The sequence below is a fragment of the Prunus persica genome, chromosome G1, assembly GCF_000346465.2.
Source record: "Prunus persica cultivar Lovell chromosome G1, Prunus_persica_NCBIv2, whole genome shotgun sequence".
NCBI lineage: Eukaryota > Viridiplantae > Streptophyta > Magnoliopsida > Rosales > Rosaceae > Prunus > Prunus persica.
In genome coordinates, this window is record NC_034009.1 from 43,242,883 (window position 1) to 43,376,625 (window position 133,743).

General features: G+C 37.1%; 18 protein-coding genes and 1 non-coding gene across 27 annotated transcripts; 9 read left to right on the forward strand and 10 right to left on the reverse strand.

The window, feature by feature from the left end:
- Nucleotides 278–10,572, forward strand: LOC18789264. Its single transcript, XM_007227013.2, has 23 exons — nucleotides 278–1,379; nucleotides 1,467–1,536; nucleotides 1,747–2,358; nucleotides 2,658–2,881; nucleotides 3,085–3,150; nucleotides 3,266–3,400; nucleotides 3,939–4,057; nucleotides 4,145–4,450; nucleotides 4,727–4,814; nucleotides 4,882–4,987; nucleotides 5,079–5,186; nucleotides 5,778–5,941; nucleotides 6,059–6,179; nucleotides 6,357–6,581; nucleotides 6,668–6,858; nucleotides 7,466–7,633; nucleotides 7,723–7,828; nucleotides 8,079–8,216; nucleotides 8,550–8,711; nucleotides 8,791–8,991; nucleotides 9,539–9,733; nucleotides 9,825–9,896; nucleotides 9,991–10,572. The coding sequence occupies exons 2-23, from the start codon at nucleotides 1,489–1,491 to the stop codon at nucleotides 10,141–10,143; spliced, it is 3,708 nt and encodes a 1,235-aa protein (XP_007227075.1). The 5' UTR covers nucleotides 278–1,379; nucleotides 1,467–1,488; the 3' UTR covers nucleotides 10,144–10,572.
- Nucleotides 10,840–13,689, reverse strand: LOC18788778 (phosphoribosylformylglycinamidine cyclo-ligase, chloroplastic/mitochondrial). The gene is made up of 8 exons (XM_007222725.2): nucleotides 12,939–13,689; nucleotides 12,735–12,829; nucleotides 12,538–12,639; nucleotides 12,387–12,446; nucleotides 12,030–12,202; nucleotides 11,804–11,906; nucleotides 11,548–11,706; nucleotides 10,840–11,416 (listed from the first exon to the last, which is right to left on the reverse strand). Exons 1-8 carry the CDS (start codon nucleotides 13,282–13,284, stop codon nucleotides 11,246–11,248), a joined length of 1,209 nt encoding a protein of 402 aa, XP_007222787.1. The 5' UTR covers nucleotides 13,285–13,689; the 3' UTR covers nucleotides 10,840–11,245.
- Nucleotides 14,680–18,360, reverse strand: LOC18790431. 2 transcript variants are annotated; one of them, XM_020554480.1, is made up of 6 exons: nucleotides 17,666–18,360; nucleotides 16,952–17,045; nucleotides 16,650–16,813; nucleotides 15,481–15,508; nucleotides 15,210–15,318; nucleotides 14,680–15,003 (listed from the first exon to the last, which is right to left on the reverse strand). In XM_020554480.1, exons 1-6 carry the CDS (start codon nucleotides 17,963–17,965, stop codon nucleotides 14,922–14,924), a joined length of 777 nt encoding a protein of 258 aa, XP_020410069.1. In that variant the 5' UTR covers nucleotides 17,966–18,360; the 3' UTR covers nucleotides 14,680–14,921. The 2 variants fall into 2 exon arrangements, with proteins under 2 accessions (XP_020410069.1, XP_020410070.1); XM_020554481.1 differs by having other exon boundaries at nucleotides 16,650–16,810; nucleotides 17,666–18,357.
- On the forward strand, nucleotides 19,514–23,646 carry LOC109946663 (putative disease resistance protein RGA3). Of its 2 annotated transcripts, XM_020555148.1 has the most exons (3): nucleotides 19,514–22,896; nucleotides 23,006–23,061; nucleotides 23,302–23,646. In XM_020555148.1, exon 1 carries the CDS (start codon nucleotides 19,906–19,908, stop codon nucleotides 22,837–22,839), a length of 2,934 nt encoding a protein of 977 aa, XP_020410737.1. In that variant the 5' UTR covers nucleotides 19,514–19,905; the 3' UTR covers nucleotides 22,840–22,896; nucleotides 23,006–23,061; nucleotides 23,302–23,646. The 2 variants fall into 2 exon arrangements, with proteins under 2 accessions (XP_020410737.1, XP_020410735.1); XM_020555146.1 differs by having other exon boundaries at nucleotides 23,006–23,646.
- LOC18794027 (putative disease resistance protein RGA3) lies at nucleotides 24,715–32,814 on the forward strand. 3 transcript variants are annotated; one of them, XM_020555926.1, is made up of 6 exons: nucleotides 24,715–25,054; nucleotides 28,463–31,319; nucleotides 31,458–31,633; nucleotides 31,722–31,828; nucleotides 31,974–32,150; nucleotides 32,300–32,814. In XM_020555926.1, exons 1-2 carry the CDS (start codon nucleotides 25,001–25,003, stop codon nucleotides 29,771–29,773), a joined length of 1,365 nt encoding a protein of 454 aa, XP_020411515.1. In that variant the 5' UTR covers nucleotides 24,715–25,000; the 3' UTR covers nucleotides 29,774–31,319; nucleotides 31,458–31,633; nucleotides 31,722–31,828; nucleotides 31,974–32,150; nucleotides 32,300–32,814. The 3 variants fall into 3 exon arrangements, with proteins under 3 accessions (XP_020411515.1, XP_020411507.1, XP_020411511.1); XM_020555918.1 differs by lacking the exon at nucleotides 24,715–25,054 and having other exon boundaries at nucleotides 28,016–31,319; XM_020555922.1 differs by lacking the exon at nucleotides 24,715–25,054 and having other exon boundaries at nucleotides 28,016–31,319; nucleotides 31,458–31,589.
- On the forward strand, nucleotides 35,864–48,519 carry LOC18794028 (rho GTPase-activating protein REN1). 3 transcript variants are annotated; one of them, XM_020568633.1, is made up of 23 exons: nucleotides 35,864–36,090; nucleotides 36,277–36,363; nucleotides 36,564–36,647; nucleotides 37,188–37,301; nucleotides 37,922–37,989; nucleotides 38,080–38,158; nucleotides 38,966–39,113; nucleotides 39,715–39,834; nucleotides 41,423–41,500; nucleotides 41,946–42,001; nucleotides 42,102–42,180; nucleotides 42,954–43,038; nucleotides 43,182–43,425; nucleotides 44,029–44,220; nucleotides 44,809–45,126; nucleotides 45,358–45,407; nucleotides 45,832–45,892; nucleotides 45,970–46,053; nucleotides 46,309–46,422; nucleotides 46,503–46,672; nucleotides 46,790–46,859; nucleotides 47,283–47,423; nucleotides 47,766–48,519. In XM_020568633.1, the coding sequence occupies exons 2-23, from the start codon at nucleotides 36,334–36,336 to the stop codon at nucleotides 48,120–48,122; spliced, it is 2,742 nt and encodes a 913-aa protein (XP_020424222.1). In that variant the 5' UTR covers nucleotides 35,864–36,090; nucleotides 36,277–36,333; the 3' UTR covers nucleotides 48,123–48,519. The 3 variants fall into 3 exon arrangements, with proteins under 3 accessions (XP_020424222.1, XP_020424227.1, XP_020424232.1); XM_020568638.1 differs by having other exon boundaries at nucleotides 38,966–39,062; XM_020568643.1 differs by lacking the exon at nucleotides 47,283–47,423.
- On the reverse strand, nucleotides 48,734–50,298 carry LOC18793501 (mitochondrial uncoupling protein 5). The gene has a single exon (XM_007222762.2). It carries the CDS (start codon nucleotides 49,821–49,823, stop codon nucleotides 48,864–48,866), a length of 960 nt encoding a protein of 319 aa, XP_007222824.1. The 5' UTR covers nucleotides 49,824–50,298; the 3' UTR covers nucleotides 48,734–48,863.
- Nucleotides 52,187–52,268, reverse strand: TRNAS-GCU. The gene has a single exon. It is a non-coding gene; the product is annotated as a tRNA-Ser (tRNA).
- Nucleotides 57,235–59,722, reverse strand: LOC18789273 (probable pectinesterase/pectinesterase inhibitor 20). The gene is made up of 2 exons (XM_007222822.2): nucleotides 58,253–59,722; nucleotides 57,235–58,103 (listed from the first exon to the last, which is right to left on the reverse strand). Exons 1-2 carry the CDS (start codon nucleotides 59,253–59,255, stop codon nucleotides 57,412–57,414), a joined length of 1,695 nt encoding a protein of 564 aa, XP_007222884.1. The 5' UTR covers nucleotides 59,256–59,722; the 3' UTR covers nucleotides 57,235–57,411.
- LOC18793253 (probable pectinesterase/pectinesterase inhibitor 7) lies at nucleotides 63,387–65,623 on the forward strand. Its single transcript, XM_007222735.2, has 2 exons — nucleotides 63,387–64,491; nucleotides 64,752–65,623. Exons 1-2 carry the CDS (start codon nucleotides 63,489–63,491, stop codon nucleotides 65,441–65,443), a joined length of 1,695 nt encoding a protein of 564 aa, XP_007222797.1. The 5' UTR covers nucleotides 63,387–63,488; the 3' UTR covers nucleotides 65,444–65,623.
- Nucleotides 66,608–68,421, forward strand: LOC18788675. The gene has a single exon (XM_020556057.1). The coding sequence runs from the start codon at nucleotides 66,686–66,688 to the stop codon at nucleotides 67,934–67,936; it is 1,251 nt and encodes a 416-aa protein (XP_020411646.1). The 5' UTR covers nucleotides 66,608–66,685; the 3' UTR covers nucleotides 67,937–68,421.
- On the reverse strand, nucleotides 68,969–70,527 carry LOC18790018 (aspartyl protease AED3). Its single transcript, XM_007222103.2, has one exon. It carries the CDS (start codon nucleotides 70,493–70,495, stop codon nucleotides 69,164–69,166), a length of 1,332 nt encoding a protein of 443 aa, XP_007222165.1. The 5' UTR covers nucleotides 70,496–70,527; the 3' UTR covers nucleotides 68,969–69,163.
- On the reverse strand, nucleotides 72,896–76,730 carry LOC18791733 (universal stress protein PHOS34). 2 transcript variants are annotated; one of them, XM_007223525.2, is made up of 5 exons: nucleotides 76,411–76,729; nucleotides 76,177–76,280; nucleotides 75,933–76,051; nucleotides 75,147–75,240; nucleotides 72,896–73,203 (listed from the first exon to the last, which is right to left on the reverse strand). In XM_007223525.2, the coding sequence occupies exons 1-4, from the start codon at nucleotides 76,619–76,621 to the stop codon at nucleotides 75,156–75,158; spliced, it is 519 nt and encodes a 172-aa protein (XP_007223587.1). In that variant the 5' UTR covers nucleotides 76,622–76,729; the 3' UTR covers nucleotides 72,896–73,203; nucleotides 75,147–75,155. The 2 variants fall into 2 exon arrangements, with proteins under 2 accessions (XP_007223587.1, XP_020411621.1); XM_020556032.1 differs by lacking the exon at nucleotides 72,896–73,203 and adding an exon at nucleotides 73,233–73,709 and having other exon boundaries at nucleotides 76,411–76,730.
- On the reverse strand, nucleotides 77,619–82,568 carry LOC18791812 (eukaryotic translation initiation factor 3 subunit C). Its single transcript, XM_007225278.2, has 4 exons — nucleotides 82,405–82,568; nucleotides 81,910–81,980; nucleotides 80,015–81,802; nucleotides 77,619–78,822 (listed from the first exon to the last, which is right to left on the reverse strand). Exons 2-4 carry the CDS (start codon nucleotides 81,931–81,933, stop codon nucleotides 77,827–77,829), a joined length of 2,808 nt encoding a protein of 935 aa, XP_007225340.1. The 5' UTR covers nucleotides 81,934–81,980; nucleotides 82,405–82,568; the 3' UTR covers nucleotides 77,619–77,826.
- LOC18792671 (ubiquitin carboxyl-terminal hydrolase 16) lies at nucleotides 87,385–95,331 on the forward strand. Its single transcript, XM_007225357.2, has 11 exons — nucleotides 87,385–88,118; nucleotides 89,694–91,149; nucleotides 91,241–91,329; nucleotides 91,790–91,875; nucleotides 91,987–92,149; nucleotides 92,240–92,360; nucleotides 92,527–92,684; nucleotides 93,287–93,371; nucleotides 93,458–93,670; nucleotides 94,420–94,481; nucleotides 94,582–95,331. Exons 1-11 carry the CDS (start codon nucleotides 87,829–87,831, stop codon nucleotides 95,201–95,203), a joined length of 3,345 nt encoding a protein of 1,114 aa, XP_007225419.1. The 5' UTR covers nucleotides 87,385–87,828; the 3' UTR covers nucleotides 95,204–95,331.
- On the reverse strand, nucleotides 101,554–105,032 carry LOC18789298 (AT-hook motif nuclear-localized protein 17). Its single transcript, XM_020555915.1, is given in 2 exon segments — nucleotides 101,554–104,244; nucleotides 104,246–105,032. Coding segments are annotated over 2 exon segments (972 nt in total). The 5' UTR covers nucleotides 104,276–105,032; the 3' UTR covers nucleotides 101,554–103,302.
- LOC18788897 (AP-4 complex subunit mu) lies at nucleotides 110,678–118,201 on the reverse strand. Of its 2 annotated transcripts, none has more exons than XM_020554863.1 (13): nucleotides 118,004–118,201; nucleotides 117,447–117,541; nucleotides 116,977–117,180; nucleotides 114,826–114,942; nucleotides 114,578–114,706; nucleotides 113,644–113,770; nucleotides 113,147–113,250; nucleotides 112,936–113,040; nucleotides 112,604–112,698; nucleotides 112,321–112,408; nucleotides 112,134–112,194; nucleotides 111,923–111,996; nucleotides 110,678–111,076 (listed from the first exon to the last, which is right to left on the reverse strand). In XM_020554863.1, the coding sequence occupies exons 1-13, from the start codon at nucleotides 118,059–118,061 to the stop codon at nucleotides 110,978–110,980; spliced, it is 1,356 nt and encodes a 451-aa protein (XP_020410452.1). In that variant the 5' UTR covers nucleotides 118,062–118,201; the 3' UTR covers nucleotides 110,678–110,977. The 2 variants fall into 2 exon arrangements, with proteins under 2 accessions (XP_020410452.1, XP_020410454.1); XM_020554865.1 differs by lacking the exon at nucleotides 110,678–111,076 and adding an exon at nucleotides 111,261–111,398 and having other exon boundaries at nucleotides 118,004–118,162.
- Nucleotides 121,108–128,602, forward strand: LOC18791205 (putative methyltransferase At1g22800). Its single transcript, XM_007222336.2, has 11 exons — nucleotides 121,108–121,324; nucleotides 121,551–121,631; nucleotides 122,519–122,597; nucleotides 123,032–123,173; nucleotides 123,272–123,341; nucleotides 124,096–124,160; nucleotides 124,260–124,338; nucleotides 125,622–125,709; nucleotides 127,233–127,297; nucleotides 127,413–127,502; nucleotides 128,248–128,602. The coding sequence occupies exons 1-11, from the start codon at nucleotides 121,163–121,165 to the stop codon at nucleotides 128,359–128,361; spliced, it is 1,035 nt and encodes a 344-aa protein (XP_007222398.1). The 5' UTR covers nucleotides 121,108–121,162; the 3' UTR covers nucleotides 128,362–128,602.
- Nucleotides 128,934–130,196, forward strand: LOC18791995 (cytochrome b561 and DOMON domain-containing protein At5g47530). The gene has a single exon (XM_020555263.1). The coding sequence runs from the start codon at nucleotides 128,960–128,962 to the stop codon at nucleotides 130,106–130,108; it is 1,149 nt and encodes a 382-aa protein (XP_020410852.1). The 5' UTR covers nucleotides 128,934–128,959; the 3' UTR covers nucleotides 130,109–130,196.

Below are 133,743 nucleotides of genomic sequence, written 5' to 3' on the forward strand. Positions count from 1 at the left end.
TTATACTCTCAAGGAAATTGTTATCAACGCCTTGAAATAGTTATTGTGTACAAATTACTTCTATATATCTAATGTCTCGCTCCTAATATAATAAGTGACATGAAAAGAAAAATAAAAACACATAAGCAGTGACACAGAGACAAGAAGTTTCTCTCACAATTTAGGGGTGCTCATGCATCTCACACGTATTATGTATCAACGTTTACCCAACAGAATGATTAAAAAAACACCAAAATAGAGAGAGAGAGACTCTGAGGTTTGGTTGGCGGTGCGAGTGGCATGTGGTCGTAGTGGATCCCAGCCCGTGCAAAAATAGCTTAAGGACTAAGGCAACAGCCACATTCAATCTAGTAATAATTTAACAATACACCAAATTAATCACACTTAAAAATTACAACGACCATACTAAATTACGAATTAAATAATTTCCAATTCCATTTGCAGTGGTACGAACAAATTTAGACAAATAGTTTTATTTTATTTTTTCAAATTAAAGTGACCAGAAGCCCTATCCATGATTTCACATTCTACCCATGACCAAGAAAACAAAACAAGAGCCAACAAAAAAAAAAATTTATAAAAGAAGAAAAGGAAAAAGTAAGGGCCGGCGGGACCCACTGGACCACCACCACCCATGTGACCGGATTCTTTTAGTTTAGCGCGAAATTAGACCAAAAAAAGTCTGTCTGTCCCCACCTCCAACGTTCGAAACTTGTTTTATTTTCTTCGACTTAATAAAATACTAAAAAAAAAACAAAACATTCAATTTATTATTCCAAAAAAAAAAAAAAAAAGAAGTTAAAAACAAAAAATTGGAGCTCCGGTTTGCCACGTCAACTACCCGTTACTTTGTTGACAGCTACGTGCGCTTTATTTCCGGAATTTTAATGAATCTACGTTAAGTACGTTGAATCAATAACACAAAATCCACTTTTATTTCGCTCCCTGCTACGTCGCCGTTTCGATCTCCAAAATATTCTACGGACCACGTACGAGATTTGTTGGGGAGATTTTTGAAATCCAAAAAATGCAAAAAGAAGAGGAAAAAAATAAATCCCATTAAATAAAATAAAAGTAGAGAAACAAAGAAAATATAGTTCACAGTGAGAGACTCTCTCTCTTGACTCTGAGTAACGAAACAAAACCCAGCCCGCAGATTTGCAGAGAGAAAGATCAAAAGAAGCAGCTTTAGGGTCTTCTGATAACTTTTTGCAGAAGCCAACTTTCTCTTCCAACATCTCCTGCATTTAAGTTGATCTTCTCTGAAAATCTCTCCCTCTCTCTCTCTTTGTTGTTTATATAGCAATTCACATTTGGGCTTTCGGCATTGTTGTTGTTGAGCGTTTTCAGTGGTGCAAACCCACAAGTTTGATTCATATGTGAGTTGTTTTTAGGAAGAATCTGTGAAAAAGTTAATTTTGGATTTTTGGCTTCTGGGTTTTGAATTTTTTCAACTTTTTGTGCAGGTAAAGGAACAACCCAGAAGATATGTTCACTGAAGGTCTTGATAGGAGCGCCCTTCGTTGGGTTAGAGAGGTTTGCTTCACAAACTTGTACCGCTTTCCTTTCCTCATTTGAGAAAAAATAATAAAAATTAAATAGACTTTAATTTGTACTATTTTTAGAGTGAGTGCTGTTTCTTGTTCTAGTGTTTTTATGATCTGGGTATGTGTTAACTTGCATGTGTTCTTTAAAGTTGACAACTTTGGTTTGAAATTTGACTTTATGGGTTTTGTTCTTAATCAGAAGGATGTTCCATTCTCGAGTTCTAATTTGAGACCTCGAATTGATCCGATTACACACATTCGTAGTGGTAGTGGCGGCAGGGGATTTGGACTGCCCCCACCGTCAAAATTTAGAAGTGGGCACTTGCCTTCCAATGCCATACCGGTTCGGACAATTCCAGCTGATGGGGATGAGAGTGGGTCTGCTTCTGATAATGACAGAACCACTGATTCAGAAGACGGCATTTATGGAGGTAGATACTCACTGGATTCATCACCACAAGATGATAGGGTTCCCAGTGCTTCTGCTCATAGGTACGGGAAGCCGTCGCAAGGGCAACCCCATTATGGCAGTGATTGTACGTACTCAGATGTCAGTTCATCGATGGACACTGTTGTGGGGAGACATAAACCTGCGGCCGAGAAGTTGGTCAGGGGAACTGGGAAGTATCCAGTTGCAAGGAATGGTTACACTGAGGATGAGTCATCAGATTCGGCTGCAAGCTCAGAATATTCTACTTCACAAGCAGGAGGAAGCATCAACAGTGGGGTGCCACGTAACAGAGCTTATGTTTCAGAGGGATATGCCTCCAGCGTGCCTTCACAGAGGAACTTGGAAAGCTCTGCCAAAAAGGTTTGTGACTTTCTATTTGTTTAATTGTGCTTGGATTGTTGTTTGATGTCAAAAACACCACGCAATGAGGCTTTAGCGTTATGGTGACTAAACATTTGGTTTATATTAGTTCATAAATGTTGGATGTTATTTCCTATTTTCCCTCTACTTAAAAGGTTGGCACAGGTAAATTGTTGAGGAATAGTTTAATTCATGTTGTAAGGACTTTCTATCTAACAAGCTGGCATTTTCTTTTACATCAATGTCGATAAATAATGGTATACTCTGGTACTGATGCATAAATCTGTTGATTTTTGCAGAATTTTAATTCCACAAACCAGCAGAGTGAAAAGTTATCCGATGATGATGTTCCTAGTGCACCACCTTTTTGTGGTGCAACTCAGGAAATTAAACAGGACGATGAGATAAGTCCATCTAGAGTACATAGGACACCACATGCAACCGCTTCATCTGAGTTCAAAACAACCCCTGGTAGAAAGCAGGAGGGCAATATTGAAAATGGCAATCTTGGCCAGTTTGTAAGGTCTGTATACTATTTAAATACTTCTCTTTGGGAAAATGTGATGCAATGTGCTTGTGTTGGAAAGTGACATGACACTTGTGGCTTCACAAACATAAATATTTGAGGCATGCTACTCTGGTTTCTATGTTTTTTTAACTAATGAATACACATTTGTCATATATATGTATAAATTTGGTTCAGCTTACGTTAATCTCTGTTCACAGAACTACCACTAGTTCCGAAGCTGCTGTGCCATCATGTCCTGCTCGCCTCCCCACCTTTTATGCAAGGTATCTGTAACCAACACCACAATTGTACATGCTTTTTTATGTTGTGTACAAACCTTTGGTTCTGCCATCTAAATTTTTATTAACTGTGCATGTGCCATTTGCAATTCAATACTAGTGCTCTAGGGTCATGGCATGCTGTTATTGCATATGATGCATGTGTGCGTTTGTGCCTTCATGCTTGGGCAATGGAATGCATGGAAGCTCCCATGTTTTTGGAAAATGAATGTGCTCAACTACGCGATTCATTTAGGTGAGTCCACGCTCTTCATCACCTTATTCATCTATCTTGCCTTCAATTTAGTTGGATTTATGATATATTCTTGGAGAGGACCCTTTGCTGTTGCCAGTTTGGTGTTCAAATCTTTGCATAAATTCCTATTGTAAAGAAAGTTTTGTAAATCACTGCACTAGGTCATTCAGTGCTATCCCTGATTTCTTTCTTAGCCAATTTTGTTTATTGTAAAAAAAGAAAAAAGAAAAAAAGAAAATTTCTTGCTTAAGCTAGGTTTACAATATATAAAAATAGTATAATTGAGTTTGTTGCTGCAACTTTATAGTTTGGCTAAAACCAAAGTTGAAAAGTTAGGTAATGCTAGGTTTTCAGATAACAAATTTGAACCTTATGGGAGTTCAATCCTGTTGAAAATGTTTTGATCTGACTAGCTAGTAGTATTTAGTGCTGAAATTTTGACAACAATGTCTGCATGATATACAAGCTTCTGACTTTTATCTATTCCATTATTACACGAACTCCTAATCTTGTTAAAACCCTGTTCTCAAAACTGTAGTTTACGACAAGTACTTTTACAATCAGAGGAAGAATTGTTGTCAAAGCAGACTTCAGAGCTTGCCGGTGAGAAAGCTGCTCCAAAACCCAAGAAAATTGTTGGCAAGATGAAAGTGCAAGGTAGCATTTCTCGCCCATTTATAAAGTCTTACTGTTTAAGTAAGTGCTTCGTTACAGGATAATCCTAAATTCTTTTTCATTTTGCAGTGCGTAGAATGAAACCGGGCCTGGACCCACCTACTGGCTGTAGTATTTCATCTCTAAGGCCACCAGTAATCAAACTGGCATCCATTCGATATCGTCTCTCCAGCTTCCAGTCTACACTCGCTTCTGGATGGCAAGCCCTTCGAAGGATTCGAGTTGTACCTCGTGTACCTGCAAATGGTTCTTTTTCACGTCAAAGCTTGGCATATGTGCATGCTGGTACTCAGTATATAAAACAGGTGTCTGGACTCTTGAAAACTGGTGTAACAAGTCTGCGGGAGAGTTCGTCCTCATATGAAGTTGTGCATGGTATGAGAATGGCAAATTTCATGCCCTCTCTCACTGTGTATATCCAGATTATTATATGCTTCTTTTGTCATTAAATCATGAGTTATTTAATAAATACATATCTTCCAAAATGATGAAAATTTATGGGCCGCTCATGAGGCACCTTTATTTCTTTTTTCTTGCATGTTACAAGTTGCTGATATATACTGCTATGTTTGTAATGTATAAAGTTTCATTCTCTTCAAATGTTTTTCATGAGTTACTTGAAGTTTTAACCCTCACTCTTATTGGCATCAGAAACGTACTCTTGCTTGTTAAGACTGAAAAGTTCAACTGAAGAAGAGGCTGTCAGGATGCAACCTGGATCTGGTGAAACTCATGTCTTGTATGTTCTCTTGTCCCTACTCTTTTGAACTATATCTGCTGGAAAAAGGTACTGACAACTTGTACAGCTTTCCAGATAGTTTGGGAGATGATTTAATAGTTGAAGTACTTGATTCAAAGGGAAAACATTTTGGAAGAGTCCTTGTTCAAGTGGCAACTATTGCTGATGACCCGGTAAGACTTTCTTGATCGTGATTGTAGCTATAAGGATAAATTAAAATGATAGTGGCTCTGGTAGAAAGGCTCATCTCAACGTTGACTGCAGGCTGACAAGCAACGCTGGTTCAATGTCTATTGTGAACCTGAACATGAGCTTGTGGGGAAGATACAGCTTTCTGTATATTATTCAACGAGTTCAGATGACAATCCCAAGGTGTGCTTTTGTTACTTTAGGAGCCTTAAAATATATCATCCTTGTTTATTAAGTGTTTTTCGTTGTTTCATAATTGAGTTAGACTTTTGTAATCTAAATCAATCTTCCAATTACTTTTCATTATCTTGTTTTGGGCCCCTAGGTATTCATTTATATTTAGGCTTGTGTGACAGGACATTAAAAACAGCATCTCTTCAATTCTCTTTTCAACTGGTAGCTATGTTTTTTGGTATGAGCTCAGGGTTTTCATCCAATAACAAAATTTGCTAACATATACCCTCGCTAAATATTGTGCTGCTGGAATCTTCTAGGAATGATAATAGTTTGAATATTTTCTTGAGAAATTTCTAGGACTATTCATCAGTAACGTATGTAATCCCCCACTCCCCTCTCAGTCTTGGGCCCAAAATGGAAAAAAGAAAAAAGAAAAAAGGGAAGAAAGTGTAGAGGTTTCTTTATTGTTTGGACATAATAATAATATTGTGTAAAGAATGATCCTTATTATATTACCTGAATGTGGGAATCCGGATACTTCATTTTATACAACGTATTCAAACTAGATTTATGATATTATTTGTTTTTGCGGTTCAGTGTGGCTCTGTTGCAGAAACGGTTGCATATGATCTAGTTTTAGAAGTTGCTATGAAGGTTCAGAATTTTCAACAAAGGAATCTATTGTTGCATGGTCCTTGGAAATGGCTTTTAACAGAGTTTGCATCATATTATGGTGTTTCTGATGTATACACCAAGCTGAGGTAATGGAGTGTTGTTGGGTTGATTGCTTGTTCCTGTTAAAATAATATGGCCATGTACTGTCAGTATTATAAGTCGCTCCTTTTTGTTCACTGATTCTATACCTGGAATTTCGATAGATATCTCTCCTATGTTATGGACGTAGCTACACCAACAGCTGATTGCCTCAACTTGGTCTACGATTTGCTAAAGCCTGTCTTGATGAAAGGCCACCATAAGAGCATGTTGAGTCACCAAGAGGTACAATTGCACTTGTCTTCAAGCATGTATCGTTGTTGCTTCTTTTGATATTGATTTTTATGTTTTGACTAGCTTATGCTGGTTCGGCTTGCTTTTTGTTTTTGTTTTTGTTTTTGTTTTTTCATTCTACTTGTCATTCTCTTCTAACAGAATGTCTAATACTTTTGGTTGTCACAGAACCGAATCTTAGGAGAAACTAAGGTTCAAATTCAACAGATTCTTGCTCTCACTTTTGAGAATTACAAGTCCTTGGATGAGTCATCGCTTTCAGGTATTTTGGAAGTTTTTCGACCTGCAACTGGGCATGCTGCACCTGCATTGGAGCCTGCTGTGAAACTTTACACGCTCCTTCACGATATCTTGTCTCCAGAGGCTCAGACTGCTTTATGCCACCATTTCCAGGTTTGAGAAACTTTCAGTTTATTTAACAATTATTTCTGTAGTTGATTTATCTATTTGCTTCTCATAGAGGTAGTGTGACTTGCCAGGTTGCCGCGAGAAAAAGATCAAGAAGGCACTTGGCTGAGACAGATGAATATGTTACCAACAATAGTGATGGAACTTTGATTGATATTTTGAGTATGACGACAGCGTACCAGAAAATGAAATCCTTGTGCCTTAACATTAGGAATGAAATCCTCACTGATATTGAGATCCATAATCAGCATATACTCCCCAGGTATGTACTTCAAACCGTCAAGTGGTACTTTCAAATATGGTTAATTATGCCGTAAAATTATTTGTCATTAGAGCCGTATCATTTTTTTATATTTATGCTTTTCTTAATTTTTGAACAAGTAGGCTGATCTTATTTTAGCAAAATGATGTTCCTAAAAGGATATTAGCAATATGATGATAAAAATCTGTCATCCATATCGTAGGCGTCATTTGTGGATAACAGTATTGTAAGCCTACATGAAGTCATATTTTGACATTGGATATTGCATTTGTGTTGCCACGTGATTTAGCATATGATACAATTTATGTCGAACTATCATTAGCATGAATAATGATTTCATGTGCATATATGCTCTGAACCATTGCAGTTATGAACCACTGAGGACAATCTCCTACTGTAGTGAACTTTGCCATATCTGCATAATTTCCTTGCCATAGTTAAATGCCTGCTTTCTGTTATTTGTTCCAAAACATGTAGGTTGGAATCATTACTTCAGGTCATCCTTTGTGTTCCCAGATTGCTTATCTCACAGCCTTTTCCTGGTGGTTTGTCCAGCTGTCTGACGTTGGATTGATAAGATTCTAATGCTTTAACTTTCATTGAACAGTTTCATAGACCTCCCACATCTGTCGTCATCAATATACAGCACAGAGCTGTGCAGTAGATTGCGTGCTTTCCTCATTGCATATCCCCCAACAGGTCCTTCACCTCCTGTAGCAGACCTTGTTATAGCCACCGCAGATTTTCAAAGGGACCTTGCCAGCTGGCACATCAGGTAATGTTAATTTTGTTGCTACTACTATTATTAAAACTTTATAATAATACTATGTTTGCATGGTTCTAACACATTTTTTATTATCTCAGTTATGTTAAAGGTGGAGTTGATGCAAAAGAATTGTTCCACCTATACATTATGCTGTGGATTCAAAATAAACGCGGTTCTTTGCTTGAAGCATGCAAACTAGACAAGGTAAGTGTTATATATATAATCCTTAAGCATGGATACTTTTGGATTATATGGAGATAAAACAATTTGATTACGCTAATGTATCTCAAATGAGTCTGTATTCTATTTTGTGGGTGGTCATTAATATTTTTACCCCCACCGTTTTGGAGGACTATGTTAAAGGATGCTTTTGAAAGATTTCTGTAATTATGTAAATTGGTGTATGTTCTAACATTGCAGTTAAAAAAGGCATCTAAATGTTATGCACTTGCAGGTAAAATGGTCAGGAGTTAGGACACAACATTCCACGACTCCTTTTGTGGATGAAATGTATGATCGTCTGAAAGAAACTTTGAGTGACTATGAGATCATCATTTGCCGGTGGCCTGAATATGCCTGCATTCTGGAGAATGTAAGTCAGATTTCTTGTGTCTCAAAATCTTTATAATCTACTTTTGCATTTTTCATCACCATCATCCATTATGATCCCAACAATTTATTGTTGGAACTGCACATGTGTGATAAAAAACAGAGCTATTCATTTAGCTTATCAGAAATAGGAAAATGCTAGTTAGTCTTATCTTACAACAGTGTTGTTCATCCGCACATTTCAATATTCAGTTCATAATAAATACTCTTTTCCTTAATTTCTTAAGTTTTGTCATGTTTTTACTTTTCTTGGTTTAATTTAAAGAGTGAAACTTCTTAAACTTGTTTGATAATTTCAACTATGTTTCTATGAAAGGCTGTTGCTGATGTTGAGAAGGCGATAGTAGAATCTCTAGACAAGCAGTATGCAGATATCCTGGCACCATTGAAGGAAAATTTGGCACCCAAGAAATTTGGCCTCAAGTATGTTCAAAAACTTGCCAAAAGGTCTGTGAGCTCTTATACCGTCCCTGAAGAGGTTAGTTGACTTTTCCAAATTTTTGGGTTAGATTGAAATATGATTGTTTGTATTTTGAAATTCGATAATTGCTTTTCAGTTGGGAATTCTGTTAAATTCCTTAAAGAGAATGCTTGATGTCCTTCGGCCCCAAATAGAAGTTCAGTTCAAATCATGGGGTTCCTGCATCCCTGATGGTGGAAACACAGTTGCTGGAGAGCGTCTCAGTGAAGTTACTGTGATGTTGAGAGCCAAGTTTAAAAATTACCTACAAGCAGTTGTGGAAAAACTTGCAGAGAATGTGAGTATCATTGTGGTTTGGTGCATTTCTGTTTGAAGTCGTGTGAAAGTGTTGTAAAATTATGTTTGGAGAAAAAATAATTGATCTGGAGAAAATAAAAAACTGTCAGTCTTGTTGAGGGAATACATTAACTGTCAATCTTTCACGAAATAATTAATTGATCTGGAGATCTTCTAAGTATAAATAGATTCATCTGCAGGGACAACGTGTATGCTAGGGATAATAGTCTTGTTGAGTGAATATATAATATAAACTGCCAATCTTTCATTATGTACAGAACGCCTTATTTGTCCTTAAAGAATAATAAAAGCCAGGTAAGGAGGTCTATCTCATACAGTAGTGTGTATTTATGCATGTTCTATGTGCGTTTATGAGACTAGATTCTAGTATATAAAGATCTCAGTTGCTGGTACATTAAGTGTGTAAAGAGCTGAATAACTGGTCCTCTTGGCCAAGAAAAAGAATTACTTGGCCAATCTAAAGAATATGGATGCTTTAAAATTTAGTTATTTGGTAAAGGGCCACTGATTTTCATCTTTTATTCCAGACAAAGTTGCAGAGTTCTACAAAAATGAAGAAGATTCTCCAAGATTCAAAAGAAACTGTGGTAGAATCTGATGTGAGAAGTAGAATGCAGCTTTTGAAAGACCAGCTGGCAAATACAGTCAATCACTTACATACAGTGTTTGGGACTCACGTCTTCATTGCAATTTGTCGAGGTTATTGGGACAGAATGGGACAAGTAAGTTCTTCAATCTAGTCTTTCAAAAATCCGGACAATGGGCTCTCAGCTGATGCCTTTTCTTATCTAATGGAACCCTTTTCTGTTACAGGATGTGCTGAGTTTCTTAGAGAACAGAAAAGAAAATAGATCATGGTATAAGGGTTCACGAATTGCTGTCTCTGTAAGTAGTGGCACCCCTTCAACCTCCCACCTTTTTTTCTTCTGGTTATGGTAGTAGTTTCCCTTCTAATGTGCAGCCTTTCTTCGGTTTTCAGATTCTAGACGACACTTTTGCATCACAGATGCAGCAGTTGTTGGGGAATGCACTGCAGGAGAAGGACCTGGAGCCTCCTCGATCCATCATGGAAGTCCGATCAATGCTTTGCAAGGATGCTGCCAATCACAAGGACAACACCTATTACTTTTAGGTGCTTGTTGTGTTAAATGAGTGAAGAGGACATGGAATGCATCATCAAGAAAGGTGGATGCTGAACAAGTTGGGGAATGAAGGTGCTGAAAGATCAGCTTTTCAGCCTGCATGTTCATCAAAACCATATTGCTTTAGTTGTCAATGTGTATAAGCCGGGTGCTGCTAATTTTGTAGAGGGAGCAAGCAACTCGGCTGCTCCTGAGTCACAATTCTGCTATGTTCACATATTTATTACTAAGATATAGGTACTGCAAAATTGATTCACATTTTTTTGTAATTGGCTTAATAGTTTTGCTTTAAGCAGTTTTGTACAACTCTTTTGAATGTGCCGTGAACTCACGCACCAAAAATATTAGATGATGGTCCGCTTTCACAGAGATTATATTATTTAACCCTTCATATGACGCATCTATTAAAAAATTATATATATTCCTTCATTTGCGCTACCGATCAAGCAACCTTGAATTCACTTTTGTTCTTATATAATTTCAATGTATAGAACCTTACACTGTTGACCCAAAAAAAAAAAAAAAACCCCCCCTTACACGAATGGTTTGAAGTTAAATCTTAAACTGATAATTATGTCAGCTTGGTCCATTAGAAAAACATCAAAGTCGTAAATTGGCTTTCTTTCATTGGCTATGTTAGGATGCCAGTTAATAGTTAATAGTATTGGCTCGACCAAGCTGGATCAAGACCCTGAAAAAAGCAATAGATACTTGAGGCAATTACAGATTTAGCCAATCACCAGCCACTGACACTTAGGTCACCAGGGCAGGGAAGAAAAATTCTGTTTATTGAAGAGAAGTTCCAGAATCAAATTGGATCATAAGCTCCCATAGCATAACAGCTGAAGCACATATTAGCACAACGGTTTAAACGAAGGGGCTTCACAACTTAAACGGAGCCCTACAATCCTATAGTGAATGACTGAATTCAAGCTTTCATAAAACTTGACCTACAAAACCTGGTGAACTTGTGCATGTCAAGATACATGAACAGCAGAAAACTCCAAGCCGCACTTACATTACTTATATCTCACTTTGTCGAATATGCTCAAAAGAGCTTATACGAAGATGAAGTCAAGAATTATAGACATTTCAACTATAACTCACTCCTTCACCTCTTACAACCTCACCAATGCGGTAAGCTTTATAAGCTCCATTTCCATCCTCAAGTATCCTGTGGGATGCCTCTTTACTCACAACAAGAACCATGCCAATACCCATGTTAAATGTTCGCATCATCTCAGCTTCTTCTATTCTTCCCACCTGGTGTTAGAAATAAGTAAAATCAGAAAACAACTACAATCCATAATTTCAAGCTGCCTCCTAAATGACATTCATCTAATATGAAAATTTAAAAATTTAAAATTGGGCTGCTGGATGAAAAATATTTTTACCTCTTGGATCCATTTGAAAACAGGTAGGATTTCCCAGGAACCGTTATAGATGACAGCTCCTAGGCCTTTTGGAAACACTCGAGGTATATTGTCTGTGAAACCACCCCCTGTGATGTGGGCTACCCCCTTTACACCTCCCTTGCTGATAATGTCAAGCACCTGTTTTTGGTATAAGGAGGGGAGCATTTTCAGCAAACACAAGGTAATGAGAATATGCACAAGACAAGGAGATTGGGAAGCAGGATTTAATGTTGACCTGCTTAACGTATATTACGGTTGGGGCCATCAAAGCTTCACCTAATGTAATAGCTTCACCAGGTAGTTGGTCCTTCAGAGACAGCCCACTATGAGCCAGTACCCTGTCAAGATATACCAATAGGAATTTTGTCATGAGTTTCTAAAGGGTCAGACTGCAAGGAACATTCTTCAAGTTAACTGCATCTATTGCAAATAGTATATAATGTTTTCTAAGCAGCACCAACCTTCTTACAAGAGAGAAACCATTAGAATGAACCCCACTGGATGGTAGGCCAATGAGGACATCCCCAATAACAATGTTTTTCCCATCAATCACTGAATCCTTTTTCACAATTCCAACCGCAAAACCACTGAGGTCATACTCTCCGTCTGCGTAAAAATCTGGCATCTCTGCAGTCTGACGTAATATATGCAATTCAGTGAGCCCTACCTTATCAAAATATGTACAACATGTGTGTGCAAAAAATAAAAGCAAAGACCATATTTAAACAATTAACCGCAAGAATACACGCTTGATATATGTCTTCTCCAGATCACAGGACAATCGCAATTCACAAAACAACAAAATTATTTTAGAATACCTCTCCACCTAAAAGAGTACAGTCAGATTGTTGGCAGCCATCGACAATACCTTTTACAACCTAGAAACAATAAACAAAATTTCAAAAAGCTTCAATTAGTGGTATGAATTTACGCAATCAAAGCAACTTTTAGGCACATTGCGACCTCTACCTTTTCAGCAAGATCAACATCAAGCCGGCTGGTAGCAAAATAATCAAGGAAAAATAGCGGCTTTGCTCCAGAAGTAACAATATCATTGACACTCATAGCAACCTGGGAGTTGAAATTGATCAGATGAGCAATTTTGATTTATTTATTTAATGACACATGTGCACCACATGAAGTTTCACTTGAAACATTAGCATTACCAAATCAATACCAATGGTTTCATGAATTCCAGTATCAAATGCAAGTTTAAGTTTTGTTCCAACACCATCTGTACCAGCAACAAGATATGAATCACCTGTTCACCAAAAAACTCCATCAGCCCAAGTAAACAAAATTCAAACAGACAGAGCACAACCCAAAATGGGTAACACATAAACACAATCAGCTAACAATATACTCAATACCAAGAGGGTAAAGACCCCCAAAGCCTCCAATCCCAGGAGCCATTTTGGCAATTCGTCGAACAAGTTCTGAGCCAGCATCTATATCAACACCAGCATCCTTATACGTCAAACCACCATGTCCACTTGCACGTTCTCCGGACTCGTTCTTCGACAGTGAAAATATGCGTCTGCTGCGGGAAAATTCAGTTGATGGAGCCATAGATAGGCCGGAGAAGGTGTTGGAGAGAGACCCAGATGAGAGTCTGCATAGCTGGGTTTGGCTGGAGTTGGGTTTGGAATAAGAGGGTCTGAGGGAAGAAGCAAAGCAACGAGAGAGCTCTGTGTTTGGGTTGACGGAGGTGACCATGGCAGCAAGTGAAAGAGGCCCTAAGGCAGTGTGTCACTGACTTGCAGGGTTTTACCGAGAGTGACGGAGCTTAGAAAGAGAGAGAGAAAGGGGCGGGAATAAAGTAGGAAGCTAGGGTTTTCGTTTATGTAAATATGTAAATTGTGTTGCTAAATTTTTTTTTTTTGGGTCGAATTGTGTTGCTATTTGAGTTTGAGTGAAACAATTATTAATTTAACTTCTATTTTTAAATAATTATTACTTTTTATTTTTAATACAACCATACTATATTGGGTACAGGGGAATTGAACCTAGAATAATTATTTTCCAACTAAAAACAGAATAAATAATTATTACATATGAATTTTTAATACCAAATCAATACCGATAGGGGAGAGATAGAACTTGATATTCTAACCTTTAAAATATTGTTTTATTTATTTATTTATTTTACATATGAATTTGTTGGTATTTGCAATTGTTGTTTTTTTTTTTTTTTCATGACACAGGAAAAAGGCTCCTAAGCTGTTCATCGATTTGAACTAATTCATTTTAGGGATAATTCAAACGGGTCCAATTAAAGTTTTTGGTTTTTACACACAAGAAAAAGGTACCTTTATTTTTGTTTTTTCTGTTAATCTGCTGCATATAATATTGCTGAACAAAGATTTGTCTACATTGCTTGAATAAGAGAAGTCTTTTCTCAAACCAAAGTCGACAAAATTCCAAACCAAATGCCAACACGTTTGAAGAAACGTAGATTGAGGACATTTATCGAGTCCGATTTTCCTGTTATCAAAGTCCCTGTGTCCCCATGTTTCCTCCCTAGTTTTGTGACACGTGGACTCTAACTTAACAGGAGTTTAACTCTGTTAACTCTCTTTTGACATTTTTTTTCTTCTCTAATTAAAAGAATTAAAATATATTATATTAGAATACACGTTTAACAAAAACACTTTGCATGCCGTTTCATCTTCTCTGCATTGCAAAACTCAGCCACTTCATCTTCTCTGCTCTAAGAAGATGAAACGGCGTGCAAAGTGTTTTTGTCAAACGTGTATTCTAATATAATATATTTTAATTATTTTAATTAAATGAAAAAAAAAATGCTAAAAGAGAGTTAACAGAGTTAAATTCCTGTTAAGTTAGAGTCCACATGTCACAAAACTAGGTAGGAAACATAAAGGCACAGGGACTTTGGTAACAGGAAAATCGGACTCGACATTTAGATGCTTTATCAGGTTTAACTTAAATGGTATCTTTTGTTTGACTTTCTTCTACATGTGAGAGATTGGAAGCAATACAAATTTTTTTGAATCTTGTTATGAGAAAGTGTGGTAAACGTGATCTGAAGTTCAAGTTCTTGCAAACATGCATATGGTGTTCACCAGTATTGGTGAAATTAAACTGCAGTCATGAGGTAACGAAAGCATTTCGATGCTATGTTACATAAATTTGAATTGCACTCTCCAACCAGAAGAAAATATTTACAAGATTAAATTTGATCAAGGAATCAAGCCATCTGTAGCAGGAAAAGAATGCCAGTAATGTTACAGAATTTTGGGAACACGGACGAAGCAGAGTCAGCAGTTCAAAGCACCAAATACAACAAGCAAATTCTGAGCACTAAAAACCCTATCCCCAGCAGCAAACACAAATTAGAGAAGTTTTGATATAACTTGACAAGATGTCCAGAAGGCTTTCGTGGCAGCCCTTACTATTACAGGGTTTTGGTATATCCTGCGAATAATGAAAACATTAGAGGTCAAAGTACAGTATAAATGTAAATTAAGACTGAGACAATGATTGCTGTATACATGAATTCTAAATATAAATTCGGCAAGCAACACGACTAGATTACGTTAGTGATCAAAGACACGCTGCACAATGATGGCGGGAAACTTTACAACCATCAGATCAGGTAACATTAGATTTAAGTATCCTACCCGATGGCGGTTGCCCCCCATGATGCTACATTATAAATGACTTTGCTTCCATCCCAAGCCTTTCGAAGTTTTCCCTTCTTCTTTCTCACGGAGAATGTTTTGCTAAGTGCTACATAAGAAATAGGAAATGTAAGATTCCATTCCTAAAATGTGGGAAACAAACTTGGTCAAATAAAGCACAAAATGCATACAGAATAGATTTGAAGTTAAGAGAATTTTTCAATTTCTCTTCAAACTTAGTAAGCAACACAAAAACAAGTATCAAACTCACCATCCTGAAGTTGATTAGGGGTCAATTCCTGAAAATCACACAGCAATCAATTAAAAAGAGTCAATACATCATATCTACTACATACTCCAATTTGGTGTATGAACCATGCTCAAACAACAAGAGAGGCCGCATATGCACAATCTGTTCAAATTGTTTGACAATCATAGAAAGAAATTGTCGACATGTCAACTAGATATGTTAAAAATGCCAACACTAGTGCTAATGTGTAATGGTTCATCACAATAAATTCAATGGTTCCACCTCTTAATCTACTTGCATTGTTCTGCGCAGTAAATGATAGATGCTAAACTACGAATGCAGTGAAAGCCTGATCTCTTAAGGTCTGTCATGATCATTAGGTCATACATCAAATACCAACCCACCTTATAACAGAATACCAAATAGACTAAAAACAAAAGTTCTAAAGAACTCTCACCAAGCAAACTATTATTTTATGGGACGCCTATCAGGGGAAAAAAACTATTATTTGCAGGATGATGTTGAGTTTTAAAGCAAAAGCAAGAGCAACATACCCACCTAACAGAGATGAGAACGTTAAGAAGACAGATGATAAGAATGGGAATCCTAAGATGATGAGTAATACGAATGCCCAGAAAAGATCAAATTAAAAATATGTGTACAAGAGACAGATTAAGAGCGGAACCTATTAATTGTAAAGTACAAGAAGCTAGCCTATGTATTAGCAACGCATCCATGTAACATGGAGAATAATGCTACATTCCGAGTGCCATGTATGAGTGATAAGATACAAGAAACAAGGCTAATGCATAGGTGCTCTCATAACAAAAGGAAGACCAGTAATACAAAAGGATATGAACGTACTACATGCCCATGTATTGGCCATGCAGGTTAACGCTAAATATTAGACTAGGATGAAACTAGCACCAATAGTGGGGCCAAACTTTTCAATTGGCATAATTCATGTTTAACCATAACATACTGCATCACAAAAATCCACCAAGCAGGATAGAACTGTTTTTGTTTTGTTCATTTGGTTTGTAGAAAAGTAACTGGATATGGCTAAACACAAAATATTCTGGTAGACAGTCATGTTGGGGTAATTTTCTATATATGTGTCGATCATAGTTGTGGTAGTATAAAATCAAATGAAGTCTAATAAAATTATGTTGAGCAGAGTTTCAGGGTACCTTAGTCTGTTTAAGGGATAACAGGTATGCAGCCATAAAGCATGCAATACCCTCTACTATATCTTCTTGCCTAACAAGAACATAGTCTTCTTCACCCAAGTCGCTATCCTCATCTTCCCATAGATCATTCTCATTAACCAGATCCCAAGAACTACCTTCTTCTGCTGCCATACAAGAATAGTTTAGCACGGCACCATATAGAGAACATAGTCAAGAAGTCGTCTAAAAAGTCTAATCTTCATAATGCAGAAGACATATCACATGGTTATAAAATTTCATTGTGACCATATTCAGATGCATACCAGCCATATTTTGGGGAACTGATGATGCTTGCGCGCATTGTAGCTTTTCAAGGAAGTCGGGACATTCAACTCTAGATTTTAGAAGATTGCATAACTGCATCCAAATGCAAATGACATGTGAGCTAGAATATGGAAAGCTTTGATAACAAGTAGTACAGTGTCTCCCCCTTATTCATCATTACAATTCAATCGAAAAAGCAAAGTCAGCAATAGAGGGTTTAACTTGGGATTAGACTCAAGGTACCATCAGAAGGTGAAATCTGAAATTTTTATTCCTACAAAAAGACATTATGCGGTGAGCTTAGAGGAATCAGTCTACCGCCGCCAAGAAACCAGACAACATATTGGTTAGGCATTATATGGTTTTACTGAGCTAGTCGAAGCAATTGTGTTGAACATATAAAAAGCTTCATCCTTTAACCTTATAAGCAATCACTGTCCACACTGCACACGTGCCATTAATCATATTAATCAAGTACGCAATTCACCATTAATTATTGATTAAACCGGTAACAGCTCAATTGCTCTTTGCTTCAACATTTAGGAGAATAACGTCTTTATAAAAAACCTTAATCCCAATCTCAATAATTTAACCAAAATTTAACATTTTCCAGTATTCAACCAAAAAGTTCCAAAATCCCCAAAACACCAGAATTCAATCAAAATCGACAACTAAAATTGAGCTCAAACCCCACACGGAACCCCAATCCATACCTCGTCGGCTTCGCAGTCAGGGCGCGAACTCGTCGATCTGCGGCCTTGCTGGCGCTCATCGTCATCGACAGCACCACGAGAACTGTTATCATCATCATCGTCTTCATCCTCACCGTTATCATCTCCATCGCTGTCGCCGTCAGCACCCCCAGTGGTATCGAGCGACACGAGGGCTCTCTGGCACTGCTCGAGCACAGCCTGCAGAGTCTTCCGCTTCACGCGGAGCTTATCCTTCTGCGATTCCGCTCTCCTCAATTTCGCATCGGCCGAGGGATTCGAACCGGAGACCTCGACCTCCATCCCCAGAACAGAAAGCAAGCTCCGAAAGCCTTGAAATTTGTTATGCGATCGCCGACGAAGAAGGCCTGAGAAGGATTGGGGGTTTTTTCGAAGAGAAGAATTATTGGGGTGGGTTTTTTCGGCTTCGGCTTCTGCTTCTGCTGATGTTGTTGCTGGAATGCAACAACATGTGATTGATTAATGGTGTTTTTTTATTTTTGTTTTGTTGGGTTGTGTTTTTGTTTTAATAATAAAAGTGGTTTAATTAGTGTTATGATTGAATTTGGATTTGGATGGTTGGGTTGCGGGTGGGATTGGATTTTGGAAGGGAAGAAAGGACTAAATTCTTACATACATTTTTGGGCTGTTTGGTTCCGTGGAAGAGAATATCTCCCACTCACACAGAATGACGGAACCGTTCGTTTGTTTCCTCAATTATATTATTATTCTTTGGTTTTTGAGGTTTTCTATTCGTTAAGTTATCCATCTCTCTTGCTGTACTAGGTTAACCCAAACCCTAATCAAATATAGCCATGTGATGTATGTCATAACATCAATAGATTATGATTAATATGTACCCTAATAGAGAATGATAAACTCATTGATCTAATATGTTCTACGTTTTATTTGAGATATGGTTTTAATTATAATTAGTAATATACGATTTTTTTTAAAAAAAAATATTGTGAAAGTTTGGCCACTATAGAGTATTTTAATATTAATTATTTAAAAATTTAAAGCGTTTTCAAAAATAGGTGAAAAATACGTGAATTTTACCTATATTATTCATACATTTGTAAAAATATGTGTATATAGTTTGTTTGGTTTTTTTTTTTAATGTGTATTTTACTATACTTTTAACAATTGTACATAAATTGAAAGTGTTTTTTGAAAAATACATATCTTAGCCCGACTAGGGTTTCAATAACTAGTATGCTAACCTTGATCAAACTACATGCCACTAAGCTAATAGGCAGTTGCACATAAGTTTTAAGAGCATCTCCTCCAGTCACACTCTCTTATTTCAAAACAAAATTTTAACTAAAAAGACTATAAATATAAATTTATTTTAAAAGCTCTTTAAGTTTGATTCGAATTTTACTCGACCATGTTTTCTGGTTTAAGGAATTATACTGAATAAGAGCCAATATGAAATAATAAAAAATTACACCCTCAGGTATACAGTTCATCTAGTTTGGGTCTTGAGTTGGTCTTACACAATTAACAAAAAGAAAAAAGAAAAAAGATCAATAAACCACTTTTCATTGTGCTATTTCAATTACAGTAACTTCTCTCTGTAGTTCGTTTTAGAAAAATATTATTGTTTGTGACAGTATTACTATGTCGGCATGTCAAAAACAATAGTAGCGACAAGCCTAGTAGCTGATATTTTATGAAAATAATAATACCGTGCAGGCACGGTGTTTTGCCGTTGCACATAATAATACCATGTGGGTTATAAATGATACAAGATTAAAGGGTGGGCCAAAAACAGGCATCAACCCCACCATTTGCACAAAAATATGATTTGATTTCCAACAGAAGTCCCAGATGAGTTGTACAAACAAGAAGAGTAAAATGATGCCGTTACAGTGGGGCAATAATGAAGCCACTTGAGCTCATCTTTTTGGGTAAAGCCAAAAAAAAGCTAATGGCCAAGAACACTCATTGCATTGCAGCGCTGAGGATAAGATTAATTATGTGCCGTTGTAGGAAAACACTGTTTTTGTCAAAAAGTAATGCCCGCTCTACTGGATTAAAGTAAAACCAAGCAACTTTAGTACAACGTTCGAAAAACCTTGCTATAAAATCTGGTGCCGGTGAGGCTTCTTACTTCACCAACAATTATTCTTTTGAGTCTCTCTTGCCATTAGCTTTCGAGATCTGTGCTCTGCTTTAATCATATTTCCCAGTTGTTCATCTGCACTTGGCGTATTTTCCCTGTTGTTTTTCCACCATCAATGGCTGAAGCACTTGTTTCCGTGGTCCTTGAGCAGTTGGTTTCCATCGCACGTAAACAGATAGGAGAAGAGGTGAGGCTGGTCGTGAATGTTGACAGAGAAGTTGAAAATCTCATCTTCCATTTCAATGCTATTCAAGCTGTGCTCCAGGATGCAGAGGAGAGGCAGGTGAAGGAGGCCCGCGTCAGAAACTGGCTGCGGAGTCTGGAAGATGTGTCGTACGACATTAACGATCTGTTGGACGAGTGGAACACTGAAATTCTCAAGCACCAAATTGAGCAAGAAGAGAAAGAAGGTGTTGCCCTTACAAAAAGGAAGAAGGTATGCCTCTTCATTCCCTCCCCTAGCGTTTGTTGTGGTCGTGGTCCAATTGATAAAGTAGTTAGGCGTCATGACATTGCTAAGAGAATAAAAGAAACACATGAAAAGTTAACTGATATAGCCAATTCAAAACAAAATTATAACTTTCATGAGAACACAATTAGAGCCACTGAGAAACTTGAACGGGCTGAAACTTCTTCTTTTGTCGAAGTGTCTAGTATAATTGGTCGTGAAGAGGAGAAAAAAAGATTAATGAGCATGTTGTTAAGCGAGAGCAGTCAACAAGAGAGGAGCCCATTTGTTGTGATCCCCATTGTGGGGATGGGAGGACTGGGAAAAACTGCATTTGCGCAGTTAGTCTATAATGATGATGAAAATATAAAAACTCATTTTGACACTAGAATATGGGTTTGTGTGTCAGACCCTTTTGAAGAGATCAAGATTGCCAGAGCCATTGCTCAAGCTCTAAATAAAGATGATAATCGAATTAATTCAACTAGTTTGCAACCTTTGTTGGAATGTATAAATGAATATATTAGTGGTAAAAAATTATTCCTTGTTCTAGATGATGTGTGGAATCCAACCATTGATAATTGGGAACCATTAATGGGAGCTTTACAAAATAGTGCTATAGGCAGTAGAATATTGGTGACCACCCGAAAAGAGACGGTTGCTGCTGTGATGGGAGCAACCGCTGATCACGTAATCCATTTGAACATCTTGAGTGATCAAGATTGTTTGCAATTATTCAATAAAATTGCTTTCTTTGATAGAGAACGAGATGATCAGCTTGAAGTTATTGGGAGAAAAATTGTTAAAAAGTGCAATGGTTTGCCTCTTGCTGCAAAGACTCTAGCTAGTCTTATGCGATATAAGAAAAACAGACAAGAATGGGTAGATGTTTTGGATAGTAAGATATGGGATTTAAAAGAGATTGAACAACAGGTTTTTCGATCCCTATTCTTAAGCTATTATGAGTTGACTCCGGCAATTAGACGTTGTCTTTTATATTGTGCCACTTTTCCGAAAGATTATGAGTTTAATAAGCATGAATTGATTCAGTTGTGGATGTCAAATAACTATCTTAGTACAGAAGGGGATAAAGAAAAAGAAACACTAAGAGGTCAAAGCTATTTTGATAACTTAGTAATGCGGTCTTTCTTTCAAGATTTTGATAAAGATGACGAAGACAATATTGAAAGCTGCAAAATGCATGACATTGTGCACGATTTTGTACAGTTTCTGACAAAACATGAATGTATTGTTATGGAGGTTGGGTGTGACAATGAGAGAAACAAGGTATTGAATGATAAAGTTCGTCATTTGTGTTTAACGTCCATCTCAGATGGATCATTTCCTGTTTCAATTTACAGTTGCAATAGATTACGTACTCTTCTAGCTTCTCGGTTGAGACTTTCTGCATTAAGCTTAGATATAGTTTTACAATTGAAATGCCTTAGGACATTAGATTTGAGTTACAACTTGATAACAGATGTTTCTAAAGAGATCGGGGTACTAATACATTTGCGGTATCTTAATTTATCTTGGAATCTTAAGTTGGAAGAATTACCCGATACTGTGGGTAATTTATACAATCTGCAAACATTGGTACTCGAGAATTGCAGAGCACTTAAAACACTACCAGTGACAACAAGAAAGTTGATTAACTTAAAGCACCTTAATCTTGAGGATTGCGACAGTCTAAAAGTACCAAAAGAGATTGGAAGATTAAAAAATCTGGAAACACTTCATGGCTTAATTCTCTACGATGATGTTGACGAGAATAAAGGCTTGATCAAGTTAGGGGATTTGGGAAACTTGGATCAGCTTCGAGATATTTGGATATGTAACTTGAAGTCAGTGCAAGATGTGAGTGAGGTCAATAAGGCACTATTTGTGAATAAGAAAAACCTCAATACTCTGCTTCTAAATTTTGATCAGTCAATGGATGCAAGTGAAAGCGAAGAAGGTGAGCTTCAGAGAGAAATGGATGAAAAAATACTGAATGCCTTTCAACCACATACAAATTTGGAGAGGTTAGTTATCGGCAATTACCACGGTCTCACTCTGTGCCTCAATTGGATGATGTCGTTGCATAGTTTGAAAATGCTTGTTGTTGGATTTCTTCCATTTTGTGAGCTTTTGCCTCCTCTTGGGAAATTGCCGTCCCTTGAATATCTTACAATAGATGATATGAAGAGTCTTAAAAAGTTGGGAATTGATTTTTTGGGAATAGATGATCAATTGGAAACGCCAACAATATTATTCCCGAAATTGAAAAAACTCCGGTTCGAAAGCATGGTGAAGTGGGAAGATTGGGAAGGAGTTGAAGGGCACAGGGAGGGAGAGGATTCTGAAATTAAATTAATGCCATCTCTTTCAACCTTAACAATCAAGTCATGTCCTAATCTGAAAGCAGTGCCGGACTTCCTGTGGAAGACGCCGCTGCAGAAATTAGTCATTAGTGAGTGTGAGAATATTCTCCAAGGTTGCGAAACAGCAAGTGGCAGGGAGTGGGACAAGGTCTCTCACATCCAAAACATCAAAATTAATTCTAAATATGTACAAAAAGACGGAGTTCGGATGGAGCCAGAGACAACAGAGATTTCATGACGCTGAACTGATGAAGATGACGATGATGGGCTCTGCAAATCTCATCCACCACTTCCGGTAAAATGTTAATTAACCCCCCTTCCTGATAATTATTCATGTATTAATTATTCATTATTTACTTATAGTTGCTACCATCTTGAAATTTCTTTTTTGCTTTCAATTCAAGTGGCTGCTGCATCCTCTGTAATCCTCCAACAGTGCATAATCTTCTGTGAGAAGAAGGTAAGTTTTTCCTGCTACATTAGTTTCCTACTCCAAATCACTTCGTTTTAATATGTTTATCCAACACCGGAGAATTGATGATGATGATTATGGGCTCTGCCATTCTCATCCACCTCCTCTGGTAATCTTTTCCATCACTGCATAATCTTCTACGAGAAAGAAGGTAATTTTTCCTGCTATATTGTACTACAATTCAATTGGAACACCTACTAACTTGAGCGTCGGAGAGTTTTCTTGCAGGTATTCCCTCCTCCCTCGTGGCCGAGTGTAGATGGTGTCCTACTTCTCAAACACAATTAGACTACCTAAAAGATGGACTGAGTGCCTCTGCTAGCGTAATTAACTTTCTCAAGATGGACTTCTTGATTACCTATTTTCATCACGTCTGTCAAAATTGAGATGAAGATGGAGTTCTGATGGAGCCAGCACAATAGAGAATTCGTGATGATGAAGATGACAATGATGGGATCTGCTAATCTCATCCACCATTTCGTTACATGCTGGCTCTATTGTTCTTGATTATTTCAATGAATTATTGTTTTCATTTTCTACCGAGTGTATTGGTCTGATTATTTTCTTTTTTCATTTGTTTCGTTGGTTCTTCTGATTTTTTTTATAATTTTCAATATTTTTTCTTTTTTCATTTAAGTTAAAACCATTATATATTATTCGATTTCATATTTATTTTAAACTAAAGACAATAGAATTTTATTATATATTTTTTTTAACATTAGAATTTTAGTTAAATTTTTTTTTTTTCAAAATATAAATTAGCAAAAATACACTTGAAAAATAGCTCACATATTATTATTCTCAAATTGTACTACCATACACTTTTCACTGTTTTTATTTTATGAATCTTTTTTCCAATTAATCCATATATTAGACGCATTTTCGATGAAAAAGAACAAAATTGATTAAAAAAATATTAAAAAACAAAAAGGGTGTAAGTAGAGAAAAGGAGAATGGAAAAATCAGCTCCCATAAATTAAAGAATTGGGTTATTTAAATGATGAGGATTTGAACTCCAATAGTCAAAAGTATATTTAATACAATCTCCAACTCACTACCACCATGGTAGGACACCACTGGCAAGGACATGATTCTAATTTCAGTAAAATTGGCAGTTTGACATACATAAATAAAAAATAAAAAATAAAAAAAATTCAGATTTTAGACATACTGCAAACACAAGCACAACACACCGGTGGCAATCTCATAAAACAAAATAAAAAAACACACAAACGGGCACCGGTGGCAATGTGTTGATCACGACTTATAAGTTATAACGACACATTTCTGGCTTTGCCAGTGAACCTTTATATGCTTAACTTGTTCAATCCATCAAGAGATATATGCTTCCTTATCCCGAAAACGACTTTCTTCAAAGACAATCTAGCATCCTCAATCTCATTAAACACTACATTTTTTGTTTGTTTGTTCTTTTGGTCTGACAGTTATATTCTGCTTAACCAAGGAAACATTCTTTTACCCTAAAGAGAAATTAGGAACATTCCAACAGCCGCATTGAAGCAAAACCAATTCGAACGTTGGCGGCAACTTTAGTAGTACAAGTTAACATTATTCCCTCACCGCACTTGGTTATAGAAGGCAGGGGGTGGTGTCATTCCTTCACCACATTGACACCAAGCTAGTAACCTTATCTTTCAAACTCTGCTTTAATCATATTCAACAACAATGGCTGAAGCTCTGGTTTCCGTATTGCTAGAACAGTTGGCTTCCATCACCCTGCAGCAGATAGAGGAAGAGGTGAGGCTGGTCGTCGGCGTCGACCAAGAAGTCGAAAATCTCATCGGCCATCTCCAGGCAGTTCAAGGCGTGCTCCAGGATGCAGAGGAGAGGCAAGTGAAGGAGGCCAACGTCAAGAATTGGCTGTACAATCTGAAAGACGTGTCGTACCAGATAAACGACGTGTTGGATGAGTGGAACACCGCCATTCTCAAGCATCACATGGAGAAGCAAGAAAAAGAAGGTGAGAATAATGATCTTGTCCTTGCTATAAGGTACGGTTTACCATTCCCTCCTTCCTCAGAAATATTCTTATCTGTTTTGGTCAAATTGGTGATCGCATAATTATGCGTCATGACATTGCTAAGAGGATAAAAGAAATCAATGAAAGGCTAACTTGGATAGCCATTTCAAGAAACAATTATAACTTTCAAAGCACAGTAAGAGGCGCCGAACAAGTTGAACGATCCAAAACCACTTCCTTTGTCGACGTGTCTACCATAATTGGTCGTGAAGAGGAAAAAAATAAAGTACTTAGCATGTTGAAAAGTGAGAGTGGTGATCAATTGGTGATCCCCATTGTAGGGATGGGAGGGTTGGGCAAGACTGCTTTTGCCCAATCTGTGTACAATGACCAAAATGTAACAACTCATTTCCACAAGAGAATATGGGTTTGTGTGTCGGACCCTTTTGAAGAGATTAAGATTGCCAAAGCCATCATTGAAGTTCTGAATAAAGACGATACTCGAAAGAACTCAAATGAGTTTCATGCTAAAATATGAAAACTATGAGAGAATATTTGTTTGTGGGAATTTTCTGTGTATTCTTCTCCTTGTAGGAGGTCATATTTAGAATACAACGAAACCTGAATGGGCAAGTAAATAATAAATTCCTAAATCTATTTACAGTAGGAAATCAGGAATTAAAGTAAATCAATTACAATTATAATAGGAATTCTTGGTGTGTAAGGAAAGTAAGTGAATATCCACAAGTCACGCCAACACTCCCCCTCAGTTGGTGCATAGATGTCGCCAATGCCCAACTGATCTAGTGAATTGTGGAATGCTTTACTGGAAATCGCCTTTGTCAAAATATCCGCCAATTGATCCTCGGATTTCACAAAATGCGCAATCTAGTCCATATGTCGGGGTCGTTAGTCGAGAAGTCATAATCTGTGCAGCGGAAGATGCATAGGATACAGGTTGAGTAGGAATTAGGATCGGAATATGAGCCTGAGTCGAGGCCGGAGTCAGAGTTGAAATCGGGATCAGGGTCTGAATCAGAGACAAATTCGGGGTTGGGGTCATCATCGGAGTGGGGGTCGGGGTCGTCTTCGGAGTTGGGGTCGGGGTCGGGGTCGAGGTCGTCGTCGTCATAGTCGGGGTCGGGGTCTGGGTGGTCGTCATCATAGTCGGGGTCGGGGTCGGGGTCGTCAAAAGAGGATCCTGATTCTAGATCGGGTTCGGGGTCAAAGTCTGCATCTGTAGGAGCGGAGCCATCTGGGCACTCAACTCAACGATGGTTGGTGGAGAATGAGAGAATGAGTCGGTGGTGCTACCTCCATGAGGGTTGAAAAAATCATCAACCCCCATAACACTAAATAAAATAATCTCTATTACAATAGGACAAAATATAATTGGTAAGTAACCAAAATTCTAATGAAATAAGGAACCAAAATTCTAACTAAATAAGGACTCGCCAACACTTCCCCTCAAGTTGGGCAAAGATATTTCGCACGCTCAACTTGACAAGCGAGTCACAGAACACCATACTTGAGAAGTAACAATTGTAGAGAAGATCTTTTAGTCAACCACGAGTGAAACAAGTGACAAACTAAAACAAAGTTCATAGCGGAAACACAAGAGCAAACCCTAAAAAATAGGGCACATAGCAAAACACAGAAATCCTGTGAGCACGGCTGTAGATAAGGCAGAACACAGAAACCCTGTGAGCACGGCAGTAGGTAAGGCAGAACACAGAAACTGTGTGAGCACAGCAATTGGTAAGGCAGAACACAGAAACCCTGTGAGCACGGCAATAGGTAAGGCAGAACACCGAAACCCCATGAGCACGGCAGTAGAGACAATGGCAACAATAAATTCTTCCATATAAACTTTAGCTAATTCACTCATACACAACTTCTCTTCAATCCTCCTCTCCCCTTGAAGAGAAGGGGTCGTCGGAGTCAAGAAATAAGCAACATCTTCATGGAAATATGTCAAGGTAATTGGGATAGGTCAATAAACATATCCCTTTCACTCAGGGGGGAGAAGAACACTTAAATTTTTTTCTTTTTTCATTTATGTTAAAACCATTATATATTACTAGCCTCTCTGCATGCGCTTCCGCGCCTGCGAGAGGCTTTTTAAATTAAAATTTATTTTAGATTTAAAAAAGATAATGGGTAGAGTTATGTTCCATAAAAATAGGATTCATTATCTGATTTTTCTTTTAATTTTAATTTTTAAAATATGAAAAGGTGTGAATTTATCATATTATCCTCATTTAATTAATAATTTTAATTCTTAATGTTTGGATTAACCAATGGCATTTTATGGTATTATGAATGTTTCACCATTCTCTGCCTTTTGCTTTATATATATAGATTCAATTTCATATTTATTTTAAACTAAAGATAATATAATTTTATTATCTATGTATTTTTTAACGTTAGAATTTTTTTAAATTGATTTTTTCAAAATACAAATTCCCAAAAATACACTTGAAAAATAGCTCACATATTATTATTCTCAAATTGTACTACCATTATCATACATGTTTTCACTATTTTTATTTTATGAATCTGTTTTTCAATTAATCTACCAGACGTATTCTAGAAAAAGACAAAGAACAAAAAAGAACAAAATTGATTAAAAAAATATTTAAAAATAAAAAGACTGTAAGTAGAGAAAAGAGAAATGAGAAAATCAACTCCCATAAATTAAAGAATTTGGTTATTTAAATTATGAGGATTTGCAACTCCAATTCCAATAGTCAAAAGTACATTTAATACAATCTCCAACTCACTACCACCATGGTAGGACGCCACTGGCAAGGACATATCAGATAATATAAATTATGATACTATACGCTAAATTACAATCTATGCCACATGCAGCCACTCACCCTTCTTGTTGCTACCCATGAAGTTGGAAACCGCATCAGAGCAGACCAGTAACATTTGAAAACCTATTGAACCGTTGGTAGTAACATTGGGAGCCAAAAACATATAAACAACTTGCAACTTGGAGAATAAAAAACATTGGGAAAATAAACTCTGACCGAAGAAAACTGGATTAGGAACATTTTAAAAACAATTGGACCGTTGGTAGTAACATGGTAAAACGGTCAAATTAGTAAAATATAAAGAAAAACAAAAAATTAAATAATGTTACCCTCGTGAAATTTGTTATAAAAACCAGAGCTGCCAATGAGGATTATTACTTACTTCACCAAGCCTTTTTCAGTCTCGCCACTAGCTTTCAAGCGCTGCTTAGATCATATTTCCTGGTTGTTTAGTCAAGAATCATATACTTCCCAGCTGTGCCATTTGGATTTCATATTATCCCTTTCGTTTTTCTACCACCTTTCAGTTTCTAACTCCAACATTACATCAATGGCTGAAGCACTCCTTTCCGTGGTCCTAGAACAGTTGGTTTCCCTCACTCGTAAACAGATAGAAGAAGAGGTGAGGCTGGTCGTGAATGTTGACCGAGAAGTTGAAAATCTCATCTTCCATTTCAATGCTATTCAAGCTGTGCTCCAGGATGCAGAGGAGAGGCAGGTGAAGGAGGCCAACGTCAGAAACTGGCTGCGGAATCTGGAGGATGTGTCGTACGACATAAACGACGTCTTGGATGAGTGGAACACTGAACTTCTCAAGCACCAAATTGAGAAAGAAGAAGAGAAAGAAGGTAAAAATGTTGCCCTTACAAAAAGAAAGGTATGCTTCTTCATTCCTTCCCCCAGCGTTTGTTTTGGTTCAATTGGTAAGGTAATTATGCGTCGTGACATTGCTGTGAGAATAAAGGAAATAAATGAAAAGTTATCTGAGATAGCCATTTTAAGAAAAAATTATAACTTTCTTGAGAACACAATTAGAGCCACTGAGAAACTTGAACGGGTTGAAACTTCTTCTTTTGTCCAAGTGTCTAGTATAATTGGTCGTGAAGAGGAGAAAAATAGATTAATGAGCATGTTGTTAAGTGAGAGCAGTCAACAAGGGAAGAGCCCATTTGTGATCCCCATTGTGGGGATGGGAGGATTAGGAAAAACTGCCTTTGCCCAGTTAGTCTATAATGATGAAAATATAAAAACTCATTTTAAACCTAGAATATGGGTTTGTGTATCAGACCCTTTTGAAGAGATCAAGATTGCCAGAGCCATTGCTGAAGCTCTAAATAAAGATGATAATCGAATTAATTCAACTAGTTTGCAACCTTTGTTGGAATGTATAAATGAATATATTAGTGGTAAAAAGTTTCTCATTTTTCTAGATGATGTGTGGACTCCAACCATTAGTAATTGGGAACCATTAATGGAAGCTTTACAAAATAGTGCTATAGGCAGTAGAATATTGGTGACCACGAGAAAAGAGACGGTTGCTACTGTGATGGGAGCACCCGCTGATCACGTAATCCATTTGACCATCTTGAGTGATCAAGATTGTTTGCAATTATTCAATAAAATTGCCTTCTTTAATAGAGAAAGAGATGATCAGCTTGAAGATATTGGGAGAAAAATTGTAAAAAAGTGCAATGGTTTGCCTCTTGCTGCAAAGACATTAGCTAGTCTCATGCGATATAAGAAAACTAGAAAAGAATGGGTAGATGTTTTGGATAATAAGATATGGGAGTTAGAAGAAGTTGAACAACAGGTTTTTCGATCCCTATTCCTAAGTTATTATGAGTTGAGTCCGGCAGATAGACGTTGTCTTTTATATTGTGCAACTTTTCCATTATAGCTATAAGAAAAACGATTTGATTGAGTACTGGATGTCACAAGAATATCTCAGTATGAAAGGAGATAGTGAAAAAGAAATAATAATAGGCCAACAGTACTTTGATAACTTAGTGATGCGTTCTTTTTTCCAAGATTTTGGTAAAGACAGAGTGAATGATGATATTATAGCTTGCAAAATGCATGATATTCTGCATGACTTTGTACAGTTTGTCACCAAAAATGAATGTTTTATTATGGAGATGGCAGAAAGTTGCAAAGAGAAAAACATGGTAGTGGATAATAAGGTTCGTCATTTGAATATAATGTCAACATACAATGATTCGTTTCCTGTTTCAATCTACAATTGCAAAGGATTACGGACTCTGGTAATTTCTACTTCAAAACTTCCTCTGTTACCCTCAGACTCATTTTCAAAATTGAAAAGCATTAGAACGTTAAAGTTGAATGAAAACTCAATCAAAGAAGTTCCCGAAAGTATTGGCGGACTAGTACATTTGCGGTATCTCGATTTAAGTCAAAATAAGGAACTGAAAGAATTACCCGATTCTGTGGGTAATTTATTCAATCTGGAAACATTGCGTCTCATTGACTGCTTTAAACTCAGAGAACTACCGGTGAGCTTAAGAAAGTTGGTTAACTTAAAGCATCTTTATATTGAGGGGTGCTACACTCTGAAAGTACCAAAAGAGATCGGAAGATTAAGAAATCTGCAAATCTTAGATTGGTTGTGTCTTCAAGACGGTGGCGATGATGATGAAGGAATTTTCAAGTTAGGGGATTTGGGAAACTTGGAGCAGCTTCAAGGGAGCCTTTGTATAAGAAACTTGAATTTAGCGAAAGATGGGAGTGAGGCTAAAAATGCGGAATTGGTGAACAAGAAGAACCTCCTTCATTTGACTCTACATTTTTTGTACGGGATAAGTGAGCCGAATTTAAAGCACGAAGAAATACTGAATGGCTTTCAAGTGCATACAAATCTGGAGTCGTTGACTATCTGGGGCAACCATACTACCACCCTGTGTCCAAGTTGGATGATGAGCTGTCATAATCTGAGAAGGCTTGAATTTTCTTATGTTCCATTTTGTGGGGTTTTGGCTCCTCCCGTGCCTTGAATATTTACAGATATATTGGATGCGGAGTGTGAAAAAGGTGGGAGTTGAATTTTTGGGAATAACAGGCGAAACACCGCAAACATTAATAAAGTCGTTTCCGAAATTGAAAGAACTCACACTTGGAGAAATGGAGCAGTGGGAAGAATGGTAAAGGAGTAGAAGAAGAGGATTCTAAAATTACAATAATGCCATCTCTTTTATACTTTGAAATCTTGTACTGCGCTAAGCTGAAAGCACTGCCGAACTTCCTATGGAAGACCCCGCTGCGGGAATTGAGCATCTGCGACACGAGATGTGGAACGGAGTGGGTGAAAAAGGCGTCTCAAGTCCAAAACATCGAAATTAATGGCAACTTTGTGAAAAAAGACGGAGTTGAAATGGAGGAGGATTGATGGTAGGGGTCTGCCTATCTGATCCACCTCCTGGGCTAAAATGGTAATTTTGAACACCTTCCTTGTAATTCTTTAATTTTATTTATAAGCTTCTCTGATAATTGTTATCAATAAATACAAAGGAGGAATTCAAATTAGCTATAAGCTTAATTAATTAGTGTAAAATTTCCATAAACTGTAGGTATAAACACATTCCTGGATGAGTTTTGATCATTCTTTGATCCTTTGGAATAAGGAGAATCAACACAGCACTGACAGCAGGTCTTTATCTAGTATGTTTCTTTTGAGGTGTTCAGTTCGCAGGTTCCTTATGGTACGTAATTGACTTGGCAGCTGCCCTTGTTCTAATTCGAGCAGGTCTCGTCTCTGCTATATATCCTCATTTGATTTCAATTCATCATGCTTACCTCCTAGTCCTAGTGATTTCTGCCATTTTGTTATGCAGGGTCTTTACTTGGGACAATAACCTGGTGCAAATCATGGATGCATGGATGTCATCTCCTCAGTCCTCACAAGGATCAGCTTTACTTTCTGTGGCTGTGGATCTTTCTGGTTTATTTATCTATTCCGAAAGTTTTCCTTCTTCTTCCTCCTGACCTTTTTCTGTCCAGTTATATGCTTCAATATTTGTTGTCATTTTTTTATGGCCCTGAATATGGAAGAAACTGAACATGATGAATTGATCAAATTCTTTCAGGTCCGTCAAACTTGACACATCTGAGCTTTAGAAGAAACGATGCAGTTCTTCGCATGGAAACGATGCAGTTCTTCGCATGGAATTAGTAGCTTCGGTTGCTGTAATTAACTTGATCAAGATGGAATTGGACAGAGTCAGAGTGTCATGAGATCCATAGAAGACTTGCTCATCTCCAAGGTATATTTGCCTCAAATTGTACAAATTGAGAATATCAACTTTACTTTTTCCTGTCACAACTATTCGAGTTACATCTGTTTAAGGTTCTGTTTTGAAAGTGTAATCACATTCAAATCCAATTGAATTCTCTCATTAACTTTGCCTTGCAGTGTCCAAAACGACTACCATGTTTGTGGAGACTCTGTCAAGTGGAAATTACTTTAGTTTCTTAATGCACCTGCAAAACATATATATTTGAGAATTGGGCTTAGGATCGTTGCATCTCAATTAAGAAGTTAGGGACATTTTCCAGTCCAGAGGGCACGACTTCGTGATGTTGCAAAGCCGCTCAAGCCACGCCAATGTAGTTTTTGTTTCTAAGTCGCATGCTTGATTTTGGAGCTCTTTTCAGTCTTTCCACCCCAGTTTTTCTTTGGGCCCCATTTGGTTCATGGGAAAGGAGGCTTGGGAATGAGAATTCAATTGCTTTCCCATGTTTGGTAAGTTCAAGCATGGGAAACAGTTTCCTGGCACATGGGAAAGTATGGGGGAAAAATGAAGCCCTCTTTTCAACTTGGGAAAGTTTGGGAAAATGAGCCAACATTCAATGCATAATTTTCATGACTATTTTGTCCCTATAAACAAATTAGAATTACAATGTATCATTAAATGCATTCTTTTTTTATTTGATTTAATATGGATATAATTGGAAAATTATACAAACTTTGTTTCCATTCCTACTCAAAACAAACATGGGAAAGAAAACAAAGTGAAATTTTCCAGTTACTTTCCTGACATTACCAAACATGGTTCATTTCTCATACCCTAGGAAATGACATGGGAAGTGATTTCCCCTCAAATCCATTCCGTGAACCAAACGGGGCCTTAGTAGTGTTTGGTAAAACCGCTACTATAGTGGATAGGATTTTGATTGGAAAGTAAATATTGCAAGGTAATATTTTTGGAATTTGGAACCAAACTGGTCTTTCAAGCCTTCAAGATGATTGACCTGCCCCGCTCCTTTCCTTGATTTTCTTATAATTTCTTGATATGTATGGTATTCTTTCTTACTCCGAAGTTTTGTCCCATGTGATTTTCTTTGAGAAGGTTTTAACGAGGCCACTTTATTACATGCTGACTCTGTTGTTCTTGATTATTTGAATGAATTATCGTTTGCCTTTAAAAAAAGAATTTCAAGTGAGCTTTTAGTTCTGCAAGGTGACGCCAAAAGACATTACAAAGGTTCAGATTGGTGTTTATTTAGAGTTTGGACCTTTTTGGCCCCATGAAAATAACCAAGAAAAAGGAAACGTGAATAAAATAACCACCTTTTAATTTTCCATTTGAGCCAAAGTCCAATATGCTTTAAAATGTCCATTCTAAACCCAGTACAAAAAATTGGCAATGTATCATTTGATTGACACTGGAGGATCCCGTTTTCGCAATCCCATTCTTGGAGTATGCCAACTCATTTGTCAATTGAAGTTAAGTTAAAGCCAATAATGACCTTTAAAAACAATTATATTATATTCAAATTAAAGATGCTATCTTGGAAGATAGATGATGATTTACTTTGTTTTAGCTGTTTAAAAGGTGATATTGGTAATTGGCCGTTTTGTACTTCTGAACTGGGATATGCGACTATCCAATAAGGGGTCACTTTTTGAATGATGTGGCCTGGACTTCTATGTGCTCATTGTTTACAAGTTTACAACCACGAGCAAGAAGAGCACACTGAGATGGCCATATGTTATTAATTTACTCATGTTATAATACGTGTAGTCATTTATTTATTTTAAATTTTAGGTCATAACATATCAAATTTTTCGTTTGCATATAGACCATTATGTGTCTGTATATACAGTCACACCCCAAAATTTCTCCAGAAATAGCTGGAGCTTATGCTAGCAGAAAAAGGAACCTTGCATCATTGCCATATTGATCAACCGCTCATCAGGGTCCTTGAATTTAGTAGTGGCATGGGCTTATTGGCTGCCAAAATCAGTGCAAACAATTATTTCTCTTTTTAAAAGTTGCGTGGACTTGGCGCCTCTAATTTGGTCATAGCTCCTTCACAAGCTGTGGCAGTGGCACACATGCATCGACACTAAAGATAATGTTATAATGATGATGATGATGGAGGATGACTATTTGTCAATAAGCAACTGAATTGAAAGAGGTTTGTTAATACAAGTGGTTAAAGAGCATTCACAAAATCCTTTTTGTATTCTTTTTTTTTTAAATTGAAATACTATTCAGACGTCACACTGCACGCACAATACAAACACTATAGGAAGTCTTATATTTAATTAAGCTAATTCTCCTTAAGTTGTGAAGAAAACACTCCAAACAACATTAATAAATGCACAATAAAACCAATGCATGACAATCTCCATATGAGGACACTTTTGCTTCTCCATAACATTTGTCATCAACATTAACAAATGCACAATAAACCCAACGTAAGAGTTTCCTTTATTTTTTTTTCTTAACGAAGTTTAGACTTGTAGGACTTGATTCCTAAGAGTAGTTCCAGCAGCTCTACCTGCTCAGGGAGAGAAAATACGCTCTATTGATACAAAATAGCCTAGGCAAGACATGGGCTCTATCAAGCTCTGGCATACCCAAAGGCAAGAACAGCCTGAACTATTGTCTGAGGGCACTAACGTTAGCGATTAAATTATTTTAAACAAAAATCGAAAAAAATACCAAAAAGTTCATAATATTATTTTATACATACCTAGCAATTTTTATTATTATTAATCTCATACATATAAATAAGATTAATCCCATGTGAATAGTAATTGCCTTTGGGTTGGAAAAGCAACAAAAATATTGCTAAGACATATACTATTCACATGAACAGTAAATGCCATTGTCTCCCCTTGTATTTTGCCATGGCAAATAAGTGTAAGTGCTCTAAGTAATTAAAATTACCGAAATTGAAGAGACTAAAGCGGAAAATAAGCCAAACTACAAGGGCGGAAAATGGTATTTGGTCTTAGTTAAATGGTGTTCCATAATTAAGTGATCCGTATTAGGTTATGTTTTTCAAATAAGTAACCAAATTAATCAATTAACTTATATGTCAACAAAATGAAGTACTAACTTAAATAAATTTGTCATTAAATCAGATATAGATAATTGAACTTATCCGACTTGTACCTAAGCTGTCCCTATCTTTCAAAATGTTGCTTTGTCACCTCCCAATTTTGTTCATAAACTGTTATAAATTGAATATGTTACTTGTCTGGCAATAGAGTTGTTCAAAATCTTATCCAATTTGTCCAAAATGTCAATATAATCCAATTTAATTAGGTTCAATGTCTTTGGCAATGTGAATTGAACCTCCAAATTCAAAAATTGACATACTTGAATTTATAAACTTGTCCGCAAAGAAAATACAATGAATAAAAACCTTTCAAATATGTAATAATGTGTAGTATAAACATTTATTTTCAATCATTTACGATGCGTTTAGATGAGTTAGCTTAGAATTATAACTCACAATATATTGACAAGTTTGTTTTGGGACATGGACAATGTGTTAACAAGCTTGCCATATTTTAAGGGCGTAATTAGAGGACCAGACATCAAACCTTAAAAGAAAGTACAAAGTCAGAGAGTTGGTGGAGTGAAATACCAAAAAGGCCCCTGCACGTTTTTCCCTCCAACACGTCGAAGAAGACTAAGAATAGGGGTGATGTGTACAACTGTCGCATATTCGGAGGGCCCGTTCTCTATGGGCTTTGCTTGACCACCACCCAGGTTTGTTTCTGTTGGGGACACAACACAACAACACAAACAACAATTTCTCGCTCTCTAATCTCTCAGGAGAACAAAAGAGAGAAGAGAGAGAGAGACTCTCACAAAAGCTTCTTCCTTGTCCTCATTCATCATCTTCTCTTTCCAAACCAATAACAACCCACATTTCAATTTGTTTCTTCATATTTTATACAAGGTATGTTTTTTTCATTTCAAAAGCTTTGGCCTTTGGTGAATTGTTCTGTTTTTGTTGTTTTACTTTTGGAAAATAAATCATGGTTTTGCTTGTTTGATTTGGTTTTTTTGCTGTTTTTGTGGGTTTGATTTGGTTGGTTTCTGGGTTTGATCTTTTGGGTTACATTGTGAGTTTTGATCAATGTAGGCGCGGGGTGGTGTGGATCCATGTGGGATATGTTTCTGTAACTCTGGGATTCAGAGGATGACTAACCGAATCGCGGAAACGCCTCAGGTACGTTTATGGTTCAATTATATTCCTGTTTTATGACAAATGCTGCTTTTTTGTTGTTGTTGTCAATAGCTTGAATCTATAGGAAGGAACACACATGAACATTGTACATGCATAGTCACACAAATGTACTATACAGACACAATTCGAATGTGCATTATTTTTGGTGGAAAGGAAATTTATATGGTGGTTGTGTGTTTCAGGGAGAAGGCAATGCTCCTCCTCCTCCTCCCCCGCCTGGTGGCCCTGATCGACCTGAATCACAGCCTTCTCGTAGTGGCAATACGGTAATGTCATGTTATCTTCAATCATAACAATATTGTGGCTGAAGTTTATTTTCATACTATCCCTGGTTTGTATGAGCCTGTTATCAGTGAGTTCACGAAACATAGTTGTCATTATCGGATTTGGGATCATTATCATCAATTGATTATCATCGCCATTTCCTTTATTGCCCTTGTAGTTGATAGGCTCATATTGAAACTTAGAATTTGTATGTATATTCTGTTAATATACCACATGTGAAACAAATTTGTTGACTGTATATTTTCTTTGCAGTTAAAATATTAAGGATAAAGTTTGTTAAGAGGAACAGCAACATATGATTGCAATGCTCAGAGAATTTATAGCTTTATATTGTTGCATAACCTCAGCCTTTACCAAAAGACAAAAGCTTTCGAGACTTTAGGTGGTGATCAATAATTTAGATGAATGAGGATTAAATAATGCCCTATACTATTTGTTTTCATGTAATCTCTTTTTTTTTTTCAAAAATTTCCGGGTTCACCGAAGTGAAACTACCATTCTGAAGTATGACTGTTTTGCAGATTTTCAAGAGTGGGCCACTATTTATATCATCGAAAGGAATTGGATGGACATCTTGGAAAAAAAGATGGTTTATTTTAACTCGTACTTCGCTGGTTTTTTTCAGAAGTGATCCAGTAAGTAGTTATTTTCTGGTAAATAGTGTGTGCATGTGCTTAAATCTGTTTCTTCTTGTCTGTTTCTTGTGTTATCCGTAAATATTTTGACATCCTAAGGAATTAGTTATCTTTCATCACAGCAAAATGGCTGCAAGGAAACATTTGACGTATTATTGTCATTAAGCGCTACACTGAGCTTTTCTTATGAAAAAGCTTGCAATGCGATAATGATGAGTACTCATTTCATAAAAGTGGATGAACTCATTCATTGGCAAAAGCATGGTGCCTAGAAACTCTTCATGTTAGGACTTATAGTATGTCCCCTCTAGTCCTGTTGCAGGAGTTTTATTGTGTCAGATCATTCATCTGATTGACATGTGTTGGCCAGCCAATGCCTTTTTTCATAATATTTTTATTTCTGTATGCATATACCAGAAGAAAAAACCCAAAAAGAATCGTATTTTGGTAGGTGATGTGGTTATTTTAAATGCGGGCTAGGAACATTTGCCTTCCCGTATCAATTTAATGACAGTGTTTTCTATGGTCCTCTCTCTCTCTCTCTCTCTCTCTCTCATGCTTGTTTCATTAATAAGTTTTTTAAATGTTTCAACTTTCATCTACTATAATTGCATTGCCAGAGTGCTGCTCTAAAGGGGAGTGAAGTGAATTTGACCCTGGGTGGTATTGACCTCAACAATTCAGGCAGGTTGGCTTGTAATTCTGAATTGGATTTTATCTGCTATTCTGCTCTTGTATGACTGCTAACCTCACAGCATTTAATTGTAAATTTTTCTAGTGTGGTTGTCAAAGCAGACAAGAAACTCTTGACCGTGCTATTTCCGGATGGCCGTGATGGACGAGCTTTCACACTTAAGGCATGTCTTTCCCTTTTGTCTCTACTATAATTGTTTCTTGGTCGAAAACTTGAAAAATGCTTCTATTGTCTTAATGGAACTTTTAGATTTTCAACTTCTCCATTTTCTTTTTGCAAATAGGAAAAGTTAATTAGAGCAAGCCATAACAGGATCTTTCAGCAGGATTCTCATGAAACAGCATATTCAACTGACTGGGAAAAAAAATTCCTCATAAAAATCATATGTAATCTAGTCTTTATATGACTAATCATGCATAGAAGCCATAGAATCTGCTGTTCGCTTATGGATAAATATGATTCCTTTCTGTAAAAATATTCTATGGTCCTGCATAAATTTCCTTCCTGTATATGTATAAAGTAAACTCCTTCAAAACTGGGTTAATTTGTGCTTCTACATTTTCCTCTATCTCTTCATTTTTTTAATGTTTCCATATATAAAGGGCGATACATGATTTGATACAATGACAATCTGAGCACATATTTTCTACATATTCCTGTCTAGAGAATGTAAAAATTTATTGTTTAAAGGAACTTATATTTGGTTCTACCATATCCTATCAAATATGAATCTATATTTTTTCAAACTTGTTGAGGAAATTGCATCGGCTGTGTGCCCAAGCTAGAACTTCAAGGGAAGAAGAAAGACACTACCTGTGCATAACACTTTTGTAAAAGTAGGGAAAACATTGAGAAGTTGACAAAAGAAGTTGACTAGTTTGAAAACCTTTTGACCAAAAGTTAGATATGGAGGCTATTGTGGTCTCGCTATCTGCTGCTGACGTATTGGTTATACCTCTTCCTTCTGCAGGCTGAAACTTTGGAGGATCTACATGAGTGGAAGACTGCACTTGAGAATGCTTTGGCACAAGCCCCAAGTGGTGGAGCTCATGCAATGGGGCAAAATGGTATATTGGGGAATGAGAAGACTGATTCAGTCGTTGGTTCTTTGGACCAGTGTATGCTCTTCCTATAATGATGCTTTAGACATAGTGTTTAACATATTTATGCTATGCTGTGTGGATTTGTCTTTCCTCAGTTAGCGTAGTCTCATAAGATCAACTCTGGTTTTAAACCATTTACACATTACACTACCTGAGCCTTTATCATATTTATTTGGCATTTATGTGGTATGCAGAAGCTCTACTTTCTACTGGTTAAGTAAAATCTCTCTGGAAAAATCTAAAGAGACAACTTGAACTACGTTTTTTTTTTTAACTTATTAGAATTTCGGTGCAACCATTATCGTAAGACTAACAAAAGTCGACAAGTATTGATAGAACTTCTGGTCATTATCCAAATTCAATTGTACACTGATGGGTTCTGCTGCATTATGAATACAAAGATTTGAGTTGTGTATGCAGTATAATGAAATCAAAGTTCATCATATTTAGTTTTCTGGTACTCAATGTTCATCATGGCTAATCTGTTAAGCATGAAATCCTGTAGCACAGGTTTTCTTATGATGGGATCTTGCATTGTATATTTTGAACTTGAATTAATTTCTTTGCTATGCTTATTCCACCTCATTGAAATATTGGCATTTGTATTTCTTTTTAGCAAAGGAGAAAAAGCCTGCAAAATCTACAGTCATTGGGGTGCCTGTTTTGCTGGCCTTGGAAGATGTTGATGGAGCTCCATCTTTCTTGGAAAAAGCCCTTAGGTTCGTAGAAGAATATGGTGGGTTCTCCTTATCTCACAATCATGTCACCTCAACTTAGTACTACAATTGTATTCAATATAGTGCACCGACTTAATTTATATTGCCTATTTTTTCTTCTGAATATAAAGAAATATATTCGTAGTTCTTTTAGTAGATTGGTCTTTTCATGCTTTAGAGATTTTTTTTTTTAATGCCTGCACTGTCGGAGACACCGTAATTGGTATCTAGTCTTCTGATTTGGATGTATTTTTGACCTTTTTGGTACTTTAATTATAATCATTGGTCTTGTGATATAGAACACTCATTTTGTATCCTTTAATGCATGCAGTTAATTACAGAGTTTTCAATATCTCTGTCTGTGTGTGTATTGATTTGTGGTCAAGCAATGCCTTGACATAAGATTTCCTGCTGGGATTTAGTAGAAATGGTTCTCTGTACCTAAAAAATGGGAAAGTATGAAAATTGGTGAAAAAAGTTCAACCAGCTAGCTGAATTGGAAACTGGCAGCAGCCCACGGATATTGGCTGTTTTCTTGTTTTTACTGCTTTCTGGCTTAAACAGTATCTTTTTTCCTTGTTATAAGAGAAATGGAGGGGTTCAACATAAAAAAGGAGACAGTAGACGAAGAGAAATATAGGAGAGAGAGAGAGAGAGAGAGAGAGAGAGAGAGAGAGAGAGAGGAAAGGAAAAGGATGTGAAGACAAGAAGACAATGAGAGAGGAGACTGTTGTAAAATTTGAGAGAGAGGAGACAGATTGTTGTAAAATTTGAGAGAGAGAGAGAGAGAGAGAGAGAGAGTTGTATAAATTACAAATATTTTGATAAAATTCAAAAAGATTCTTGGCTTAATTTTTCCCTTGAAAGGCATCTTCTTCTTCTTAAGGGCTTCAGTTTTTTGTTTTAAAATTTTGCTGTGAAATTTATTTTCTTGGTTTCCTTAGTGGTTTTATACTTTTACCTTTTGTTGAATAAATCGCACTTTTAATCCCTTCGTAATATCTTGATTTGAATTTATCCCTAGAATTCTTAATTGTACCAATTATTTTTGTATAACTATTACATTAACTGGACTTCCGTGGTTCAACTGCTGTTGATCCTTTGGCCTGGACCCCTCGCCCTCCTACACTTTGATGACCAGTCTGATCCTGAAAACATTGATAGGATCTATTGTATACTTAGGGTTTGTGTTTTTGTGAAAAAGATATTTTAGGACGGGGTTTTTAGTTCAATAGTAAAACTTTCTTGTCGGATTTTGGATACATTTTTTTTTAAATTTAACCCTTGCACAAGTTGTGTACATGTGACAATTCAGCTGTTCTGTAATCTAGTATATTTCATTGATGTTTTGTTTATATTCAGTTTTATTTCTTTTTGGTTAATACTGGCATAACAAGGATTTAATAGGTATAAATGTTTTCAGATTTTTATAAATTTAACATATTTATACTTAAGGCTCATAAGTTGAAGCTGTCACTTGAGGGTGCTTTGTAGATAGACTATGAACAATCTCGTGTCTATATGATCTTTTCCATTATTAGTTTTGGTTATAATTATTATTTTTACTTGTTCGATATATGAATCTGATCATTTGGTGGAAATCAATAGGAGTCAAAGTAGAAGGGATCTTACGGCAAGCTGCAGATGTTGATGATGTTGAAAGTCGAGTACGAGAATATGAACAGGGTTAGTATCTCTTTTCTTTTATTTAATATTTGGTGTTAAATCATCTTCTTCTTTTTTTAATTACTTTTATTGTTTAATATATCTATTGCAGAGTTTGTTCTTTCATCATTATGTTTTGCACATCTGACCATTAATTTCTCTTTAACAAGTATGCTTAAGAAGTCGACAGCTCATTTGCCATATGCCAGATGTTGGTCATGGAAATTTTTATTCTATTCTTAATCTTGTTCTACCTGTGGTGAAAATTTTCATCTGTTCTGTAGATTCAGGACTGTCCTTTTAAAATTAATTTCTATAGTAATTTATCTCTTCTTGGCTTATGATCTTCTGTAAACAAGGAAGCCAGAGTCATGTATTTACATGGTAGTTTCATATTAGATATGTTTTTCTGTTGGAGTGCACTGTCAATATCTGAGATACTTTCGCGTTATGTTTTATGAATCAGGGAAAGTTGAGTTTTCTCCTGAGGAGGATCCACATATTATTGCTGATTGTGTCAAGGTATCTATTTGTCACAACACAAAATGTTGATTTCTTCATTCAGTTGATCGAATGCTCTGAAAGCTGTTTTTATATTTGTTGTCTTGATGCAAATTTGCAGTATGTCCTTCGGGAGTTGCCATCTTCTCCGGTCCCTGCCTCTTGCTGCAATGCACTACTAGAAGCCTTCCGTAAGTCTGGTATGATGCTTCTGATTTAAAATGTATCATCTGTCTCTTTATTCCTTTAAGTTACGAACATAGGATATGTATTGTGTCATAAGGTTGGGCAAAACATATCATCTGTCTCTTTAACACCCTCTTCATACCCTTTAATTTTATTGTTCTGTGAAATTGGAGTGGCGAATAATAGGGAAAAGTTATTTGAAACCTAGTGATTGGAGGCTATCTAGCTTGCTTTAGAGAGCGAGCACTTGTTAAAGACTTTGTTGTTGCTAAATCTTACAGCCTAAATATTGAACCGCTGACCCTAATTGGTTTTGGGTTAGGGACTCTAGTTCTAACATTACATCATAGCACAGTATCCACGTGTCAGGCCAAATGGCCACATATGCTCCCACCCGATAAAAATTGAACAGGTGCTAGGCTCAATAGACACCACTAGTGAGGGGTGTGTTGAGAGTATCCCACATTAGAAAATGGAAACTTTGCATTAGTGCTTAAAGGATCTTGGACCTCCGTAGTCATTGCCAATTGTTCTTGGGTTGGTCACTCATATTCTAACAGACTATATGCCATAGTATGAGTGGGTAATCCTTCAGAGAATAAGTTTTACATTTCAACCAATTTAATTTAGATTTTAGGTCCGTTGTAAGCAAGTGGCTGAAATTCACACTCTAGTTAATTTGGAATCTATCAATGGAGTACATTGCAACATTTGTTCTATAAGATTACACTGGGTTTATTTTACTATTACATTTGATTTCCTTTAACAGCCATTTCACAATGGTTAGGTAATGATCGCGGTGGTAGAATCAATGCTATGCGTACAACAATATGTGATACATTCCCGGAGCCAAATCGTCGTTTATTGCAAAGGTTACTTTTATGTTGCTATCATTATTTCCGATTTTTGTTTAGATCCAATACCCAAACTACATTTCACTTGCTTTACCATCTTGCATGTATATGGTGTCAAGTTATATTTGGTATGATTTAATTTGTCTCTTTTCCTGGTTCAGAATTCTATTGATGATGCAAACTGTGGCTGCGCACAAAGCTGTGAATCGAATGAGCTGCTCAGCTGTGGCAGCTTGCATGGCACCCTTACTTCTTCGTCCACTTCTAGCTGGAGATTGTGAAGTTGATAATGATTTTGATATGGGGGGTGATGGTTCGGTTCAACTATTGCAAGCCGCTGCTGCAGCTAATCATGCTCAAGCAATCGTTATTACTTTGTTGGAGGAGTATGATAACATATTTGGGGTACGCTCAAACAAGATTTTTACTTTTAAAAAATTACTTTTCTATGATAACACTTCCTCGTATTTTTTCACAAGCAAATTACATGCATTCTCGTACACTAGCTTGAGTTAGTATTGGACTGTGGGATTCTTCATTAATGTTGGTATCCAAACAAATATTTTTTTAGTTTCCATCAATTGTCTTAATTAGCTTGAAGAGTTTACATTCTTTCGTTGCTTAGTATCTTTCTCAATTTATTTGTTGACATGGCCCACTCTGGAATTATTTCGGAAAAATAGTTCGGACTTTGAACTCACATTATAAGGAGTCCATCTTCTTATAAAATGTTTTCCTTTTTGTTCTAAGGTCTTATCCAGGTGTTGTCTCCTTGGCATCAGCCCTTTAATCTTTTTTTTAATGCCATTTTAAGTGAAATTGGAATCTATACCTGCAATATGATGATCTGTATTCACTGGTCATTTTATAATGTTATAATGTTGTTGAAAATATTCAATATTTTTCAAGTTGAAATCAAGTAATCAAGTTCTTTCTTCACACCTCTGTCATTGATTATTTCACCTTGGGTCTGTACTTTTGAGTTCCATAAATACTAGTGCATTGCAGGAAGGTGATCTCTCCCCTGAACTATACAGTGACACCGAAGAGAGTGAAAGTGAGACCGAGGGGGCATCTGACGAAGGTGATTACTATGATGATGAAACTGATGCAGAAACAGATGATGATGTTGAAATTGTTTCTGATGGAACATGCAGTGAGAGTGGCGACTCTGGACACAGTGATCTGCATAATGATAAGGTTCATTTCTATACTTTCTGACTTTATCATTAAACTGCACATATGTTGTGATGATAAAAAGATCCTAGCCTAGTTAATCCTTCAATCCATTAGTGCCAGACCTTGACAAGACAATTTCGTTCTTTCAAGTTGGTTAAATTAATATTGGTGCCTCTGCATAGTTTCCATTAGCTATGCATCCAGCATTTTGTTCATCTCTTTTGCTGTTGCTAGTCCATTGCCAGACAAATTTGGAAGTTTTCATATATAATAATATATTTACTGTTTGCTATGTTTATGTCCCCAAGCTCTTTTGTCTTATGATTTGATCCTAATACCCAAACTAAAACAGTCTTACTTGGCCACTTCTTTAGGCTTTTCACCCGCTTCAACAAATTGTACTATGTTGTGTCCCTGTGACTCTAGTTTCTGCATGGTTGCTGTGATGGTGTGACTCTAGTTTCCGCATGGTTGCTGTGATGTTTTTTTACCTTCTGATCTCATGAATGGATTCTATTTTCATTTTGTTAGGGATTTTGTTTGCTCAAGAAACTATAAGAGATGGAAAATTTGGTTACACCATGTATACTAAATGCTTTAAGGGTGCAGGATGGTGATGATTTTAGCTCAGGTTCCAAGTCCCTTGATGGAGATGATAATATTAAAGCTCAGAAGTTGTCGTCAAGCTCACTTAAAACTTTGCAGCCTCAACATGATGTGCAAAAGAATGAGAATGAACTGGTTTCAAGTAAAAATAATTCGGCAGAGCTGGCTAATGAGTCTGCTGTAGTAGGAGATGTTTCTAGAGAAACAAGTTCTGTGCAGCAGCCAATTGTTCATGGTCTTCCATCCATCCAAAAATCTTCAACTATATCCAATGGACCTGCACTTGGTACAAGAGGTCGTACTGCTTGGGGACGTACCGCTGTAAGTATATGTTTTCTGGAGTGGTAATATGATGCCTTGCTTGTTAGGCCTTTCTATGACTATTTATATTTTTCTAGATTAGGTTATCCAAGAAAGGACTTTGAATTATTCCATACACCCTATCCATTTTCTACTTTTGCATGTGTATGATCCTAATCTAGTGACTGTATTCAGAGGTTTTTTGTTTATTGGTTTTTTCTTTTTTGGGGGGTGGGGGGATTTTGAGTCCAGGCAAAGAAGAACCTTTCAATGGAATCCATCGATTACAGCCTTGAGGAGGAGTAAGTGATGCATATTTCATATCTGTAGAACTACTTTCCTCGTATAAACTTGCATATAATTTTTTTTTTTTGTCGTCCTTGTATCTTTTTTAGTGTCAGCGGATGCCCTCTGTCACATGCTTGATGTTATTTCTGGAAGTGGAGCTATCAATATATAGAACACATGATTTTGATCATGTGGCACATGACCCCAACATCAATATTACTTTTTTGCTAAAGGCATTAGTGATTTACTTACTCTTGATGTACCATTAGTGTTGCCATTTAGGATGCAGTGATTTTTACATTATTACTTATAACTACTAACTACCAGCTATTTGACTAACAGGAAAATATGTCTGTAGCAAAGTTGTAACTTTAAAAATCTTCAGCTCTTTCAATTCGATTAATTATTTCTAACAGCTAGTTTTCTTCCTGTATGAAGGGATGAAATCCAGATGCTTGAGATTACTAAATCGGAGTTGGAAAACAGAATTGCAGAAGAGGTGTATTTCTCTTTCCAGTTACCTTGTATCAAGTTATTTGGAATTTTCTATATTTAAGTCATTCGTTTCCTTTACAGGTTCAAGGGAATGCAGCTCTGCAAGCAAGTTTGGAAAGACAGAAGACAGCCTTGCGTGAGCGTCGTCTAGCTCTCGAGCAAGATGTAAGTTTCATAGGGGAGAATATATTTTCTGGTTTTTCTAATAGTTCCTTTTCTTTACTTTATTTTCCCTGTCTTTCACATATTGAACTTTTAATTTTTTGTACAGGCAAGGAAGTTTTAAATGCTTCTTTATCCATAGAATCTAATGCTTATTAAGTAATTAGTTTCTATTGAATGGTTGAGATCTTCAGTGGTAACTAGCCATGATGATGAAGCTAATAATATACTGTTATTGGACATTAAACGTATTCGCAGGTGGCAAGGCTACAGGAAGAGTTACAGAAGGAGAGGGATTTAACAGCAGCTCTTGAAGCAGGACTTCATATTTCTGGAGGATGTGTACCCAATTTATCCACTGTTGATGAAAAAGTTAGTCTTCTGTCCTTTAACTGGTATGGCATAAGATCTTTCATGATTCACCAAATGGTTAACTTGCGTATGTGCTATAGACAAGGGCAGAGCTTCATGAAATAGCTCAGGCAGAGGCAAATGTTGCCAACTTGAAGAAGAAGGTTGATGATCTAGGTGTACAGCTTAACCAACAACGAGAGCGAAACCATGGCTCTATGGCTGATGCATCCACTTTGTCCCAACACAATCGGGATCTTCATGCAAAACCGTAAGATCTTTAGTTAATTGGTGGTCCTTTCTTGTTGGATCACCCTGTCTTCTATGTAGTCATCCTTGGGTAACTTAGCTGCACTTTCTTTTCCCCTTTTTTGTGTCTTGTTTTTAGGAACACGATGGATAAAAAACAGGACAGTGAAGCCATAGCCCCTTCACGTGATGAATCATCAAGAAGTAAGGTAGATATATTTTGACATTTGAGATATCTTCATGAACAAAGGTCACTGCTTGACTTTAAGTTACACACTTTTTTAACCTCAAAGAGAAGATAGATTAAGAGAAGAACAAATGATAACTGATTGCCTAATATTTTTTAACCTAAAAGTGAAGCAGACTGATTTATTTCAAGAACAATAATATGAACCGACAAAACTTGCTCAGAGAATGTGTTTGGCTCTGAAGAGCTGTAGTTACAAGTTACAACATCAATGGTTGCTTCTATTTTAACTTGGCTTGGTACTGCTCAAGCTTGACTTCTAGATCAAAAGTGGACTATGTTTAAGCTAAATGGAGCCTAATCTTTGAGCGAGCAGTTTGTGCAAAAGTGGATTAAGTATAAGTAGTAACTGCGTTTAAACCAATTTATGGGCATGGTTCAACAGGATACTCAAACAGATGGAGCAGAAAAACATAGAAGCAACTATCGGTCGGTTGTGTTGCCAACCGATTCTTGTGCTGTAGAGCCAATGGGGCCTAAGCCTAGTGCTCCAAGCAACTCCAAGAAAAGTGGTACAGGGGGTGAGGTAGGATTCGTCCTATTTTGCTTTGGCTCCGGTTTGTTTTGTTCTAGTTCAATAGAACTGTAACCAATGGCTCTATTAAATATTTGAAGATTCGTTTTTCATGCGTATACCGCATCTTGCCAGATTGCCCGATGATGATTTTTATTAAGGTTTCTTTGCTCTCTTTTTTTTTGGGTAGGATGACAATACCAATTAAATAGACTAAAAAATCATCCAATTTCTACTTTCTGCTTACTTGCTGCTTTGGATTTTACTCATGTTTCTGCTGGATGAGCTTATTTATTTCTCTGACTAGATAGAAGGCTAGAAATAGTTACATCCCTCTTTGCCTGTGCATAACAGGGCGGCACAACTTCAGCAATAACAAAGTTGACGTCGCGACTGAATTTTTTGAAGGAGCGGAGAAGCCAAATAGCAAATGAAATTCAAGGCCGAGGTTCAGGTCAACCTGCCCAAAATTTGGATAAAAATCAATCAATCCAATACTCAGACAAGAGCTTGGAAACCACAGAAAAGCCAGAGAAGCTTAGAAAAGGAGAGAGTCATTCGTACGCAGAGAGAGGCAGAAAATCAGAAAGCCAACAGCAGCATGGCCTGGACAGAGGAAAATCAGAAAGCCATCTGTCCGTTAGCGTGGAGAAAGGTCGAATCGTAGAGAGTAAAACTTTCGGTTCTCCAAGGGCGGACTCTAGATCATAGCAAATGTTTATATGTTCTCTTAAGGCTCAAGGGCAGTTTTTTTGGCAAATGGGATCTTCTTATTTCATAGAAGAAGAAAAATATTGCTGCTAGACATGGACCAAATTGTGCAGAGTAGAGTGAGGAAGTTCATTGAATAGGTTTTGGTTTTTTTTTTTATTGAGCATTTGATGCCTATATCAAAATAGCTGCTCAAGTCCATGCACCCCCCTAAAGCCCTCTAATGCTCAGGATGTACAGATATGAAGCATCTCCTTGATGTAAAACTGAATTATTTGCAACCCCAAACTGTTCATTTATGCTGCCACAGAGACAGCAGAATTGCCCAGTTATTTGTGTGCGTTGTGTAATTTCCATTCCAGTTGCTTAGTCTATGCTTATAAATTTTTAATTTTAATGGACATGATCAAAGTTCAATTCCCACATCACCGGACCATAAACTCATTTGAGTGGAACTCAACTTTTCCACTCAATTGCATGATGACTTTTTCAAAGTGTCATACGAGAACTATCAAATCTTATTCTTTATGTCAAAGTGTTGTTAAAAGAACCAATTTTGATTTTGTTGATGTATTGTGCTACTCACTTGTTAATTACCTGTTGAGATTCCATTAAATCATTAACTGGGTTTATAAATTACTTGAAAATTTATTGAATTGTCCAAACGAAAAATAGAAAATTGCATTAATCAATCATAGTAATAATTATTATTTTTTCATCGTCCTCTTTGGGTTGGAAAACTCAAAAATCCTTGAGAACCTTCCGGAGCTGTTCAAGCGTCACAAACAGCACCACAGTGAAGGGCCCCTGCCTAGAAATCGTAGGGATGAAGCCCTTGTAGAGGGCCATGGGCCCCTCAGCCCTCACAGTCTTCAAGGCACAATCCAGGGCCCCACTATAAGGAGGTTCCCGCCCGGGCTCCACCTTCATGTTCATCACCCTTGTCTTGATCACGTCGATGGGGTTCGACGCCACGGAGGCCACAAACCCAGCCGCGAAACTCGCCGTCACGTGGGTACCGAGGCCGTCCTTCATCAAGTGCCTGTCGAGGATCGCCTCCTTGATCTGATCGTACGACGCCAGCTGAGACGCCGTCACGATCATCGCGCGGTTCACCGTGAGGCTGGACCCGCGCCACAGGCTAACAATCCCTTCGCTCCTCGCCATCTTCGTGATCGCGTCCACCACGTTCTTGTAGTCGCGGCCGCCAGCCTGCATCCGGACCATGGCCACGTCGGCTGGGTTGCCGACGGCGGCGCCGACTCCGCCGGCGACGAGCCCGGCGAGGATTTTCCTGGTCAGGGGGAGGTTTCCGGTGTTTGGGTCGGCCCACTGGACTTTCAGGGCTTCGTAGAGGCCCATGCGGGTGGTGGAGTAGAGAGTCTGGCGAAGGACGGTGGCGGAGACGCCGGAGTATAGGGCGGCGATGCCTTCCGTCCGCACGATGCGAACTCCGACCGAGATGGGCCCCGCGCGTGCCGGCGGGGCCGGCGGTGGTGGTGGTGGGCCCACCAGAGTGGCAGAGTGGGAATTAAAGGCAAAAGCGGGGCGGAGATTGTGGACGGGCTGTGGGGCCCGAGCGGCGGCGCTGTTGCTCTCACCCTGGAGCTGCATGCGGACCTTGATGAGATCAAGCGGGTGGGTGGAGCAGCCTGCAACAATGGAAGCTAAGCCTCCCTCAACGAAACCTTTGACACCCATTTCTTGAAGTGAGAATCAAAGGTCGAACTTTTGTTCTTCTGGGTTGTTAGAAAATTGAAAGAATGAAAGAATGAGGTTAAACAGAGGAGCAAAATTGGAGAGAAGGAAATGGGAAGAGGGAGATTAGGGTTAGGACCAAGAGGAGGCAGGGTTCATTTCACTGGAGATGCGGAGGTGAGAATGAAGGGCAAAGGCTATGGAGGAAGAGTGAGGGACGTTGGGCCTCTGAGACATAAGCATCTGCTGCCAAATGGGTTTGTGTTTGGGGTTTCAGTTGTAAGTTGAGGCTGAGAGAGCTGAGGAGGGTATATATATATATATATATACATACACACAGAGAGTAAGTAAGGTATTGAAGAAGAAGAGAAAGTGGAGGGAAGAAGCAGATGCAAGATGCGCCGCGCAGTTGGCTGGCTCTCTCCAACGCGCTTGGGTTTTGATGACAGGGACCCTTTCCTTTCCTTTAGGTTGCTGCCCTAACAAGACCACGAAAATTTCATTTCATTTCTTTTTATGAAATCATATTAAATATAATTTCCTTTTGTGTGTTGGCTAGCTTTTACTAGGCTTGAGCTTGACTTGTACGCTTAATAACCCTAGACAGCCGTCAGCCTGCTGCCTCCCCAATGTTCTAGGAGGCGGGTCTTTGAAACGTTGAAAATTCTACACGTTATTGATTTGAATATTGAAAATTCCATGGCTTCCGGACGGGTTTTTGCAGGCATCTACTACGCGTTAAACTTATTCTTTATATTCTCATTATAGGAAAAATGATCCCTCTTCAAGCGAGATTTAAGCTCAGAATTATAATTTGATTAATGAAAATTAGTAATTATATGCATAGAGATTCTTTCATGAATATTTATTATGTTGCTTGTATTTCATTTTACACATGGGTCGGATTATAAACTCGGGTTGGGAATTCATGTTTTAGTATTCACTATAATTAGGGCAAACCTCTACCTCAATTCTAGTCCGTTTGATTTAATGTGTCAAGATCCAACTCATACTCTCTTTTTTAGAATATACAAATAATAGTTGAAATTAATTTAATCTATAAAGAGGGCGATTAATCTAATCTTAGTGTCTTGACTAACTGACCTAACTCACATTTTCGGGGACTCATACTTTACTTTTAGGTCTTCTTTTAAGCATCATTTCTATATGTCAACCCAATTGAAAATATTTACTCACTTTGCTTTATCACTACTTTAGTGTTTGTTGAAAACACTATAATCATCTAAGTCACAACTATTAAAAGTATATCGTTTGTCAAGCCTTTAATATGGGCATAAACAAATAAATGTTCAAATAATGAGATTATGAGATTATGATTAATTTTCTATTTATATTGCTTTCCCGAGTTGCTTTGATAGTCAATTGCTCACGGCATCACTATCAAAGTATACTTTGATTTTCAAAGAGGAAAACTTTGGTCCATTTGGGTGTGGAAAAATTAATATGGAAAATCATATGGTCTCATCTCAGGAGTGTTTGGTGTGAAGAAATGATCCTAGTTCACATTAAATTCAACCATTTTGAGAAAATAATAATTGATTATGCGTGCCTTAAGCAAAAGAATTAAACCCATAATTGATCTCTAATGATGGGTTTTTTTTTTCTTTTTTTCTCAAAGGGGATGAACATGAACATGCATAACAAAGAGAGTGAAGCATCTTCCACACCAGCCTCAGCTTCAAAAGCACTCCAGGACTCACAGTCAATTCTCAATTGTGTGTGGAGGAGAAGAGAACCCTCCACAAAAATCTAGTGGTTTTCTTCTTTGCCCACTTGAGAGAATATTACACAGATATTGAATATGTGCCCTTTTATTCATTTCTTTTTATTCTCACTTGATCAACTCAAAATTCCCTTGGCCATGCTAAAGTTTTGAGGTCATCAATGAGAAATGTCAAATAAAAAGTAGCCACAAATGAATGAGCAAATGACATCCACCACCAAAAAGATTTCAAGGAATTTAATTTTTGTGGTTGACCAATAAATATATAGCATAATCATATCTCATCAGAATTTGGGTGGATCCAATTGAATTGAAGCTCCATGTGGGAAAGGGAAAGAAACTAGGCTGGGGAGGTAGGAACTGAGGAAGCCTAGCCACTAATTCTGGATCTAATTTTCTCTTTTCCATTTTTTTCCCATTTCCCATTTCCCATTTCCCAATGAATTGCCACTAATTGTGGACCTAATTTTGGGCTTTCAATTTGTTTGTCTCCATTTGGCAATGAACTTTCGAACTATTTGTATCGGTTTGAACTTTCAAGTGTGAAAATTGATATGCTGTGGTTTGTGGAATTAACATATCTTCAATGTGGGGCCCAGGGAAAAAAATTGATAAAAATAATCGACGCCTGAGAGATTCGAACTCTCGCGGGGAAACCCCATGTACTTAGCAGGCACACGCCTTAACCACTCGGCCAAAGCGTCGTTGTTGTTAGGGATTGCTGTTCAATTCTATATATGTAAACCGTGGACTATATTGGATTACTGAACTAGAACAAGCCCAATGATATTGGGAGTGAAATTGGATTTTTAGACCAAAATAAGTAGTTAAAATGTCAAAAGGTTTGTCATCATGCGGGCGAAAAGGAGAGGGAAGGAAAATAATAAATGGGTTCTTTAGTAAAAACACACATAGAAAGAAATGTGAGGGCCAAAATGCCCAATATAAAGTTATGGCTTTTTATCATAAATGGTCCTTAACGTTTACAAAATTATCACGCATAGTCTTTGAGGTTTTTTTGTGACATTAATAGTCCTTAACGTTATAACTTTTTATCACAAATGGTCTCTGCCGTTAGAAATTCTGTTAAGTGTATGATGTGGAAGATAAGTGGAGTCCACATATCCAATCACACTGTGACATGTGGATGAAAAATAAATAAATAAATGATTTTTTTAAAATAAAAATTCTATTTTGTTTCCGCCTAGCACTTCCAATGTCAAACTATACAGAAATTCATTCTTTGCTAGCAAACTAGGTAGTGATAATGGCCGAAATTGTTCTCTTTCAAAGTCGAAAGATTGTATAACCTGGGAACTTGTACTTCTACCACCATAGGGAATCCAATGAACAGCTCCATGAAGAAAATTATTGAACAATAAGTTATTAAAATCCCCAGGAGGAGGGGGTCCAATGCTTCTCCATGCTCCTCCTGCGCCAATGGTGTAAATCTCAGCCTCAGTGTCCGGGTTGTTCAACTGAAACACCTTGTACACATTGGTCCCAATGCAAAAACCAAGTCCAACAATAAGCCACTTGTCGTTTCTATTAGCAAGTGGAATGGTGATGTACTCCTCCAAAACAGGGTTGCACACAAACAGGGGAAAGCCTTCATTAGCTCCAAAACAAAGCAGACCATTACATGAGTTTATTAAGCGAAATTCTGGCATGGTGGTGTCAACTGGCTGTAGAATATTTTCGGGAGAAAACGTTATTTCCTCGAGTTGCAATCTGAACCAGGAGCAACACATGCTTCTACTTCCAGATGGTAAAATAAAGTTCCATTGGTTTTGTTAGAGGGGGAGGGAGGAAGGTCTCAATCAAGATGCCAAAGGGTGATCTTGAAGCATGGGGATGAGTAAACTGAGGGTCAGAGATTATAAAAAGCCACGCCTTGCACACGCACCTGCAGTTGAAGAGGGTCTTGACAGAGAGCCTTAAGAGGATGTCCATGACTATACCCTGCCTGTGGAAGTTGCAGGTATCTTTGGGGCGGAGAGAGAGAGAGGGCAGAGGGAAAGAGAGAGAGAGAGAGAGGCTAAATGGATTTTCATTAAAAAAATATTTATTTATTTATTTGATCCACATGTCACTATGTGATTGGACATATGGGCTCCACTTATCTTCCACATCATACACTTAACAGAATTTCTAACGGCAGGGACCATTTGTGATAAAAATCCCTAACGTTAAGGACTATTAATGTCACAAAAAAACCTTAAGGACCATTTGTGATAATTTTGTAAACGTTAAGGACCATTTGTGATAAAAAGCCTAAAGTTATTACAATGAATTTAGCAAATATGGATCCAATCACCAGCAGCTGCCGACACAACCAACTTGGCAACTTGGATTTAGTTTGTTTGATCTCATGGACTTGGTCCTTGATGCAATCACTATTCCATTGGATTGAACATTGGCCCGGCAACTTGCTTCTGATTTTGCAAGTTACTCCACCCACCCAACCGACTTACAAAGTCAAGCATTATCTCTTTCATCTCTTTTTTCACCTCATTCCACATATTCCACATGTTCTGTATTCTTCATTTATATTTTACCTTGATCACATTCTTGTAGTAATTTCAGACTATTTTAGCTCACGCATGTCGTGTGTGTGATATATTTATCATTTATTTATGAAATTCTTAAATGTGTATTGCTTAATTTAACCCCAAACCAGCCAACTTGGTATATATTTGTCACCGTGTATGAAGAGGCTAGCTACTGCATTTACATATATAAATCCACAATTTCTGATGAGTGAGTTAGGGTTGGATTTACAAGCTTTATGGGTCAAGTTAAGAGTACATCAAATATGAAAATTTAAAATGACGTTTTAACGTGTTAAGCAAACATACACTAATTATCATTGGGCCCTATTTGATTTATGAGGAAATCAATTGTTTTCCCATGTTTGATAATTCCAGTCATGAGAAATCGTTGCCTTGCCCATGGGAAAGTAGGAGGGAAAGTAAAGCTCTCCTCCTCCTTGGGTTTTGTTTTCCTCACAATGGGAAAGTTTGAGAAAATGAGCCAACATTAAATACACATTTTTTATTATTATATTATCCTCATTAACAATTTAGAATTAAAGTATCAATGGCATGTTTACTAATCCGTAAGAGGAATTGAATTGAGGAGGAGTTGGATTGATGATGATTAGATTTCGGATTCCTATAGAAGTTGTTTAATAAACCATATAGAATTGGGGTAGGAGTAGTACTAATTACTGAAATGTCTTCGTTGTTAGGTTAAAATGGATGACAAATTTAGAATTTTAAAAATTGTGGGAGAATATAATGAGTAAAAAATATGAATTCTTAATGGGTTAGTTCTCCAAGAATTAGAATACCACCTCCCACCCAAGAATTGAATTCCTCCAAAATCAAGAATTCAATTCCTAATTTTGTGTGGGCTCCACTTACTTTTCAATTCCTTGATATGAAGTAAACGCAGAAATCCTCCATAAGTGGAATTCATTCCTGATGAGAATTCTAATTCTAAATGCATTTTTTTTTCATTTCATATGGATATAATTGAAAAATTAAACAAACTTTATTTTACATTCCTGTACAAACCAAACATGTGAAAGGAAATAATGTGGTATTTCTTGGTTACTTTCTCAGGATTACCAAACATAAGAAATGAATCTCCATTTCCCATTCCTTGAGAAATGATATGGGAAGTGATTTCCTCTCAAATCCGTTCCATGAACCAAATGGAGCCTTGGGGTGTTAGTTATATTGGTCTAGACTTTTGGTATGCGCCCAAGTGGTCCTGGGCCAAAAAAAAGAACATAGATAAAATTGTGGCCTTCGGTTTCCTCACTAGTGTGTGTGTGTGAGTTTTCTCCCCTTCCCCCTTCTTAACGTTGGCAAAAAAATACATAGATGGAATTCCTTGTAAGATAATTAATAAGTCTCAAATAATATCTTTAGAATTTTATTGACAATTAAATAAGTTCAATGTGTTTGTGGGTAGGTCGTATCGTAACTAATTAAATTGTTAAATCTTTTGTAGCTTAATTAGAGATTCGATTTGGTCTATTAAAATAAATTTTAAAAATAAAGAAGACATTATGTTTGCTATGGTCGGGATTAGATCATCATAACCTTTCAACCTCATTTCAAAAATATAATTCAATGATTGGGAGCCAGAACATTATAGCCAAAAGAATTAGATGAATGAAGGAATATTCAAAGACGTGGCTACCACAAAATTGTAACTTTGACTTATACGACAAAGATTTATATATGTACTAGCCTCTCTGCACGCGCTTCTGCGCCTGCGAGAGGCTTTTTTTAAAAAAATTTAAATTTATTAAGATAATGGATAGTTGTGTTCCATAAAAATAGGATCCATTATTTGAATTTTCTTTTAATTTTAATTTTTTTAATATGAAAAATTGTGAACTTACCATATTATCCTCATTTAATTAATAATTTAAATTCTTAATGTTTGCATTAACCAAGGACATTTTCTGGTATTTTGAATGTTTCACCATTTTCTGCCTTTTGCTTTATATATATAGATACACCAACATTCATAATTTCATACGGGATATTCTTTTTTGGGTTTTGTAGAGAATGTGGTACCGACCTTCGAACCCAAGACTACTAAGAGTTAGTGCAAGCGAACTTAATCACAAGGGCAGGTTGAAGGCCAGTATACGGGATGTTCAGCGTACATGTAACATGCCTAACTTGAAAAGAAAAAAAAAAAAAAAAAAGAAGAAGAAGAAGAAAACAACAACCATGCCTAACAAGAAAATCTTGGGTGGGAGCTTACGGAGACTTTGATACTTTTCGGTCTGGATAAACTTCCATTTTGGTTATATTTGCTAGTTTTTACTGTACTTTTGGTTTTATAATTTCCAAAAATGATCATAATGTTGGAAAAAACTGTGATGTGCAAAGTTTTTTACTATCTATTGGATTGGATTTACTCTTGTTTTGAGCTATTCATCGTTCATTCGAAAAATTATTGTGTATGACAGTAACATGTGCACTAGCTAGGTTGGTATTAATTTAGTTAGGGTTTAAACATTAATAAATTAAAATGAGTCGACATACTTATTTCACACCCAAAATTTTTTCTAATAATTGAGAATTAACTAACAAGTAGACGATTGAATCATGACATATTAGTGTGATATTAACATATTTTAAACAGGTTTAGTCAAACTACTTAAGAGGAGATTGAGATGAAGGAAATATATGTGGGCATCACAAGTTACTATATCCCAATTAATAAGTATTTGTAAACAGTAAGTTGTGTTCCTATTGACCATAAATTATGGAATTCAATTTATTCAACGTTCAGCCGCGTAAAGTCACGAAAACTCCACCCAATATTAATTTCAAACGAGCTAGTTGATCTTTGACTGAGCTAAGATAGATTATTAACTTACCAAGCTCAAAATTATTAGGGCTCATTTGGGAGTGATTTTAAATAAGCTGATAATCATTTTATGAAGAATTACTTCTCCATATTATCACTTTTAGTGATTTTATAGAAAAACACATAAGAGGTGCTTCTCCCCAGAATAACTTTAAATCACTATAAGTGATTATGTAGAGATACACGTAGGAGATGCTTCTTCCCAGAAGTGATTCCAGCGCTTCCTAAATCACTTCCAAATGAGCCCTTGGTCAATTTGGATCCCAGAAGAAAGAAACTATACAATTTATTAGAAGTTCATAATGAACTCACACATTAATTTCCAATTAGAAGAGATAAATGCTTCCACATTTTACAAGAAGAGAGCAAGCAAATCTGAATATGCCTCCTCAAACAATGTCATCAAAATGCGAAAATTACAGACAACAATTTTTTTTAACAAGTTACTCAAATTAATCCACCAGTGTAAGGCACACCAGTCGCAGCCAACCAATTATCCCCCATCAAGAAGTTGGTCACTGTAAAATTAGCAGCAACGGTTGAATTGATCACATGGTAGCCAGGCCATGTAACCCTATTTGTAGTGTTGGATCCAGGGCCTGTGTTATTGTACTCAGCATAATACAATGTGCTCAGAGCAAAATCTCCACTCCATGCAAGCCAGCCAGCAGGATCAATCAAACTAGCCATGAAAGTTTGCATGTAAACTGTCCTTGAATATTCCTTCCATGGCCTCCCCAGATAGGTCTTGACAGTGAAATTACTCGAAGCCAAATCCGGCGTCGGTTTGATAGTGCAGTTGTGGATTGAAGTCCCCGTGTTCTGATTCGGGTCGGTTCGACCTTGAGCTGTGATGGCATTGGACTGCCCTTTGTTTGGCTGACGAGGATATAGGTTGCAATTTTGGAAAACAACTGCTGCATTGCCGAATATGAAGTCAACTGTTCCATAGATATCACATTCTCTGTAGAATTGTCTGAGAGAATGTGTGTATAAGGTGTCTTGGTAGCCTTCAAAACTGCAGCTATAGAAAACTGACAAATCTGCCCCGCTTCGGAGTGCAACTGCCTGCCCTTTGCTTGGTCCGGCCGTGTTACGAACAGTAATGTTCACTGCTACAAACCCTAGTCCTGTGACAGCTGCATTGACCAAGAAGCTAATTAGCTTACAGTTAATCATTTACAAAATGTTTGTGAGTTTAAACATTGTATAATAGTTTTTAGTTCAAATGTCATAATCTGGCAAGTTATGTTATTAGACTGTGAATTAAGAATATTTATTAACTCACCTAAAGTGGCAGAGTTGAAAGTTGTCGAGCCATCTCCTACGCTGTTGTTTCCAGTGATGATTGTCTGGTTGATACCGTCTCCGATCATCAACAAGTACTTCTTGTTTGATGCAATTGACACATACTCTTGATAAACACCAGCAGTGACATATATCAAGAAGTAGCCACCACTTGCAACGGAGTTGTTTGGTGCAGCAGCAATGGCAGCATTGATGGTGGTAAAATTTCCACTTCCATCTTGACTCACAACCACAATGCCCTTAACCAAAACCTCTTCATCTCCTACCTGAAGAAGTCTTCTTCTCCGATGATTGATAGCGGCGTCATAAATTGCACGAGCTTGGCTTGACATCTTCAGGTTCAAGCGTCCCTTCCCAAATTGGAGATGCCTCTTGGGTTGCTTTGGCACTCCATTTTTGTCCTTAGGCACCCAACCCTTAGTAAACAGAGCCAAAGAGACACTGTACAATTGTGAGTTGTTAGAGATTGAGGCAGAGAGATCATTGATGAGACTCCCAGCTGAAGAAGGCAGAGATTCGAGGCCATCGGAACAAGTTTGTTGGTTGGTTAAAATGGCACTAAGCAATGTTTGGACATCATCAGCATCCAAGCTAGCAAGAACACCACTTGTCTTGTTGACAGTTTCAAGGGAGCTTGATAAGAAATCAATGTTCAACAATGTAAGCAACTTGCAATCCTCAAGTGCTTGGATTGCAGGCTGTGGCAAGACTGAGCCAAGTTGAAGATGATTTTCAATCGAATCGAAGAGATTATGGGATTGGGAAAGTGCATGCTGGACAGAAAACCTGCCAAAGTCATAGACATTGGCATTTTTGTGGGGAAGGACAGATATGCAATAGGAAGGGTGTGGAGTGGACTTGCAAATTGTTTCTGGTGGGAGAGGAGTGTCTAGAGGGACATCTGCTAAAGATGGGGAGCTAAGGGAATGGAAGATTATGAGAAATGATGAAAATGTTGCAAGAGAAAAAAGCTTAGAAGCCATTGCTATAGCTAGAGAGAGTTTTGAGGAATGTGTAATTGGTCATGGGTCTACATCTACATATATAGTGAAGAGGAAGTAATTTAATAATAATATTATTATTATTGTATTTGGAAGTGCATGACTTTATCCAAAGCTCAATGTTAGCTCTTCAGTTTGCTTCTTCTTTTTTTTTCTTTTTCTTTTTGTAGGCTTATTTGATTGCTTCTTGACTAGATATATAATTGAGGAAAGAGAGAGGAAGTTAGTAGGTGTCACGTAGATGTTAAGTAGTGTCGGATGATCCACTTGATTAATTAGGTTTATTAATGAACTTGTATTCCTACCCTATTGACATTTTCTCAACCATATATTCTTATATGTTTAAACCTACAAACACAAATATATGTTTATAATGATACTTGTACGAAGCTTAATTCTCCCTATTTTGTCTTATTATCCAGAGATTTAAGAGTGATCTTGAAAAAGATAATTTCTATTGAATCAAAATGAAAATAACCTATAATTCGCTATATATATATATATGCGATTGGGTTTTAGTCTCTGTAAAAAATACAACTAACATTATCGTGAGAGTAATGTGATATATAAGAGAAATACCACTAAATTGCAAGAGCTATTTGGTGCATTGCAATGTGATAGAGTTAACATTCCTCTAATGTAGATCCAATGCACTTAGATAGGGATTAAGTTTAGGCTTTTTAAACGTACACATAATATAATCAACATTCTAGATGATGTAAACCCCTCATTTCATGGATGTTTTTGGTTTACGAACTTTTAAAGGACAATTAGGCGAAGGTCATTGATATGTGTTAGGGCACAAAAAGACACACATGCATACCCCCGAAATATTGTAAAGGTGAAGAAAATTAAGCCTATAACATGCACATTGCAAAGTTGTTAATTTCTTTGATTAATGTGTGAGATGCTGTAACCAAAATGAGCATTTAGCCAATATAAATATTTAATTATTAGACCTAGCTACCACATGGAAATATGATATAATTAACCACATATTGGTCGTGCATTAGTGGTATATATTTGTGCATTAATTAGGCTTAAGCGCGTAGTACGAATACCATATGGTAAGGATATATATATATATATATATATGAGAAAAATAGATTTCATTAAAAACCCAATAAACAATATAAAGTAACCGGCATGTTAGTTATTACTGACATTCTAAAAGAGTTATCATGCAATTTGAAGTGTAATTTTCTCTCTTACATATATTTTTACAAGGGATAAATGTTTAATGACAGTTCCCTATGTACATAGATACAAAGCTATTATTGCCGTCTCTTATACTCTATTGGAGTGCCAATAACAGTACCTTTGTACATATATATACAACGTATAAACCCAATACCCTAACTTGACTGAAACTCAAAGCTACAGTAACTTACAAACCAACCCAGTAATTTGACTGAAACTCAAAGCCCCCCAATAAGCATGTGATTTTGTGAGATTAATAAGTCTCTTTTTGAGCAAGTTGGGTTGCATGAGAAAAGGTCAGAGAAGCAATTAAGTACAGCTGCTTCAAGCTCATTTGGATTTTCATGTGCTTCAGAAAGGAAAGACTTTTAATCTCTTAATATTTAATTCCACTTGTCACGAACTATTAACCAAGTAGACTAAGAAATTGATGAACTATGCATGAGTCAGAGAGATTATATAAATGATGAGCATGATGAGTACGTAACCTAATCAAGCAAAGTCAAACTAGAAGAGCTCCTATCGACTGAAAACTTCGGAGTCAATGTGTGCTAAAAACGTTAGCCAAATGTACACAAAATGCATATTTGGAGCTTTGCTAAGCCTTTGATTTGGTCATGCAAAGATTGCATACATGTGAAGGAAAATCAAGAATATATGGAACCGTTTGAATTTTGATAAATTGACGAAGACATATTAATGAAAAAGTTTTTCTTTTGTTTTAATTTTTTGGTCAGATTAAAACATTCTTACTTGCTTCATACACATTAACCACCAAATAAAACTGCTTAATTAAGTCAAAATCTATTATATTGGCTCGTATGTGGCTACTGAATATGAAAACTTAAAAGAACTCTCATAGCAAAGAATTTTCATAATTTAAGTGGTTAAAAATATCTACTCATGTACTCGAGGTATCCTATATTCAATTTTTCTCAAAGTCACACTTTTTCTATGTTAAAATTAATCGAACCAAACCGGTCGAATTGGTTTAATTTGGCCGGTTTGATATGTCCAACATCTCATCCCCTATATGACTTTTATATAATCTTCATAATGAATGATCAACCACTAGGTTCATTACATGATCATTATTCAATACATCTAAACTATATAACCACATTATCAAATTAACCATTACGAAACTTAATCACATGCACACACGCCACTACATGTTGCCCACATTAAACCTCAACTAATTTACATTAATTTGGTCCAAAGTTTTTTTTTTTTTTTCTTTCTTATAACCAGTCCAAACTTATCAATTTGGACACTAGGTTGTCATATGCACGCGTTATAGATTTCTTAAATTTAATTTACTTCAATTTGACATTTAAATCATTAATCAAGATTCATATGTGCTCGTGACAAAGCACTCTAGCTAGCTGTGATCAGTATAGAACATCAAGTGGAAATATATATATATTCTCTTTTATTGAGGGATCCCTTAAATAATTTTATTTGAGAGACACCCTTTAGGGTTCCCTATAATAAAAAATTCAACAATTCAAACCATATATTTTTTGATTTTATAAATCATCTTTACAAAAAATTAAATAAATTGAATATCGTCTGTTTTTTAGTTCTACATTCATAGTTCTGTATTCCCACTTGATGTTCTATACTGATCACAGCTAGCTAGAGTGCTTGTCACGAGCACATATATATGTACATATTGTTTCTGAATTTTGAGTTCTGACTTTTTATTTTGCAAACCCAACCTGTTAAACTCGATTTAGTTAATCTGAGAAAATCACATGCTTAATTCTTCTTGCTTTGGTTTTCAGTCAAATTAGAGTGGGCTTGTATATAACACAGCAAGTAATAACTGATGATAGATAGGCTTTACGGGGGAAGGTCGGTCGTTTGGTTAAGCCTCAGATCTAATGCGTAGTTATCATAATAAAATATTTGCATTTGGTAGGTGCAGAAAGATTGGGTCTGTGTCTTGTGGTGCTCATACATCATGTAGGTCGTGTACGTTGACTATATGCATGCCTGTGCCTAACGCGTTCTCTCTCTGAAACTTCTTGTGCAGAGAATTGAACCCATATAGATCTTCACCTAATAAATTCCATATCTTTTCTTTTTTGGTTTCAAATTAGGCCACTCTAACCTCTGGAATATTAAGCAAATTAAATAATATATAGGGTAGAAACTCCCTGCCATATAACCAACAAAAATATTATTGAATATATATATTTGTCTGCGACCACAAATAAAAGAATATTATTTATATATTCTTTAATTCTTATGTTCATAGGTTTTGGACATGTACATGATGACCAATATTCCAGTAGGTGCACATTACCAACCCCAACGTTGACAAATGACATATGATACGACAGTGGGAAGACAAAAGCGAAATAAATCACGGACATAATAATTCATCTCCTAAAAGTTAATTTTGTTTGTTTAGAAAAACTTACGTGAGATTGTTTTTGCTAGTTAAATATAATATGTGATTAAGAAATAATTATTTGTTATTAAATTTGAACACATGATTATTTTCTAATTGGATTGTTTTGTCACTCGATACTGAGTCTCGTGACAAATATATGATCTAAACGGGTTGTTTAGCTTGCATTATTAGAAGAATAATAGAAAAATACTTCCCTCCTTACTATATAAGTATGAACTATATTTTCATCAATAACAGTACGACATGTGTATAAAAAATTTTCTTTTTGTAAGTATCTCCTTACGGAAAATGAGACAAGGAGTACCATATAAAACTACGTTTAATTAGATCGTTCTATATTGGTTGACATATGCGTGACAGCTGCCATAGCCCCCACCCTTCCTTGTCAAGAAGTTAATAGCATCAATCTCAATTCTAAGCTGCGTTTTCCTTTGGATAAAGTCGTGCACGTTTACTTTATGAAATTCAATACCAACTTTATATTCTCTAAAACAATAGTCAAATTGGCTTGATCACTTTCTATATATAGATACGAACCCCGTGACCCTATTTCACATTCCTCAAAAGCTCTCCCTTCTCCATTAATTAGAGCAATGGCTTCTAAGCTCTTTTCTCTTGTAACATTTTCTTCATTTCTCATTATTTTCAATCTCCTTAGCTCTCCGTCTTTAGCAGATGTCCCTCTAAACACTCCTCTCCCACCAGAAACAATCTGCAAATCCACCCCACACCCTTCTTATTGCATATCTGTTCTTCCCCACAAAAATGCCAATGTCTATGACTTTGGCAGGTTTTCAGTCCAACATGCTCTTTCCCAATCCCATAAGCTCTTTGATTCAATTGAAAAGTATCTTCAAAGTAGCTCAGCTTTGCCACAGCCAGCAATCCAAGCACTTGAGGATTGCAAGCTGCTTGCATTGTCAAACATTGATTTCTTATCAAGCTCCCTCCAAACTGTCAACAAGACAAGTGGTGTTCTTTCTAGCTTGGATGCTGATGATGCCCAAACCTTGCTTAGTGCCATTTTAACCAACCACCAAACTTGTTCTGATGGGATTGAATCTCTGCCATCTTCAGCTGGGAGTGCCATCAGTGATCTGTCGGTTCCAATTTCTAACAACACAAAGTTGTACAGTGTCTCTTTGGCTCTGTTCACCAAGGGTTGGGTGCCTAAGGACAAAAGTGGGGTGCCAAAGCGACCCAAGAGGCAATTCAGATTCGGAAAGGGACGGTTGAACCTGAAGATGTCAAGCCACGCTCGTGCAATTTATGACGCTGCTATCAATCATCGGAGAAGAAGGCTTCTTCAGGTAGGAGATGAAGAGGTTTTGGTGAAGGACATTGTGGTTGTGAGTCAAGACGGAAGTGGAAACTTCACGACCATCAATGAGGCCATAGCAATCGCACCAAATAACTCCGTTGCTAGTGATGGCTACTTCTTGATATATATCACTGCCGGTGTATATCAAGAGTATGTGTCAATTATATCGAAAAAGAAGTATCTGTTGTTCATCGGAGACGGTATCAACCAGACAATCATCACAGGAAACAACAGTGTAGGAGATGGCTCGACAACTTTCAACTCTGCTACTTTAGGTGAGTTAATTCAAACATTCATACTAAAAACGTCATTTTTAGAACCGCACATTCAGACATAATTAATTCAAAAAACATTAGTGGTTTGATTTGATTCCAAAGTCTGTTAATAATGGTTTCCAATTTATAATATGACAACATAACATATCAGATTATCTTATACTTTAAAATAAAAAATAAAAATAAAAACTAAATGTTTACAATTGCAAATATTTTATTGATGATTAATAAGCTAATTAACTTCATGATCAATATTGCAGCTGTGGTGGCAGAAGGGTTTATGGCAGTGAACATTACTGTTCGTAACACGGCTGGACCAAGCAAAGGGCAGGCAGTTGCACTCCGAAGCGGGGCAGATTTGTCAGTTTTCTATAGCTGCAGCTTTGAAGGCTACCAAGACACCTTATACACGCATTCTCTCAGACAATTCTTCAGAGAATGTGATATCTATGGAACAGTTGATTTCATATTTGGTAATGCTGCTGTTGTTTTCCAAAACTGCAACATATATCCTCGTCAGCCTAACAAAGGGCAATTCAATCCCATCACTGCTCAAGGTCGAACCGACCCGAACCAGAACACAGGGACCTCAATTCACAACTGCACTATTAAACCAGCAGCCGATTTGGCCTCAAGTAACTTCACTGTCAAGACCTATCTAGGAAGGCCATGGAAGGAATATTCAAGAACAGTTTACATGCAAACTTTCATGGATAGTTTTATAGATCCTGCTGGTTGGCATGATTGGAGTGGTGATTTTGCACTGAGCACATTGTATTATGCTGAGTACAATAACACAGGTCCTGGATCCAGCACTGCCAATAGGGTTACATGGTCTGGTTACCATGTGATCAATTCAACTGATGCTGCGAATTTCACAGTTTCCAACTTCTTGCTGGGGGATAATTGGTTGCCTCAAACTGGTGTGCCTTACACTGGTGGCTTAATTTGAGCAACTTAATGTTAAATTTATTGTTGTGTTTGTTTTCCTTAATGTCTTTTGTTTAAGAAGCATCAAAGCTTCCAGCTTCTGTAACTCAAGTTTTTTTGTAAACTGTGGAAAGCAATATTTATTTCTTCAAATTGGAACATGTGTATGATTTCTTCATAATTAGAATAAAACTCTTTTGCATACATGGGTTAGACCAGTGGGTCCTTGCACCCAAATTCGAATCCCCTCTGGCCCCCAAAACAGTGTAGATTAGATGAATTTAGATTATCGTTTGTATTTATAAAAAGAAAAGAATGAAACTCTAGCTATAGGTAAAGGCATTTAATATTTTGAGAGCCAAAATCCCCACCAACTTGTTGTTGTGTCCTTCATAATAAAGCATGTTTGGTATAGAAGACACCTCAGAAGCCATACAACAAACATGTTTAATAAGAATCTTAATTAGAAATTTAAATGAGTTTTAGCTAAAGTGAAGCAATAACAACCCAAGTCGCTGTGTATGTTACAACAAACAAACCCTTATGAGCGCTTTCATAGGGGAGATTACACTCCATGCAATAACATATAAACATGCATGAAACATAAAATCAATGGCCAAACTCATTTCTCGTGCCACCGAACCATTTTTTTCTCCACCAAACAAACTTTAGCTCCATCCATCTTTTGAGACCTCTCGCTTCTCTCTCTCTCTTTCAAAATCTATCTGTAACGTGTCCTTATATTCTTCTTCCCTCCCCTGCCATCTTCCTCCATCACCCCATCCCCAATTCTTCTCCTTCTTGACCCTCCAAAACAAAAACAAAAAAATCCAAAAAAAAAAAAAACCCAAAAAAAAAAAAAATACGAACACCTCCCTCTGTAGTCCTCCTCCAATGAATCTCTGATCGGTATGGTGTGGTTTTCGCAATGTCTCGCTAATTTAAATGTATAAATTATGACGAGGATGAGCAAGTAGCGAAGAATCACATCCACCACTGGTCTGGGAAAAATTAAAGAGAAATGGAGGTTCAGAGGATGAGGCAGCTGATGTTGTTATGGTCTAGAATACAAAGCAACCGCGTGGCCCTCGTGGGTGGGAACCACACCGCCGCCCGATTTTGCACCCGCTAAGTATTTTGCCTCTCCGCGCTATTTCTCCCTCTCCCTCTCTGCCCTAACAAAAGTTAATAATTTCTTCTCTCTTTTGTCATCAAAATAAAATCTTTCATATTAACTACTTAGAAATTCTCAAATTTTGCGACAATGGCCATCAACTTGGTCCAAGGTTTCCGCACCAAGGCCCACCCGAAACACGCTGCTTCGATCGGGTTGTACCCGGATGCCAAGTACTTGGTTATTCGGATCCCAGACTCTAGAGCATTGATGATCCTTAGCCGTTCTTTGATTCTGGCACTCTGCATAGTCTCGCTGCCGTGTTTGAATTCCCTCCTTTCAATCGCAACCACTTCTTCTCCTGAAATAACTACCTCTGACGTCATGATCCCCGTTAAAATCGGGCTCCTGCCTTTGATCTTCCGCGACTTGGCCAACGAAGGCCTGTTCAAGAGAGGCACGCATAAGGCTGTTTTCGTGAGCGGCCGCCGAGACGAAGAGGCTGTCAAGAAATCAGAGATCCTCGACGTTAATGAGATGGAGCTTATCGACGCTGAAAAACAAAGCTCAATCCCTGACAACTCAATTGACTTCGCCTTCGTCTCTTCCTTCCCCACCGCCTCTAAATTCCTCGAAAGGACCCTTAAAGTTGGCGGGATCGTCGCGCTTCAGCTTAGCGACAACCCCGCCAGCGGCTTCAAGAAGCCTGAGAACTACAAGATGGTGTACTTGAGGCGGTTCGACGCGACCGTTTTGGCCATGAGGAAGACCGGAAAGGCATCCGCAACGACTTCTCCCACCCGGAGACGGCTCTTCGCCGAGGAGGCAAAGAAGGAAGCCTTGAAGAATCTAGAAGACGTGCTTCTCGAACCCCCAAGAGCCTCGTCCTTGAAATCGAGAAGGTACTTGAAGCGAACAAGGTATCTCCCGGATTTGATGGGTGACTCTCTCGAGAGCTACCCTCGAAGGGTGTTCATAGACGTAGGATTGCCGGAGAAGGAAGGCGGGAGCGGGACAGGCTGGTTCGCGAAGAACTACCCGACCCGGAACAAGAACTTTGAGATGTACAAGATCGAGACGGTGACGGAGGAGAGCTCCGGGAAGGAGGTGGTTCAGACCGGGATGTCGGAGTGGCTGAAGAAGAACGTGAAGGAGGAGGAGTACGTGGTGATGAAGGCGGAGGCCGAGGTAGTGGAGGAGATGATGAACACCAAAGCGATCAAGTTGGTGGATGAGCTTTTCTTGGAGTGCAAGCCACAGGGGCAAAATGGGAATAAGGGTGATAATAATAGTAATAGTAAGACTAACTATGTGAGGAGTCGCAGGGCTTACTGGCAGTGCTTGGCTTTGTACGGACAGCTTCGGGACGAAGGTGTTGCTGTGCATCAATGGTGGGGTTAGACAAAAATGAATAAGTTTTGAGCCGGAGAGAGAGAGAGAGAGCTAGAGAGAGAGAGAGAGAGAGAGAGAGAGAGAGGGGGGGGGTAATGATATAGAAAGCAAGTAAAATCTTTGTTTTGTTTTTATTATTTTTCTTATGCGTCTGTTATGTTGGTGTGTACTAGTTTTATGTATGGACCTGGAGTTTATATATGATTCGTCGTCCTGAAGAAGAAGAAGCTTTCTGCAGAATTATGACGACGACGAAGACCACGATGGGTTTGTAACATGAGGGATGGTTTCAACTGAGAGTTGGAAGGGTGTTCTCCTATTGAACAAACCAAAAGGAAACAGAGATACACATATAGAGTGTGTTGTTGCTAATTCTTTCATTTAATCTTGTACTTGTATATCAATGTGGATCAAGATTCAGAGCTACTCAAAATGTGTATGAATTGGGATCATGGTTACATGCTAGAGAGAAATTTCAAATTCTTCTCAATATATGAGGCACCTATTAAGCTTCTTTATAGTATATATATTCTATGAATTATATGAAAATGATTATTAAGTTTATTATATAGATGTTATATCTTGTGTGGATTTACATGCTCTACTTTCATTTTGCTGATCATATGTTGAAAGAATTTATTGGCTATGAATAATGGCTTTAGCCGGGCTAAGTGTCACTTTTATTGAGATATCTGAATGCAATATGTTTGACTTTCTTCCCCTTCCCCTTGATATATATTTCATTTAATTTGATGAGATTTTGAGTTCAAATTTTATAAACGACAATTGTCAAATTAAAATTTAAAAAGTTATAATTTTCTCACTGTAAATTGTAAAGCACATTTCGAATTCACAAATGAATACGAAAATTGTATCGTTATGTGTGAATGTCTAATTACTCGTTTCAAAGATTGCCTATGCGTTGGCCCATATGTAGTTTAGTACCCAATAATTTTTCCATTCTTTGGCATGACTCTAGCTAGTAGCCTGGTTTGTGAACATTCATCCATAAAAAATAAAACCTTATCAAAGCTCAAGCAGTCACAATCAAAATCAAAAGCTCCAATTTTCTTCCCAAAATTTCCACATAGTAATTATTAACATCTTACACCAGCAAGCCTTATCCTGCTTTTCTTATTTGTCACAAATCACACCACCTATTTTTTGCATCAAAGCGACAAATTTAAACACAGCACAAAGAGACAAGACACACCAAAAAGGCCTAAAAAAACCTAGTTAATTACAATTCTCACGGGCTATGCCCACAACAGAGTTGGCAACATCAAACAAAATCCTGAGGTTCTGCTGCTGCAAGTTGGCTATCACGTTCAGTACTGAGTTCACATTATTAGGCGCAGCAGCCATTGCCAAGCAAGCTACTGACCCTGAGCTGCTGTGAATCAAGCTGTTCTCCAATGGCAATGTCAACTTCAAGCCTGTGAATTGGAACGTGATGGTTGGGGCCACAGCTTCATTGGTTGCAGCAAAACAGGTGTCGAAGGCCCCCAATGATGAAAATGTACCCTTCACTTGTTTTCTAAATTCGTCCCGCAGTGCGGTGTAAACGGGTTGCACGAATCGAGTTATGACCGTACCCGAGTCTATTATGGTTCCAGCTCCTGTGTTCGGGTTGAATGCTAGGAGCTCCGGGGCAATGGGTACGGGAACCCGGCCCACAGTGATTCCAGTGAGGTTGACGTAATACAATGAGGGCCGGTGCGGGTTTCTTAGAAGTGGGGTGGTTCGGATTGATTTGGGTTGGCCTGCTGGGCCAAGTTTAAGTGATCCTGAAAAGTAGTAGGATTTGAAACTTGGTAAACAATATGAAAACACGCCCGAGTAGAGTGACCCAGATTGTGAGAGTAGAGACATGGATCCACGACCCAAGCCCAATAACCCTTGGGACGGGACAGACCCACCCGAGATGGAATTGATGCATCCAAAAGAGAATTTTGGAAGAACATCATTGCCTAATATCAAAGCATCTTGTACAAGGGTGGCAGAAAATGATGAATCTCCACCGTACGATTGATTAAAGAAGCAACCATTGGCTCCAGTAGACCCAGTGGCCGGGCACGAGAGACCCCGGGCCTGGGCACACTCATGCACAGAGCAATCCAACGACCTGTAAGTGGTCGAAGAGTTAGTCAAGAAGGTGGTAGCGGAGCACCCGGTGCACCCGGAACATGGGGCCCAAGCGATGTCATTGCTAGTGTCGAGAACCATGAACATGAGCTGGCCCGGGGTACCGAGCTTGAGCCGGACCACGTAGTTGGCAATGTTGAGGACCTGCTGGCCCGAAGCGATTGGAGCCGAAGTGGTCTTTTGGGCCACTAGGGTTGACAAGTAATTTATCCTTGCAGGGTCTTTGGAGGCCATGTTGAGTACTGTGGTGACCCAAGAGTCTGCCTTGGGTGGGCTGAAGGGAGAGCATTTGCTGTAGGTGGGAATGATGGAGAGGTCATGTGAGCCGTCGGATTGGGAGGCACAAGGGTCTAGGGCTTTGGTGACAGAGATTAAAAGAGCAAAGAAGAAGAAGAAAAAGAAAGGGGTTATCTTCAAGTCCATGACTTTGGTTTGTGTGTGTGTCTTAGGTAGTGAGACCTATATATATATATATATATAGAAAGTTAGATAGGTGGAGTGAAAATTATTGTCGGCACACTAGAATTATTGGCAGTTGAGAATTTATAGGTTATATCCTATATGAGGAAGACTTGGATAATTGTTGGTTTTGTGATATTTTACAATGGAGATGGAAGCATGTGAAAAATTAGCTAAGATATGGGACCAGGGCTAAGAATAAACCCAAAAATGATGAAAATGAAAACCATGTGTCGTTTCATAATAAGGAGGGAGCAAGTTGGAGTGTATCCTGTGGATAAATGACAAAGTTAGCATCAAGCTCTAATTGGTCCAAAGAATGTCCTTACTTTCATCATGTATAATGTGTTAAGGTAAATTCAAGACCGCAAATTCTGAATAAATGCAGTTACATGCAAAACCGTATATGTCATATAAATTCAAATATTTTCTAGGTTGTGAGAGTTCGAATCTAGAACGTCTGAGTTTACAGTTCGTCCCATACTTATTTAAATTAATAATTTTTTATAAACTTTTTTACTAATCAATTCTTGGGATATTAATTATTTTTTGGCAATTAATTCTTGATATAGTCTGAATCCCATTGTGAGTTCCAGCTCATTCGTAATCGTAATTCAATTTTAAAGAAGCCAAGATTGGAGGAGGCTCGGAGATAGTTGGGTGACAGCACCTCAAGATATCTTTTGTTTCTTGTCCGTACATGGGCCCATCCAGGGATCCGGTCGGTCACGGGGCTCAAGAAGACTTTCTTTCTCCTCATGGACCGGGTCCACTCCCTCAAGTTCCAAAAACAGATAGGAATAGGACATGGGGAAACAGGCACGTGATGCCCAACCCTAGTACAGTGAAAGCTTCAATTTGTTTAAAACTACTTCAACAAATTGCAAAATCAACCATGATGAACGAGCAAGTTGTAGACAATAAACAATGGGTAATGCTAGGCTTACTACATTTTTCATATAATATTGGGTACCACCTCTCTAATAGAGGTGGAGCCCACTAATACAATGGAGTTCATCTTTATTAAAGAGGTGGTACGCAATGTGGTATGAAAAAAATAAAAAACTTAGCATTTTTCATAAACAATAGACATCAGGAATTTGTCCTTACCAATGCTTTCTCACACTTACCCAAATATAAAACAATTAAAATAAAATAAAACAAAAGCCTCCTTTATATAAATAGTCAGGCACGCACGAGGGCAACTGTCAGCTGTTGTATAAGTAATCACGGAGATTACTGACACAAACAGTTCGTAAATGAAGATAGGAGATTGAAACTTTTTTTTTTTTTTTCACTTTCAATTTCCAATTTTGCACCTTATGGTTTAGCCTTACGCAGTATTCTATATGGCCACTCAATATCCTGCATCGGTTGTAAGAAGATTGGTGTATGAATTTTTTTAATTTTAAAATAAGCGATATTGAGAGAAAGGAACGTATTGTTCTTAATCACTTGAATTACAAGCCCATTGATATCATCTTTGCATAAAGCTGTACAAATCCAAAAATAAAATAGAAAAAAAAAAAGAACAGATAAATGAAGCTGGCTAAAATGACACTGACTCAGTGAGAGAACCCACCATAGTCACGAGATTTTACTGTTCAATTGATTGCCATAATAAAGGAGAGAGCACAAGACAAGATTGCTTTACAGGCCAAACCAAAAAATAAAAGCGTGACATTGCCAAGAGGCCCAGGACACTAACATTCCACTTATTTAGGGCATTGGTGGACCACAGCCTCCAAGATGTCACAATAATTTCCAACTGAATGCATAATGATTTGGATTTCCCTTTTGAGAGAGAGAGTAGGGCATCTTGAGTTTACAGGTGCTCTCGTGAGTCGTGACCCTTATGAATAAACTTAATCCACAAAGAGCCACGCTAGTTGTGGTGCAAAGATCCAAAGGGTACGTGCATACGACATGGGCAAGGTTGGTTGAGAGTTTTCTTGCAAGTCACCAGTTGTATACGTGTTTTCTCGGTCAATACTTAACCTAGCACGATGAAGGAGACAGACATGTAGTGTATGTAAAGGAAAGAATTACTCGGTTGTACGATCCGACCATACTCATCTACAAACAGAGCCAGAATCTTGTAAACGTACATCAGTTCTCTCCTGTTTCGCAATTTCCGATTCATCCAAAAAAATGTCTCTCCTGTTCCGTTTCGCAATTTCCCAACACTAAATAAGTCTGATTTAGAATTTTCCTTTTCTTGTTTTTCCCTTGCATCAAACTCCAATGTATTGTTACTACACGGATTCTTGACGAGCTTGCTTCAAAGAAATCGTATTCTAGTATTGCCAACATCAATACTCAATGCAGAGATCTTAAGGAAGGAACATAACTGGTGCGGGTAAATAACATCTCAAGGAAAGCAACTCCATAGCATATCTTAAAACATCATCTGTTACTTTTACTTTATTGCTACTCTTACAATATTGAATATTCACAGTTTTTTTTTTCTTTCAACGAAACCAAAAAAAACTATCTTGCTGTAATTTCCTCCAAATATTAACACAGCGTGAAAAGAAAATAAAAGACGGTCGAGAAATGACCTTAGATTGCAACAGCACACTCAACATAAGAACAGCGCCTCCCAAAAACACTCCATATTAACAGCTGATCTTGATCAGCAGTTGCACAACAGGAAAACAGATGAACTGAAGCTGAAGCACAGATCAAAAAAATAGATGAGTTCCACCGAAACAAAACTAGCCATATATAATTTCACAAATAAGGATGTCAAGTAACAAGTGAGGTATGGCATAAAAACAGCACAACTATGGTTCATAATGAATGAAACATCTGTATATCAGGTAAGTAACCTCTGGCCGGAAACATGTTCTAAGAGAGGGATAGGAACTTCTAAGAGTGAAATACAACCTATATGCATCGATTTCTGCCTATGAAAAGCACACAACATTACTGCATTAGTCCTTTGTAGTTCCACAAGGAGCGCAAAATGACCATATAACTTTGGTACTACTACAAAGTAACAGTACAAAAAAAAAAGAATGCTGAACGGTATTTAAGAAACTTCATCAATTTGATGAAAGAAATGTTGGTAAGTATTTAAACAAATTGCACTACATCCTGATTCTACAATTTAATAATTATCACTCTGCAATAGGTTCTTAGCAGCTGGTATGAAGTATTCAATGCCTGAACATCCCTGTAAATGGAAAACCAGAGTCTTGAAAAGGTCATGAATTTATGAATACAGAAGAAAAAAGATGAGAAAGGAAGAAACCAAATTAAAATTTGGTTCAATGCAGCCACACATCAAGTAACCCAACCTCACGTCGAATTTATTTAGTTCTTTATTATCAAAACCTGTTCTGACCAATAAAAATCAGAGGTTTATTTTAGCTTTCTTCTTAATACCTCAGGTAACAAACAGTACTTAAGAACCAATAACTGACCCATAATGCACACAAGTGTCATCTCATTTAAGCAAATAAGCATCTAAATATATTTGGATTGCAATCATGACTTTCAAATAAAACATAGCTTAAACCATCCAACCTATATTTAACCTTGTTGAACGCTGAATATAACCATACACCAGTAGGGAAACCTAAGCAAGAAACAGCCATAGCAGATTACGCACAATTCACTTTCCTCATTCATCATCCATACATAACTTACTCTAAGATGTATCATGAATCCCTGAATTCTACAGGTTTAGCATGCCCAATGCCACAAATAAGGCACCATGAGAGTGCCATTTATCCTCTAATTACTACGGTGTCAATCTCCCATCTTTGATGCAAGGGTGATCATCTTGAAGTAAATCAGCTAGGTTGATAATCGCTGCAACTTGCATGTACTTTTAAATTACAGGAGACACTCCATTCCATGATAGACTAATAGCTTAAGAGAGCACAGGTTCTAATAAAACTCTCAGAAACCAATTGGCTAATGAGAAATGAGTCATCTATGATATTTCAGTTTCCAGGTTCCCAACTAGATATATCTGTCAACCTTTCCAAAACTATCCATCTCTTGATGGATATGCTTCTGCATGGGATCTTCCAATTAGAACACTGATGACAAACCTAGGGTCGGTAACTCACCATGTGCTTAAGTCAAAATGTAGGAATAATTCATTTTAAATCTGATAATGTGTCCTACCAGAGTATAATTCATTTTAAATCTGATAGCATGTACTACTACCAGAGTATAAATGTTGTGAAACTCCTTTAAATAAAATAGTCGAAGCAAAAGTCTGAATCAAAGTCATTTGATTTAAAGGAAAGAAAAGATAGACCTAGTCCTTAAACCTGATCAGATGGTACATACACATCTTGGGAACTTAAGACTGACCAGATTCCAGAGCAAATTGAGACTCAAAAGAGCTCAAAAGCACAACCACATGCCCTCACGCACAGTGCATGGATAATGAATAACGGTCAAGATTATATTGCAATGATAAAACATTCTGTGCAAGCATCTTGCCACAGCATGGACAGCTTTGAAGAGTTTATAAGTAATGGAACATTAAAAAAGAGTTATTTATTTTTAAAAACGGAAGAAAGAAAAGCTAAAGGAAAACAAATGAGGATGAAAATGCTGCTAGAGATTGGTCATAGAATACTGAGATGCATACCTTTTCTTATCAGGAAGCCACCTTTCCCTTGATGATGATGATTGGACATTGCACATGGTTAGCGCAATAATTGCTTACACTTCCCAGAAACATCCTGTGTGCACAGTACAAAAAGTGAATGCTGCCATGTTTTAGCAAACCGAAGGAGTAGAATGGACGTGAATCATACTTTTATCTCACTAATTGAAGTTACGGTCTACAAAGAGGTAGTGGGTCTAGTGACTCTTATCTGTTTAGTATCTTCTCCTGGGCTGTAAATCTCTAAATAGTTTACATGACCCATATTGAAAACAGAAGAAACCAAAGACTCTAATAGTAAACGAGTAATCCTCTTAAGTTCAAGCCTACCATCACCATGTCATACTCCTCTCATCTGACACAGTCAGAGGGATGAAGCATGTGCATCCAAGGTAGCAACTCTAGAAGGAAAACATGTTGCCGACAGGACTCTAAACACTATAAGGATAGTCCATTACACAGAAACATGAAAGCACAAGCTTGCTGAAATAGTTTCCATAGCACATACACCTCGTAGAAGTGTTCAAGCTCATCAACTTCTTTCAAGATAGAACTCAGACATTTATTCAATGACCCTTTGATAACCCAGCTGGAACCCTACTGCCTATGGTTCTCAAAGACCTCAAGGTCCCTCCTTCAGCAGTACTCTTGGCTCCACCATATTCAAGTAGTAGCTCTAGACTAGTTATATGGCTCCTATGTAACATTATGGTGCCAATGTGTAGTTTTAGTCGTTTCATTAAATCTGAAAAGAAACAAAATAATTACCTTTTTAGAGGACCAAAAGCTCTGGACCCCATGACAAGCAAATCAGCATGCAAATTCTCAGCAGCTTCACCAATTTTCTCCTTCGGATCCCCAACAACCACTTGGGTTTTCACATTCACCTACGCCCCAAGGGCCAAGATAATATTTTTCAAAACAAAAATTGAAAAATTGAACCCTCCAATTAAATCAGGTCTTATGTCTTATCAGTAAAGCAACAGGCTTTAAACCCTGAATAAACCCAAACCTTCTTCTCGGAACAAATCCTCAAAGCGTATTCCAATATGGCCTCCGTGATTCGCCTCTGGTGCGCCTCGATCGCAGCGTTGAACGCAGGCACCTCCACATCGCCTAAACCAATTTTATCGAGAGTTAATTCATTAATTTCAGGCCACCAAAAAACAAGTCTATGAATTCATTGAGTCAAATGCAAACGGTGGATTGTGGTGGTGATTGTGGGGGAAAAGGGATGGAACTTAACTGGGCCCACCGAAGGGAATGGCGGGGGGGCTGAGGCCGGCGGCGATGGACGGCGGAGATTGGACGTGGAGGACGACGAAGTGGCCTGCGGAGGTGGTGGAATCGGGGGCAGGGGATCGGAGCTTGAGGTTGTCGAGGGCCCAGCTCAAGGCGTTCATGCTCTCCTCGCTGCCATCGACGGCCACGATCACGCATCCGAGGTTCCCAGCCATGAATGGTTTTTCAACTCAAAATTGACCCGCGATGGCTCTAAAAGGAAATGTTCACCTTCTACTCTGATACGACTTCCAGTCCCACCAAAATTTTCAGTCAACAGAAACAATTTCATTACCATTTTTTAATTACCAATATTTATATAATAAATTAGTAATAAAATATCAATATATTGATGAGAGAATTTAATTCAAACTTGATGCACAACACAACAGGCTGGTACGTTATACAGAAAACTTTATCCGTAGAAACAGAAAAGTATTCATTAGAAGTTCCTGGGAGAAGATGGTAAGTATTTTTGTATATGATGAATACATTTCTGTGAAGGAAAATGCTAGGAATACTAACTTTAGAAACCCACTTGTGTACCATCTCTTTAATAAGGCGTTGGACCCTTTGTATTGGTGAGCTCCACCTCTATTAGAGAGATGGTACACATATTGGTATAGTTGGTCTCCCTAGCATGACCCTTATTTCAGTGGTTTGCGTTTGTTCAGGCAAGAAAATTCTCACTCGGTCTTTCTGAAATGTGGAGAATAGGCGGTTGAACAAAAACAAAGAGAACCTAAAGGCATCATCATCCGGCCATGATCCGATATGCAGAAGCTCGACATGCGAGTTCAATGACACCATTGCAGTCAAGCATAAGGGACATTAGAAGTGAACATCACAGGTCCCTGGAAAAATAATTTCATCTTCTTCCTTTCAGGCTCCATATTTCGCCACTGAACAATGGCCGTATACAAAAGCTATTTGATAAACCCTAAAAATGATTAGCATCGATGCACATTATGATTGACGAGTCACAATTACTCTTACTCTCCTGCAGAAGGTGTGATCATCAACCCTGTAGTATTATTTTACAAGCAAAGCTTCTAAATTGCGTTCAACCACAAAACCTAAAAGTATAAAGTTAGCGAAAGATCAAGCATAAAAATGAAGCATCCACATCCATAAACATGGACTAGTATCACAGGTAATTTATGAAACAACAAATAAATTAAAAGCTTGCATGCATCCATAGCCATAATGCATAGTATTAGCATACAAAACCCCAACTCTCAACGTTTAAAGGTCCAAAACTTAAGCCTCTAAATATAAATTCAAACAATAAAAAACTAGGTTTGATGAGGGGAAAATTTAACTGACAACAGAAACCAAACAGAGAAGCTCTCTAATCAAAATGGGGAATAACTATGCTTTTTTAGGCACGAAGCCCCCTATGTAGACTGACCATGCGAGTTGAAGTATCCTGAGATCCCCTTGAGGCTGAACCAGTCTGATAGCCAGTCCTCCCTGATCCGGCATACGCAGCATCTTGATAACGAGAGTTTTGCCCTGAGCCTCGGTACTGACCTGCTCGGTCCCTAGAATACCCACCACCAGCATTTTGGTTGAATGATCTGCCTCCAGTGTTGTATCCGGCACGCCCACTGCCACCACCTTGCCTTCCTTGATTGAAGGACAAGTTGTTGTCCTGCCATCTACCACCCCCAGCAGCTGTTCCAGTAGCATAGTCCTGGTTGTCTCTACGCCTTTGAGGTAGATCTAACCCACCACCACCTATCCTTGCTTCTGTTGCCCTTTCATTACTTTCTGCAAGGATTGCCAGCTTCTCAGTCAACTGGAAAGCTAGAGCCTGCAACCTAGTCTGCTCAATGTCATGGAAAACGATGCAACGTGTTGGCTGGTCCCAACTTGCAAAGAGCTCTTCATTGACCATCATCTTGCTAACAATGCTATGAATCTGGGCCTCTGAAAGGTCAAACAACTTGGTGAGTTGTTCCAAGCTCAGAGTCTTATAGGATGAGGAGTAGGTGAAAAGGTAGGTCCTCAGAGCTTCTTCCTTGATCTTAGCCTTGAGCATCTCAAGAACATTCTCACGGTTCGGGAGGAGCTTCCAAACATCAAGAGAATTGATGACATCAAAGGCCTTTTGGAAGTCACCTTTGCCAAGTGCCCTGGAAGCTGCCATCACATGGTCCCTTACATTTTCTGGGGGGCCTGTGAATGTTTGCTTCTCACTCACCTCAAGCAACCTCCTGAATGTCTTACTGATCAGTCTGCGCTTTGCATCATGGATGTTAGCTGCCATGTTAGGCACTTCCAACAGCATGGCACATATCAAATGTACTGCCTCCAGGAGCTCAGGGTTTATATGCATATGGTAAGGCATTTGTCGTCTCCTCTCCAGCCTTTCCTGAAAACAAAAAGAACAAAATAAATAAAATAAAATACAGGGATGAAGGCAAAGTAAACTTAAAACAGTAATACTATAGTCTGCCAAAAAGAAACTAATTTACTCTTCTAGGTCCCCATTTTCTACAACATGGTGGCAAAACCATCCTTTATTATTAGTTTCAGCTTTTCAGAATGCGAACCATATGTTTTTTCAAACTGTTTTGCTCAACTGAACTATTTCACTGACTTGTTCTATCAAATTCAATTGGTTAGTTTCACACGAATTTTTAATATTATGCCACACTGCAATCTGAAAAATTGCAGCACCACAGGCATTTCAGATAACACACAAGGCAAAAATACCATAAAAGTTATAACTCACAGAATCAGGAAACCCAAAGAAGGTACAATGTTAGTTAAGACCACAAACATTATATCTGCATTTTAATCAGCCTGACCAGACCTAACATAACACATCATCTTACACGAGTATTACACGAGCAATAATAATGCTAAGAGGTTAAATACATCGTAAATAGTCACCAAAAAGGATACAACTTAAATGATTGGGTAATATTAGTAAGTGTCACCAGCATATTTGTCAGGAAAAGCAACTAGTTGCATACTTGGTCTAACAACTCCTAGTTGCAACTTCCCAGATCTTATTGCAAGGTGCATATAGAAATACAGAGAATATAACATTCCGAATTAATCAGCTATTCATTGATAATAGTTTTGGGGATACTAAGATTCTTCTATCATTTTCATCATACATATAACCATCAGCTATTTATTTGGTTGTTGAAGAACAATGTCAAACATATAACCATCAGCAAGTTCTGCAAAAACCCAACAAAAACCTAAAAAACTAAAATTCCAAACTTGTGGATATTTCTTTCACATAATCTACTTGTGCAATTTTGGTTGGGTATTTACAGGGACAAAACAGTGGCTTCAGATCATATAGGGAGTAAGGATGATGCTATAGAACCCTGATCTACCCCAACGTTTTCCCAATACTCTCACGTGGGTTTGGTCACACAATCATACGGGTCGTGCTCCCTGTAATTGGAAAAGAGTTGGGTTCTAAAGCATTTTCCTAGAAAGTAATATGCGCACAAGCATATAATATAAAAATATATATATATATATATATAATACTAATAATAATAATAACCACTTGGAAAAACACAACAGAAGCACTGGCATACCTGTTCTGGAGTTTTCTCATGATATCTACTTTGTGAGACACCTTGTGCAAGCAACTCTTTTACTCTTCCACCTGAATATAGTTCAGAAAGGCAACTATGCCCTTCAGTAATTAATCCACTACGAAATGCACACAGACCAAGTTGTGCCATGGCCCTATTATAAAGTATCTGAGTCGAAATGTCCATCTGCTGAATAATATCTTGCAGGTGACTCATTAGCAGCAAGTCACGGGCAGTGCAAAACTCATTCCGCAGAGCATGGTGGTAAATATCACAAAGCATTGCACGAACTTTAGTCCTATCATCGCCATACTTGTATATGAGGGAAACCAAAATATCCATCATTGTCCTGCTACTCTCTGAAAAGGTAGGTTTTCGAGGAACCAGCTCGGGAATTACAATAAATGGAGATGGACCGCGACTTTCCTCTGCCGCTTTAGGCTCTTCACCATTATCGCTCTCTCCCGTCTGCTCAGACAATTTTCTCATGGCATCATAAACTTCCTGTGGCTTATAATAAATGAGTTCAACCCGCCTTAAGGCTACCTTGGCAGCAGCTTTGTAATTACCAACTCGTTCTAAATAATCTTGAACATTTTGAGCTAGACACAAAAACATAGGCTCATCCCTAAGTCTTTCAATGTACTCACGAGTATGGGGATCAATGCACTGCAAGCTCTTGAAAAACTCAGTATCTATCCTTTCTAAGAAGGCCACCAAGTTTCCCCAGACCCTAATTGTCCCATCATAATCTGGTCCTTTCTGGGATTCATTCTCATCAGGTTCCACCATGTCATCCACCGTAATGTTAGGATACTTCACAAGAATATCAAGTATAACTTGCATATTCTGCACGCACTTCTTCCACACATTTATTGGCATGTGCCCATTGAGACCAGGATTCACATCAAACTGAGCAGAAACAACACTAAAAAATATCTCCAGCTTCTGTGCAGGGGTCTTAGCAACCTTTGTCAAGAAGGTAAGCTGCTCAACCTGCTCAAACCTTCCAGTTCCCTTCCTTCCCCGAGCAGCCACAACCTCTTTAAATTTCTTGTTAACTGTATCCCATGTGATCTCGCTTGGGTCCTTCATGAATTGCCTATCCATGAGCTTGTCTTTCTTACTCATCTTCTTCTCCCAGCCTTCATCAGTTTGGTCATCCTTTTCATCTTCTTCTTCATCCCCATCATCATCACTATTTGACATTACAATATCAGTAGGATCCTCAATTTCAGAAACAGATCCGTCGTCTTCTGAATCCTCTTCTGCTTCCTTATCGTCGTCACTCTGCTCAGGATTCTCCCTATACTTATTAATCAATTCCTCGTACTGCTTATTGTTCTTCTTCAATTTCTGCTTCATTGAGTTCAAGGCCTTGGCGTTGCTACTACTCATCTTCTTCTTAGCATCCTTGTTTGCCAAAGCCTGAGCCAAAAAGTCTTCCAACAAAACAAGCGCTTTTATGTATAGAGTGGGTACTTTAACAGCCTCTGTAATACGCATGACCTTCTCAAGTTGCTTATTTATCTTGTCAAAGCTCTCTTGCAAGCTAACCCAGTCATTGATATTCATGGCATTCTTCATTTGGTGAACAGTTGCCGACAATTCATCAAAGCGCTTGTCTTTCGCTGATCTAACGACACGCCTTTCATCATCAGGGTCGTCGCTGTCACTTTGATTAACCTCAAGGTATCGGTTTCCGACTGGTTCAGTGGTAGCCTCACCACCTGTATTTTCAACCTCCTCATCATAGTCACTCTCCTCCTCCTCTGAGGAGCTTCCAGGCTAAAATAACACACGAAGCAAAAATAAATACAAGAAATTCAGAAACACTGTGCTTTTAAGATTTCACTCTAAATATAGAAGAAACCCAAATTACATTACAATATTACCTGGGTCCAAAAGCGGGAAGACATTCTCTCGTATAAGAAAACCGCAACAAGTCAAGAAAAATCACAAGTATCTGCATTCAGCAGGAACATAAAAAGATATTACTGTAAGATAGCTAACAGACCAGGCCGAAATAAAAATACACAATTTTACAGCATAAACACGAAAAACTTGGGTCATATAAAAGAACAAAATTTCTGTTTGGTTTCCCCGAAACCAGTAGGAAATTCGGCTTAGAACTTATCTTCCTGTTCGTTAGTAAATCAACCTGAGGCATATTTTCAAATTTACAAAATCATATGAATCTTGTACTAAACCTAATCGAGAGCGAGAGCAAATTAACAGAATTCGTTAACAGAACAAAAAAGATTGCAGATGCTTCGCTTCGTTTTTTTCGCTGAATAAACAGATTTCAGATTCAATTCGCTAAACAGATAACGATCTAAAACATATACAAATAAAAATAGTGTGTAGTTGAAGAGGAGTTAACGACTTACGGTGGATGAACGAAGCTCTTGTTGAAGCTTTCGTAGCGGAGCTTCAATGGCAGATGCGGTGTGAGAGGAAATTAGAGGGAAACCGGAGACGGCTGAATAGAGGGTTTTAGACTCGACACTCTGTTGGAGATAAAATAGAGTCAATATTAGGGCTGACTACTGAGCCTCGAACGTTTCCTTTTTTATTTAGGATGGGCCGAAGTTTGTATTGGAACCCATCATTTTTCTTTCCGCACCCAACAAGGTTTTCTAGATAATTTAAATCCTGAATTTACGCTTGTAAAAGTTTTTTTTGACTCTCTGGGTCTCTTTCTTCTAACTAGCCTGATCTATGACCGACAACTTCTCTTGTTTGGTGAATTGGATTATATGGTTGGACTAGGATTTCTGGACACAACATAATATGATCGTGAATTTTATGAACTTTAGCGATGTCACGTTTAAGAAATAGCAAAGTAGAGTGAGAATAGCTTCATTTTTGTATTTTTATATTTTTTAAAATATAATATTCTTACATAACATATGAAGTGATTTATTTTCGTCATTGTAAGAGCAACTCCACCCATTTGTCTTTAGCTATGGCAAGGGGGGAGCTAGGTCAGCCACTATTCACGTGAATAGTTGTTGCCCTTGCAAATAGTATTTTGTGTTTCTACCCGTTGTCATGGCTAAGGACAATTACTATTCATTTTTTTGTTTTTTTCACAAATTTTTTTACCTAAACAATTAATTTGGATAATATTTTCGAATTAGATTTTTGGGTTCCTACATGTCAATCTTTATTATAAAATTCATATCTCATAATCGGAAAAAAAATTCGGATAAGATTTTGAAAAAATAAAACTTGAAAGTGAAAAAAATATTAAAATAGAAAGCGAATAATAGTTGAAAGAGACGAAAATGTATGAGGATTTGGTGTTAAAAGTAGAGAGTATTGGTTGGTATTTATAGAAAAAAAATTCATTAATTTTTGGGTATTTTTTAAAAAAAAAATTCTAATTTTTTTCATTATTTTATTGCACAAAAATTCGATGCCGTTAGATTGGAGGAAAAAATCCGATCTGAGAGCCCAGACAACGCCACGTGGATTCTGGCTATGGGCGGCACTGTAGCGCCATGACGTCAGGGCGCTGACATCGTCCAAAGGCTCCAAGTCGGGCCAGCCTCCCCTTAGGGCCAACCCAGTCTGCTAGGATCCACCTGTTGTCCGGGCAAGCCTCTGTTGCTGGAATCACTTTTTTGGCCCAAACACCCCCCCAGCCTGCGCCCCAACCTTACCGCTGGAATTGCTCTAAGAGATGTTACTAGAGTCCCCAAATAAAGTTTTGTTGAACTTTTGAAGGGAAAATATGGAAGGAAATAAGTTTTAAAGGGCATTTAAATAAATTAAATATATTCTTGTCGGTCTGCATGTGATTATAAAATAGATCCATAAGGATCTGATTTGGGTCTTTTATTTATCCTATTCAGGCACTGCTGGATAAGCCCACATAACCTTAGATGTATTTCACTATGTCCAAATTGAGGAATTATTTTGGGCCTTTAGGCCCTTATCTTTTATGAGCACTACAGACTACCACAAGTTTTTCTTTTATAAATTTTTTTTTATACAAGCGATATTGAAAAAGGAGAAATCAAATTTAAGACCTGAGATGTAGGGTAAATACTCTTAACCAGTTGAGTTATAAACTCCTTCTCTATGAAAACGGTTTTTAGTAAATCTATGAAAGCAATTTTCAAATAAACAATAAAACTAGGCGGAAATTAAATAAATCAAAATTAGATTTAGGAAATGTACTAGATTTCTTTTTTTGGGGTACTAGTTAGCTTTAGCTAGTTTTATTCCTATACTTCCTTTTTTTTCTTTTTTTTGTCAGTTCTTCCTATACTTCCTTGAAATTGCTTTGGACTTTTAAAGCAAATTATAACCATGTGCAACAAATAACAATATTGCTAATTTATATTTCGTAAAAATTGCTTCGAAGTTGGACGGAAAGTACATTCCTTAACATTATTCCTGTAATTTCAGGAAGTTGTGATGATTTGTTGAGGTTTGAATCGTTGATTGATAATAGAACAAGGCCATCATTGCTTATTTTTAGGATTTTTTATTGAAAATATTGATAACATACTAAACTCACACACACTACTCGAATGCTATGATTCGAATTCAAAACTGTTTATGAGGAAATAATTGCTCCAAACCGCTACATTAATTGGTCATTTGTTTTATTGTTGTTTTTAGAGATATTAAGTTGAAAGAAAAACATTATTAATACTTTCTTGTTTTTATTTAGCAACCTATGTACAATATGTAGGGCCTAACATGAAACACGCATTCCTCTTTTTATTGAAAGCAAGGAGGAGGAAAGATGAGAGAGAGTCGTAATGCTTGGGTTGGCTAACAAATTAAGGACCGCACATTTTTGGGCATAACCTTTTAATGATGCTTTCTGATAAAAATAACCTTTTAATTGTGCTTAGGAAACCTACTTTTCAATTTGTAGAGTAGATGATTGGTTGGGGAACTAATTATGTGTAGACAAAACTACAGCTAGTTAATTACGAGTTGATTAGTTTATGAACCAACATCTCAAAGTTATGCTTAATTGTAATTTCGCCAAATATCAATAGATTGATTGCCTATCTCTTCTGGTATTCTAAATTGTACAGTGGCGTAGCCATATGCATGCCTGGAGTGGTCGTGCCCCAACCTACATGTGGCTCTTTGTAAACTTAGAACAATTTGAAGCTATCATGGAAATTTTCAAACCAAAAAAAAAGTAATGTAATGCCCCCAACTAAGCTATTCATACCATTGACCCTCCATAGATTGTTTCTCTATACTTCAAACCCATGAACACCCTTATGACTTTTGGGAATTTCATTCAAGTGAGAGCCAATAGACTTGTGTGAGTTTGGTCTGAATTCCAAACTCAATTCTACATAGTAACATTAATTCCAAAATTTATTTCCATTCTCCAAAGAGAAAATTATGCTAGTGATTCTCTTACTTTCATATTCAACAATTGCATAAACTTCGAAACAATTGCTAGTGCTAGTGCTTGTCTTATTTTCATATTTAACAATTGCTTCAACTTTGAAACAACAACAATTCTTTTCTTGTAGCATATGCGGACTAGGATTCTTCCTTGTCATGTATCCCTTGTCTTTTCAGCTAACATTTTTACCCATAAAAGGACATTCCATCTCCCACAAGGAAAAAATTACCATACCATAAGAAAAAATAGGACATCGACCCCATTAGTCAAATATGAGTTTATCATCTTTGAACTTTTGCCATTTTTTAAGCTTAAAAGTGGACTTCTAGATCAAGTTATCCATTCATCTAAAGCGTTAGGTTCGATTTTCCTTTCCTAACATCGATCGTGTTAAAAAATATATATAATCTAAATTTGGGTTGGAAAAGCTTATTTGTGAACCCAATTTTGACATTTACCGGAAAAATTACCATATGGAAATAAAAAAAATGGGACATGGTACCCATTAGTCAAAAATATGAGTTTATCATCTTTGTATTTTTGCCATTTGTTGAAGCTTCAAGCTTTGAATATAATTGCAGTCCAAATAGTCAAGTAGAGCCATTAATACTAAAGAAAAAAAGAAATTTTGTGCTTTACCGACCTAAGCGCAGGCCCATTTATTATTCTATGCGTTTCACGGGCCATGCTTAGTCCAATCCTACTCAGCTTTGAATTACAAAACATCTGGATCTGGTTACACCATATTTATACTGACCGACCAAGAAATCTAAAATAGAAAAATTCATAGCTTACATAGTTAATATTTTTATTATTATGTTGCATTCTGACACAATTTGTGAAAAACTGAAAATGGAAATATGGCTTCTCAACGCTATCAAAGGCTATAATTTATGCCTAGTTGCCTCATCTGTTTTACACCATGAATAGCCACTTAACTCAATTTAATTTTTGTTTTTAAAAGTAATGTCTTCTTATTTTGATCAGTAGGTGAGGATTCAAAATTGGAATATCTTCCAAATTTTAGAATATAATTACCTAGTGATTTGTTCGCTTACTTGGTACATGTATTGAAATTATTTTGAACATTGATTTCACTTATGTTTACATGAGAAATCTGAGTTTTTATAAATCCAAATTTTCACATATGGAATAAAAAATTATGTTTGTTCCATATCAAAATACGTAGTTCAACTTCCAGAATTCATAAATTCCTCTATTCCAAGTAAGTAAACATGCGATAGATACATTCTTATTTAACATATATTATGTTTCCGAATTACGAGTTAATTCCTTCAAGTATGTACACGTGATAAATGTGATAATATTTCATGTTATACTTGAATACAAGAGGAAAATCTGAATATGCATTTCCCTTTTGAGGATTAAAGTGATTAAAAATAAAACTCAGATACACACACTCAATTATAATTTGCAACTCAAACGAATCACATAACATTTGATTTGAGTTCACAACTTATAAAATCATCTTTTACTATTATGTTTTTTTTTTTCCAGGCTTTTACTATTACGTTTGGGTCATTTGAAGATTGTCTATTTCAACCAACTCATACCTATAGGAAAGGCAAATTACTTGTGAAATGCCTAATTCCCACAACCACAAAATTGGAATCTCACTCACTATGTATGGCAAGTATCCAAATTGGTGAGTGAACCATCGCCCTCAGATATAAACCAGCCACCACCAACCAATCTCCACCGTTGGATCTCCTTCTCACCCCACTTTCCTCACGCTCACTCTACCCTTTAATCTCCACATGCGACACCATGCAACCGTCCAATTCCGTATCTTTAACAACAAACCAAACCGGACCTAGAAAATTCTTTGAAAAAACCTCACAAGCTCCGGCCCGACCAGCCGGTTCGAACCGAATATTTGAGAACGAAGAATTCACGCTTCTCGATGCCTGCTACAAAATTCCTTACCCCCGACCATCAATTTTGTAAAATAAATATTTTCTCAACGCACAAAAGAAAAATTAAATTAACAAATATTTATTCTGTTGAATTTGATTTAATATTTACTTTTTGGGGAATATTTCTCTCCCATCTATTTCTGGCTCTCTTTCAAGCCCTAAAATCTGAAACGATTTTTCCCCATTATTGTCCGAATCAAAAAAACCGTCACAAAAAGCTCACAATCCACACACACACACACTCTCTCTCTCCAAGCAAACCAAACACATTCTTCATTTCCCTCGCCTAAATTCTCAATTTTTTTTACACCATCATCACCACCGTCCATTTCGCAATGGCGCAATTTGGACGGCTGTGATCGTCCGATCGCTCTGCGAGCTCAATCGCCACCACCACCACCACCGCCATAGGCGTCATCTGTTGTAACCTCTGATTCTATGTTAGCGGCACCGTTTGGATGCGTGTATTGTTGGGTGGAGGATAAATGCATGTGGTTGGGGATCTAGGGTTTCGGAGCCTCGTGCTGGTGGCTTGTTTTTTGGTGCCGGTGATCGGCTTCTTCGTGGTCCGAAGGAAATGGCGCCTCGCGAAGGCCAGAACGGAGGAGATCAAGAGGCTTTTGATCTTGGCCAAGGAGGAAGCTGCTAGAGCTGAGTTTGAGGTCGCGGCTGGGTACGCCGCCGTTTCGGTTGCTGAAAATAAAGGTTCTTATTGCGCTGTTTGTTACTGCCCCACCACCACGCGCTGCGCCCGCTGCAAGGCGGTTCGGTACTGGTACGTTTTCTAAAAAAATGGATAATATATTCTTTTTCTTCTAATTTCTATAATTTTAGGCTTGACCAATTTGTGCATTTCGGGTTTGTAATTATGTGATTTGCGTGGTAATTTTTTTTCGTTTATTTACAATACATGTTTGGTAATTCTGAATTTTTGTGTGAAACCCACTTGTTAATGTATTTGTTTTTCTGGGATGGATGGATTTTTCTTTTCGTGAATATGATTCATTGGATGGTTTTTTGTCATTAATCTGATTCTGTACTTCTAATATGTCGAAAAAGCTAAAACTTGAGGAAATCTGTATAGAGTTAATCCCTGATAGGGAGAAGGAATTTGATGAATTTATTTTGTATTGAATATTACCAAGCCTCCATGAGTACCTACTATGTGTTATAGGAAGTGGCTGTTATCAGAAAAAGAAAAAAAGTTGAAGTGATAGGGCTTTTAGTTACTAAGTTGTTACTACAACTGAGAAGGCAACGATTTGCTCATGATTAAGAACCATTGGAAGATCTGTTTTTGTTTTTTTTGTTTAACAGGCATACACAACTGATCTTCTGTTTCTTGTCAAAAATAAAAAAATAAAAAAGACGAACAGTCAAATAATGAAGAGAATGCCTTCAAACTTACTGACATCTTATGATCACATAAACTGTAGAGAGGAGTTGAGGCTTGAAAAAAAAATCGACCTTAGATAATGCTGAATGATGAAAAATAATCCTTGTAGCCAACCCTAATTAGATTTGAAGAAAAGTCTTGTGGAACTGTTCATTTCAATACTTGATGTCAACTTTATTTCCTGGTTAAGCTATGGATCCCGAGGTTGAAAATGCCAAAGATACAGGTACTTGCATGTTCTTTGTAATGACTGCAGTCAGGTCTTCATAGAGATTTTCACATGATAGACTTAATAAGATTGTATTTCTGGTATCATGCAGTGTTCATCTCATTTGTTCTGGTGGCGATCATTAATCTCTTATTGCTTGATATTACTTTTTTCTGCACTCATACCAGTTAATAATAAGGTTAATTTACATTTTTGTTCCTTGTAATTTAGACTCAATTCCATTTTAGTCGTTGTAGTTCTAATTTAAAAAACTTGACATTTATAGTTTGTCAACATTTTCAATGCAATCCAAATTTACATTTCTGTCGTGTGGGTGACGACAAGGATAAAAAGGTGAACATAATTTGCCTTCATGATGGCCTGGTTCCATGCTACTGTCACACTTATTTTTTTCTCCTTGGTGACATCAGGGAAAAAAATTAGCATTTCCCGCCAACCAACATCACAAAACTTACAAATTCGACCACATTTAAAGCCTTAACAATCTGTAAGGGTAAATTTATTCAGACTAGAAGTCCAGGAACTACAGTCCTTAACCTAATAGTAACATTAACAGGTGACCTATTTAGTAAGCTGTAGTTTATTCAGGTGCACACACACGGCTCTTCATTTGCTCTCTCTCTCTCTCTCTCTCTCTCTCTCTCTCTCTTGCTCTTGTGGGTTTCTATAATTGGTATAGTATTATATTTACAATATTGACATGACATCCAAATTCAATGTTTCAGTTCTGGGAAGTGTCAAATTATTCACTGGCGACAAGGTCACAAGGAAGAATGCCATCCTCCTAGTCATCAAAGTATTGACGGGGAAGGTGATGCTGGCCTGAACGTGGCCAAGAAAGACCTTGAAATTAATACTGACAAGATTGAAAACAGGCAGTCAGTTGAAAGATTCTCTGAGGAACCTGCATTGCCTAATCCTGGTTGCCCTCCCGAAATTCAATGTATAACAGATGATGATAGTGAAGATGAATTTCTTTCCGAGAGGAAAGGACCAAATTCTACTTCAGAATCATCAGCTACCTCTTTTTCTGGATTTTCTACTTCTGCCAGCTGTACTGGATCTTCGGATGATGCTTCTGTCAGTGAGAGTGTTAGTTCATGTGAATCTGACAGACCAGATGGGCATCCATCTGCTAATGATGCCCTTGACATGCTACACACTTCCTTTAATGTCGACAACATTGATCAATCTAGGCCATTATCTCCAAAATTTGCTAGCTTGGTTGATTCTGTTAATGGTTTTGCTAAATTAGGTAAGTTAAGTCAGGCTAAACCTAGTTGCAATGATGGAGAGAATGAGCGGAGATCAAATTGTTCTTCAGATTTGAACAAAAGTAGCAGGAGTGAGGGTCCAGTTACTGAGTCTTGTGCACCATCTTCTGGTTTCTGGGGGAGAACTCTCGATTCTGTAGGGTCCAGTAGTGATGTCCAGGTGTCCAATTCCAGTGTAGCCAGTAATAGCAAGGTACCTGGTTTTGGGTCTTCCTTACAGTTTTCTTTCAACTTGTCTGGAAATATTGCTCCTGCCCTGCGTACGCCTGGCTCTGGGTCAAGTGGCACTATACTAGGTGATGCTTGTACAGATTGTTCAGAGCTCAACAAGTCAATTTATGGAGCTGATTTATCAGAGAAGATCAGTGGAGATGCTCCTAAGGTCAGGAACTCCCCATCCAGGAACTGTAAAGGGTCGAATAACGAGGTTAATGGATCTAGCAGTGATTTACATGCCTTAAAGTCCAGAGCAGTTAATTCTGCGCCATCCTCCTTGCCTGCTGTTCATAAATCTATTCGCACCGAAAGAGTTTCAAAAGGTACAGATGCTTTGAATTCTAGTAGAGTGCTACCCACAAGCTTGGATCGGTCCAACCATGCTGTTAATAACTGTGGCAGAACTTCAAATCTTTCAAAGTCTAGGGAAGTTGGATATCCACCCAGTGTTTCTGATTCTCGTCTTGCATCTGCTGTTGAAAGTTCTTCACTTCCATGTGTAAAAGCTGGAAAAGTTGATTTTGTTGAGGCTAGGGATGCTGTTTCATCTCAAGTTACAAATTCTTCAAATGATAGGAATGGCTTGAAAACGTCTGTGTTTAAAGTTTTTGATCAGTTTAGAGGATCTAAAACATCAAAGCACTATCCTTTGGGAGTTGGGACTGAGATTGCAGGAAAACATATTGAGAAGGTTTGAGCTTTTATCCTTTCATAATGTACGTGCCTTAACATTTTGCTGGTTTGCAGTAAAATTTAGTTGATTATGCTTTTTGTTTCTGCAGGAAATTTTTCCATATGAATTATTTGTCAAGATTTACAATTGGAACAAGGTGGAATTGCGCCCTTCTGGCCTTATAAATTGTGGTAACAGGTAATGTCAAATGATACCTGTTTATGCGGACATATTTGAAAAACTAACAAGTGCATAGAACTGAGTCGTTAAGTGATTCTGATTAGATCTTCATGAAGTCTTGTAGCTGTTACCTTGACTTTTGAATGCAATGTTTTGTTATTAAGGTGAATTTCTGTGCTGCTACTTGTCTTTTTATATTGTTAGCATTACCAAGTTCCACATGTATGGTCTAATGCCTTCTGTCAGTCCTCTACACCAGCAATGGGAAAGAACTCTGTGTTTTGACACAATCATTCATTATTTAACTGAATTTTCTACAATTAGTCCGTGCATACAACTTTACATATGTCTTGGTTGGTTTTCTTTTCAAACAGCTTATATAGATCAAAAGTTGGTTTTTCTATTGTTGTGGATTCGCCTTTTGTGTGAGAAGTGTTGTCATTCCCTTTTTAACATACTCTTTATTCCTATTTTGCAGCTGTTATGCCAATGCGGTGCTCCAGTGCTTGGCATTCACTCCACCTCTGACTGCTTATTTGCTTCAAGGACTCCATTCTAAAGTTTGTAAGTTTTCGAGCATGTTCTCCATTATGGATTCATATTGAATACTTGTTTAGTATGGTCGGTAGCTCTTATATTGTGTTAAGTTTATTGATGAGTCTTAATATGTTTCAGGTGTAAAGAAGGAATGGTGTTTCATGTGTGAGTTTGAAAGTCTAGTTTCGAAGGCAAAGGAAGGAAAATCCCCTCTGTCTCCTATGGCAATACTTTCCCAGTTAAGAAATATTGGAAGTCAACTTGGTAATGGGAGAGAAGAAGATGCCCATGAATTTCTAAGGTGTCTCATACTATTCTATGCATGAACGACACTATCACTCTTCCATCTTCTGGACAATTCTTATATTAATTTAATAAGTTAAATTGACAGGTATGCTATTGATATGATGCAATCTGTTTGCCTTATGGAAGCCGGGGTTAATGCTTCACGCTCTTTGAAAGAAGAAACAACTTTAATAGGCCTTACATTTGGAGGCTACCTTCGATCAAAGGTATGCATAGTAATGGGCCTGCTAGAGATTTAATAGTATTATAAATTATATACAACCAAGGGTAGCTCTGTTTTCTTGCCTGAATTCCGATGCTGTTTGATTGTTGACATCTCACTATTAATAATTGCCTCAATGGAACGTATAAATTTGATTTTATGGCCTGCAGATAGAATGCTCAAAGTGCCAAGGAAAGTCTGAGCGGCAGGAAAGAATGATGGATCTTACTGTTGAGATTGAGGGTGATATAGGAACCTTGGAAGAGGCTCTTCGACGGTTCACCAGTACTGAGACCTTGGATGGGGAGAACAAATACCAATGTAGCAGGTTAGTTGTATTTTGTTCCATAAGTCTATTACAAGCATCTATTGGTTCTTGTTACATAGTTAGTGTAGAATCACTGTTCTTTCAACTGAACATTCTTTTTGCTATCATATTTCTGTTAGCTATGTATTAAGTTTGCTTAAATTTTCTACATTTGATAGGTTATAACTGGTAAATCATTTTGGCAAAGCGTTCAGTACTTTAAAAAATTTACATTTTGATGAGATACTATGGGCAATAATGCTCTTTTACGCCCCAAGTTCAAACTGTGTGTGCTATAATGAAATTTGAAACCTGCTACTCTTTTTTTCTTTTTTTCCTATGATAATTGTCTGACATTTTGTTTTTAGAGTGTAGAAAAAATACGTCCTTGTTACATTTTTAGGATTGTGGCATAATGTATCATGTGAAAACATTGATTATATGTAAGCATAAAATAATATCCATTAAATGTTCACCCTCTTTTCCCCTTTTGCAATCTGCCATGGTTGCTTGTTGATCTGCCCTCAAAGTTTGAATAACTTTGATTGAAGTTTCTATTTTATAGCATTACTGGCTTTAAAATGCACTAACTTTGTTGGTGCTTTCAATATCCGATCAATCAGATGCAAATCGTATGAGAAGGCCAAAAAGAAGTTGACAATACTGGAAGCTCCCAATATCCTTACCATTGCACTGAAGCGTTTTCAGGTAATTGAGTTATTCAAGCATGAATTTTTAGTCTGGGCTGTTTGTATCTTATTTCTTTTATATAATGTGCGTTTCCTGTAAAACAGTCGGGAAAATTTGGGAAGATCAATAAGCCTATTCGGTTTCCTGAGATCCTGGACTTGGCACCTTATATGAGTGGCACAAGTGATAAATCTCCAATATATAGACTCTATGGGGTGGTTGTTCACTTGGATATCATGAATGCCGCATTTTCTGGTCACTATGTGTGCTACGTTAAGAACTCCCACAACAAGTGGTTTAAGATCGATGACAGCACGGTATGTTATTTACAAAGTTGGTATTTTAATGTGGGTTGCAACTTTACTCATTCATTTTTGTTATTTAGCTTTGGGTTTTAGCTATATCTACTTTAAGTCATGGGGTTATCTGAGTTATTTTACAGGGCTCTCTTACCTAGATTTACTGAAGGCCATACAACACAGGATAAGGTGTTCCCTGTAAACGTCAGTTAGTCTACATCCAAAAAAAGAAGGAAAAACACTGAGAGTAAACAACAAAACAGAATTACAAAACAGCATTCCAATCTGAATAAATAGCATGAAAAGACCAATCTCGAAATTCAGAGGAAACCGACACCAAAAACAAACTCTGTCCCACAAATGGCCCACATCCTCCCCTCTTACACCTTCAAAGATTCTTCTCCTCCACCCAAAGATCGGTCCTGTGTGATTATAGGGATTTGTGTAACTGTGTTACATTGATGAATTTTTATTTTACCTCTAATTCGGATGATAGGAGCTTTAGGAAAGTTCTCTAGAAAAATGGATTTGAGGTGAACAAGCATGAAGACTTTAGCAGTGCTTTAAATTTCGTAATGATTGATGCATAATTAGCTAGCATCCAACCCTTACAGCACTAAAAATTATATACTGAGCTAGTTAGCCCTGTCTCGTGTTTCCATTTCCTATGATTTTCTTATTTATTTGTTTCATGCATAAACAGAATATTGCTGTAATATCGTATTCCAGTGCTTTCAATCAATAATGTGTTTAATGTGGTTGTGCAGGTAACAGCTGTTGAACTTGAAAACGTCTTGATGAAAGGGGCATACATGCTTCTTTATTCGAGGTGATGATCTCTTGACCTTTTCTGTTTTGTTCACATTGCTGCCTCTTTTTTAGTTTCTCTAATCTTTTTATTGTTTGGGCTTCCGACACCTATCTTGCAGGTGCTCGCCGAGGGCCCCGAGATTGATAAGAAACAGAATAATATCTCCTGATCCCAAACATAGAGCCATTCCTTCCTGGATTAGTGGAAAGACTACCAATTTGAAACCGAAGTCTGTCTCGCCACATTCTAGCGTTGACCCATTCTTACCCTGTTCAAATCCTCCAGAGGATACAACGAGTTCTCAGCTGAAAAGGATTTTAGAAGAGGACTCATCAAGTGACAATTCTTCCCTTATCAGCAACAACTCTGACGAAGGTTCTTGCAGTACTGATAGCACTCGTGATTCTTCGAGCGCCGATGACTTGTCCGATTATATATTTGGTGATTCAGGACGTGGTTGGAATAGCCCTTGGAGGAATTTTTCGGATTCTGACACTTCTTCCTCATCCTCTTCCTCACCCACAAGTACAAAGCATTCACCGCTCTCTGATTCAAACCGGTATGCTTCAGATGGTGCAATGACGGTTCCTTTTTTGAATTCTGACACCAGTAAACAATGTAGAAAGTTAGCAAGTAGTAGTAGTAGAAATAGGGAAACTGACTCGGAGAGATTAGGACCCGACTCTTTAAGGGATGTAAAATTTAAAAAATCAAGTAGGGAAAGAACGGTAAACATTTGATTATATCATATATATTATGTTCGAAATGGAAAGCCGCAAATAAAGAGATTGGAGAGGAGCTGTATGTAATGTAACCCATTAGCAGGTTTTATTAAAAGAAATCGGCCATGGCCTTTTTGCCAGTTACCCTTTTCAATTCGCATTGAAGGACAGTTGCCCATCTGTGAGTTGGCGACTTCCAATACTTGATGCAAGTGGAAGTCGTCTGCTCTTTCATGGGCCATTGCCCACATTTCTCTTTATTTCTTTCTGCACTCCCAAATTCTGTTTGCCTCGCGAGAGTTCAAAGTCATTGAAAGGTATTGCTGAACTTTCAATACCATCAGCGCATTACAAATCTAAGGGTTTATTAGGGTTTTAAAAAATATTTTGTCCTTAAAGTTGAGGGTTTAATTATAAATCCCAGACACAGAAGATAAGTATTGCATACTTTTATAGGCGCCAGACATCAACTTCTTGCTTCTTTATCACTAATGGCCCCTACTACTTGAGACTTAATTGGTCTTCCCACACAATTTAATCATTGCTAGACTTAGTCTATAGGTGCAACACCCAAGTCTTTGATTTGCAGTAAATGTTGCTTCTTCTTCTTTCGCTATGCGGGGTGGGTATCCACAGTTATATTCCAACATGTGGGAATTTCGCACTTACATGGCTATCAAAGATATAGATAATGTCCAATTAAAGGGGAAGGTATATATATACCATTTGTTACATAATCTGAATTATAATAAAAACTTTGATAATACCGCTATATTATAAGTTATTACCGGACAGTGTTGATCACTCATCCGTATAAAAGTCTCCATAATACATGTAGAGAAATATAAATCCGAAATTTGCACAAGGAATTTATAACTTAAGGGGTTAATAGTATTAATCTCTCTTGCGTTGGTTAATAGCATTAATCCCTGTACTCGAGATCCTAAGTTTAATTCCCTCTCCCTTAATAAATAAATGCGTACCCAAACTTTGACCAAAGAAAAAACATGCTACCCAAACAATTCACAACTGAAACTGAGTCAAGCCTGGCTGAAGGCCAACCAAAAATAGAAAGTGGAGGTTGTCGGGTTTTAGTGAGAAAGTGAGAGAGGTGCAATGCAAAATGGATGCGCATTTGGAATGTTGACCAAATGGCACGAGAGAAAGTCAAACTACTCAGGGCACGAGGGAACAGTATCACACAAGACGAGAAAAAGAGAAGCATGTTTGAGCAAATTTGAAGGAAGACAAGACTAGAACCAACGGCCCACACCACGACAAAACTAGCCCATACATGATAAACCCATCCCCCCTTCCCTAGGTTTCAACTTGAACGGTCAAACCGAAAGGGCAACCAGAACCGTACACGTGTACTTTGTTCAATGATGCCTGCCTTGACCCTCTTGCAAGTTGCTTGCACCCCCCACCCCACCCATGCCCAACCCATGCCCTCATGTGGGAAGTGGACCCGCAGGGATGAGAATGGAGAATGGATCACTGATTTCATTACATTAGTTACCCACCGGATTAGAATCAAATACAAAGTTTATTTTTTATTTTTTATTTTATACTAAGTTCGAGTGTTAGATTAGAGTTTGAATTTGGCCATTTGATTAGGTGCATTATTATGATTACATACACACCGATGCCGTACATTAAGTATATGTATAAATGTACGTAGAATAATGTATATAATGTGTAGATTCATAAATTTATACATAATTAAGGACAAAAATAAAAATACAATCTAATTAAAAAAACTATATTGACAAAAATACTTGCAAGTGTCGTATGCTGGCCCCTCCAACTTAGCTATTCACACATTTGGCACCCCATGAAAAAAAAATTGTAGGTCTGGCCGTTAGGGCTATATGTTGTTGTTTGATACGAGCCAGCTGAAAAGGAATTCAGTTTCAGATTAATCATCATGCATGCATGCATGCGTCCAAATTTGATGGCAAAGAAAGCATCAAGCATGCCTGAATATATATTTATTTTTAAGCTTTTCTTTTCCCAGAAACTCAAACTCATGAAAAAAGTCACACCGACCGCCGTACACTACACACAGCAAAATCCCATGTGTTTCGGAGATGTCGAACAAAGCAGCAACAGTAGCATATCCTCTTCACGAATCATATCATATCATCCCTCCCAACTCTTCTTTTCGGCTGAAAGAGATTGCTCTCTCTCTCTCTCTCTCTCTCTCTCTCTCTCTGTCTCTCTCTCTGTGTTCATGCTTTTTCCTTAATCTCACCAATCGTAGTCATCGGCAAAATTTAAAAAGGCTGTATTTTGCCTTTCATTTTTGCTTTGTGTTAAAAAAGAAGAAGAAGAAATTGAAATTGTTGGGCTTTTACTGTTTGTTTATTACTGGTTCATTTGCCTTTATTCTTCTCTCTCTAGAAGGTAGGTTAAATTTTCTCAGTTTTTTTCCCTAAGTTGGACAATTTTTCTTTGTAAAAAGTAATAATAATTAAAGTGAGAGTTTTTTTAAAATACATAATTAGTAGGAAAGTTGGGATATATAACCAATTTCAACGGCTGAGCCATGCATACACAATTTTAGGTTACCGACACTCCTATATCTGATGCTAGTTGAACTAAAGCTCATGGATAAACAGGTGAATTAAGATTCCATTCAGCCGCACTTGTAAATTTCCACCGTTGAAGAGAAGAAAGAGAACAATGTTGTAAATGTGGGCATGGCCCACATGATGAAAGTGAAGAAGCATTAGGAGCCTATGCATTGAAATGGAAGACTTTGGTATGCATCCTACTTCAAATGCATTGAAATTCTGCGTGAATTGGAAATTAACTTCATCCCCAGTAGTTAGTTGGTACCAAAACGTTTGATGTCTTTCACCTACAAAAACAAGCGTTGATGAGAACGTTAGGTGAAAATCCGAGAAAGAGTAAAATTTTAACAATTATAACACTAACAGTCATATACTTTCATATTCTGTCTATTTTGCCGTCAAATTAAGCATGTCACATGCTATGGTATGTTGAAAATACTTGAGGACATGCCATTGCCATAGCTAGATATTGTCCATGCATGCATGCATATCCATTCTAAGACATTATATATAATATATGCCCTAAGAAATTAGAATTAAATAAGTACATGGCCAGAGCCTAGAACCCACGTGCATTCACGTAAATAATATGTGAAAGGGAGAGAAAGAAAAAGAAAAAAAAAAGATTGTTTGCTTTGCTTTGCTTTATTCTATCGGTAGGTGGAATATGGACTTGCTTCTATTCTACCCCATCTATATTTTATTCATTTTAACGAATTAACAACAATTTAAGACATTCTCTTCTTGATTCTGCTGCTTAACTAGAAAGCTGACACGTACTTCATAGTTAGGTTAAATTGCAACTTAATTTAAAACTAAACCATCTTAAACATGTTTTCCAATGTCTATGCTTTGTGTCCGCAAATATATGCACTTTCCTGTGCGATCTCATTAATTAATTACATCGTCAAACTAATGCACGGTTTTAATATTGTTCCCAGCTTGCTTTAGTGCCTAACCTGGTACACTTTCATCAAAGCCATATTGACAATATTTGTTTTTAAAATGATATCCATTTGCTGAGGTGGATCCGACGTCAATATTTATACCGTTGAAAAGAACATGACTGTGATCAAGAGGAATATAATCGATCTGATCATAAAATTTGGATTAAGGAAGGAAATGGAGCACCTCTTATGGATTTTACAACGAGAGAAAGTGCAGTTACACCTCCTTGTGCCTTAATAGGTCCGCCATTACCCATGAAACTCATCATTTATAGGAGGTGGTATAATCTAAAACCAAAAACATGTAAAAAAATAGGAACTGAGGCCAAGAGTATATTGGTGGCTGCTAATGCTATCATAACCATCGCACAATCATTAGTCACATTAATCAAAGATTAAGATGGGCATAAACATGGTGATATAATGATGATTAGCAGAACAAAGCAGTCGAGAGAGGAAGAGAGAGAGAGAGAGAGAGGTTTGAAATTAAGCCAAAAAGAATGGTCAAGAAAGAGGGCGCCTGCCCACTTAAATAATTATATATACATGACTTATGCAGAATCTGATCATCTTTAACATGCGTCTAGATAAGGTGGCTTTTATTCAAAACTGAAAAAAAGAGAAAACGTAAAAATAAAAATAAAAACAAAAGAAGGAAAATTTGGTTTGGTGGCATTAGTTGTTCACCTGTCTGTCTGTGGAGATGTACATTAATGCATGCGGGTAATATTCAAAGTTAATTTCCTTTGAAAGAAATGGGTAGTTCAATTCAAATCTTTTTTAAATATGTTATCGTCGAGCATGATACACGGTGGTTTTGTTGTTTTCCAAAGGTTAGGGTTTGGACAAAATAATAATCTTTTGGTTTTGGTTTTTTTTTTTCCTCCTTTTTTGGGTATAACGTTTGATGATCAATACGTTCTCATACAAATGCACTTATCTGCGGTGGTTATATTGTCACGTAGTACTAATTTACTCATATTATAATATATATATTTATTTATTAATAATTTATCTAAGTTTATAACATATAATTTATGTCGTCAATCTATATTATAACATGTGAATTAGTAACTCCAAGTGATATTGTGATCATCACACTCGAAATTTATCCATAAAAAATGCTTGTGGTTTATCTTAATTGCCACTTAGGTATTGTGATTTGAATTTTGTAAATTTTGCCCATGTGGTTTACTTGCACTATCAATTTTAGTTAAATGTTCAATTTCCTTCAATCAGTATAACTTGGCGTCCACATGTAGTGATACAAATCTCTAATTAAAGCTTTAATTAGCATTCTTCCAACTTATTAAGTGGAATTGGACACATAAACATTAAAACACCTTTGCAAGTGAGGTGCATGCATGTGGTTTTGACCAAGATTAGTAAAAAGTACAACGGTAAAAATGACAAAATTGAAATCATAGTGACTATAACAACAATTATCATAAACTACATAAACCATTTGTGACTTTTGGGCTAAAAATAATAATCTTTCCTTAAATTAAATGATAAGCAGGCGTTTGGTTTGCAAGGTAAAAAGTCTTGGGAATAAGAAAGTATTTTGTTCTTCATGTTTAGTAAGTCCAGACGTGACAAAAAAAGTTTATTACCTCAAGTGAAAGGGAAAATGAAAACGCATCTAACTTGAGTTTCTTTTTCCTTTATCCAAGGTAAATCAATGCAAACACTAATTAAGTTTTTCATGAGCAATATGCTCTCATTAATAATTAAAAAATTCATGGGAAGTCAAGCTAAGATATAACTTTAAATTTTAATTTATTTCACTAATTAGGATGTGAAATTGAAAATCAGCCTGGTTTTATGAAACCTTAATAGCATTGAGAAGATATGCATGATTGTTTTTTATTGTAGATGAACATGCATAAAAAAAGATTAAATAATTGCATGACACTTTTTTTAAAAGAAATTTTAAAGTGAGTTTAGATCTTGGATCTACGTGTCATATCATCACCATATCAATATAGTGAGATATGCTATGACATTTCGACCTCAATGTTTCTCTTTGGACACTATGCCATCACCAACTAAATTTGACAAAGCTGGAAATGAATTTCCTGTCATCTTCAAACTCTGTAGTTTTCTTCAGAATAATCATTCCCCCCATCAAAAATTAATGCATATGGTCGTAGGCCATAGTCAAGATTGCATGAAAGGAAAGGTTCAACACATATATATATATATATATATATTATTAATTAAATTATAAACTACTATTGAATTTACAATGTTAGAAGAGATGACAAGTTTGAATCCCTTTTTTGGGGAATTTAAAAAAAAAAAAAAAAAATTCTAAACTTCAAGCTCACCTTAGATTACAAGTTTAAATTATAAACTAGTGATGATAATGTCTTGTTTGGCTCCTACAAGTTTTGATCAAACAAATGAGCTATACATGTTATAGCTAGCTTAGTAGATTTTGTTAATCTATTCTTTGGTAACTTAAGCTTTCAAAAGACATTAATCGTATTCTTCTTTAAGATTAAAGTATAAATTCTTAAATTCTCAAAGAAATGTTACGCCTCGACCCAGAATCAGTAGGACTTGGGTTAAAAACTTCCAATCGCCATACCCACATTTTATTTATAGGTTGATATCATGGTATGGATATACTTCCCGTATTCAATTAATCCAACTCCTTAATTATGTGTAACATCAAACACATCATTAGATTAGTATTAACCATCTCTAATGTGATTCTTATTAACCAGCTCCAATGCGATTCAATTCTACTTCATAAACATGTCCTTAAACTCGTTAACATTTTTCTCCAAGCACTTGACGCGTATGCTCTAGCCGTAGAAAACAGAAGTATCCCCTCAAATAAGTTTGAACTTCATGGCCCTCCTTTGCTTTTTCTTTTTAAACACAAATTTGCTTAGACACACATGCATGCAAATCCACTCGTTAATTTGATCACAATTGAACTTCTGCAAGTACAGCATCCATATACATAAAAACACCATGGCCCATATGATCACTAAACACATATGCACTTTAGCAACAACTAGAAACATGGCATGATGGCCTCTCTCTGCAACGTCAAGAAGCCAATCACTTCATCCAAAGGTGTTTTCTTTTAGTTTTTTGTTTCTTTCCAAAGAGGTGCATGCAGCAGTGGCGCTCAAGAATCCACAAAAACAAAAAGAAATAAAAAAGAAAGAAACAAAAGAGAAAAAGAAATTAGAGGCTCGGGACGAGCCACCTTTGGCTTTTATGATGTTTTGCTTTTTTTCCTATCAAAGAAAAGGATGGGAGCAAAGTAAGATGGAGACAAACGAAAGTACATATATCAGATCAGATTGGAAAAAAATAAAGAAAAGAAAAAGAAGCAAAATATAGAGAAGAAATAAAGTCGAAAGGAGTTTTCTTACCAGAGAAAAAAGACCATTTAATTGCCTATTGGATAAAGCAATAACTCTCTCTCTCTCTCTCTCTCTCTCTGTGTCTCTCTCTGTGAGAGGAGGAGAGAGAGAGAGAGAGAGAGAGAGTGTTGTGTGAAAGGAAACCTACTGGACTGGCAAGCACAAGCCCCAGCGACGTTTCTGCACTGTCATACACTTTATCCAAATCCAGAAGAAAATCAAGAAAAAGAAATTCAAACCGAATCACAGCGTTATCTTTATCTTGAGGGAGCCAGTGGTGCTGCTGTTGCTGCTGCTTCTGCAGCTGTTGCAGAGAAACCAGCTAAGCCTAGACTCTGCTCTCAGCAGAATCAAATAGTACCCCCCACCCATTAGCCATCAGATTTTGGAGACAGTCATTCCAAACTTCAAAGCAAAAAAATCATAAAAACCCACACTCCAAAACCCCATTCAAAGCCAACCACAAATCCATAACCAACGAAAAGCAACTCTGAATTTTCATTTCAGACTTTTGACACCACCAAAGAGCCAAAGAGCCAAAGGGCCAAAGAGCCAAAGAGCCAAAGAGCCGAAGAGCCAAGAGCCAAAGAGCCAAGAGCCAACCCAAACTCATTATTAAAGATAACCACAACAGCAGCTGATGATATAAAACCTAACACTGAGTTATCAGACAAGACAACATACTCCATTGAGTTATCTTTACACACTAACACCAAAACTCACCACTTTCATTAATTTCTATCCTGAAAAATACAAAAAATAAACCCCGGTATTGTTTATTTTATTATTATTATTATTATTATTTATGTTTAAAACCTACACTGTTCAAAAATTCATAATCTCCTTTCATATTTCGATCAAAAACACCACCACTAATTAGCATCTGCATAGTAACTACACACATTTGTCCAAAGAAACAGCTTCTAAATTCTAAATTAACAAAATTAACAGTAACTTAACTTCCAAGTACCCAAATTTTGATATTAAAAAACACTACTATTAATCAACATCTAAATAATAATAATAATAGAAATAAAATTTTGAGCAAAAGAACAGTACCCAGAAGAAGGCAACAGAGTAAGAGAAACAGCTTCTAAGTTCTAAATTCACAGTAACCACTAAGTACCCATTTCAAGGGAAACCCCAAAAAAAAAAAAAAAAAAAAAACCCACAACCGAAAAAAAAAAACAGAAAATTAATTAACATTTTCAGTAAGGCGGTGGAGGTGGTGGTTGCCTCGCAGTTGGAGCCCAGAGGACATCAGTAGGCAAGTGGCAGCTATACATGGACATCCCACATGATTGCGATGACGGCGGCGCGTGCCCCCCACTCTCCACACCCCCAGACAACGGCGGCGAGTGGGCATCGCCCGAACCCGAGTTCCTAACCGCCTCGTCTTCCCCGGGAAGCCGATGATAAGACGGGTTGTTAAACGACGCGGCGATGACGTACACAGTCCCAGCCGCCACGAGGGCCCCCGCCACTAAGCCGCCGACGATCTGGCCTTGCGGGCCGGCGAGGGAGATGGTGAAGCCGCTGGGGACGGAGACGGGGCAGGACGGCGTGGTTTGGGGGAGGAAGGTGGCGGAGATTGACAGGATGTCGAAGCGGCCGTGAAAAGTAACGGTAGCTCCGGGTGTAGTTGACGGTTGACGGAGAGTGACGTTAGCAACGGTTCCGGAGCCGGTGAGAATGCAGAGGCCGATATTTTTGCGGCAGCAGAAGCGGGAGACGGCCTCGACGATGTCGCTTCCTCCCGGGACTTCGAGAATGTAGGGGCTCATAGGGGGCTCTGAGTCTCGGGTGATGATGACGGGGGGTTTGGGCTTGTTTTTGGAGCCAGGTGGACGGCCTCGGGGCCGTCGGATGACTTCGATGGTGGCGCCGTCGGCTGATGGGTTGGAAGGGTCCGCGGCGGCGGAGGACTTGGGGTTTTGGGCGGAGGGGTTGGTGGTGACAGTGGCGGTGCCGCTGCTGGTGGCGGCTGGGTGTCTTTCTTCCTCGGAAGTTTGGCATTCGCGATGATTGGTGGGTGATGGCTTTGGAATGGGTTTTGGGAAAGTGGTGGTGCTGGGTGTTGCTGGGTTGTGTGCTAGATTTGTTTTGTAGTGGTGGGGGTGGTGAAGCTTGGAGAACATGCTTTGAATTTCCACCCTTGGTGTCAACATATCCACCTTTCATCTTGTTTATGTATTTTGTTGTTTATTTTTTGGGATTTTGGGTTTTTTTCTCTCTCTCACTCTAGCTAAAACTAGGCTAGGTGTGTGATTGGTGGGTGGCTTTTGTTGTTGTTGATATATGAATAAAAAAAAGAAGGGAAGGAGGCGGGGGATTTTGGGGTGATGGGTTTTTATGGATTTTGCTTGGATTTGTTTATGAGGGAGGGAGGGAGGGAGGGAGGGAGAAGGCAAAGAGAGATCGAGGAAGAGGAGAGAAGGGGTGGTGGTGTTCGGATTTCTTTATAATAAATTGAGGATGAGGATCATGGTATGTATGCAACCAGACTAATGAGAGAGAAAGAGGAAAGAGAGGAGAGAGAGAGAGAGGGGAAGGGGAGGTGGGTGAGCTTGGAAACTAAGTAAAGACTAATGGCGCCGCTGGTTGGAAGAGCTAAAGTAGGGTCCACACATCACGCATGAGAGAGAGAGAGAGAGAGAGATGTACAGCAGTCATCGAGGAAAATCAGAAAAATGGGTATTGGTTAGCTCAACCCTTTGTTGCACCGCCTTACTATTCTTTTCTTCAAAGTTTGAGAGAGAGGAGAGAGAGAGAGAGAGGTGGGATGAGTCTTTGAGGGCCTTCCTAATCCCGACCGAGTGGATTGAAAGTGACTGGGATTGATGGTCTAGTTTTGGGCAATGGGGGATGCCTTCAATATTCAATATCTTTGCTTGTTTTCTTCTCTCTCTAGCTATCATTAGCACCATACCCCCTCTAGCTAGCCTGTCCTGACTGGACTGGACTGTACTGTACTGCACTGCACTGCACTGTCATGCATTCTTAATCCCAACCCAACCCACAAAAGATTCAAAGACAAAGAAATAGAAGATTGGCTTGTTTAATTTCATGTGCTTTAAAAAGGGATGAAAACATGTTTTAAGCCTTGATCAAAGGGGGAGGAGGTTCAAAGCTCATTATCATCATTTTGCTTAGAAATCAATATTCAATCCCCCATTTGTGTATATAATATGTGATCTAGAAGAACTTTGGATTTGTCACTTTCCCCAACTCAGAAAGATTGGGGTACTTTTTATTTTATTTTATTTATTTTGGTTTGTTGCCAATTTAAAACCAATGCAGTGCAGATGTATAAGCTAAACAAAAAACAAAAGTGGACCACACTGTGTCATGAATCATGATTAATGGACTGCCATGGCCAAAAGAGTTGTCCTTACGTATAATAAGGACACTCTTTGAGCATGTACATACAGCACAAATCAAGTCCATAACAAAATAATCCTGTTCCTATCTTAGTTTGGTATGCGAATTAGTTGTCTTAAAACTTATTAAATATTTGCTTAACTACTAGTTTTTATTGTATTGTAATAACTATTATGGAAAGCAGTCAAAGTCAATGCACCGTCTTGTAGCATCAACATCAAGGTTGGGGTTTAATAATAGGATGCCAATTGGGTGGTGTTGGTTAATAAATAGATCGGAAATCTCCAATTCAAATACGACTTTGTTTATTAAATAAGTCAGAAATCTCTAATTCAAATATGACACGTGATTAAATGGAAACAAGACACTACTTGCGTAACTTGTTTTATAAAATCAATTGGGTGCTAATAGGGATGTAGAAATTCTTGTCAGGTCTTCAATCTTAATGGGGGGAGATTTCAGGGCAAAACGGAGATCGGGTACAGGGATTCTTGAATTTAAAAAATCTTCATCGAATATGGAGCGAAGATGATATTGGTATCCCCATTCCCAAACCAATGGGTGCAAAGTTATAATTGGTATGATTTGATAAATTCTGAAATTTTAGATGCCTTAGCTATTCAAGATCAGACTTATAATTTTGTTTTGGTAACAAATAAGGCTAAGCCCAGGAGCTCTTCCATTTTGGCATGGAAGATTTAGGGTAGGGATGGGGGATATCTCTCCTATGGGGACGGGAAAAGGGATTCCCCGAAACCTCTTAAACGGGTACAAGGGCGGGGATGAGAAGTAGGGATGGGGATGGTATTGCAATAGATGGCCCCTACCCGGCTCGTTGCCATCCCTAATGCTAATAAGGTCTAATTCAGTGAAAAATGACATTGAATTGCAGACCAATGGTCTCATGTTCGAACCCTCATAACGATAGTGTGTGTGTGAAAAACCCCATTCCCCTTGTAGTTTAGACTATGACTGGTTTTTTTAAATATTTAAAAAAAAGAATTTGGTTGAATTGTTATTTAGATTAACTTATTAACTAGTTTAACTCATTTAATCATCTTAACCTATTAAGCATATTTAAACTCATTTAATAAATTAAGTATTTATATTTATCAATAATGTAACTCAACATTTTTTATAAGTAAAAATTACAAAGAGAATATTAATGATGAATTAGGGGCGGAAAAAGAAGGAAAAACATCGCTCTAGCAGCGTTGCTACCTTTCTCGCTATTTTGGCTTGCTACATCTATAGTAAGGATGAGAAAGAAATTCAAGGCTTGCCAAATCTGAAAACTGAGAGACTGAAAACTGAGAGAGAGAGAGAGAGAGAGAGAGAGGTTCGGTGGTGGGCTACTTTTTATTTTGGGTTTTTAAAATTTTTTTTTAAATGAATTGAAAATAATAAAATATTTGAGATTAACTAAAATAGAGAGCATTACTGGAAGAACCACTTTTTAAGTTGATAGATATTTTTAACTTTCTGATTATTTTAATTAGAATTTGGGTAAAATATGAAGACACTCCTTAAGATGCTCTAATAATATTACTAAGAAAACTATGTTAGTCAATCCTGTATAGGAAACCCAACTATTAATCTACTAGCTATATCTCACATGTCCTATCAAAAATAAAATAAAATAATTCCCACGTGTCCTACTTTGTTCTAGAAAATTAGAATAGACAACGACTGGGGTTTGTTTCGTTGTCTGCAGCACAGTGAACGATTTCTTTCTATTTTGGGTCAAAAGTGAACGATTTCTTTTGGCTGGCCTATTTTTTTACGCAACGACTGTCGAGTTTTAGAAACAAATGGAAGTTGTTCTATGCGGCGGCTAAGGCGGTGGCCACCCCTTGTACTCGAGTTAGGTCCGCATACATTAGAGTTGTTTCGAATATCACTTAGTCAAAATAATAATAAGTTTGGACCATAAACTTCAAACCCTATATTAGTAGAGTAAATGACTCACTATGAAAAGCTTTATTAAGAGTCTTTATCATATTGAAAAGTTAAGAGGTTTAACATAGACTTATAAGGAATTGGACTACTCTAACATTGTCGATTGATTTTGAGATGAAATCTTAACTTTCTTCATATGTGGGCAAATTATAAAAACAAATACGGAACAAAATGAGCTATTGATTCATGGAGAAGTACATAATTAAATTGCTATATATATATATATAGTTTTTCATTATAAGAAATTAAAACTAATAATATTCTTGCTTGTACCGTCAAAGAGTAACAACCAGCGACCAGTTAGCATAAATTATTTTGTTTATATGCTTGTCTGTATTGTGGGGGTTGGAGGGTTTGGGAAGGGAGGGGTGTGGTTCAGACAAAGATTTTGCTGATGCAACTTGTAAGTCGGTGAGACACCATTTTAGAACAGCCCTTGGCAGTTGTTGCACATGTCGACAACTGACTCAAATATACAAAATAAAGTTCAGATGATCATTGCTTTTCACAACAATGGCAATGCTTTGCTCAGAAGCCAATTGGCATGGACCATGGACTCAAATTAAAGCAATCGATCCTTGCCATTTTGGTATTCAATTTGCCTTTATTTTTGAACAAAAGAACCGCAATGTCAAACCCTAATTGGGTAATGGAATAATTTGATATCCTACTACAAGTTTGAAGTAACTTAGTGCTGTTAAGACTTGCCTATTTGAGATTGGAGAAAGAAAGTCACAATCTATGACTTTTTTTTAGGCTTTAATGGGCCAGGAATGGCGTGTTCGAATATCAGACATCTTCTAACACGAGAAAGAGAAATATACAAAATACAGCTAGACCAAGAACTGATTAATATAATATATAAGGATACCACTTGCTATGTATTACTGTATATCTATCACACGATGATGAAGTGCACGACAGTTTTGTCAGAAACAGAGATGTTTGATTGTTTGTATTCCAGGGCTCATGGCCACCAAAGTATTACTAGTTGTGGGATTTGAAGTGGTGTTCTTTGGACTTTTTCCATTTGGTTTGTTTGACTGCTTGAGAAGAGTTATATCTCCTTTGCAAGTTGCAAGCCATGTAGGGAAGGGAGACATTGAAACTAGCCATTTTGTACATTTTTGTCCTCCTTAGGTTTAGAAAATAAAGAAAGAAAGAAAACCCTAATTTTATAGAAAATAAATTAGGTTTGTTTAATCTCGATTAAAGTTCACAAACTCAAGCCAAAAGAGAGTCCAATTTTGTTTTTAAAATCAAACCTTGATAAATAAATAAAACTCAATAATTCTGCATGAAAAAAGTTTTCCTTCAACTTAAAATTTCAGAAAATTCTTCTAAACTTCAAAATAATCCAAATGAAATTATTATCAATGAAGTTTCCAACCCTCCCTCTCAAATAATTCATTACAAAGAAGAAAATAAAGATGTTATGCCATCACTCTTATGAACATTATTGATGTACATAATGATCACGATAACGACATTGTTCTATAGTAGCAAAAAAATTTACTAGACAAAAGTTGGTCCAAGTTGGCGGGTAAGAATATTTCCATTTTTCCAAGCTAAAAAGAATAAGACTTGAATCAAACGTAAAGAGATTGCAATTTGCGAAAAGATGGCTCTCCATAGAAAGCCCTATAGCCTCCTAGGTGCCTATGAGGCTACCCACTCTCTCACTTTGGAAAAGAGTTTTTAGAAGGGTGTCTCGACTCAAGGTTAAAGTGAGCTGCGTGATTTTGAAGTAGGTACTTGCTTTTAGTTAAAAGCAAAAGTAAATTTTAGAATCACTGTTAAAAGAAGTTAAACACCTCTTGTCAAATTCTAACTCCTTCGAACTTTGGACAGATCATCAACCCTGCTGAATCATATAAAGTTTTGTTATATATAATATTCTTCAAATTTACATGAATCATAAAGCTTCTAGTTTTTCTTGAATGATGGATGCCCTTATTTCTCCCAAAACACCCCAAAAAAGAGAGTATACATTCCTTCTTTATAATCAAAATTACCTCGTTCTAGTTTTCTTTGGATTTTTTTTATTATACTATTAAAATTATTCCAATTCATGATTTCTCATACGTTTGTTAACACATAAACACATAAGGGAATCAAAAGTTATTTGGGTTTCATGTCAAAGTCGGTCATCAAATACCCTCAAAATTAGAAATAAGATCAACTAGGAGTTATTGATCCACTTCCAATTCCTTGATTCCCTATCTAAGTTTTATGATCCATGACTTCTCCAATCATGGTAAGTAAAAATTGATCAATCTTAAACACTAAAATTATATTGATTTTATACATACAAAGAATATATAAGACCAGATACTATTTTAAAGGAATTTTTTTTCACTTTCAAAAAGCATGATGTTTGGCTGCAAGACATGAATAAATTGTCAATAATGACAGTTTTAAATACACAAACATCACGCTGTAAAAAGTCCGGTTGTGAATGTTTAGCTATAACTGTTAAAGTTGATTTTCTCATAACCCGTCACTGAACTTGCAAGCAAAGCCCAAAAGTTGTGGTGACAAACTTGGTTATTACGTGTTCGTTCTGAGGATTCACGAATCTGGATATCTTGCAGCAGTAAAACTGTGGAAGGGATGGTTTTATCATTTCATGGCAAGCCTGCGTTAATAGAACTGACCATCGTTCTTGATTAAGAGTCCGTTTGAGATGGTTTCTATTGAAAACACTTTGCTCATAAGCGATTTTGTTTGAATCACATTGAATATGTATACAAAAAATCCAAGTGCTTCATGAAAAACCACTTAAAAGTACATTGAAGTTTTTTGTGAAACGTTGTCAGAATCACTTTTTTTTGGAGCTTGGCCATGTCTAAGCTATATTGCTCAGGCGTTTGAAAATAAATCCCTATGGAAAAGGCTCAGTGATACATTCACTGGTTCATGACTTGGGTAATATCCCTAAGCTGCCTAACTAAATTAAGAAAACAACAGAAGAAGAGAAGAAGAAGATTGTTTTTGGTGGAGGCTCCTGACTTCTTTGGGAGTGATTTCATGCAGGGTTATTTAATAAAAATACAAATAAACCACACCTATCAATGCAACATTCAGAAGATCAGGGATTAAAAACAATTCGCTCAACTGTTTATCTATCATTACCACAAATGTCAAAAGCACGCTTCTTGCCTTTTCATTTCTTTCCTATTTCTTTTTGGTAGCTAAGCAGGTTGGAGGTTGGTGCATGGACTTGCCAATATGGCAAAGATCTCCATATAAATCAATGAAAATATAGTATATAAAAAATCCCATTGCAATTTGAGTGTATTTATATAGTTATTGAACAGGCACTACAGAAGGAGCAATTCAATAATTCAATTGTCCACCAAAAAAATCCAACGATACAGCCTAATGTTGGTCAAGAAATGAAACCACTGAAAAAGAATAGAGAAATATCCAGACCCACCAAAGAAGGAATAGAGTGAGGGTTTCATAAGACATCTTGGAACTAGAAACCTTCTTTCCAATTCCTCCACCGCGAAATACCATAACATATGAAGCTTTATTGGATCATATACGAGCAACATATGAATTGGCGAGCGTGACATATCTTACCCACCGATATGGATTATAAGTTCCAGATTTCTTCGCTATCTGCAAGTACTTTACCTTCATAGGCAAGAGATGGAAATAAACAACACAGTTTAGCTATCCAATCTTAACACATAAACAACATGAAAGTAATCATTGCACAATACACATAATGCAGGAACATGAAGCCTCCTTGCACAGTCAAACACAAGGAAGAATGTATCAAGTAATCATTCTTTACCTATTGCCCTGTCAAGACCTACCTATAAAAGAAGTTTTAGTAGTTTCTTTTCTTTTCTTTTCCTTTTTCTTTTCAAAAAAGCACTGGGGATAGCATTGTTATAGGGCTGGGGCGACTAATGCTAAGAGGGTGGGATAGATATCAGGCATCGTTGCCAACCTGTTCCATTACACAATATATTTCAAAATAAGAAACGACATTTTATGCATTTTTATAGCTCCATTAGAAATCAACCCTTTTTAAAATATTTAAAAAGAAACCTTTTATGGACTATAACAAGGGCGTGCCATAGTCGAGATTTAGGTTGGGATGGGATATGAAATCTGGACCCACATTCAACTCACAGATTCAACTGATATTGGTCCTTTCAAGTCCAAAACGAGATAGCTTTAGAGAAACTGTTATTAGCTTTTTTATGCGCCTATGTAAACAGTTTTATAAAGACACCTGTGACCTAGTAACATGGATTGTATGGACAATTTATCAAGATGGGCTAGCAGCCCAACCCAACTCATAGAACACAACCTGACCAAAAAGACTCGCATAGCAACAGGATACGAGCAACAAATTCAACAGGACTTCCATAAAGAGATGAACAATATACAGAAAAGATTTTAACCATAAATTTACACCCATTGCATGGTTTGAGAGAGGTAAGTTTGAAACTTATGACAATGGCTTACCTGAAGTCTTGAAGAATTATACATAGGTATTGTAAATGTCATGCTAACTGGACCAGATTCTTTTGTTATATTTCCTGCATTGAGCAGGTAATGTCATGAATGTGTACATATAATGATGTGTACATATAATGAGACGTACATAAAATGTGTATCTGAATGAAAGTAATGAAGGAGATACTAAACCCATAGTAAAACAATGATAAAATTATACCATGTGCTTCCGGTGAAAAGGTCAGTCTGGCACGCAGTGTATGTTCAGATCCACCAACAATCTGTTTTGCATTGAACTTGTCAGTATAGTAGAGGCATTAAATGGGTGAATAGTTAAGCACTGCTAAAACGACTACTTAATAACTCGATAACATGAACATATAACTAAATTGATGATAATTTATTGCCTTCTTTAAACCCCATTCAAGTCTCTTATTTGCTTCCTTGAAATCTGTTGTTTGCCCAACTGCTCCTGGTTCCAACTCAAAACTGGCTCTGAGATAAAGAACAATGGCACCAAAATGTCAACATTGAAATACGAAGAAAATTTTATAGGGAAATTCAGCATCTAATTAATAGATTAAAGAGTCATGCAAAAGCACTTACCATTTCATCATATCAAATGGTATAGTGATGGCATTGAATAAAACCTAATATTCTCTTAGCAATAAATAATAAGTCAACAGTTACCTGATTGTATATTTAGGTAGTGGCATTTGTACAGCAATTGTGTTTGAAGTAATGTTTGATGGGAACTCAGCAAATATTTTCAGAATCACTTCGGCCTACAGTGGCAATTCCAAACTGTAAATTCCTACCAGCACTACATGATCTATAAATGATATTGAATAATACAAAGTCAAAAAGAATACATATTCCACAAAGGCCATCATAATAGTGTAAGTCCAGGATATTCAATATCTTGATAAAAATCTGGTTCTTTATCTTCCTGAATATATTTTTTTTTCCGGTTAATTTCACAACCTTAAACCATAAGATGAAACTTATGAAACAGTATTCACCTTAAGCGCTCCTGCTTCTTCAATCAAAGCATTAATACGAAAAGGAGGCTTGAACTCCTGAGTCATACGGTAGTTCATGACAGGAAATTCACCATCAGGGGGTACCTAAAATTAGTAGCACGGAGCACCGATTAATCATTTAAACAACAGATGTCAAATTAGTCGAATACCTTTTATCTAAACAAGAATAATCTGGCTCATTTTCACTTACCAGGGTCAGAGTTTTGTCCACTTCAAAATTATCAAGACGCACAGATTCATGAAAATTACAATCATCAAGTATCACTGCTCCTGAGCCAAAGGAACTCCTATAGTCTGTAAGAGAAAGCAGCATTTGAGATTGTGAAAGGACTAGATAAAGCTTGATAAGAAACACTTGCCAAGATATAAACATATTAAAGCTACTCCCAAGCATTGCAGTTGATGATTGTAGTCACTAGTATCATATAGTTCAAAACATAAGAAGGAGGGACTTTTCTTGGGGTCATATAATCCATTAAAAATCTTACCCCAAATTTTTAGTTCATCAATCTAAAAACTAGATAAAATTTCACAACTCAAAATCTTAAATCAGACCATCATGCTTTGACCATAACACCTCAGACAACTCCATGACACCCCACCATACACATGAAAATATTGATTTTCGAAAGATAGTTGTGAACTTGTAAAACATAACAGCAATTTGGTGCCATGTAAGACAAATACCATATGCCGATCCTCCACCTCTTCCTATGCTGAGGTCCTCATTAAGAGCTAATCGGATTTCTGGATTGCCAGTGAGATAGCTCTTCATTTGAATGGTGCCATCAATCTCAGAAGTCAGTATGTACCCCTGTGTAACAACATTAGATTAACTAAAAGGAATACAACAATGCTGCACATCTAATTGACTATATAGTACTGTTCCCATATATATTGAATAAATATAGGCAAGTTCGGGAAAAGCCTAGAATTAAGTCAAAAGAATCTGCTAGTAAAGTTTATGTACCACATGCATATTTACAAGAATGATTGATGTGCCATTTGATTGGTTGGTAAATACTTATCCATTTTAAAAGTTTAAGGCTAAAGCTACGAGCAGTAGAACCTCAAAGATTATTTTTGGTCTGGATGCAAGTGCCCGATATGAAAACTAGGATTCTAGTATTTATTTTACTTTCAGCTCTTACTTCGAAAACCCTAATATTAGCTGCTACTAAGCAACCTGTTCCCTGATAATCAGCCCCTCTATGGTGTATGAATCCATCTAAAACATAATTTATACTATCTTTAAAGAACCACATAAGTGGAATTTCCATATAAGGTCTAGAAAAGAAAATGCTTGAAATTAGATACAGCCTAAAGGGATAAGCAGTCACCTTTGGATAGCAAGAACAGAACAGAATAAAATTTAAATACCACAGAGATGTCGTTGATCTCATTCAGAAGAACCACTGGACATACCATATGACATTAAAAATGCAGGATTTCCTTATCAAACCAAAGAAGTTCATGACAACACTTGGCTAAGATGGCATCAAATTTTGCTAGTTAGAAACTGTAAGAACTTACTATTATGTCTACTATAATTGTTATATTTTAATGCCTATCAGTAAAGAGTGGTTGCACATAATAGTCAATAAAAGACACAAATACCCACACTAGAGCTAAAAGTAACACTGATCTTCTCGATTATATCCACAAAAATTTCCTCCCTCTTCCTACCGCCAGGTTCACTTGCAACAACTGATTTTGTGACAGCTGTTCCAGGCATTCTCTTTGTCCCTTGCTGCATGCATCAGTTTTGGTAGTCAATAACTAAAATGCTACTAAGTTAACAACGGAAATAATATTCCACACATGCACAATTTATTTTCTGAAGTAATTAATTGATAGATGACACCATACCATAAAAAGGCCAGTAGGGCCAATAGATGATAAACGTGCAGAATCAAGAATAATTGGCTCATTAAAGATATAAGACTTCAACAGTTCAGTTGATGTTGTTTGCACAAAGCCAAAATCCTGACATGAAAAGACAAAAGTCAACTCACAAGTGATTCAATATATTCTCAATTTCCATGGATGATATTATCACAAAGTTTGAATGCACTTATCAATTTTATCAACATCTTTTGTTTCCTTTTTTCTTTTTTATTTTATATGAAACACAAACTTTCTTTGGATAGAAAATGAAAGTTATAACACAGGGGGCAAGGTGTTCCCTGAACATCACTCATCAAAAAGTAAAACCATCGCCAACACAATAAATAGCATGAAAAGACCAGTCCCAAGATTCTGAAGAAACGTCCACAAGGATGTCCGGACTCCAACTCCGTCTCACAAATGATCCATATCCTTTCCCTAGCACCCTAAAAAATTATCTTGTTCCTCTTCATCCAAACAACCTAAAATATTGTCAATACAACACATCTTCTTAGTACCAAACCCCTCTTCCTAACTCCAAAAAACTATAAGATTTCACACAGTAAAGCATCACAAGAAGCTAGGATTGACCAACTCAAGCTGGCCTTATACAGCCTTAGCCTTATCGACAAAAAAATACATAACTGGGCAAGGGAGCAGTCAGTAGTTCGTACATTCAGCATTGCCTTTGTAGAATACACACTATTGAGGAGAAGGAGACCGACAAGGTTTCGTCTTCTGCACCATGCCAAGGTGCTCACCTTCCCATGAGCAATAACTGAAGCTAGAACCTACACCTTAGGGGTACTTTGGCCTTCCAAATTGCATTAGAGGGGCCACAAAGAGGAAAAGAAGACTCATCCATTAGTTTCCATGAATAGGACTTACAAGAAACAACTCCTGACAACTTGAACTCCCAAGTTCTCCTAACCTGCATAGATGGGATCAACACCATACTTTTAAGAATAGGTAGTCACTCTGTTAAGTTCCCCACTTATGAGTCATTCACGTTTCTTTGAAACCCAAAATCCCAATATAAAGGAGAAGAAGAAGGGTTCAAACACAAACTAGCACTAGGAGCATTATGAGATTGTGATAATCTGTACAAACAAGCAAGAGAATAAAATTTTGTTTCCCCCCACGCATTCTCTTCCCCACCCTTTCTCCATTCCCCACCCCGAATCTGCAAAGAAAAGCACAAGAATTTAGGCCTTGAGAGATGTCATTCCAAGGGCACTGACTTGAACCCGTTATCAGGACGTTATAATCCCAGCCATTCTCATACAGCCTATATTCGCTCTTAATGAGAGCATGCCATATTAAATTCCTCTCCACCTAAAATCCCCATAACCTTTCTCCCAACTTTCTTTCTCCTTGCTAAGTTCTCCATAACCTTTTCTCCCAACTTAAGCTGTATTTCTCCTTGCTAAGTTCCCCACTCCTAAACCCCCTTTCTCTTCCATTGAGTCACCACATCCCATTTAACCAAGCGATCCTTTTTTCCTCCCTTCATTGCTTCCCCCAAAATTAAAAAATAATTCTTATAAAAAATCTCCAGCCTCTAGACCACAGTTGTAGGAACCTTAAATAATGACAGGTAATCTCAAAACAGATTGAATAAGTGTCAATCTTCTCCCTCTAAAAGGAAACCTCTACTCTACCCTTCTGCTTGTGAAATTGTATATTCCTTATCCATATATTTCAAAAACATAAAGTTATAACACTTCTCAAAAGAAAGGCTAGTTATTGCATTCTAAAATTCCAATCTCAAATAATCCAATTGATACATACATGCATATATATACGTGTATGTGTGTGTGCGCGCTAAACTTTAGTTTGAACAATTCTAATTAAAACTGTCCTTTAAAAGCACTAGTCCTTTGGATAACTGTAAGAATATAACCTTGGGGTGGGGGGAAATCATCAGGGACAAGGACAAGTAATGTTTACAAAATGATCAACAGGAGGACGTTAATTCTAGATTTACAGAATAGGGTAACTAACAAATTACATTTTAAATTTTCAATCTAATATAAAAACTATCTGAGCGTATAGTGATGATAAGAAGCATGAAGTCATATATGCTAAAGAAAGATCCACCTAATAAGTTAAAAAAATATAAGAGGCACTTACTATGACTTCATCAAGCAACTCGTACACAAGCACAAAATTCTTCCTTATAGAATCTTCATTGAGAACTCCAACATAATCTTTGATGACACGGGCAATTCTTTGAAGAAGTTCCAAGACAAGAGATGGCGATACATTAGCTCTTGTGGTTGCAACAAATAATAGTCCAACAACCTTCACATGAAAGTAGTTGACACCATCCACATTCTATCGATTGAGTAAAGAAAAGGTCAGCACAAGAAACCAAATATCCATTCCATACCCAATCAAATATGCATGCACAATGGGTTATAAACCAAGACAAGACCTACTGTAACAAAGCAATACAAAAAGAGGGAATTGACAAATCGATATCATCATGTCCAATTAACCACTTTAATGGGTACACTGCGTACATGGAAACCATTTCACAGTTCCAGATATTCAAGGAAAATTAACCCATGCCAGACATTCCTCGGTAAGATAATACCTACAAAGACAGGTGGTGCTTCCTCTTGCCCATCTTCTTTCCAAAACTTCACCTTCCGGAAAAATATCTCCGCACTTCCTTTTGGTACTTCACCGCGATCTGCATTAACAAAATCATATATCAAGAAACATCTTTCAGCACTAAACTCCATCAGAACATATTTCTCAAATGTTTATTTATTTAGACTTTCTTATGATGGAAAAAAAAAAAACGTTTCTTTAGACTTGTTTTTCTATCTCTCGCCATAACCGTTTCCAAAAAGGTCAACATGGTACCAAATTCTTCAAAAACAGAGCTCAATTTGTCTCTTCATAAATAAAAAATAATTGGGAAAATTAACAGTATGCATCTACGATCTAGGAAAAACCACTAGAGTCTAGAGCTGAATAAAACAGTGCTTTAGAGCTAACTCGAAATACCAAAAGCAACAAGTGATCTAAACGAAGATTGAACTACATAGGAACTGAGTTGCTGAACATTTTAGATCGGAATTAAAAATCTGAGTAACTGAAATTTGAGATTGGCTCAGTCGCGAGAGAGAGAGAGAGGAGAGAGACTGACAGTCGCGGAAGACGATGTTATCGCCACGCTGCGAGAGCACGAAGAACTGCGAGATCATGGCTTTGCTTACTTCTTTCTCCTCCCTGTGTCCGAAATGCGGTGGGTGGTCCTCAAGCTCAGCTGTTGAGTTGAGGCCCCGATTTCTTTTGTTCGTATATTAGACCCAACTTTGCTCAGCTAATCAAGTTTACAGTTTTACTTTTTAAACCGTTTTGTCTTTTAATTTTATCATTTTTTTTTCTTGATACTTTGGATTTCACATTTGGTACCTTTTTCAATATTACCAGCCCCTTCATTCGTGTGCCAATTTCCTCCGTAATCTATATATATATAAAGTAAAAGGCAGAGAATGGTGAAACATTCAAAATACCAGAAAATGTCCTTGGTTAATGCAAACATTAAGAATTTAAATTATTAATTAAATGAGGATAATGTGGTAAATTCACAATTTTTTATATTAAAAAAATTAAAATTAAAAGAAAATTCAAATAATGGATCATATTTTTATGGAATACAACTATCCATTATCTTTTTTAATTCTAAAATAAATTTAAATTTTTTTTAAAAAAGCCTCTCGCAGGCGCAGAAGCGCGTGCAGAGAGGCTAGTATTAAATATTGGGAGTATTTTTGTTCACCACTTTAGCCAAAGTTGTAGCCTTATCACTCTCTTAAAAACTTGACACATATCTATAAGTCTAACTATAGTTAACCTTTTATTTTTTATTTTTTTATAACATTATTATGAAACAGAAAAACTTAATAGTTCTTTTAATAAAATTAAAAATTAAAAACTAATTATTAAAACAAATAACAAAAACCCAACAACACCCAGCCACCCCCAACCAGTGACAACACCCTCTCCTCGCCGCCAGAAACACCTCATTTTATACGTATTCAATGATTTTCTCTCTGCGTGAACTCTGTCAAATCCAAAACTTATACTCAGCTATACCCTCTATCTCCAGGTAACCTCAACCAAATTACCTCCCGATTATGGAGCAGACATCCACCAACAGAATGGGTTCACAGAGACCCAATTACCAAAAGAAATTTTCAATTTTGATGCTTTAATAAAGGTTCAACGAGCCACTAACCAATTATGTATTTTGCAGAGATTTGAATTTGCTCAATCTCTGCAAAACCCAACAAAAGCCAATGGCTTTATCCAATACAAAAATGTGGGTCTTCGCAAAACCTTCATTTTCCATCTCTAAAATTCTAAAACCCTTTTGCCCCAAAACTCACGCCCAAGTCTCCATTCTCGATCTTTACCAACCCCAACTATCCATTGCGGTCTGGGTGAACTTTGAGTCCGAATTGATTATATAAACAGGACCTAGAAAATCACCGAAGCCATGAAGCTCGTCGAGTCTACCATGGTTCGAAGATCCCAAGAAGCAGTCATCAATGACCAACCTTTTGCCGAGACCATTGTGGAGGTCCTATTCAATGAGAGGATAGGGGATTTCCGGCGACAAGAAGGAAAGGGGGTTGCCACCGGTGGGGGTGAGGTGGCTGAACAAGTTGGTTTGGTGGGTGGTGGTGCATGGTGACTACCTGAGTTTTTTTTTATATATTAATAATTATGTTTTATTTTAAATTTTATTAAAAGCACAGTTATGTTTTTATCTCTCATAATAATGTCATAAGAAAATAAAAAAGAAAAGGTTAACTATAGTTAAACTTATAGACATGTGTCAAGTTTTTAGGAGGGTGGTGAGGCTATATCTTGAGTTAAAGTGGTGAGCAAAAATGTTCCTTTAAATATCACCACATTTCATCCTACTTTATGTTAAAAAATCATTAAAAATTATGCTTTGAAAAAAATACTCAAGAAAAAGAGCAGGAGAACAAACAAAAAACAAGGCAAAGCTACACACAAACGAAGAAAAGAATCTCCTCTACCAAGTTCCGAACTTCATCACCTATATTGCTCACCGTATCGTCCGCTACACTGCCGTACAATCACACAATTGTCGTTAGGGATGTGCAAGATCCAATCTAACCAAACTGACCGATCCCAATTCAATCCAATTTTAATCGGTTTCAATGATTTAGCGAATTGGATTGAATTTCTAATTTTCAAAACTGACATGATTGGATCGGATGACGGTTTTGCTTGTGAGAATCCAATTCAATCTAAGTTAGTTTCATGCTTATTTTGCTTATGTAGTATTTGTAATTGAAAAAGTTATGAACATTTGAAGTCATTTAATGGGAGTTATATTTAATATATTATATATCATAATAATTTTTTTTAGCATTTTATTTATATTTTAAATTTATATATATTAATATGTTTGATTAGATTAAATGTACTGATAAATGTTTTATATTTCATTATTGTATTTTCTCAATTAGATCGGATTGGATTGTATTTAAACTTTTGATCTGATCGGATTGGATTGGATACATCACAATCCAATCTATATTGGATGGTGTCACACTCCGGACCCAAAGTAAGATAAAATGTCGTGCCTGATGCATCATAATAAAGTAAATAAATAAAGTAAGATTAAACGATCAGCCTTCTCAAATAATATCTGAAAATATCTACATAAGCAAGATCTGCTTCCTCTTAGCTTGTAAGTTATCTTCAGTTCTTCTCACCTCTTAATTCTCTACTTTGCAAACCTGCCAAAATATCAATGTAGGGGTGAGCATCAATAGTAAATAAAACCTTGCCACAGTAAATTGATCTAACTAAATTAAGTGTCATGGAATCATATTATCACATATTAGAATAGTAATAATGCATGAGTGCAAGGCAAACTCCTCGTCCATTCCCGTAATCAAGCGTACTTTCAACTTATGACATCCAAATAAAAAATTTAACATCAATAAAATTTTAAATATTTAATTATTCACTTCCGATAAACCACAAATTAAATTAAACCAAATAAACTCCCAAAAATTCACTAAATATGTGAAAAATTTTACAATAATTTCTAAGCACCTCAAAATATTCAAGGTCTCGCAAATGGAATGCAGATTGACTAAATTATATTGGTTTCAAACTTACGTGCACCCCCTAGTTGTCGCAGCATGATGTGAGAGCAATCAAGAAAACGAAAAAAAAAAAAAAAAAAAAAAACTAGCATTTCAAAAAGGCAGGAGTGCCAAACTTTGTACCAAGACACAATAGCTGGAGTGCAAAAATGAGAAGCTTGTCTTCTCTCTGCCGGAGTAGCTGGTTATCGAGGACAAGAAGAGAAGCTCCACACTCAATCTTATTCTCAAAAACTCTCTGTACTGACAACAGTGATGGGGTTCAAAGCTCAAGGATCAAGATCTTCGATCGCCATTTCAGACGCAAACAGGTTCAAATCTCTTGTTCACAAATATCTGTGAAGTGTCTCAATTGGGCAATTGGGTTGAGGTCGGCAGTCTGAGAAATTATTGGATTAACTCATTTTCATTTTATTTTTCAGAAAAATTTGTTATTTGCTATTGTTCGGAAGGTGTTGAGTTTTCTATGTGTTTACTGTAGCTTCAGTAGCTACTGAAAGACGATTAGTATTGCTGAACAAATTTATTTAATTTCAGCTTGATCGAGCTGCTTGGTTGATGCGTTCGAAGGATTCTTTTGTTGATACTGTTGCTGAGAATCTATTAGATCGTTTGGAGGTAAAAAGATAGTTCTTTTTAGTTTAAGTCCACTAGTTCTATTTACGGATTGGGTTATGATTACAAAATAGTTTTTTTGCTTCTAGCATTTGTTGGCTTCATCACTCTTATTTCAAAGTCTTTAGCTTTAAGAGGGTTATTTTTTCCTGAGTTGGTCTTTTTCTTGTCTCACATCTTTCTGTCCATTTGTAATGATAATCACACCACTTCTGACCACTAAACTATAGTAACAACCAAATTATTTCCCGGTTAGTTCTGGCATCTGTATGGCATTGCGTATCTTGGGCTATTTTGTCGCTGAAGAATGATGTCATCATGCGGTCCTCTACTATAGTTTCTCTAGGCTTCTGATGATTCTTAGATTCCAATTTCCTTGAGTGGCTATATTCTTTTGAAAGTTCCTGCCTGTCAATATGTGGGTTGATATGGTTGAATAATGTAGTTCTGTTTCTTTCCAAACTTAAGCGAACTTTCTTGTGTGATGTTTTTTCCGTTGCACAGAAGCTCAATTCCTAGTCTTGTATAAGATTTTCTTAGAGAAATGATTTGGTATCCAAAGCTTGTCTCATAACAATAACAAACTATTCCTAGTGCACTGGATTCCACCCTCGTCTGATGTATTCAGTTAACAGCAGGACTGCTAACCTTCTCGGTGTATATTTTCCAAGTTTAAGTCCCTAGCGCTCAATATTCAAAACAAGATTTTTTGACTTTGTATTTAAGAATATGTATTTGTTATAAAGAGTAATGATAAATGCAAAGTTTGAGCTTATGCCATTGCAGTATCCATATGCGAAATGTTAGAACTGTACTATGTCATGACCTTTATAGTACCAATATTTTCTTCTTTTTTTAATGTTTAAATTGGTATTTGTCTCATATTGCAGGATTGCAAGAAAACATTTCCGACAGCATTATGTTTGGGAGGTTCGTTGGAAGCTGTCAGGCGTTTGTTACGTGGTCGTGGTAAGAAATTAGTTTTGTAATACCATTCTCCTTTCATCTTTGTGTTTAGCTCTTAACATATGGAGTAGCACATAATTTTTTTCTTCAAAGTTAATGAGATTAAATATAATTGTTTTGAGCCGTGTTTATGAAAATTATCTTATGACTAGTGTGATATCCTACATTTGTATCTGTGTCCTGTGATGGTGATTGTCTGATTAAGCTATCAATTAGTAGAGCCTTACCTAAAATAGTAGAATAAGAGTTTCTCTTAACTCTGTCTCGCTCTTACTCTCTGTGGCACATGTGTGCACAACCTAATTCACTAGTTGTTTCTAAGAGAATATAACTAAGGCAAAAGAAGAACGTTCATTATGATGGGTATGACATACGGCCTAGTGTGCTTGCTCAATTACAATAACTTAGATAACTTATATTATATTATTTTCTTTTAGGTGCCATCGAAAGGCTCATTATGATGTCTACATCACATGATATGGTAAAACTATGTAGAGATGCTGAGCATGGCATACAGAGTGAAAACATTGAAACATCGTTTATGGTTGGTGACGAAGAGTTTTTACCTGTCAAAGAAAGGTATCCCCTCTAAATTTCATTTCTTTGTTTAGGTTAAATTTACTATTGTTGGTGAGTTTTAACTTTTGATATGATGCCCTCTAATTTTATGTGTGAAGTTCTCTAGATCTGGTAATAAGTTGCTTGGGCCTTCACTGGACAAATGATCTTCCAGGAGCCATGATACAGGTATTTGCTCTTTCATTCTTGTTGCATGCCTCAATACTCAAGACTCAAGACTCAAGATCAATTTTATTTATAGATTAAAAGCTCTGGAAATGCCTGTTTATGCTACTGCATTGGTTCATCATTTTCATATATTTACATACCTTCAAAACTATATTCGAGTGTTTTAAGTCTAAGCTGTTAGCTATTTATATACCAAAAGATTTAATAGATTTGGTCAAAGTCCTACACTTTATTGAATACTCAAATTCAGAAAGTCAAGAGTAGAACTACATAAGCATGCATTTGTGGAAAAAACTACACATCCACACACCAAGCACATACGTGCATACTTCTACGTTGACACATAGATGTGAAAGAATAAATATCTGCATGATTTGAGTGATAATATGAGTACTTTGTTTTTATGAAACGCTATTTTTCATGATATAAAATACCTAAATCTTAAAAACCTGATACACATGAAAACTATGTAATTGTTTAGACTTTATTGAAAAAGTTATTGCACTTAATGTTAATGGGAACTATGTTGCTTGTAATTTTCTTAGCTGATGAAATGATGGTTGTTGCTCTGAGAGAGTTAATTCCTACAAATTTACTGATGACTTTCATTTAATATTTGCATCCTTTTTTCTTTTTGTTCTAGTTCTCTATACATGGTGTTATATGATCATCACTGCCATCATTGTCATCATCAGTATAGAATTCAGAATGTAACTGTATGGAAATATCTAAGCTAGATGTTTGTGTGTGACAGAGCAGATTGGCATTGAAGCCAGATGGCCTATTTTTAGCTGCAATTCTTGGTGGAGAAACCTTAAAGTTATTTTCTGTTTATCTATAGTTACTTTAAAACTTGACAGTAGTTTACTACTTAAGAAATGCACAGTCGATTATTTACTTCTTCTTTTTTGTTACTAGAGAGCTGAGAATAGCATGCACAGTGGCACAAATGGAACGTGAAGGAGGCATCAGTCCACGAATATCACCTTTGGCACAAGTATGTAATTTATTGCATTGGTTTTCATTTTCTAAGGGATCCGAGTAGTTGTTTTGTTTTTCGGGCTGATATGGATTTTTCCATTTGGTTATTTGATATTTTCCTCAGAAGAATTTGTTCTTTTTAATAACTCCTGGAACGTTAAAAGAAGTAATATAGTGGAATTTAGAGTGAGTCATCATTTCCTTTACAACTCTGTTATTTCCCTGGCATACTAAAATTGATTAATTCAAAGTAATGTTTGTATTTATATTGTTATTTTTAATGAAATCAAACATTCACTTGAGGTTAGTACTCCATTTCTTTTTGTTTTCCTATTTTATCTTTCTATCAGCTTCTGCATGCGTTTGAAAAGGTAGTTGCAACTTGTGACCTTCCCGGAAGAATTGACTGTATCCTGTAATATTTTGAGCATAGTTGGCAACTTGGCAGGTTTCATCTGGTTGGATATGGATTGTTGTGAAGTTTGTTATTTTATGAGTGATCAATTATAAATAAAATTATGCCACTGGTGCGAATGCTTTGGGTGCTGGATGGAGAGCTGATGCAGGGATTTTGGTATATACTATTTCATATAAAATTGGATGACCAGAAATGTGAATAATCATGGCAGTTATTGCATGATATATTTGACATACCTTTTTTGATATTTGTGTTTTGTCATGCTCTCTTTGCCCTTATTTTGTTAATCCCCACTGCGAGTACTGAAACCCACATTTGGAATATTAAACCTTGCATGTCAATATGTAAGATATTATGCCTCTCCACCCTTTGATGCCTTAATTTTAATGTGGCATCGGAAAGGGCAATCCATGTGTCATACCCGATGGCCCAGACGTGCTTCACGTTACCCAATATAGTTGATCCATGTGTTTGGTCCAACAATGCCACATGTAAGGGGGCTCGTTGAGAGTATAGAACATTTTTGTGAATTCTAAGCCTTGCATTACAAACAATGTATAATATCTTTGGTCTCCCCAATGGCGCCACATGTAAGGGGGTGCGTTGAGAGTATTAAACACCACATTAGGAATACTAAGCCTTGCATGATGATATATAAATTTTTGGCTTCTTCACCCATTGCCAATTCGTTTTGGGTTGGATGACTTAACTTTAACAATCCCCTTCTCGAGGCATTTACTTATTATTCTTTATCATAAATGAATATCTTTTTCTCCTTCTTGCATTGTTTTGTTTCCATAAAAGTATATTACTGAGTGGTTAAAAATCAAAATTTGCACATGTGAATCCTCATGCCCCCCCTCTTTTCTTTTGGGGTTTAGGTGCGGGATGCGGGCAATCTTTTGACCAGGGCAGGTTTTTCCCTTCCAGGTGTTGATGTTGACGAATTTGTAGTCAGATATCCAAGTGGTGAGCATTCCCCATCTAAGTTACAGCTCTGGACCTGTAATTGTAATAATTTTGGACTCATGAATTTACTTGCTAAAACTTGGATGTTCCATGTCTTAATATGTTCATGCCTTCAATTTCAGCGTTATGTGGTGTTTCTTTAAGCTTGATTGCATGTTGTCGTTGGAGGGGAACATAAATCTGTTATACAAATATGGTAGTCTATCCACTGGTGTTCACTTTCCCCTTCCCATCTTAGGAGTTGCTAGACATGGTAGATGCTAACTTCACTTGGTCTCTTCATTTGAAATTGTGATATTTTTCGTAGTTCTTTATTTTTTTTTTTTTGGTTAAAGCTTTCATTCTTTTTGTAGATTAAGCTCCTTCAATCTCCTGTTACAAGAAGGGTTGATGGGGTAGGTGATAGGATGCTTTTTGTTTTTATTTTCAGAAGGGGTGGGTGAGGGGATGATAACAAATATCTACTGAGTATAGTTTAGCAAAATCGCGTACGTTATGTCATGAGCATAAAGTCCCGCTTTCCAATGAAATGATGCATGTACATAGAAGATAAAATGTCTATCAGTTTATGTTCTGTTGAAGTGGTGGAAGTTAAATGGAAATTCTTACCCCAGGTTGGTTCTCAGCTTTATAGTGCACTGTGCAAAGATTGAAAGTAGGGCTACTCATACAAAGAAACAAAGTGTCTTTCTTGATGCCATATTTTGGTAGATTTTTATTTTATTTTATAGCTTAGGAGTCATGAATGAATAATTGATATAAAAGTATTACTAAGAGTGTTAACTCCCTCGAGGAAGTCACAGAATAGTTTAAAGTCTACAATTCCAAACACATGAAATAGTTAAAGTCCATAATGAATTTAACCTATTAGCAAACAAAATAATAGATGTCAGTTTTGAATATGAACCGACAAAAGGATAAAGAACTAGATACCAAATAAAAATTTCGAACCACGAATAAAGTTTGAATAAATTGATTCATATATGTATATATACTTTAAAAAGGGCCTATGTACGAAACAGTTTGGGGACCCTTTAACACTGGGGGCCTGTACCATGGTACCATTTGGACATGGTCAGGGATGGCCCTGATTATACGCTTCCATTCAAACTGTTTAATAAAATTCAGCATGCTTAGAAGGCAATAATTACTTGGACAAAGTATCTGATCCGAATTTGACTTGTGTCCAACCTCTAATTTTCCTCTCTTTCCCGGTTCCTTTTTCTTTTCTTTGTTTTGTTTATCTTGGGTTGCATAAGAAAGAGGAGTTGGTGGGGACCGGGTTGGCAACTTGTATGTCAAAAACATGACTGGTTTAGGCAGCTCTAAGATCAAACTCCTTAGTTCTACAAACTTTATTTTTGTTTTGAACTGATAAGCATGCATAATATTTGAAGGCAATGAGTACATTATATAGCAACAATTTTTTTGGGTGTGATTTGTCTTGTTTGAATATCATGTCTTACTCCTGTTGCCTAAGTCTTTTGTCATTCATTATTTTTGGTCTTTTCCCTTCATTGTAGCCCTGGATCTCGTAGAACATCTGCGTGCCATGGGTGAAACCAATGCCCTTTTACAAAGGAACACTGTAAGATATATTTACTTTTAGGCAGACTATGTTTGTGTACATTATCAAGTAATATTCATGTTTCACTTTTATCTAATCCTATTGATGGGTCTGATCTTCTTATCATTCAAATCAGATTCTAAAGAGGGAAACTGCTCTGGCCACAGCTGCAATTTATGATTCAATGTTTGCAGCAGAAGATGGCACCATCCCTGCAACCTTCCAGGTGAGCATATAACAAACTCCCTTACAAGTCATTTCTTGAAAAAATAGATAAAGTAATAAACCTTATCATAACTGGGGAAAAAACTAAAACATAAATGGACGTCTGAATGACCAGGGATCCTGTCAGGGAAGTTTTATATTGTGTCAAGAGTCTCAATTTGAACCATTGACCAGAATGTGTGGTTTGAAACCATAAGTCCCAAATTTAATTGGCTGAGCTTGGCTAGTCAACTCTGAGTTGTGGAACCTACCTAAGCATGCTACCCGAAGCACCTTGGAGTTGAGAGAGAGGCCTTGACTTTGTCTTGATGGATGCGACTTTGACTTGATTGTCATGATTCTGTCTCAGCTTTGGTTTTAGTGTTGTCAACTGAGAGCTTGGAACAGTCGATTGTTAAGGGCATCTTTGTTGTACACATTTATGAAATTTGACAACTTGAAACGTGGACTAACAAGGTTTTGTATTCCTCTTATATACTGTCTGTGCCATGGACTTGTCTCATAACTTAACCACTGAAGGGTGCTCTATAATACTAGTGTATAAGCAAAGTTTCATGGCAGCAGGGTTTTGTTGATTGTAGTTAGTAGGTAGTAGAGACTGCAATTAGAGCTCGAATCGCCCATCATTTTCCCTGTGTATTACCACTCAAAAAAGAAATGGAAAAATAAGGGTTTCCTTATATGTTCACTGGATCAATGCTGGCAATGTGCCTTAATAATTGTATGAGTGGTTCTTGGTTTTGCAGGTTATTTATATGACAGGGTGGAGGGACCATCCATCTCAGCAGAGGGCAAAAAGGAGGGGCTCTGCAACTGTGTCCTTTCAGGACATCCATAAGCAATTTGGAAGTGAAAGTTGATGATGCTCTTTCTGCATGGGGCTTGGCTGTTGTTTTCTAAGCAAATAAAAGTGAACTTTCTCTACAAGATCTTGATGTAGTTCTTCAATAATACTTAAGAGTTATAGGAGCCACTTGTGCATGTACTTATTTTGTGAGAGAAAAACTGCGGGACCAAAATGTGCGGTCTTTGTTTTTTTGGGACAAAACCAAAATGTGTTGCCAATCAAAATATTTTAGTGGATACTTCCTTTTTGTGTAATTTCCAATTTCTCTTTTGGAGGTAGTTCTTACAAACCCCAAAATGTATTATGCCACAGCCTACATGGTTCTTTAACTAATTAGTAAAAGAGCGCCCCTGCTATTTTAAATTTATAACTAATATATTTACATATCAAATAACTATACCCTAATAGTTATCAAAATAGGAATTGGATTAGTAATTGTGATTAGAATGGAGATCGTAATATTGTAGGGTTTAGGAAAGTCGGCATAAATTTTTGTTTCCTTTCCTAGTGAGGAAAGGATACAAATGTCACTATATATAGATACATCAAATCAAATACAAAAACACAATGAACAGAAACCCATCCTTTCAAAACCAAGTTCTTCCGATCCCATGGCTTTTTACAAGTGTCTGTTTTTCGCATCTCTCATATTTAGCTCAGTTTTCGTCACCATGTCACAACAAGCTTGCACGCCCCAAGCCTTCAACCAAAAGACCTTTGCTGCGTGCCATAATCTACCGATTTTGAACTCCACGATACACTGGAATTATTACCCCTCCAAAGGCACCGTCGACGTGGCGTTCGCACAAGCCGTGGTGAGCGACTCCAGATGGGTTGCATGGGCCATAAACCCAACCTCCACTGGCATGGTGGGCTCCCAAGCTATCGTGGCTTTCAAGAGAACAGACGGAGCTATGTCCGTTTACTCGTCCCCGATCAAGAGCTATGGAACTCGTTTGGAGCAAGGAAATCTCAGCTTCCCTCTGTTTGATGTCTCCGCCGTGTACGAGAACAACCAGATCGTCATCTTCGCCACCGTAGGCCTTCCCAACAACGCCAGTGTCGTCAACCATGTTTGGCAGCAAGGAACTTTGTCCGGAAACACACCGCAGATGCACTCCGTGTCCGGACCAAACGTTCAGTCCTTTGGAACTCTGGATTTTCTTTCCGGGAAAGTGGAAACAGTCAGGAGGGGAACGAGTTTTGTATTCAGAGTGAAGATTTCTCATGGAATTATTAATACCATCAGTTGGGGCATTCTGATGCCCGTTGGGGCTATTGTGGCGAGGCATTTCAAGGCTGCTGATCCAGCATGGTTTCATGTTCATAGGGCGTGTCAGATGCTGGGATATTTTGGTGGAGTTGCTGGGTTCGCAACCGGGCTTTGGCTCGGCCATAAATCTTCAGGGGTTGAATATAAAGGACACCGATGCATAGGCATCACTCTTTTTGCTCTTGCAACACTTCAGGTGTTGGTTGCTTTGGGTTTGAGGCCCAACAAGACAGACAAGAAGAGAGTTTTCTGGAACTGGTTTCACTACTTGGTCGGTTATGGAACAATCATTCTCGGCATTGTCAACATCCTAAAAGGATTTGATATGCTTCAGCCAGGAAAATGGTGGAAATTTTCATATCTTATCACCATCGGTGTTTTGGGTTGTGTTGCTGCAGTGTTAGAAGCACGCGCATGGTTTCTAGTTTTGATAAGGAAGACCGATCAAGCTGCAGAACAAAATAAGGATGACACGAGTGTAGTTTAAGGTAGTGTAAGAAGTGATAATTAGCTTTACAATTGTATTTACTTATTTTCGTGTTAGTTATTTACACTTTGTATTTGTAATACTCATTTTTAATTTCAAGGATCATATATAATATTTTTTGTTTTTGTTAAAGTACGTCTCAATTTGATGATATACGAATGTCAACCAATACCTATAAATTTATTTTAACTATTTTAACATCGTTGGTTGGAAATTACCTTCAAATAGAAGCCCTTCTTCTCAAACCTGCTAATGATGTCACCAATCTGCAACAAACATGAACCTCTCAGAAAATATGAAAACTTTCACATAATTAAACAATACGCACGAATTGGATTAAAATAGTTTATTGGATTCTGTGTAAGAAAAAAACTATGGCCGAAGTTACAAAGGACGGCCTTTGTTCACCCACTTCACACATCCACAGAAGCAAGATTATGCATGTAAAATCCAACCACTACATACTACAAATATTAAAACTTGATGCATGTAAATAAAAACCTAAAATCCCAGCTCAGGAGTGTTAAAATTTGCTTGCTCCCCAGTCCACCAAAAAGAAAACCAACCCCTTCAATTCCTAGGTTTTCCCACCAACCAAACACCATACCAGTAACACTTGCTATGAAATTCGTAAACAAAAACAAGAACTTAGGCAAACCCACTCAAACACAGATAAGATTTTGCCCAGTAACTAATTAATTACTGTTTTTGCCAGCTCAGAATTATTGTTTTATCTCTCTTTTGCCAGTAACTAATTAATTAAAAGGCTAAAACTAGTTGAAGGTGTCTTCCCCTTCATTCCAGAATTGGAATAAACAATTATGTATGCTTCTTTTGACATCACCAAAGCCATAAGGATTATGCATATGTACACTGCAAGCCTCCGAAAAAAGGTGTACAAAATTTCAACCAAAATTTTCTTTGAATCTGTTGAAGAAGATTTCATTGGCCCGTACTATTACCTCCTCCTCAATATCAAACTCATTCACATAGTCTAAAGTAGCGTCCACCCCTACAGTGCTATTCCACTTGTACAGTCAAAATATTTAAATGAATAAATAAATTTATAAGCATGTAGTTGCAGAGCAGAAGATGCAAGGATTTTCTAAGTGACTTTATTAGACAGTAACATTAGGCTTCTAATACTAGAAAGAAATCAATAAAGCAGAAAGGCATGGGTGAGCAAGGCCCAATTTTCCAGTCCTTCGACAACTAGGGTTTAGCAATCATCTTCACATTCATCATACACAGAGGTTCCTCCGCACCCATGAGAGACAAAGCTTCCCATCTTATACTATTGCTCTGTCTCTCTTCTCTTCTTTTGCTCTCTCCGTGAAATTACATGGCAACCCGTTCGTACAATTCTCTATCTGTATTTTTATCTGTAAATTTGAATGCGTTTGTTTTTCTTCTTTGTGAAAATTTGGTTTTGTTTTGATGATTTTACAGCGGTGGCAAGATCCTCTCTTCAGGTGGCAGAGACAGAAGAGGTTGCTTCCCCTCTCAGAATGTTCAGATCGAAGGATTGGTAACTCTCCATGATTCGCGTCTTTTCTCTGTTTTGCTGCTAGTAAATTTTTGGAAAACTATGCATGCCTAAGTTGATTATAACTATGGACACGACCCGCCCAGGCCACCTAGATCCTCCCAGGCCGCCTAGGCGCCGCCTAGATCCGCCCAGGCCGCCTAGACGCCGCCTAGATCCTCCCAGGCCACCTAGATCCTTCCAGGCCGCCAAGGCGCCGCCTAGATCCTTTCAGGCCGCCTAGGCACCGCCTAGATCCTTCCAGGCCGCCTAACTCCCTGGCGTAGGTGTCCTCCCGCCTAGTGCCTAGGCCGATTTTTCGAACACTGCTTGAAACCTGGCACGGGCTTGCTCTGTGTCCTAGACGTTCGTAGTGACGAGTTCGAGTCCTCTATCCGTGGCTACCATGGCGTCCAATTAACGTATGTTTCTGATTTTGCAATTTTGTTTGTTTGTTTACATGGAAAAGGATTATCAGAGCTAAACCCTGGATACATTAAAGAGTACAGCCAACCGGCTATACCTTTAAAATATTCAAATATATTCAAAGAGTATAGCCGCACGGCTATGCCTCTAAAACTAGTGTTACAGGTACCATCTGCCATTTCCAATAGGAATTGCAAGACAATCACTCTAGCAATAATTATGACAATAACAACTTTGGACACTTACAAGTATATTTTTCTTAAATGGTGATGAGTAGAAGTGTTGATCAATGCTTGAAGCTCCCTTTAAGAACCTTTGAGTAGAAAATATAAGGGGTTCTTAGATCTAAGTCCAAAATAATTAGTTGTCATTGAATTTAGTCCACATGTTTTTTGTTTTAGATGTAAGTTCTTTGACTTTTATTACTTTTTTGTTGTGTCGATTTACCTATGGGGGTAAATAAAGAAAACACATTGAAAATCTAAATTTAATGCATTATTTCCTCGTAATTGAATTTCATAATTTAAATTTTCAATTCTTTCCTTGGCAATATTTACCTAATATATGGATAAAATTTAATTAATTCATGACAGTGAAAATCCACATATTATACTAATTACTCAGGCAAGCACCCACATGAAATTATGTACCTAACATACAGGTGAAGAGTGTTATTATTAGCAATGGAAAAAACTTAGTGATAAATTGTGTTACCTATAAGTCAGAAACATAAATTAAAAGACTACCTATAAGTTTGGAACATAAATAAGAAGACCACCTATAATTTAGATACAAAAATAGACAAATAAAAATTGTATGTTACCTATTAAAAAAAAAGGTACATAAAATACTATTATATGTTGTCGAAAATATGAAAAATACATATATATACCATGCAATAGGCAAGAGAACAATATACCTACACCATATGATAATATATCTACAAGAGTATGTAATATACCTCCACCATAGGGTGAACAAAAATAAAATTTGTTACCAATAAGTCATGTGCTACTGTATTTGCTTCCCCAAAAACATGTAAAATAAAGGCTCAAGCAAATTGTGCCAAAATAGACATGCAGTCATCCACCAAGCACCATGCTATGCCAAATGAATTTCAAGAGACTTTCCGTATCTTACATCAAAATTGACATCAAAATGGTCCCCAAGAAAAAGGAATTGCTTGCTGCAATGAAGGTTGCTGATGTGAAGAAGAAGTGGGAGAACAGCTCTTGGGGTATGCAACTGATTGTTCATAGGAGAAGTGCATCTTAGGAAATATCATGATATTTAGTTTACAGTTTTGCCACGGATTTTCTTTTGGAAGGTTTATGTTTGGTACAGTGAGGGAGGGGTGAGAGAGGTGGGTTGGCACAGTGGGGCGGCACAGCAGGTTGGAAGGAGAATGAGATAAAGGTTTTTATTTAAATGCTCTCTGGGATGTGTTTGTGATATTTTCCTTTTCTATTCAATGACAAACGTCATAAGTGGATGAATATTATCACATAATTTACTATTACTCGATTGAAGGCATAAGGGGCAATATTGAAACAAAAAATAATTTTTTAAAAAATAAAAATAAAAATACATTAGATTATATTTAAGAGTAATGCTATTTAGACACACAACATTGACCACCTTAACTGACCACCTTATGTGGCAACTGATGTGTCATGCCATGTCA

Excerpts from the sequence above, each read along its gene's own strand:
- LOC18791205 (XM_007222336.2), top strand. The coding sequence starts at position 121,163 with ATGAGAAGCTTGTCTTCTCTCTGCCGGAGTAGCTGGTTATCGAGGACA. Across the intron at positions 121,632-122,518 it reads ATCTATTAGATCGTTTGGAG|GATTGCAAGAAAACATTTCC; the intron begins GTAAAAAGATAG and ends CTCATATTGCAG. Across the intron at positions 122,598-123,031 it reads GCGTTTGTTACGTGGTCGTG|GTGCCATCGAAAGGCTCATT; the intron begins GTAAGAAATTAG and ends ATTTTCTTTTAG.
- LOC18789273 (XM_007222822.2), bottom strand. The coding sequence starts at position 59,255 with ATGGCTTCTAAGCTTTTTTCTCTTGCAACATTTTCATCATTTCTCATA. Across the intron at positions 58,104-58,252 it reads TTTCAACTCTGCCACTTTAG|CTGTCACAGGACTAGGGTTT; the intron begins GTGAGTTAATAA and ends TGGTCAATGCAG.
- LOC18791812 (XM_007225278.2), bottom strand. The coding sequence starts at position 81,933 with ATGTCTTCCCGCTTTTGGACCCAG. Across the intron at positions 81,803-81,909 it reads CTTCCCGCTTTTGGACCCAG|CCTGGAAGCTCCTCAGAGGA; the intron begins GTAATATTGTAA and ends GTGTTATTTTAG. Across the intron at positions 78,823-80,014 it reads ATGAGAAAACTCCAGAACAG|GAAAGGCTGGAGAGGAGACG; the intron begins GTATGCCAGTGC and ends TTTTGTTTTCAG.
- LOC18790018 (XM_007222103.2), bottom strand. The coding sequence starts at position 70,495 with ATGGACTTGAAGATAACCCCTTTCTTTTTCTTCTTCTTCTTTGCTCTT.
- LOC18794027 (XM_020555918.1), top strand. The coding sequence starts at position 28,241 with ATGAGGATTATTACTTACTTCACCAAGCCTTTTTCAGTCTCGCCACTA.
- LOC18792671 (XM_007225357.2), top strand. The coding sequence starts at position 87,829 with ATGCATGTGGTTGGGGATCTAGGGTTTCGGAGCCTCGTGCTGGTGGCT. Across the intron at positions 88,119-89,693 it reads TGCAAGGCGGTTCGGTACTG|TTCTGGGAAGTGTCAAATTA; the intron begins GTACGTTTTCTA and ends TCAATGTTTCAG. Across the intron at positions 92,150-92,239 it reads GATGCCCATGAATTTCTAAG|GTATGCTATTGATATGATGC; the intron begins GTGTCTCATACT and ends TTAAATTGACAG.
- LOC18788897 (XM_020554863.1), bottom strand. The coding sequence starts at position 118,061 with ATGATCTCGCAGTTCTTCGTGCTCTCGCAGCGTGGCGATAACATCGTC. Across the intron at positions 113,771-114,577 it reads GTGTTACTTTTAGCTCTAGT|GGGTACATACTGACTTCTGA; the intron begins GTGGGTATTTGT and ends GTTGTTACACAG. Across the intron at positions 113,251-113,643 it reads AGGTGGAGGATCGGCATATG|ACTATAGGAGTTCCTTTGGC; the intron begins GTATTTGTCTTA and ends TTTCTCTTACAG.
- LOC18793501 (XM_007222762.2), bottom strand. The coding sequence starts at position 49,823 with ATGGGTGTCAAAGGTTTCGTTGAGGGAGGCTTAGCTTCCATTGTTGCA.
- LOC18794028 (XM_020568633.1), top strand. The coding sequence starts at position 36,334 with ATGACTAACCGAATCGCGGAAACGCCTCAG. Across the intron at positions 41,501-41,945 it reads AGTACGAGAATATGAACAGG|GGAAAGTTGAGTTTTCTCCT; the intron begins GTTAGTATCTCT and ends TTTATGAATCAG. Across the intron at positions 46,423-46,502 it reads TATCCACTGTTGATGAAAAA|ACAAGGGCAGAGCTTCATGA; the intron begins GTTAGTCTTCTG and ends TATGTGCTATAG.
- LOC109946663 (XM_020555146.1), top strand. The coding sequence starts at position 19,906 with ATGGCTGAAGCACTTGTTTCCGTGGTCCTTGAGCAGTTGGTTTCCATC.
- LOC18791995 (XM_020555263.1), top strand. The coding sequence starts at position 128,960 with ATGGCTTTTTACAAGTGTCTGTTTTTCGCATCTCTCATATTTAGCTCA.
- LOC18788675 (XM_020556057.1), top strand. The coding sequence starts at position 66,686 with ATGGCCATCAACTTGGTCCAAGGTTTCCGCACCAAGGCCCACCCGAAA.
- LOC18793253 (XM_007222735.2), top strand. The coding sequence starts at position 63,489 with ATGGCTTCTAAGCTCTTTTCTCTTGTAACATTTTCTTCATTTCTCATT. Across the intron at positions 64,492-64,751 it reads TTTCAACTCTGCTACTTTAG|CTGTGGTGGCAGAAGGGTTT; the intron begins GTGAGTTAATTC and ends TCAATATTGCAG.
- LOC18789264 (XM_007227013.2), top strand. The coding sequence starts at position 1,489 with ATGTTCACTGAAGGTCTTGATAGGAGCGCCCTTCGTTGGGTTAGAGAG. Across the intron at positions 4,451-4,726 it reads CTCATATGAAGTTGTGCATG|AAACGTACTCTTGCTTGTTA; the intron begins GTATGAGAATGG and ends TATTGGCATCAG. Across the intron at positions 8,712-8,790 it reads CTTATACCGTCCCTGAAGAG|TTGGGAATTCTGTTAAATTC; the intron begins GTTAGTTGACTT and ends ATTGCTTTTCAG.
- LOC18790431 (XM_020554480.1), bottom strand. The coding sequence starts at position 17,965 with ATGGAGGTCGAGGTCTCCGGTTCGAATCCCTCGGCCGATGCGAAATTG. Across the intron at positions 15,319-15,480 it reads CCCTAATCAACTTCAGGATG|CACTTAGCAAAACATTCTCC; the intron begins GTGAGTTTGATA and ends TTTCTTATGTAG. Across the intron at positions 15,004-15,209 it reads TGGGGGGCAACCGCCATCGG|GATATACCAAAACCCTGTAA; the intron begins GTAGGATACTTA and ends CATTATTCGCAG.
- LOC18788778 (XM_007222725.2), bottom strand. The coding sequence starts at position 13,284 with ATGGTCACCTCCGTCAACCCAAACACAGAGCTCTCTCGTTGCTTTGCT. Across the intron at positions 12,203-12,386 it reads GTACTCTTTTAGGTGGAGAG|ACTGCAGAGATGCCAGATTT; the intron begins GTATTCTAAAAT and ends ATATTACGTCAG. Across the intron at positions 11,707-11,803 it reads CCGTAATATACGTTAAGCAG|GTGCTTGACATTATCAGCAA; the intron begins GTCAACATTAAA and ends TACCAAAAACAG.
- LOC18791733 (XM_007223525.2), bottom strand. The coding sequence starts at position 76,621 with ATGGCTGGGAACCTCGGATGCGTGATCGTGGCCGTCGATGGCAGCGAG. Across the intron at positions 76,281-76,410 it reads CATTCCCTTCGGTGGGCCCA|GCGATGTGGAGGTGCCTGCG; the intron begins GTTAAGTTCCAT and ends AAATTGGTTTAG. Across the intron at positions 75,241-75,932 it reads GCTTTTGGTCCTCTAAAAAG|GATGTTTCTGGGAAGTGTAA; the intron begins GTAATTATTTTG and ends CTGTGCACACAG.